Here is a 144179-nt window from a genome sequence, read left to right as displayed (position 1 = left end):
AAGCACCTTCAGCCAAGGTCAGTGCAAGAGCAAAACAATCCTGCCAGCAAAGCCTGCTACTAGAGAGGCAAACAATGATCCTTCCAAAGGAATTCATCCTTCTTCTCCCTTACAACTCTCCTGTGTCATCACACGGCAGAATGGTTTGGGGTGGAAGAGATCTTGAAAACGACCTAGTTCCACCCCTGTCCTGGGCAGGCTCACCTTCCTCTGGGCCAGGGTGCTGTGCTGTCACAGATCAGGTGGCAGATCTGTGGAAATTGTAATGATATTATTAAGGCGTGTCTCTTATTGCCTTGCCATTCGTGAATCCCGAGGCTGTCTTGTCCTAGTTTAGCTTTCTGATGTGGAGGAGCTGAACTGCCAACTGATATGGAATTTGGTGCTCTCTGTGGAATGACGTCCTGTAAAATTTCTGTCCCAGGAATGCTGTCACGATGGCTCTGCTCCATAAAGAATGACACGGCCTGATTGTCAGCAATTTTTGCTGCTGCAATAGTGGATAAATGCTAAAATTTGAACACTGCTTATTATTTCAAAAGAGAATATTTTAAAACTGGAAGTGATAGCTGAAATTACGCCTGAAAGGTAGCAAGAGCAAATACATAGAATATTTCTCCCTGTTTGTAGATATACTTTTCATTTAAAATTATGCTGATGGGGATATGCTTTTATGTATTTAGTGACTTTACAGATTTATTCCCCGAGTTTTTTGAGTTCATAGAGTCATGGAATAATTCAGGTTGGAAGGGGCTCTAAAGATCACCTCATTCCAAGCCTGCTGCCGTGGGCAGGGACACGGTTCCATGGACCAGGTTGCTCTGAGCCTGATCCCAGAGCACCAATGGGCCTCGAACAATTCCAGGGATGGGGCAGCCCCAGCATGTGTGAGCAACCTGTGCCAGCCAGGTGCCAGAGGAGGAAGAAAGCCCTTCCCAGCTGGAGCAGAGGCTGCTGCAGCTTGGCGCAGCCTCGTGTCACCGAGCGTGTGAGACAGAAGGGCCCTTCCCGTGGAGGGAGAACGGCACTGAAAGATATTTTTTGGCAATTCTGAAGCGCTGAGCAGAGATCTGCCCCCGGGAGGCAGAGCAGAGCCGATCTGTGAGAGCTGACACGGGAGCTGTGGTGAGGACAGCTGCTCCCCTGCCTCGGTGTGGGACCTGCTGAGCTGCCTTTCCTGTGCTGGGAGTGTTTCTCCTCTCATGCAGGCAAGCCAGAGAGCTCCGGGGAAGGAGCAGGTAAGGTTGAAGTGCCGAGATCTCCCCGGTAAGAAGTGACGTGACAAAAGGAAATGGCCTCAAGTTGCAGCAGGGAAGGCTCAGATTGGCTTTGAGGACCAATTTGTTCACTGAAAGGGTGGTCAGGCGTAGGAGCGGGCTGCCCAGGGCAGTCCCCATTGCTGGAGACATTTGAAGCATGGCAAGATGTGGTGTTTAGGGACCTGATTTGGGTGGGGGCTTGGCAGTGCTGGGGCAGCAGCTGGGCTCGATGGCCTTAGAAGGCTTTTGCAGCCTAAAGGATGCTATGGTTCTGGAAAGCCTCGACCCCTCTGGCTCCGACACAGCACCTGGATGCTGACGGAAGGAGGCTGGTCATGGAGCCTGGAGGTGCCTGTGCCACAGGGAGGGAGAGGACAAGGCAGTGTCACCTGCAGGGAGGGTCTCGTCCCCAGAGAGCGGCCAGTGACTCCATCCGTGCCCGGGGCTCTGGGTGCACCCTCGGGGTGGACACCTGCCCTCAGGTTTCCCTCTGGGCACCCGGGGAGGGAACCGGGTCCATCCGTGTGGCAGCTCCAGGGCCTGCAGGCTCTGGGGCCCTGCAGCCGTGCGCCCTGTCACAGGGCGGCAGGGACGTGACACTGCCCGGCCGCGCCGCTGGCCTGGGATCCTTGCTGCTTTCCTCCCGATCCCACATGGCTGTAGCAGCAATCTTGTGTCTTTTCTTTAAAAGTGTCCTTGGGAGAGTTCAAAGAGAGGGTAATTAGTTATGTCAAAGCCTACATATTTGACCTGTTGGCACTCAAGAGAAAAGACAAGAACCTGCTTTGCATCCTTGTGCCTGGAAGTCATTGTGACCCAGGGAAGTGAGGAAGGGGCTGGCCGAGGTCACTGAGGCTCTGAGATGGAGGTGAGTTTGCATTCCAGTTGATTGGAACGGAGGCTCATCAGAAGTTTCCTCGGCTATCCAAGGCACAGAGCCCTGGAGCCAGGTGAGCCTGAGCTGCTGCATGCTTGCTGTGAGCTTTGGGGTGAGGGTGCATCGTTGCAGGCCTGGGATGGATTGAAATGCGCTGAGGAAAGCGGAGGGAGGGAGGGAAATGCTCTGTTAACTTGTGCCAATTCTTCTGTCAGACTCATCACGGCGGGACAGCGTGCAGACTGAAAGTGTGAGAAGATGCGGAGGGGAACAGAGAATCTGATGGGAGCAGCGAACGAGCACGAGTGCACGAATTTTGCTTTTTGCTTGGATGTAAACTCAGGAGTTGAAAGGAATTTGGGAGTGAGAAGGGACATTTCAGAAGGAGAAGAAGAAAAAGAGGTTGTTGTTGTTGTTACAGTCCTGGCAAAATCTTTTGTTCCAGCTAATAAACGAAGTTAGTTTAAGAAATAAAAAGAAAAAAATGTAGTGTTTTTTTTTTACTTGACTATTATATTCATTGGTGGTATATGCTGTGTTGTTTTATTTCTTGGTGTTATTAACTCTGTGTAAATTGTTTTTTGAGTGAAGCTGACTTTCTGGATGGGTTGGTTTGTATTTGAGGCAGGATTAATTTCAATGGGATTCTTTCATAGATTTCTGATCGGTTTTACTGGGATTTTTGTTTTTTGTTTTTGTTTGTGTTTGCTGTCTGTATAAACATAGAGCTTTGGTAGGGCCAGCTGGGCTGCTGGAGTTTTGGGTGTGAATTTATGAGATGGCTTTTGTTAAATGCAGTTTTTAATTTTTGAAAGGTTTTTCAATGTAGTGGTTTTAAGGTGGTTTTTAAGAATTCATTGTATTGTTTTCTGTTGTTTGTAGTTGGTGTATGATAAGGGATGTGGTGTGACTTCTTGAACGCTATGGTTTTAGTGTTCCTAAGTTCTGATTTCTTTCTGGTTCGATAATTTTTTTTATTTTTTGGGACAGGGGCATTTATATGGTGGGTTTTTATAGGCAATACGTTTTTTAATTTAGGTAGTGATATTTTTTAGTATTTTAATAGTTTAGGTTTTTTATTTTCATGGTTTTAATTATTTTTTTTTAATTTTTTCAAGTAACTTTTCTAGATGATAGGTTATTATTTGTGCATTAGCATAAAGGTAGAGCTTTGGGGACTTTTTTTAGTACTGTTCAGGGTCAGTTGTACAGTTTTGAGTCTCGTGAGTTGGTTTGATTTAATTTTTACTGGGTGTTTGTTTTTATTAGCAGTTGTGTCATTTTCAAGGTGTATTTGAGTTTTTTGGGGTTTTTGAGATAGTGGTTTAGGAGGAAGTTTATGATGAGAATGTGCGGAGGTTTTGGGCTACTTTATAGTGGGATGTAAAATTTATTGACAGTTAGGTTTATTTGAGTTTTTATTAGGGTTCAATGACGTTGTGGGACGTTTGTTCCGTTAGTAATAGCAATGGGTTTTGTTTTGATGCACTGGGATGGGACGAGCGCGTGCTGGGTGCCGGTGCTGACAAAGGTACGGTATTGTTGTGGTTCTGGTGCGTGGGGTTAATGAACTTGTATGGTTTAATATAGAGATGAAAATAGAAATAAATATACATTTAAAAATACATATAACATTAGAGTGGTAGACATAAATATAGATAACAGATACATACATAAAACTGTAATACGTGGTATATAATTGTAACATCATATAGATAAATGATAGTCTATTATATATATATATATACACAAAGATATATAAATGTAGATAGTTAATATGAAAATATTTAAATGGAGTTAAATGGGGGGGTGTTACTAGGTTATAGGCTGGGGTTTTTAAATAAATGATAGAAATAAAATATCAATTCAGATATACAAATATATATACAAATACAAATCTCTAGAAATGTTTAATTTAAATAAATATAAGTAAAAGAAATCTATAATACAGAAAATACAGATCTATTATTATATTAGAAGGTATTCTCTCTAATATATATAATATCTATGAATAAAATAAATAAAAATATCCATATGAATATCATTATAATTTTGAAAAATAAATTTACTTCCTACATTTTAAATCTGGTTCAAATAAAGGGGTGTCCTTGCTTTTCATTTGGTTAGAGGCAGGAGTTTTATTTGAAATAATATAAGTAATATAGAAATGTGGATCTTAAGATAGAAATATTTAATAAATATATAAAGAGAAATTGCTAAAATATGAATATAAATTTATATATAAATATATGTAAGTAACATGAAGAGTTGTAGTGTAGAATGTAAATAACATTATACGGCAATGTAAATTATAAATGGGAATATAAATATAAAAATATGTAAATATAGCTTAAAAGAAAGGGAATGTTTTGGCTTTTATTTAAGTAGAGGCTGGGGTTTTATTTTGAATATTATAAGTGTTCCAGACGTAAAAATCTTGAGGCAGAAATATTTAATCAATATAAAAAATATGAATAAAAATATATAAAAATTCATAAATAACTACTCGCATCAGATGTAATATAGAATATAAATTTATTTTTAACTTGACATTGGTAAAGATAAATGTATAAGTAAGCAATAGACATTAATATACATTATAAATACAAATATGAATATAAAAATTGAATATAAGGATAAAATCTATTTAAATATTGTTTAAAAAAAGGGTTGGGGTTTTATTTATTCTTATTGTGTTTAGAGGCAGGGTTTTTATTTTAAATAATATGAATGTAGATATTATTGTCATATTTCTAAATATTGAGATATACAATCAAGATCTAAATATATATATAAACACAAAATCTAAAGAAATACAAATAATAGGAAGAGATGTAATGAAGAATACAAATAACAGCATACATAAGTGTACATTTTAAATGTAAATGTGAATATGAACCTGAAAACTAGAATTTTAAAAAATATTTAAATACAGTTGAGAAGAAAGGGGTTCTTTTTGGCTTTAATGTGGATGGAGGCAAAGGTTTTATTTTAAATAATGCAAGTGTTACAGAAGTAAAAATCGTAACAGAAATATATACTTACCATGTAAAAATACGTATAAAAATACACAAATAAATTTAAGTTTTAGGGATATATGCAATATGGAATAGAAATGTATTTATAAAAAGAAACGTATAAATGGACAGTGTACATCAATGTACATTGTAAATAGAAATGTGAATATTAATATGAAAAAATATTTTAAAAAATATTTAAATATTTTTTAAAAGAAATAATTGGGTTTTTTGTTTTTTGTGTTGTGTTTTGTTTTGTTTTGTCTTTTATCCTATTAGATTAGAGGCAGAAGTTAATTTTTCCTCTTCGCGGTTGTTTTGGGGCATTTATTTCAGAGCAGTTTTCGGCGGGGGCCGCCCCTGTTCTTTTTCGCTGCCTTCCCTGCCCGCATCCCCGAGGCGCGCTGCGCCCCCGGCTGGGGCGTGCGGCAGTGCTGCCGCCTTGTGGGCAGAGCGCGGTACTGCAGCCCTGCACCGAGAGGCCGCCACCTTGGGAGTGGCGCGTCGCGGATGTCGCGGACTTTTAATTGACCTTCTCAGCATGGCGGCGAAAAGGGCGGGGAAGTGGAGGACCGGGGTGGGTGTAACTGGACTGCCTGCACGAAATACCGACGTCATGGCGGCCCCGACGGATTTTTCTGTGGCGTTTCATGTGTACCTGACACACGGTGTGGGCTCAGCGGCACCGCGGGCGGGCGTATTTTGGCGGGTTTGTGCCAGGCATCTGGGTTAAACGCCTCGCTGTGCCGGGGTCCTCTGACGGCCTCCTTCCCGCCCTGAGGAAGCCGAGCCGGGCCGAATTGTTCCGAAGAGCCGAAGAGCCGAGGGTGGCCGAAAACAGCCGACTTGAACCGAAGAGCCCAGGGCGGCCCAAAATAGCCCAGTTTACACCAAGAGACCATGATAGCCGACTGGAACCGATAGCCGAGTGTAGCCGGCACTGGCCGCATTTAGACAATGTGCCCAATATGACCGAGTTTAGCCGAACCGTGCCGAGTTCGGCCGAAGAGCCGAACTGAAACGAGTTTAGACCAAGAGCCGAACCAAGCCGAATTCAGCCGAGTTTCATTCAACAGAACCGAACAACGCCGCAGCGCTGTGCCTGCAGTGCGCCTGTGCAGACGGCAGGGATCGCTGTGCCTGCAGTGCTCCGGGACAGACGGCAGGGGGCGCTGTATAAAGTAAGTAGAAAATATCAACTCTCTATAAGAAGGAATAAAAGCTCTATGTCACGTGCAGCAGTAGAAAATTTCAGGCTCCCAGGGAATAAATAGTTTTCTTTAAATCCTTTTCGTTTTGGAGTTTTTTTTTTTTACTCCCAGGTAGCCTGAAAGTTTCTACTGCTGCTTTTTTATTCTAAAGCTAGAAAGGTAAACCAAGATCAAAAATACAAGAAAGGGAAAGGGAAAGGCAAAGGAAAGGAAAGGAAGCGGGAGAGCAAGAGGGAAGGGAAGGGGTGAAAAACAGAGTGAAAAAAGAAAAAAGGGTTGGAGGGGAAAAGAGAGGGCATTCGGAAGGAGCGGTGCTGCCTCAGGTCCTTCCCCGCCCAGGGGTGAAGGTCCCGTTTGATGCCCGGGAGGGACTGCAGGTCCTGGTGGTGGGGGACGGAGCCGTGGCTGTCAGCCCGAGACTACAACTCCCGGCAGGCCCTGCTGCCGGCGCGGCGCGTGACGCAACGGCTGACGCGGCACATGAGTGGCTGGCGTGCCAGGCGGCCGCGCGGGGCTGTGCGCGGGCAGCTCCCGGCGCCTCTCCCGCGCGGGACGGCGACGCTGGACGGGCGAAGCCTCCGTCCGGCCGCCCGCACGGCGCCGAGCAGCGCGGAAGGAGCGTCCGCGGGGTTCCTCGGCCTCCCTCGGCGGTGCCGGGGGCGGGGGGCGGGGCGGTGCTTTGCTGCCGCGGGCCGGGAGCTGCAGGAGCCGCCCCGGGCGAGCGGCGCCGGGCGCTCCCGCGATCCCGGTGGGGCGGCTACCCTCGGGCTGGCGGAGGCGCAGCAGCCCCCGAGCTGCAGCCGTCTCCCTCGGGCTGCTGCCGGTGCTGCGGGCGGAGGCGGCTCCGCCGCGTGTTGGGCGTTGCGACCAGAGAGCGCTGCGATATCGCGTTAGTGCTCGTGGCTCTTTGTTCCATGAAAACGGATGGAGCAGCGCTGACCAGTAAACCCAGAGATGGCCAGGAGAATGCCCAGCGCAAGGAGCAGGCTGGCTGTATGCTTCGGATGGCACAGGTGCGGTGTGCAAACTCACCCCTTTCCGCCCCTGCCCTCCCGAGCCCCAGGGAAAATGTTTTCCAGCATTTTCGAGCTTCTGAAAGACAAAACTTGTGATTTGACACTAGCATCCAGAAAAGGTTTCTGTCTAGGTTAGCAAATGCCTAAATTGTTCTTGGTTACATCCCATGACCGGATTTAGGCAGTGAATTTATACTGCTTTTAGGATTTTCTTGTACAATGGTGAGAAAATAGGCAGGTCTGATAGTGGTTTCACTTTTTTACTACTTTACGTTCCGTAAGATTCTTTTATCCAAGCACTTGTTTTAAAAATCTACTGTAGGCGTTTATGGTTCACGTTTTTTTTCTTTGCAGCACCCGTGACTTCTATCAAAACTCAGTCTGTGAAATTTCTGGGGAAAACCCTTTTGTGTCCTGAAGGGTTCAAACTCTGTTGAGGATCCAGTTATCAGTTGCTCACCTGGATGGTTCCAGATCCCAAAGGTAACACTTTTACTCTTGCCCTGTAGTTTATATCTATTGCATTTTTGTTATTTTGCAAGATTTTTTGTCTTTGCAAAATATTGTTCTTTTCACTCTTTGGAGCCTCTCCGATTGTTCTTTGGCGTAGTACCACCCCTTAGGACACTTGGCTGCTGTCCTAAAGGAGATGGTCGCTAGAATTGTAAATTCTGGAGAGTTTGTAAGTCTTCTGTCCCCAAGGAGGTATCATGCTTTGTTTACTTTTGTTCTGTTGGTTAGGCGCTGCTTCTCATTGCAAGTATGAATTTCAAACTACCCTGTTCTTTTTTTAACTGTTTTCCTGGCTCTCTCCGTACGGCAGGGAAAGACTCTCGTATCCTTGTCTTCAGGCTCGGTGCTGTCCACGAAGATACGGAGACTAAAAAAATCATAAGAAGCAAAATATGACTGCAGGGAAAACAAGCTGGAGAGAACAAAAGGTGATATTGTTATCCTTACCCTGTGTTAGAAACATCCACTGTGCTTTGATGCTGGCAGCTGCCAGGGGCTTGTTAGCTCTTTTTAGGCAGGTGTAGGTGTTCAGTTGCAGGTTTTTTCTCTGGACAAGTCAGTTCAAACTTTGCTAAGCTTATATTTGCAGATTACTCTCTAGCACAGTCCAGCATGACATTTTTGAATGCTGTAAAAAAAACATGTTACTTGGAAATTGCTAATGATGAGAAGCTTTAGGGGAAAATAAGATTTCGGGGTTGGGAGACGTGAGAAGAATTTTGTGGGGATGTTAGACTGAAATAAAGCACACTGTAGGCTGGACTGGCACGCTGGCAGGTCCCCTATTAAACAGTAGTGCTGAGATTAGCCTGGGGGTTGCCCATTGTTTCTGTAGAAATCAGTGTTTTCCTGGTCTTCAGAAGTAAGCTGCTTTGAAAAGCTGGAAGGTGCAGCATGGTGACAATCCGTGTGCTCTGGATTAAAAGTAGATTTCAGAAGGGTCCTAGGCTTTTGTCTTTTCCTAGAAGTCGATGTAATCCTATTGAGGAGTTTTTAATTCTGTGCTGTCACGTCATCGATCAGGGCCCTGTCGTACTAATCATCATACAGATACAAACCAAAAAATTGGACCCTGTCCCAACCACTTAGAGCCCAGAACACGATTTCCTCGGGCTGCCATTTGCGTGCCATCGGCACTCACCACGGAAGCGAGCTGGGGATTGTTGCAGCTGCTGGGAACAAACCGCTCTTCGTCCCACAGGAATGGAATTGGGACGACGCCTCGGCCAGCCCCTCTCTGCCATCGTCTCCTGAATCTGCAGCAGAGCAGTTCCGGTCCATCCGGGCACGTGTAATCCAGTTCCCGATGATCTGAGCGCACGGAGCAGCACTCCGCTGCTGTGGGGGGCTCAGGGAAGGCAGAGTGTGCATTGTCATCTTCCTGAACCTACAGACGAATCCAAGTGAGAAGCCACAGGGTGGAAATCAGTCGCATATATGCTAAACAAAACTTGCAGGTTTTTTTTAAGAATTGTTTCTGCTTGTTCTTTGTTGTGCTTCAGCGCTTTGAAAACCTCTCTTTAAAATCAGTTCAATTCATCAGTTGAACCTTTGTTTGCAGACCCTCAGTGAACAGAATTTGTTGCAGACTCAGTGCACGCTGTGCCGGCCTCCCGGGAGTGTGAGGAGCTCACGTGTGCTACTTTTTCCTTTAGGACGCTCTGAGGTATTTATTCCTTTTGGGATACATGATGAGAATTGCCAAGAGAGGTAGTTACAAGGTATGACATGGGGAAAAAGCCTGTGTGGTTGGAACGTTGTTGCTGTCAAAAGTTAATTTTTCCTTCTTTCTTAGCCAGTAGTTAGCTTTTTGCTTAATTTTTGTGGTATCATTATTTTATTGTTTAAAAAATGGCTTCAAAATCACTTTGGTGGTTGGTGTTGGCCACCAGTACCTTGTTCAGATTTGCCTATTTGCTTGTAGCTAAAATGTTCGCATCCTGTTTATCATTCTATTTAAGAAACTGCTGCCCAGCCAACTAATAACTGAATACCCATCTGTCTGGGACACGGGGAGAGGATTTAGGTAATGTCTTTGTTTCCAGGAAAAGGTTCCAGTGTAGTTTCTAAATAGAGGAGAAGGGGATGAAGACGCGGGGCTCTGATGCCATTGGGGCACCCCAAGGACCCCAGGAGAGGGAGCCCCGCTGCAGTGCAGGAGCAGGTATGTTCTCATGTAATATTGAACAAATTATAAATATAAAGATGACAATTATAAGCATGAAAATATTTTTTAAAATAGTTAAACAAAGTGGGTTTTTTCATTTGTCAATAGGCAGTGTTTTGATTGTAAAAATTATAACTACAAATAATATAAAGGGAGAAATCTAAGTATAGAAATATAAATATATACAGATATATATAAAATTTAAACCTATAAGAAAAAATTAGTTGTAGCAGTAGATGTGATACCTAATATAAATAATAATTTAAATACTTTCCTAGAATTTTCTATATATTATATATAATTATGAATATAATGCATCAAAAGAAACGATGAATATAAATGTGAATCTAATTATACAAAAGTATAAAAATATTTCAATATCGTTCAAAAGAAGGCTTTTTTGTGTTTATTTGGTTAGAGACGGAGGTTTTATTTGGAATAACAGAAGTAGAAATCTAAATATAGAAATATACAGTCAATAAAGAAAGGTATTTATAAGAACACGAGTGAACGACGCCGCCTTCGGCCGAATGGAACGAGCTCAGCCGAACCAAGGCGAGACCGGCCGAACCTGACGGGCTCGAGCGAACCGAGGCCAGGCTTGCGAGGCTGCCTGAACGGAGCCGAGCTCAGCCGAACCGAGCCCGCCGCTCTCGTGCGCGCTAATTAGCGCGAGTGCGGTCACAGCCCAATGAGCTCCTGTGCCACCCCGCGCTCCCGGTCGTGTCGGTGCGATGGCCGGGCCGCCCGCAGGACGCGGCAGCAGGAGAGCCCTGAGCCGGGCGAGTTTAACGTGAGGCGGCGCCGCTTGCCCGCCGTCGGGGAGGCGAGCCGAGCCGAGCTCAGCCGAACGCGCAGAGAGCGGCTCCGAGTTGGGCCGAAGCGCGCCGAAGGGACGAATGCAGCCGAATGCGGCCGCCAATAGGCGAGTTTAACCGACAATAGCTGAGTTTAGCTGAAGAGCCGACTGGAGCCGAGTGACTCCGGAGCGAGCCGAGCTCCCCCGAGCGCAGCCTCCCGGGCAGGGCGAGGCGCCGGGCCGGGCTCGGGGTGCAGCCGGGGCTCTGTGAGGCTTCCCCGCCTGTCCCTCTCTCTCGCCCTCCTTCCTTCTCCCCGTATTCGCCTTCTCTCGCTCCCTTTCCCCCATTCCCTCTCCCCCCACAAGCCCGGCTCCTTCCTGTCCAGCCCCTTCCCCCCTGCTCCCTTTCTGTTTCCCGTTTCTGCCTCCCCTGTCCACCCTCCCTCTACCCCCCTCGCGGGCTTTCGCTTCCCGTCCCGCTTCCCTGCACAGCCCGCCCTCCCTCGCCGCCCTTTGTCATGCCCTGCTCTCGCTCCTCTCTTCCGGTGCCCGCTTTCCTTCTTTGCCGCGCAGCCGCGGGGCTCGGGGTGCCGGAGAATGAAGGCCCGAGGGTATGGGGATTCATCAGTGGTGCTGTTAACACAGTCAGAATGGCTCAGTGACTCTGTGCCAGGCTAGTGTGGCCTCAAAGGCTGCCCCTGCTGCTGGCAGAGTGTGTGAAGCGTCTGCTGAGCGGGCAGCGGCATCCCCCCGAACACCTTCTCACAGCAGGGACGGAGATGGAGCCAGCCCAGTGCGTGGAAATGGATCTCTCCAGCTGAACGCTCAGGTGAAGCGAGCAGAGAGCGTGCCCAGCATGAACCAGGTGAGCTGCATATCTCCAGGGTAATGATTCTTGCACCTTTAGAGCCACAGTGTCGCTGAGCTTTTTTTTTCCCCAGGCTTTCCATCACCTCTCAAAGAGACGAATGCTCCCCTTGGAGGCTGCTGTGCCCTGGGGAGCCTGGCAGGTGGCCCCGTTGGTGAGAGGAGGGCAGCTGCAGGCAGGCAGCTCCCAGGAAAACACGGGAGTTTCAGTGGTTTCTGATGCCTGAGGAACGGGGAGATGGCGTGAGCTGAGCAGGAGTTAAGCACGGTCGTACAGAGGCCTGGCTGTTATGATTTAAGATTGCTTATTGAATATCTGTAGTTTCTATAGATATTTGTATATCTGTCCAAGTAGGATATAGAGCCTTGTGCAGGAGAAAAAGAACTCTTGATGTAAGATATGACCTGGGGGAGGCATCATGCCAGGCTATCCCTTCCAGATTTGGACGGCTTCAGTGTCTTGTGTGGCATGATGGGAAGTTTTGAAAATTAAGATTTCCTCTTTGGTGCGGGTCAGATGGGTGACGCCTGGCAGCTCGTGCACTGCCACTGTGCTAACCTGTGTGCCTCTCCTTCCCTCCCTGCTCCACAGGCAGAACAACACGGGAGCAGCAGGGAGAGCTGGCTTTGTCCTGGAGGATCCAGGAGCTCGCGGTGGATATCTGAGCCTGCAGCTCCAGGCTGCCGCAGGACGCAAGGGCTGCACACACCCAGAGCGTACAGGTACTGTCACAAACGTGGGCTGTCGTGGCTGAGCCCTCAGGAGCTGGCGGTGCCAGCTGGGAGAAGAACAGTAACTTCCAGCCTTTTCTTTTGTCTGCGTTTCCCCTGTTCAGTCAGTCTGATTACTTCTGGGCATTTGCCCAGCAGGGTGTGAAATGCTTCAGGGGCTAAAGGGGGAAAAAAAGGGAAACACAAACTATAATCCAAACCTCAGGAGGGAGAAGACATCTGTCAGGACAAACTCTTAAGAGAAATGGGATGAAGAATACTTGTTTACTCAGTCTTTGGTATCTGTAGCTAGTTCAAAGAGGTCTCCCAGTCCTTCCCATTAGCAGAGCAAAGGAAGAGCAGCAAAGCCCTCAGGCTAAGCCATTAAAAGCAGCAGCAGCAGCAGCAGCAGCAGCTTTGTGTGCTGGAGTGTGGCAGGCATTCCTAGGTTTGCTTTTTGGTTTTGCATCTAGCACTGGTAGAGGAAAGTTCTTTGCAAGGTGATAGTTCCAGCCTTGTATTGAAATGTGAGCAAAGAGGAACTTTCTCAGTTGGATTGGGGTTTATTCACAGCACTTGTAAACAGAGTTAACATTCAGATAACATGTGCAGGGAGTGTGTGCTGTGGGTTAGCACAAGTGACAAAGGAAGTGGGACAGGGACAGGGCACTTTTCCCTTCAAGGTACTGTCTTTCTCTGGAAGAATGATGTGAGAGCAGAAAAGTTGCAATGGCATTGCAGTTCCCTGCACAGAATATACCCAGGGAGGTGAAGCACAGCCCAGTGGTGCCATTCACCTGCGCCCCAACGGGGAGCATCAGTGAAGTGAGGAGGACTGAGGAGCTCTCCCCTTGAGCAATCACAACAGTCATGTCAACGAGTGTCACCCTTTTCCAGACCACTGGCATGTGCTTGGGGACAATAACCTGTGTTTTTTACAGCCAGGTCTTCTGAGCCGCTGCTCACTGCTCACAGTGAAAAGAAACTTGTCTACAGGCACTCTGCAAAATTGCCACCTCAGATGCCACTGAAGCACAGCTTTGGCTTTCAGGCATCTCCCCTGCAAGCTGTCCCTTGTGGCGTTTCCGCACTGGATTCATTGTAAATTCATTCCTCCCGTTTTTTATTTGTAATTTCCAAAGAATATCAGTCGAATTTTACAGCCTCTTCAGGGCTCCCCAAGCTTCATACCACACCTAAATGCTCGTTTTCACTGCCTGAAGGGCTTCTCTCACCTGAGTGATTCTATGAATTTGGCCTGTACTTCAGCTTAAGGGGAAAGCTGTACATTGATTGCATTTTGGAGAAAAAGATTTGACCGTCCAGCTGTAAATTTATCTTGTGTTTTGCCTTCCAGGTTCGCTCGTATTGTAATTTGCAAATGGCACGGCAAATGCCACGAGAGCAGCTGGTGAAGGTGGCTCTGAAGCAATGACAAGAATGTGCTGCGAAGTTGGGTCCAGCAGTCCAGCTTCCCGACAGGGTAGGGCAGGCACAACTTTTGATAAAGCATCAAACGCTGTAGTTTTTATTCTTGGTGTTTGTCTGTGCTCCCATTCTGATCACCCCTTGAAGTATTATTTTTCAAAATGATATCTAGGAGAGAAATCATGTTTATTCAGGGGGAGCCATAATTTTCATCTGTTCCAAATGCACCAGGTGTGTTTTAAGGCCTGCACACACAGCAAGAGCCGCAGAGCTTGTTGTGCAGTTTCCTGCAGCACTGATTTATTCTGTATTCCAGTAACCATGCCCTGGGCTGCCAGCCAGGCTCAATGCCAGGAGCGGGAGGAGCAGACCCGAGAGGTGCTTTGGGTGGAGCCCAGCCAGGTTTCAGGCAGCCCGCAGAGTCTGCCCTTGCAGTCCACACCGGTCTGCTGTTGCCATCTGCTGGAAAAATCCCTAATGGATATTTCCAAAGGTGGGGAGGAGCATCCGCTCCTGTCACGGACCTGCTGGGGGCTCTTTGCCCTCTGGCTCCGTGCGCTCTGCCCAAGAACAGCGTGTGCAGCAGGCTGTCACCGCTCTCTGCAGGGTGAAGCACCTTCAGCCAAGGTCAGTGCAAGAGCAAAACAATCCTGCCAGCAAAGCCTGCTACTAGAGAGGCAAACAATGATCCTTCCAAAGGAATTCATCCTTCTTCTCCCTTACAACTCTCCTGTGTCATCACACCACAGAATGGTTTGGGGTGGAAGAGATCTTGAAAACGACCTAGTTCCACCCCTGTCCTGGGCAGGCTCACCTTCCTCTGGGCCAGGGTGCTGTGCTGCCGCAGATCAGGTGGCAGATCTGTGGAAATTGTAATGATATTATTAAGGCGTGTCTCTCAGTGCCTTGCCATTCGTGAATCCCGAGGCTTCGCTTGTTCTAGTTTAGCTTTCTGATGTGGAGGAGCAGAACTGCCAACTGATATGGATTTTGGTGCTCTCTGTGGAATGACGTCCTGTAAAATTTCTGTCCCAGGAATGCTGTCACAATGGCTCTGCTCCATAAAGAATGACACGGCCTGACTGTCAGCAATTTTTGCTTCTGCAATAGTCTAAAAACGCTAAAATTTGAACACTGCTTATTATTTCAAAAGAGAATATTTTAAAACTGGAAGTGATAGCTGAAATTACGCCTGAAAGGTAGCAAGAGCAAATACATAGAATATTTCTCCCTGTTTGTAGATATACTTTTCATTCAAAATTATGCTGATGGGGATATGCTTTTATGTATTTAGTGACTTTACAGATTTATTCCCCGAGTTTTTTGAGTTCATAGAATCATGGAATAATTCAGGTTGGAAGGGGCTCTAAAGATCACCTCGTTCCAAGCCTGCTGCCGTGGGCAGGGACACGGTTCCATGGATCAGGTTGCTCTGAGCCTGATCCCAGAGCACCAATGAGCCTTGGAACACTTCCAGGGATGGGGCAGCCCCAGCATGTGTGAGCAACCTGTGCCAGCCAGGTGCCAGAGGAGGAAGAAAGCCCTTCCCAGCTGGAGCAGAGGCTGCTGCAGCTTGGCGCAGCCTCGTGTCACCGAGCGTGTGAGACAGAAGGGCCCTTCCCGTGGAGGGAGAACGGCACTGAAAGATCTTTTTTGGGAGGAGCGGAGCAATGGAACGCCAAAGCAGCCTTCAGTTCTTGCAGCAGAGTTGGGAACAACTGGAAGCAGGAGCAGAGCTGGCCTGGTGCCTGGCAGCTCTGCAGGCAGTGGGGATGGAGAAGGTGCAGTTGTCTGTCTTCTTGGCTGAGTCTTGAAAAATGAGGCACTTTCCTGTAGTTCCTTTTCAAGCATTACGTGGCAGTTGCCCCTAGAAGTCCAAAGGCAGCTGTTTTCTTAGCAGGAGGAAGTCAGGAAGAGGCAAAGCAGGCAAAGACATCAGATAAGTCTGGGTAAAAATCTTGGCTAACCTGTTTTTTCCCCCTCCTCCAAACAGGCAATTCTGAAGCGCTGAGCAGAGATCTGCCCCCGGGAGGCAGAGCAGAGCCGATCTGTGAGAGCTGACACGGGAGCTGTGGTGAGGACAGCTGCTCCCCTGCCTCGGTGTGGGACCTGCTGAGCTGCCTTTCCTGTGCTGGGAGTGTTTCTCCTCTCATGCAGGCAAGCCAGAGAGCTCCGGGGAAGGAGCAGGTAAGGTTGAAGTGCCGAGATCTCCCCGGTAAGAAGTGACGTGACAAAAGGAAATGGCCTCAAGTTGCAGCAGGGAAGGCTCAGATTGGCTTTGAGGACCAATTTGTTCACTGAAAGGGTGGTCAGGCGTAGGAGCGGGCTGCCCAGGGCAGTCCCCATTGCTGGAGACATTTGAAGCATGGCAAGATGTGGTGTTTAGGGACCTGATTTGGGTGGGGGCTTGGCAGTGCTGGGGCAGCAGCTGGGCTCGATGGCCTTAGAAGGCTTTTGCAGCCTAAAGGATGCCATGGTTCTGGAAAGCCTCGACCCCTCTGGCTCCGACACAGCACCTGGATGCTGACGGAAGGAGGCTGGTCATGGAGCCTGGAGGTGCCTGTGCCACAGGGAGGGAGAGGACAAGGCAGTGTCACCTGCAGGGAGGGTCTCGTCCCCAGAGAGCGGCCAGTGACTCCATCCGTGCCCGGGGCTCTGGGTGCACCCTCGGGGTGGACACCTGCCCTCAGGTTTCCCTCTGGGCACCCGGGGAGGGAACCGGGTCCATCCGTGCGGCAGCTCCAGGGCCTGCAGGCTCTGGGGCCCTGCAGCCGTGCGCCCTGTCACAGGGCGGCAGGGACGTGACACTGCCCGGCCGCGCCGCTGACCTGGGATCCTTGCTGCTTTCCTCCCGATCCCACATGGCTGTAGCAGCAATCTTGTGTCTTTTCTTTAAAAGTGTCCTTGGGAGAGTTTAAAGAGATGGTAATTAGTTATGTCAAAGCCTACAGATTTGACCTGTTGGCACTCAAGAGAAAAGACAAGAACCTGCTTGGCATCCTTGTGCCTGGAAGTCATTGTGACCCAGGGAAGTGAGGAAGGGGCTGGCCGAGGTCACTGAGGCTCTGAGATGGAGGTGAGTTTGCATTCCAGTTGATTGGAACGGAGGCTCATCAGAAGTTTCCTCGGCTATCCAAGGCACAGAGCCCTGGAGCCAGGTGAGCCTGAGCTGCTGCACGCTTGCTGTGAGCTTTGGGGTGAGGGTGCATCGTTGCAGGCCTGGGATGGATTGAAATGCGCTAAGGAAAGCGGAGGGAGGGAGGGAAATGCTCTGTTAACTTGTGCCAATTCTTCTGTCAGACTCATCACGGCGGGACAGCGTGAAGACTGAAAGTGTGAGAAGATGTGGAGGGGAACAGAGAATCTGATGGGAGCAGCGAACGAGCATGAGTGCAGGAGTTTTGCTTTTTGCTTGGATGTAAACTCAGGGGTTGAAAGGAATTTGGGAGTGAGAAGGGACATTTCAGAAGGAGAAGAAGAAAAAGAGGTTGTTGTTGTTGTTACAGTCCTGGCAAAATCTTTTGTTCCAGCTAATAAAAGAAGTTAGTTTAAGAAATAAAAAGAAAAAAATGTAGTGTTTTTTTTTTACTTGACTATTATATTCATTGGTGGTATATGGTGTGTTGTTTTATTTCTTGGTATTATTAACTCTGTGTAAATTGTTTTTTGAGTGAAGCTGACTTTCTGGATGGGTTGGTTTGTATTTGAGGCAGGATTAATTTCAATGGGATTCTTTCATAGATTTCTGATCGGTTTTACTGGGATTTTTGTTTTTTGTTTTTGTTTGTGTTTGCTGTATGTATAAACATAGAGCTTTGGTAGGGCCAGCTGGGCTGCTGGAGTTTTGGGTGTGAATTTATGAGATGGCTTTTGTTAAATGCAGTTTTTAATTTTTGAAAGGTTTTTCAATGTAGTGGTTTTAAGGTGGTTTTTAAGAATTCATTGTATTGTTTTCTGTTGTTTGTAGTTGGTGTATGATAAGGGATGTGGTGTGACTTCTTGAACGCTATGGTTTTAGTGTTCCTAAGTTCTGATTTCTTTCTGGTTCGATAATTTTTTTTATTTTTTGGGACAGGGGCATTTATATGGTGGGTTTTTATAGGCAATACGTTTTTTAATTTAGGTAGTGATATTTTTTATTTTCATGGTTTTAATTATTTTTTTTAATTTTTTCAAATAACTTTTCTAGATGATAGGTTATTATTTGTGCATTAGCATAAAGGTAGAGCTTTGGGGACTTTTTTTAGTACTGTTTAGGGTCAGTTGTACAGTTTTGAGTCTCGTGAGTTGGTTTGATTTAATTTTTACTGGGTGTTTGTTTTTATTAGCAGTTGTGTCATTTTCAAGGTGTATTTGAGTTTTTTGGGGTTTTTGAGATAGTGGTTTAGGAGGAAGTTTATGATGAGAATGTGCGGAGGTTTTGGGCTACTTTATAGTGGGATGTAAAATTTATTGACAGTTAGGTTTATTTGAGTTTTTATTAGGGTTCAATGACATTGTGGGACGTTTGTTCCGTTAGTAATAGCAGTGGGTTTTTTTTTGATGCGCTGCGATGGGACGAGCGTGTGCTGCGTGCCGGTGCTGACAAAGGTACGGTATTGTTGTGGTTCTGGTGCGTGGGGTTAATGAACTTGTATGGTTTAATATAGAGATGAAAATAGAAATAAATATAAATTTAAAAATAAATATAACATTAGAGTGGTAGACATAAGTATAGATAACAGATACATACATAAAACTGTAATACGTGGTATATAATTGTAACATCATATAGATAAATGATAGTCTATTATATATATATATATACACAAAGATATATAAATATAGATAGTTAATATGAAAATATTTAAATGGAGTTAAAATAAATGGGGGGGTTTTATTAGGTTATAGGCTGGGGTTTTTAAGTAAATGATAGAAATAAAATATCAATTCAGATATACAAATATATATACAAATACAAATCTCTAGAAATATTTAATTTAAATAAATATAAGTAAAAGAAATCTATAATACAGAAAATACATATCTATTATATTAGAAGGTATTCTCTCTAATATATATAATATCTACGAATATAATAAATAAAAATATCCATATGAATATCATTATAATTTTGAAAAATAAATTTACCTCCTACATTTTAAATCTGGTTCACATAAAGGGGTGTCCTTGGTTTTTATTTGGTTAGAGGCAGGAGTTTTCTTTGAAATAATGTAAGTAATATAGAAATGTGGATCTTAAGATAGAAATATATAATAAATGTATAAAGAGAAATCGCTAAAGTATTAATACAAATTTATATATAAATATATGGAAGTAATATGAAGAGTTGTAGTATACAATATAAATAATATTATACGGCAATATAAATTATAAATGGGAATATAAATATAAAAATATGTAAATATAGCTTAAAGAAAAGGGAATGTTTTGGCTTTTATTTAAGTAGAGGCAGGGGGTTTTTTTTGAATATTTTAAGTGTTACAGAAGTAAAAATCTTGACGCGGAAATATTTAATCAATGTACAAATGTATGTATAAAAATATATAAATAACTACTCGCATCAGATGTAATATAGAATATAAATTTGTTTATAACTTGACATTGATAAAGATAAATGTATAAGTAAGCAATAGACATTAATATACATGATAAATACAAATATGAATATAAAAATCAGACATAAGGATAAAACATATTTAAATATTGTTTAAAAGAAAGGGTTGAGGTCTTTTTTATTATTGGGTTTGAGGCAGGGTTTTTATTTTAAATAATATGAATGTAGATATTATTGTTATATATTTCTAAATATTGAGATATACAATCAAGATCTAAATATATATATAAACACAAAATATAAGTAAATAGAAATAATAGGAAGAGATGTAATGGAGAATACAAATAAGAGTATACATTAGTATACATTTTAAATGTAAATGTGAATATGAACCTGAAAAATGGAGTTTTAAAAAATATTTAAATACAGTTGAGAAGACTGGGGTTCTTTTTGGCTTTAATGTGGGTAGAGGCAGGGGTTTTATTTTAAATAATGTAAGTGTTGCAGATGTAAAAATCCTAACAAAGAAAGATATAATAAATATATAAAGATATGAATAAAAGTATATAAAAAATATAAGTAATAGAAACACATGTAACATAGAATATAAATTTATAGCTAAATCGCTAAATATAAATGCAAAATCGATCATACATCAGTAAACATTTTAAATATAAATTTGAAAAATAATTTTTTTAAAATTTTAAATACAGTTGAAATGAAAGGGGGTTTTATTTGCCATGTATGGGGTAGAGGCAGGGGTTTTGAGTACTGTAAGTGTTACAGAAGTAAAAATCCTAACAGAAATATATACTTACTATGTAAAAATACGTATAAAAATATACAAATAAATTTAAGTTTTAGGGATATATGCAATATGGAATAGAAATGTATTCATAAAAACAAATGTATAAATGGACAGTGTACATCAATATACATTATTGATAGAAATGTGATTATTAATATGAAAAAACCCTTTTTTTAAATATTTAATTTTTTTTTTTTAAGAAATTGTTGGGGTTTTGTTTTGTTTTTTTTTTATCCTATTAGATTAGAGGCAGAAGTTTATTTTTCCTCTTCGCGGTTGTTTTGGGGCATTTATTTCAGAGCAGTTTTCGGCGGGGGCCGCCCCTGTTCTTTTTTGCCGCCTTCCCTGCCCGCAGCCCCGAGGCGCGCTGCGCCCCCGGCTGGGGCGTGCGGCAGTGCTGCCGCCTTGTGGGCAGAGCGCGGTACTGCAGCCCTGCACCGAGAGGCCGCCACCTTGGGAGTGGCGCGTCGCGGGTGTCGCGGACTTTTAATTGACCTTCTCAGCATGGCGGCAAAAAGGGTGTGGAAGTGGAGGACCAGGGTGGGTGTAAGTGGACTGCCTGCACGAAATACCGACGTCATGGCGGCCCCGACGGATTTTTCTGTGGCGTTTCATGTGTACCCGACACACAGTGTGGGCTCAGCGGCGCCGTGGGCGGGCGTATTTTGGCGGGTTTGTGCCAGGCATCTGGATTAAACGCCTCGCTGTGCCGGGGTCCTCTGACGGCCTCCTTCCCGCCCTGAGGGAGCCGAGGGTGGCCGAATTGTTCCGAAGAGCTGAAGAGCCGAGTGTGGCCGGAAAGAGCCGAGTTGACCCGAAGAGCCGAGGGTGGCCGGAAACAGCCGAGTTTACCCAAAGAGCCAAAGGGTGGCTGAAAACAGCCGACTTGAACCGAAGAGCCAAGTGCGGCCCAAAATAGACGAGTGTGGCCGAAAACAGCCGAGTTTACACCAAGAGCCGATGATAGCCGACTGGAACCGATAGCTGAGTGTAGCCGACACTGGCCGCATTTAGACAATGTGCCAAATATGACCGAGTTTAGCCGAACCGTGCCGAGTTCGGCCGAAGAGCCGAACTGAAACGAGTTTAGACCAAGAGCCGAACCAAGCCGGATTCAGCCGAGTTTCATTAAACAGAACCGAACAACGCCGCAGCGCTCTGCCTGCAGTGCGCCTGTACAGGCGGCAGGGATCGCTGTGCCTGCAGTGCTCCGAGGGAGACGGCAGGGGGCGCTGTGCCTGCAGTGCGCCTGTGCAGACGGCAGGGATCGCTGTGCCTGCAGTGCGCCGGGGCAGACGGCAGGGGGCGCTGTATAAAGTAAGTATATAATATCAACTATCTATAAGAAGGAATAAAAGCTCTATGTCACGTGCAGCAGTAGAAAATTTCAGGCTCCCAGGGAATAAATAGTTTTCTTTAAATCATTTTCGTTTTGCAGTTTTTTTTACTCCCAGGTAGCCTGAAAGCTACTACTGCTGCTTTTTTATTGTAAAGCTCGAAAGGAAAACCAAGATTAGACATACAGGGAAAGAAAGAAAGAAAAGAAAAAAAAGAAAATAAGGAAAGGAACTGAAAGGAAGAAAGAAAGGACAGGAAGGCAGGAAGGAAGGAAGGCAGGCAGGCAAAAAAAAAAAAAACCAACCAAAGAGGGCAAGGAGAAACCCAGGGGAAAAAAAATTTTAAAACAACAGAAAAAAACCTAGAGTTGGGCAAGAAAAATTCAGAAACAAAACCCAGGATGGGCGAGAAAAATCCCAGGAAAAAAAAAAAAAACAGAAAAAAAAAGCCCAAGAAGGGCAAGGAAAAAAAAAAAAAAGCCAGAAAAAAACCATGATGGACAAGAAAAAGCCCAGGAAAAAAAAAACAAACCAAAAAAACCAACCAAAAAAACCCCGCAAGATGGGCAAGAAAAATCCCTGAAAATAGACCAGACAAAAACCCTTAGATGGGTAGAAATAAAATAAGAAGAAGAAAAAAAAAAAAGAAAAGAAAAGAAAAAAAGAAAAGGAAAAAAAATGGGGAAGGAAAAAACGCCAAGATGGGCAAGAAAAAAACAGAAAAAAAAAAAAACCAAGGTGGGCAAGAAGAAACGAAGAAAAAACCCAAGAAATGCCAGAAAAAAATCAAGGAAAGGGGGAGTAAAAGCCCCAAGAAAGAAGGCAAGGAAAAGAGGCAATAAAGTCCACAAAAAATGCAAGAAAAAAACCCAAGAAATGCCAGAAAAAGGTACGAAAATGGTTCTGCCAGGTGCGATCAAGGTGAGCGGGTTCAGTTTCAGGTCCAGGAGATGAACAAGTGTCAGATTCGCTTGGGGCACTGCTGTGCAATGCAGCTGTGACAGGATTTATGTTTAAATATAGTTTAAATAAATTGGGGATTGTTTGGCTTTTATTGGGGTATAGGCTGGAGATTTCATAAAAAGTATAAAAATAGAAATCCAATTCTATCCTATATATGTTGATATCCATAAACATTTAATATATGTAAATATAAGTAAAAGAAATATATTGTGTCAAAAGAATATATCTATTATTATATAAAAAGGTATTCTATCCAATCTAATATCTATAAATATAATACATGAAAAATTACAAATGTAAATGTGAATTGAATTATGACAAACAAAATTATTTTTAAAATTTTAAATGTGGTTTAAATAAAGGGGTGTCTGGTTTTTCTTTCGTTAGAGGCAGCGATTTTATTTTAAATAATATAAGTACTATAGAAATGTAAATCAGCATACAGAAATATATAACAAATATATAAGGATGTAATACTAAACTACGAATTTAAAAAGAAATAGGAATAGAAATCTATGTAAGTAACATGAAGAGATGTAATATACAATATAATTAATATGATACAGTAATATAAATTCTAAATATAAATGCGAATATAAATATGAAAAATATATGATGGGGGCTCGGAGCAGCCCAGGTGTGAGCTGTGAGGATGATGAGGGCTCGGAGCAGCCCAGGTATGAGCTGTGAGGATGGTGGGGGCTCGGAGCAGCCCAGGTGTGAGCTGTGAGGATGGTGGGGGCTCGGAGCAGCCCAGGTGTGAGTGTGAGGATGATGGGGGCTCGGAGCAGCCCAGGTGTGAGTGTGAGGATGATGAGGGCCCGCTCCTGCCGGGGTGAGGCTGTTTTAGGGGGAGGCTTTGCCTCAGCTCCCTTTAGCGTGGAGCTGCTGAGTGGAGGGGTTTATGGGGCGCTCCCGGCGCTGTCTCATGGAAGGACTGCGGGAGCTTCTCACAGGGTCGGGGGGAACGCCTGGATCCGCGCTTGGATACGTGGAGCATCGCTTAAAGGAGGCGCCGAGGGACGAATCTTTGTGCCGGGGAGCAGCGGCCGAACAGGTGAGCCCGTGTGGCTTTGGAGTCAGGAATTTTCTCCTTCCCCTTTGCAATTTCATCTCGCCAGTCCCTCCCCGGATCCCCAGGAACAAAAATGGAGCTTATGAGCACAAAAGGGATTAAGGAGAAGGAAGCAGCTACTCTTCTTTTATTGTCTGCGTTTGAGCTGAGAGGATCCCTCTTCACTTGGGGTTTTAAGGGTGTTGATTGCAGGAAAAGCTGCCTTTTCCAGGCTGTTAGGGGTATCCCGGGGGTGACAGGGAATCCCTGCGTTCTATTTTAAGGGGAATGGGAAAAGTATTCCTGTGGTGTTATGGGTTTGATTTGAAGGCAGCCACCCCATTTTCATCACCCTCGGGTTTAAATGGAGGGGGCAGCCCTGGTGTCCCTCCTTTTCAAGGGTTGGAATGGAGGTCGAAATCGCCCTTTCCCATCAGTCGAAGGCTTTCATTTGAGGAGCGCCCCTTCTTTTCTGGTCCCGTAGGGGACGAAACTGAAGGGGAGAAGGCATTTCTTTGCCCTTGTTGAAGTGAGGTGAGCCCCGCCGGCGGCGTCAGTTTCGGGGTTGGGCTGCGGGAAGCCGCAGCTCTGGCAGCGTTTGCAGGGCTGCAATGGGGCTGTGCCACTGCATTGGAGGGCGCTGCTCGCGCCTGCGGCCCAGCCCGGAACGTTCCCGCTCGGGAGCGCTGCTGGCACGGCCCGGGCAGCTGCTGGGGCGCACGGGGGATTTGGCGAGGCCGGGCCGGCCGAGGGCGGCAGTGGCGGAGCCGCGCCGGTGCGAGCCGTGCGGAGCCGAGGGGAGCCGTGCCGGGCCGGCCGAGGGCGGCAGAGGCGGCGCGGGCGCTGCTGCGCCGGCCCGGGCAGTGCCGGCCGCTCCGTCCGCTCCGGGCGCGGGCTCGGGCGCCGCCGGTAGCCCCGGGCCCGGTGCCGGCCCCGGCGGGCAGGGGCAGCGGGCGGGGCTCCCCGGAACGGCGCCGGCGCCGCGCGCCGGAGGCGCCGCCGGAGGAGCCGCTTTCCTGCCGGGAGCCGCGCTCCGTCCGGGGCCCGCAGCGAGCGCGGCGTTCGGCCGCTCAAAGTTCGGCGGTGCCGTGGTTCGGAGGCGCTTTGTAGGCATTGATTGCATCGTTGTGTTCGGTTTGCAGCGGGTGTACGCTAAGGGATACGGTGTTCTTCCTGAGTGGTACGGTTCTCGGTGCCGGTAGGGATGATAAAGGTTTGTTTTGGATTGAGTTTTGTAGTCGGATTTTTTTTTTGTTTTGTTTTGTTTTTTTTTTTTTTTGTGGCCGGGGTATTGTGTTTTGAAAGGCGCGCAATGGTTTTTACGGGTCGTAGCGTGAAGCAGCGGCTCGGATTTTAATTCTGTTGCGGCGGCTTTTATTAGAGTGAGTGTGTAGTGTTTGTTTTGTGGGGCTTGAGGTAGCGTCGTGTCGTTCATAGCGGCGGGTTTTTAATCTCGATAATTGCATGTGTGTTTATCGTCTTCCAGGGCTTTTATTTATTCGGTTTGTTTGATTGGAGTGTATGTTTTATGGTTACGGGTAATTTGGGAGACATTGTTTATGGTTACGTTTGTCTTTAGGTTTTGTGTTTGTTTCGAGGCGGTATTTTTATTTTGATAGCTTGAGGCACTATGGGTTTATTCAGTTGGGAATAATTTTTTTGTTGTAAATTTAAGTTTATTTGGTTTTGGGGCTTTTTTTTTTTTTGTGTCCTTTGATGTATTTGGTTGTTGTTTTTCAGTTTTATTTTTGGGAATATGGGTATTTACATGGTGGATCTTTTTAAGTATTTATTTGCGTAGTTATTTTCTTAGTTTTTAGGGGTTGAGATTTTTTTTTCCCATTTCGTTAATTAGCTCGGTTTTTAAAGTTATTTTTACACAGGATTGGTTCTTCTTTGAGTTAGTGTAGAGGTAGAATTTTGTTAATTTTTTTTAGTAACATTCAGGATCAGTGGCACTGTTTGGAGTTTATTAGGCTGGTTTCATCTTTTTCAGTAGTTTTTGCAATTTGCTGTATGTATTTCTATAGGGTTTCCTTTTATTTTGGTTCCATTTTTCTGATGTGATGAGAACTGTTATCGAAAAGAGTGTTGTGTGGCTTTTTCGCTGGCAGTTCTTTGGCTGTTGGAGGTGTCTTGATGGTTTTGGAAGGTATTGGTGGGAATTCAATGCTGTTTGTTTTGTCATTTTATTTAGGAATCGCATTTTAAATATACAGTTATAACTGTAACTATATTTAAACAAAACAGATGTGTGGAAGTGGGAATAAACCACTTTTGTTTTTATATATTCGATCTCTTTTCAAAATGTAACATGTAACATAAGTCATTATATGTTACAATAAGATATTCTGTTTCTTAATAGAGTATTGTGTATGTTGATAGATATATAAATAGAGAATATAAATATAGACACAAGCGAAACCGAAATATAAAAATAGGAATGTGTTGCAAATATATGCATACCCATCAGGGGTATATTAACACAGCCTGGGCTGAGGGGCTTCATTCCTTCTCTGGGATGTGCTGGGGTGAGAGCTCCCCTCTCAATTCAGTGAAGAGGCTCTTTCAGCTTATTTCAGCTGGTTTTCAGCAGGTGTTTCTGGGCATCTAAAGCAACAGAGGCTTTGAAGAGACCGTGAAGAAAACAGCATGGAATACAGGGAGTATTGAAGTTGATGAATTTGCCTTTTGTGTTCAGGGGTGGTAAAGCACCTTTGTAAATTCTGGTTTTGTTCTTGTTTTAGTCCATTCATTGTAGGAGGAGTGCAGCTTCCAGAGGTTCCCGGTTGTGTCAATTACAACACTCTTTTCAGCAGATTCATCATGTCACAAGAGGCATGTGCCCAGTGTGAAGGATGATGTTTGAGATTGAGGCTTCAGGTGACTTGAGGATTGTGACTGGGAGAGGGAGGGTGAGCAGGTATCCAGTTAGGAGTTATTGGGAGGGGTTTGCAAGCAGCTGGGTGAGAAAGGGTATTTATTGGTTTATTTGAGGGCCCCCTACACAAGGCTTCTCAGAAGCCTAGCAGAGGTTTTCACATGTCTTACAGCACACAAGGTCATCCACTGCACTCACAGGAATGCCATTTAACTTTGTCTTTCCCTAACCCAGGTGCCACTCCTAATAAAGGCCACAGCCTTGGAATCAGGATGAAGCTGGAGGCTGAAGGAGCCCGGCACACTCAGGAGAGGGCAAGTAGCCGCCTTGGTGGGATTTGTCCCACATAACTCCGGACTCATACTTTGGTTTTGATTTTCTTCATTGTAGCTGACCGAGAGGCTGACAGGCCATCACGAGGCCCTCCGAGGCAGACTCATTTCAGGTGCAACGTGGATTCCCATCAGCGATCATGCAAAAGATAAGTCGGGGGCCACGGCCTGGAGATGGGATGATGGGACAGTAGTGGGTTGGGAGTTCTTGGGGCAGATTTAAAGATTAGCAGAGAGAAAAACAATCTTCTCCAAGGGCCTCTTAGGACGGCTAAAGGGAGAGGCTCTACTTTTGATGGCAGCTTTCAGGCGGGCAGTGCAGAACAGCTCTGGTCTGTGTCTTGTTGTCCGGTGTGCTGTGTTCCCTAGTGTGTCTTTGGGGTCCCTTTTGCCTTCTCCCCTCGAGGCCCTCACCACAAGCATGATGTGTCGTGTTTCGTGTCCCCCTGTTTGTCACGTTCTGTGTCACGGGTGTCTGCACTTATTTGTGCCAGAGCTGTTTTGCCCTGCTGCATGGCCTGCTGCAATGGGACAGGCCTGGGGAGTTGAAATTTGTAATGTGGGGTGTACATGGGCTCTAGATGCTATTCCTAGATTGACATAAGGTGTTTGCAGCTTGTGAGTTATCCTGGTGGTGTTTGAAAAATGTTCTAACTTTCTTTCAGGTGCAGATGCATTCCATGTGTGGCAGAGGGTCAGGGTTAGGAGGTGCTGGGCCTTCCTAGGAGCGCGGTGAGTAGCAGAGTGGTGGGGTTTTGGCTGATGTGGTGCCAAGACCAGACACTGATGTTTGGTTTTCTTTAATATAGCTGTCTGAGAGACACCAGCGTGGTGCCAGCAGGACCTTCCCAGCTGACGAGGTGGCCTTTCTTTGCACCTGACAGGGAGCAGCATCCCCAGATGTCTGAGAGATAAGTAGAGGGCTACGAACCACAGAGGGCATGAAAACGGGGTGCTGGTTTGGGAATTACTGGGAGGGGTTTTTGAATCCAATTTGGAGGTGGGGGGTGTTCATGAAGTGGCCCCTTAGGCCCCATAAAAGCAAAGTCTCACATTTGATCACAGTGCTGAGTTGCTCAGGGCAGAGCAGTCCCGGTGTGTCTCGTGTCACTTGTCTATTGTGTGTTGTCTGGATATCTCATGTCTCTTAGCTTAGCCCTTTGAGGGGCCTGTCAGAAACCTTGGCATCATTGTTAGCATCTGTGATCTCTGCATTCCTTGGCCTGGCACCCAGGCCATAGAACTTTTGACTCAGGAGCTCAGGCAGGCATCAGACTCTCTTCTCTCTTTGGAAGCATCCAGTCAGCTGTCTTGTCAGGTCTTGTTCTGAGCTGTATGGACAGCTATGACCCACCTGGATTCATTATGGTGGATTAGGACTTGAAAGAATGTGAGGGCAGGGAGAGGATTCTGACGATTGGATTCCTGGGCATCCATCTTTGCTGTTCTTGGAATAAATCATCCAGTTGAGCATCTCCTTCCTCCAGGGTTCTCTGAGCCTCACAGCTCACCATCAGTCTCACCTCGGTCATCTTCTTTTGCCTTCTCTCAGTCCTTGCAGCCATTTTCCTTGCCAAGAGGTTTCTGTTCCTGTTGTGTCCCCGTTGTCTGTCCTGTCCTGTCTGTCCTGTCACGGGTGTCTGCACACATTTGTGCTGGAGCTGCTCTGCCCTGCTGCCATAGCCTGGTGCAATAGGAGAAGCCCCGGGGATTTGGAATTTGTAATGTGGGGCGTAGTTGGACTCTAGATGGGATTTGTAGATGGACACAGAATTTCTGGAGCTCTTACCTTATCCTGCAACAGTGTGACTCTTGTCCTAACTTTTTTCAGATTCAGATGGATTAAATCTGTGCCTGAGGGCCCCATCCTTGGTGAGGGGATTGCCCCGGGCAGGTGAGGCCCCATTTGTGTCTGCAGCAGAAGTGTGTATGGTGACTCTGTTACAGCTCTGTTCTTTGTCTTTCTTTTTAGGTAGTCAATCTGGATACCAGCAGCCAAGGTGAGCAGTGGAGAGAAGTGGTTGTTATTGCTCAGCTCTCAAGCACAACAATTTTTCAGCAGATTCATCATGTCACAAGAGGCATGTGCCCAGTGTGAAGGATGATGTTTGAGATTGAGGTTTCAGGTGAGTTGAGGATTGTGACTGGGAGAGGGAGGGTGAGCAGGTATCCAGTTAGGAGTTATTGTGGGCAGGGGGAGGTTTGCAGGCAGCAGGGTGAGAGAGGGTGTTTATTTGTTTATTTGAGGGCCCCCCTACACAAGGCTTCTCAGAAGCCTAGCAGAGGTTTTCACATGTCTTACAGCACACAGGGTCATCCACTGCACTCACAGGAATGCCATTTAACTTTGCCTTTCCCTAACCCAGGTGCCACTCCTAATAAAGGCCACAGCCTTGGAATCAGGATGAAGCTGGAGGCTGAAGGAGCCCGGCACACTCAGGAGAGGGCAAGTAGCTGCCTTGGTGGGATTTGTCCCACATAACTCCGGACTCATACTTTGGTTTTGATTTTCTTCATTGTAGCTGACCGAGAGGCTGACAGGCCATCACGAGGCCCTCCGAGGCAGACTCATTTCAGGTGCAACGTGGATTCCCATCAGCGATCATGCAAAAGATAAGTCGGGGGCCACGGCCTGGAGATGGCTTGATGGGAGAGTAGTGGGTTGGGAGTTCTTGGGGCAGATTTAAAGATTAGCAGAGAGAAAAACAATCTTCTCCAAGGGCCTCTTAGGACGGCTAAAGGGAGAGGCTCTACTTTTGATGGCAGCTTTCAGGTGGGCAGTGCAGAACAGCTCTGGTCTGTGTCTTGTTGTCCGGTGTGCTGTGTTCCATGGTGTCTTTGGGGTCCCTTTTGCCTTCTCCCCTTGAGGCCCTCACCACAAGCATGATGTGTCGTGTTTCGTGTCCCCCTGTTTGTCACGTTCTGTGTCACGGGTGTCTGCACTTATTTGTGCCAGAGCTGTTTTGCCCTGCTGCATGGCCTGCTGCAATGGGACAGGCCTGGGGAGTTGAAATTTGTAATGTGGGGTGTACATGGGCTCTAGATGCTATTCCTAGATTGACATAAGGTGTTTGCAGCTTGTGAGTTATCCTGGTGGTGTTTGATGTACTTTGTAACTTTCTTTCAGGTGCAGATGCATTGCATCCATGGCAGAGAGTCAGGGTTAGGAGGTGCTGGGCCTTCCTCGGAGCGCGGTGAGTAGAAGAGTGGTGAGGTTTTGGCTGATGTGGTGCCAAGACCAGACACTGATGTTTGGTTTTCTTTAATACAGCTGTCTGGGAGACACCAGCCCGGTGCCAGCAGGACTTTCCTAGGTGCCGATGTGGCCTTTCTTTGCACCTGAGACCAGCATCCCCTGAGGTCTGAGAGATAAGTGGAGGGCTACGGCCCACAGAGGGGATGGAAGCAGAGTGCTGTTTTGGGAATTACTGGGAGAGGTTCTGGTGTGTCAGGTTAATGAACTTCTATGGGTTAATATAGAGATGAAAATAGAAATAAATATACGTTTAAAAATAAATATGAAATTATAGTGGTAGACATAACTATAGATAACAGATACTTACATAAAACTATAGTATATGGTATATCATTGTAACATTATCATGTAGATAAATGATAGTCTATTATATATATATACATGAAGATATATAAATATAGATAGTAAATATAAAAATATTTAAATAGAGTTAAAATTAATTGGGGGGTTTTATTAGGTTATAGGCTGGGGTTTTTAAATAAATGATAGAAATGAAATATCAATTCAGATATACAAATATATATACAAATGCAAATCTGTATAACAATTTAATTTAAATAAATATAAGTAAAAGAAATCTATAATACAGAAAATATATATCTATTATTATATTAGAAGGTATTCTCTCATATATATATAATGTCTATGAATATAATAAATAAAAATATCCATATAAATATCATTATAATTCTGAAATATAAATTTACTTCCTACATTTTAAATCTGGTTCAAATAAAGAGGTGTCCTTGGTTTTTATTTGGTTAGAGGCAGGAGTTTTATTTTAAATAATATAAGTAATATAGAAATGTGGATCTTAACATAGATATATGTAATAAATATGTAATGAGAAATTGCTAAAGTATGACTATAACTTTACATATAAATATGTGTAAGTAATATGAAGAGTTGTAGTATAGAATATAAATAACATTTTATGGCAATATAAATTATAAATGGGAATATAAATATAAAAATATGTAAATATAGCTTAAAAGAAAGGGAATGTTTTGGCTTTTATTTAAGTAGAGGCAGGGGTTTTATTTTGAATATTATAAGTGTTCCAGAAGTAAAAATCCTGACGCAGAAATGTTTAATCAATATAAAAAATATGATTAAAAATATATAAAAAATATAAGTAACTACGCGCATCAGATGTAATATAGAATATAAATTTATTTTTAACTTGACATTGGTAAAGATAAATGTATAAGTAAGCAATAGACATTAATATACATTATAAATACAAATATGAATATAAAAATTGAACATTAGGATAAAGTCTATTTAAATATTGTTTACAACAAAGGGTTGGGGTTTTTTTATTCTTATTGTGTTAGATGCAGGGTATTTATTTTAAATAATATGAATGTAGATATTATTGTTATTTATTTCTAAATATGGAGATATACAATCGAGATATAAATATATATATAATAACACAAAATATAAAGAAATACCAATAATAGGAAGAGATGTAATGAAGAATGCAAATAACTGTATACATAAGTGTACATTTTAAATGTAAATATGAATATGAACCTGAAAACTAGAATTTTAAAAAATATTTAAATACAGTTGAGAAGAAAGGGGTTCTTTTTGGCTTTAATGTGGATGGAGGCAAAGGTTTTATTTTAAATAATGCAAGTGTTACAGAAGTAAAAATCGTAACAGAAATATATACTTACCATGTAAAAATATGTATAAAAATATACAAATAAATTTAAGTTTTAGGGATATATGCAATATGGAATAGAAATGTATTTATAAAAAGAAACGTATAAATGGACAGTGTGCATCAATATACATTGTTGATAGAAATGTGAATATTAATATGAAAAAACTTTTTAAAAAATATTTAAATATTTTTAAAAAGAAATTGTTGGTTTTTTGGTTGTTTTTTTGTGTGTTGTGTTTTGTTTTGTCTTTTCTCCTATTAGATTAGAGGCAGAAGTTTATTTTTCCTCTTCGCGGTTGTTTTGGGGCATTTATTTCAGAGCAGTTTTCGGCGGGGGCCGCCCCTGTTCTTTTTCGCCGCCTTCCCTGCCCGCAGCCCCGAGGCGCGCTGCGCCCCCGGCTGGGGCGTGCGGCAGTGCTGCCGCCTTGTGGGCAGAGCGCGGTACTGCAGCCCTGCACCAAGAGGCCGCCACCTTGGGAGTGGCGCGTCGCGGGTGTCGCGGACTTTTAATTGACCTTCTCAGCATGGCGGCGAAAAGGGCGGGGAAGTGGAGGACCAGGGTGGGTGTAACTGGACTGCCTGCATGGAATACCGACGCCGGCGCGGCCCCGGTGGTATTTTCTGTGGCATTTCAAGTGTACCCGATACGGGCCGCGGGCTCAGCGGCGCCGCGGGCGGGCGTATTTTGGCGGGTTTGTGCCAGGCATCTGGGTTAAACGCCTCGCTGTGCCGGGGTCCTCTGACGGCCGCTTTCGTGCCCTGAGGGAGCCTAGGGTGGCCGGATTGTTCCGAAGAGCCAAAGAGCCGAGTGTGGCCGCAAACAGCCGAGTTGACCCGAAGAGCCGAGGGTGGCCGAAAACAGCCGAGTTTACCCGAAGAGCTGGGGGTGGCCGGAAACAACCGAGTTTACCCGAAGAGCCGAGGGTGGCCGAAAACAGCCGACTTGAACCGAAGAGCCCAGTGCGGCCGAAAATAGACGAGTGTGGGCGAAAACAGCCGAGTTTACACCAAGAGCCGATGATAGCCGACTGGAACCGATAGCCGAATGTAGGCGACACTGGCCGCATTTAGACAATGTGCCAAATATGACTGAGTTTAGCCGAACCGTGCCGAGTTCGGCCGAAGAGCCGAACTGAAACGAGTTTAGACCAAGAGCCGAACCAAGCCGAATTCAGCCGAGTTTGATTAAACAGAACCGAACAACGCCGCAGCGCTCTGCCTGTAGTGCGCCTGTGCAGACGGCAGGGATCGCTGTGCCTGCAGTGCGCCTGTGCAGACGGCAGGGATCGCTGTGCCTGCAGTGCTCCGGGGCAGAGGGCAGGGGGCGCTGTATAAAGTAAGTATATAATATCAACTATCTATAAGAAGGAATAAAAGCTCTATGCCATGTGCAGCATTAGAAAATTTCAGGCTCCCAGGGAATAAATAGTTTTCTTTAAATCATTTTCGTTTTGGAGGTTTTTTTACTCCCAGGTAGCCTGAAAGCTACTACTGCTGCTTTTTTTATTCTAAAGCTAGAAAGGAAAACCAAGATTAGACATACAGGGAAAGAAAGAAAGAAAAGAAAAAAAAGAAAATAAGGAAAGGAACTGAAAGGAAGAAAGAAAGGACGGAGGGGCCAGCTGTCTGTCATCTGAAATTCTGCATTGCACAGGATGCCTCCCAGCCCCCAGCTGCCAGCACTGCAAAGTCAGGCTGCTTTGAAGGTTCAAAATGTCCCCAGCAATGTTCCATCAAGACCCTGAGCTGGTGAGTTACACTTCCCTGTGTAAAGGATGGCGTTGGTGTCCAAGAATCAGGGGCCCTTAGTGGCAGGCTGCCTGCTGAAATTGTCCATTGCACAGGATGCCTTCCAGACCCAAACTGCCACCACCGCAGGATCTTTCTGGTTTCAGGATCCCAAATGGCCCCAGCAATCTTCCATCACGGACCTGAGCTGGTGAGTTACCCTTACCTGTGTAAAGGGCAGCTCTTCTGTTCAGAGGTCAGGGGCCCTTTGTGGCCGGCTGCCTGCTGAAATTCTCCATTGCGTAGGATGACCCCGGACCTAAGCTGCCACCACCACCGAGTCAGGCTGATTTTTAGGTCCCAAATGGCTCTGTCAATCTGCCATCAGGAACCTGAGCTGGTGAGTTACACTTCCCTGTGTAATGGGCGGCATTGGTGTCCAGGGTCCTGGGGCCCTTAGTGAACGCCTGGCTCATGAAATTCTTCACTTTGCAGGATGACTCCCAGCCCCAAGCTGCTTCCTGTGCTGAGCTGAGCTTGTTTGAGAGTCCCAAGCCTCTCAAGCAATATGCCACCAGGAACCTGGGCTGCTGAGTTTTGCTTAACTGGAGAAAGGGTCAGCCTTAGTTTTAAGGAGCCTCTGGCCAAGAGGGGCTGGCCGTCTGCCTGCTGAAATTCTGCATTGCGCAGGATGCCTCCTGGACCCAAGCTGCCACCTGAGCCTAGGTGATCTTGTTTGAGACTGCAAAGCACCTCCAGCCATCTGAAACTAGGAACCTTGGCTGCTGAGTTTTGCTTACCTGGGAAGAGGGACTGCACTAGTGTTCAGGAGCCTCTGGTCCAGAGGGGCCAGCTGTCTGTCATCTGAAATTCTGCATTGCACAGGATGCCTCCCAGCCCCCAGCTGCCAGCACTGCAAAGTCAGGCTGCTTTGAAGGTTCAAAATGTCCCCAGCAATGTGCCATCAGGAACCTGAGCTGGTGAGTTATACTTACCTGGGGCAATGGGGGCATTTGCGTCCAGTGCCCGGGGGCCCTTAGTGGCCGGCTGGCTCCTCATATTCTGCATGGCACAGGATGCCTCCCGGAACCCAGCTGCCACCACCGCAGTGTCTGGCTGGTTTGAGGGTGCCAAGTGGCCCCAGCAATGTTCCATCAAGAAGCTGAGCTGGTGAGTTACACTTCCCTGTGTAAAGGGCGGCGTTGGTGTCCAGGAATCAGGGGCCCTTAGTGGCAGGCTGCCTGCTGAAACTCTGCATTGCGCAGGAGGCCTTCCGGACCCACGCTGCCACCACCGCAAAGTCAGGCTGGTTTGAGGGTTCCATATGGATCCAGCAATCTTCTATCAGGAGCCTGGGCTGCTGAGATTTCTTCTTCTGGGAAAGGGCTGGCCTTGTTGTTCAGGAGCCCTTGCCTGGAGTGGCCGGCTGCCTGCTGAAATTCTGTCTTGCGCAGGGTGCTTCCCAGGCCCAAGGTGGCACCAATTCAAACTCCCGCCACTTTTTCCTCGTCACGTGTCCGCTGCTACCTGCCATCAGGGACCTGGGCGTCTGAGTTACGCTTACCTTTTTGAAGGACTAGCATTGGTCTTCAAGCCCAAAGGCCCTTAGTGGCTGTCTGCCTGCTGAAATTCTGCATTGCGCAGGATACCTCTGAGACCCAAGCTGCCACCTCAGTAAAGTCAGGCAGGTTTGAGAGTCCCAAGTGACTCCAGCCACCTGCCATCAGGAACCTGAGCTGGTGGGTTACGCTTCCCTGTGTTAAGGGCAGCATTTCTGTTGAGAGCCCAGGGACCCTTTGTGGCCGTGTGCCTGCTGAAATTCTGCATTGCGCAGGATGCCTCCCGGACCCAAGCTGTCACCGCCGCAGAGTCTGGCTGGTTTGAGGGTCTGAAATGTCCCCAACAATCTGCCATCAGGAACCGGAGCTGGTGAGTTACACTTCCCTGTGTAAAGGGAAGCATTGGCGTCGAGGACTCATGGGCCCTTAGTGACCGGCTGTCTGCTGAAATTCTGCATTGCGCAGGATGCCTGCCGGACCCACGCTGCCACCACCGCAAAGTCAGGCTGGTCTGAGGGTCTGAAATGTCCCCAGCAATCTGAGATCAGGAACCGGAGCTGGTGAGTTACACTTCCCTGCGGTAATGGGCGGCATTAGTGTCCAGGGTGCAGGGGCCCTTAGTGGCCGGCTGTCTTCTCAAATTCTGCATTGCTCAGGATCCCTCCCAGCACCAAGCTGCCACCTGTGCCTAGTTGTTCTTGTTTGAGACTGCAAAGCACCTCCAGCCATCTGAAACTAGGAACCTTGGCTGCTGAGTTTTGTTTACCTGGGAAGAGGGACTGCACTAGTGTTCAGGAGCCTCTGGTCCAGAGGGGCCAGCTGTCTGTCATCTGAAATTCTGCATTGCACAGGATGCCTCCCAGCCCCCAGCTGCCAGCACTGCAAAGTCAGGCTGCTTTGAAGGTTCAACATGTCCCCAGCAATGTGCCATCTGGACCCTGAGCTGGTGAGTTACAATTACCTGGGGCAATGGGGGCTTTTGCATCCAGAGCCCGGGGGCCCTTAGTGGCCGGCTGGCTCCTCATATTCTGCATTGCACAGGATGCCTCCCGGAACCCAGCTGCCACCACCGCAGTGTCTGGCTGGTTTGAGGGTGCCAAGTGGCCCCAGAAATGTTCCATCAAGAACCTGAGCTGGTGAGTTACACTTCCCTGTGTAAAGGGTGGCGTTGGTGTCCAGGAATCAGGGGCCCTTAGTGGCAGGCTGCCTGCTGAAACTCTGCATTGCGTAGGATGCCCCCCGGACCTAAGCTGCCACCACCGCCAAGTCAGGCTGGTTTTTAGGTCCCAAATGGCCCTGTCAATCTGCCATCAGGAACCTGAGCTGGTGAGTTACACTTCCCTGTGTAATGGGCGGCATTGGTGTCCAGGGTCCTGGGGCCCTTAGTGAACGCCTGGCTCATGAAATTCTTCACTGTGCAGGATGACTCCCAGCCCCAAGCTGCTTCCTGTGCTGAGCTGAGCTTGTTTGAGAGTCCCAAGCCTCTCAAGCAATATGCCACCAGGAACCTGGGCTGCTGAGTTTTACTTAACTGGAGAAAGGGTCAGCCTTAGTTTTCAGGAGCCTCTGGCCAAGAGGGGCTGGCCGTCTGCCTGCTGAAATTCTGCATTGCGCAGGATGCCTCCTGGACCCAAGCTGCCAGCACCGCAGAGTCTGGCTGGTTTGAGGGTCTGAAATGTCCCCAGCAATCTGCCATCAGGAACCGGAGCTGGTGAGTTACACTTCCCTGTGTAAAGGGAAGCATTGGCGTCGAGGACTCATGGGCCCTTAGTGTCCGGCTGTCTGCTGAAATTCTGCATTGCGCAGGAGGCCTCCCGGACCCACGGTGCCACCACCGCAAAGTCAGGCTGGTCTGAGGGTCCCATATGGATCCAGCAATCTTCTATCAGGAGCCTGGGCTGATGAGATTTCTTCTTCTGGGAAAGGGCTGGCCTTGTTGTTCAGGAGCCCTTGCCTGGAGTGGCCGGCTGCCTGCTGAAATTCTGTCTTGCGCAGGGTGCTTCCCAGGCCCAAGGTGGCACCAATTCAAACTCCCGCCGCTTTGTCCTCGTCACGTGTCCCCTGCTACCTGCCATCAGGGACCTGGGTGTCGGAGTTACACTTACCTTTTTAAAGGACTAGCATTGGTCTTCAGGCCCAAGGGCCCTTAGTGGCTGGCTGCCTGCAGAAATTCTGCATTGCGCAGGATACCTCTGAGACCCAAGCTGCCACCTCCGTAAAGTCAGGCAGGTTTGAGAGTCCCAAGTGACTCCAGCCACCTGCCATCAGGAACCTGAGCTGGTAGGTTACGCTTCCCTGTGTAAAGGGCAGCATTTCTGTTGAGAGCCCAGGGGCCCTTTGTGGCCGGCTGCCTCCTCAAATTCTGCATTGCGCAGGATGCCTCCCAGACCCCAGCTGCCAGAACTGTAAAGTCAGACTGCTTTGAAGGTTCACAATGTCCCCAGCAATGTGCCATCATGAACCTGAGCTGGTGAGTTATACTTACCTGGGGCAATGGGGTGCATTTGCATCCAGTGCCTGGGGGCCCTTAGTGGCCGGCTGGCTCCTCATATTCTGCATTGCACAGGATGCCTCCCGGAACCCAGCTGCCACCACCGCAGTGTCTGGCTGGTTTGAGGGTGCCAAGTGGCCCCAGCAATGTTCCATCAAGAACCTGAGCTGGTGAGTTACACTTCCCTGTGTAAAGGGCGGTGTTGGTGTCCAGGAATCAGGGGCCCATAGTGGCAGGCTGCCTGCTGAAATTCTCCATTGCGTAGGATGCCCCCCGGACCTAAGCTGCCACCATCGCCAAGTCAGACTGGTTTTTAGGTCCCAAATGGCCCTGTCAATCTGCCATCAGGAACCTGAGCTGGTGAGTTACACTTCCCTGTGTAATGGGCGGCATTGGTGTCCAGGGTCCTAGGGCCCTTAGTGAACGCCTGGCTCATGAAATTCTTCACTGTGCAGGATGACTTCCAGCCCCAAGCTGCTTCCTGTGCTGAGTTGAGCTTGTTTGAGAGTCCCAAGCCCCTCAAGCAATATGCCACCAGGAACCTGGGCTGCTGAGTTTTACTTAACTGGAGAAAGGGTCAGCCTTAGTTTTCAGGAGCCTCTGGCCAAGAGAGGCTGGCTGTCTGCCTGCTGAAATTCTGCATTGCGCAGGATGCCTCCCGGACCCAAGCTGCCAGCACCACAAAGTCAGGCTTGTCTGAGGGTCTTAAATGTCCCCAGCAATCTGCCATCAGGAACCTGAGCTGGTGAGTTACACTTCCCTGGGGTAATGGGCGGCATTAGTGTCCAGGGCGCAGGGGCCCTTAGTGTCCGGCTGTCTGCTCAAATTCTGCATTGCTCAGGATCCCTCCCAGCACCAAGCTGCCACCTGTGCCTAGTTGATCTTGTTTGAGACTGCAAAGCACCTCCAGCCATCTGAAACTAGGAACCTTGGCTGCTGAGTTTTGCTTACCTGGGAAGAGGGACTGCACTAGTGTTCAGGAGCCTCTGGTCCAGAGGGGCCAGCTGTCTGTCATCTGAAATTCTGCATTGCACAGGATGCCTCCCAGCCCCCAGCTGCCAGCACTGCAAAGTCAGGCTGCTTTGAAGGTTCAAAATGTCCCCAGCAATGTGCCATCTGGACCCTGAGCTGGTGAGTTACACTTACCTGGGGCAATGGGGGGCATTTGCGTCCAGTGCCCGGGGGCCCTTAGTGGCCGGCTGGCTCCTCATATTCTGCATTGCACAGGATGCCTCCCGGAACCCAGCTGCCACCACCGCAGTGTCTGGCTGGTTTGAGGGTGCCAAGTGGCCCCAGAAATGTTCCATCAAGAACCTGAGCTGGTGAGTTACACTTCCCTGTGTAAAGGGCGGCGTTGGTGTCCAGGAATCAGGGGCCCTTAGTGGCAGGCTGCCTGCTGAAACTCTGCATTGCGCAGGAGGCCTCCCGGACCCAAGCTGCCACCACCGCAGGATCTTTCTGGTTTCAGGATCCCAAATGGCCCCAGCAATCTTCCATCAGGAACCTGAGCTGGTGAGTTACCCTTACCTGTGTAAAGGGCAGCACTTCTGTTCAGAGGTCAGGGGCCCTTTGTGGCCGGCTGCCTGCTGAAATTCTGCATTGCGTAGGATGCCCCCCGGACCTAAGCTGCCACCACCGCCGAGTCCGGCTGGTTTTTAGGTCCCAAATGGCCCTGTCAATCTGCCATCAGAAACCTGAGCTGGTGAGTTACACTTCCCTGTGTAAAGGGCGGCGTTGGTGTCCAGGAATCAGGGGCCCTTAGTGGCAGGCTGCCTGCTGAAACTCTGCATTGCGCAGGAGGCCTCCCGGACCCAAGCTGCCACCACCGCAGGATCTTTCTGGTTTCAGGATCCCAAATGGCCCCAGCAATCTTCCATCAGGAACCTGAGCTGGTGAGTTACCCTTACCTGTGTAAAGGGCAGCACTTCTGTTCAGAGGTCAGGGGCCCTTTGTGGCCGGCTGCCTGCTGAAATTCTCCATTGCGTAGGATGCCCCCCGGACCTAAGCTGCCACCACCGCCGAGTCCGGCTGGTTTTTAGGTCCCAAATGGCCCTGTCAATCTGCCATCAGGAACCTGAGCTGGTGAGTTACACTTCCCTGTGTAATGGGCGGCATTGGTGTCCAGGGTCCTGGGGCCCTTAGTGAACGCCTGGCTCATGAAATTCTTCACTGTGCAGGATGGCTCCCAGCCCCAAGCTGCTTCCTGTGCTGAGCTGAGCTTGTTTGAGAGTCCCAAGCCCCTCAAGCAATATGCCACCAGGAACCTGGGCTGCTGAGTTTTGCTTAACTGGAGAAAGGGTCAGCCTTAGTTTTCAGGAGCCTCTGGCCAAGAGGGGCTGGCCGTCTGCCTGCTGAAATTCCGCTTTGCGCAGGATACCTCTGAGACCCAAGCTGCCACCTCCGTAAAGTCAGGCAGGTTTGAGAGTCCCAAGTGACTCCAGCCACCTGTCATCAAGAACCTGAGCTGCTGGGTTACGCTTACCTGTGTAAAGGGCATCATTTCTGTTGAGAGCCCAGGGGCCCTTTGTGGCCGGCTGTCTGCTGAAATTCTGCATTGCGCAGGATGCCTCCCGGACCCAGTCTGTCACCGCCGCAGAGTCAGGCTGCTTTGAGGGTCCCAAATGGCCCCATTAATCTGTCATCAGGAACCGGAGCTGGTGAGTTACACTTACCTGTGTAAAGGGCAGCATTAGTGTCCCGGGTCCTTAGTGGCCCGTAGTGGCCGGCTGTCTGCTCAAATTCTGCATTTCTCAGGATCCCTCCCAGCACCAAGCTGCCGCCTGTGCCTAGTTGATCTTGTTTGAGACTGCAAAGCACCTCCAGCCATCTGAAACTAGGAACCTTGGCTCCTGAGTTTTGCTTACCTGGGAAGAGGGACTGCACTAGTGTTCAGGAGCCTCTGGTCCAGAGGGGCCAGCTGTCTGTCATCTGAAATTCTGCATTGCACAGGATGCCTCCCGGAACCCAGCTGCCACCACCGCAGTGTCTGGCTGGTTTGAGGGTGCCAAGTGGCCCCAGAAATGTTCCATCAAGAACCTGAGCTGGTGAGTTACACTTCCCTGTGTAAAGGGTGGCGTTGGTGTCCAGGAATCAGGGGCCCTTAGTGGCAGGCTGCCTGCTGAAATTGTCCATTGTGCAGGATGCCTCCCAGCCGCAAGCTGCCAGCACTGCAGGGTCAGCCTACTTTGAGGGCCCCCAATGTGTCCAGCAATCTGCCATCAGGAACCTGAGCTGGCGAGTTACACTTACCTGTGTAAAGGGCGGCGTTGGTGTCCAGGAATCAGGGGCCCTTAGTGGCAGGCTGTCTGCTGAAACTCTGCATTGCGCAGGAGGCCTTCCTAGACCCAAGCTGCCACCACGGCAAAGTCAGGCTGGTTTGAGGGTTCCATATGGATCCAGCAATCTTCTATCAGGAGCCTGGGCTGATGAGATTTCTTCTTCTGGGAAAGGGCTGGCCTTGTTGTTCAGGAGCCCTTGCCTGGAGTGGCCGGCTGCCTGCTGAAATTCTGTCTTGCGCAGGGTGCATCCCAGGCCCAAGGTGGCACCAGTTCAAACTCCCGCCGCTTTGTCCTCGTCACGTGTCCCCTGCTACCTGCCATCAGGGACCTGGGCGTCTGAGTTACACTTACCTTTTTAAAGGACTAGCATTGGTCTTCAGGCCCAAGGGCCCTTAGTGGCTGGCTGCCTGCAGAAATTCCGCATTGCGCAGGATACCTCTGAGACCCAAGCTGCCACCTCAGTAAAGTCAGGCAGGTTTGAGAGTCCCAAGTGACTCCAGCCACCTGCCATCAGGAACCTGAGCTGGTGGGTTACGCTTCCCTGTGTAAAGGGCAGCATTTCTGTTGAGAGCCCAGGGACCCTTTGTGGCCGTGTGCCTGCTGAAATTCTGCATTGCGCAGGATGCCTGCCGGACCCAGTCTGCCACCGCCGCAAAGTCAGGCTGGTTTGAGGGTCTGAAATGTCCCCAGCAATCTGCCATCAGGAACCTGAGCTGGTGAGTTACACTTCCCTGGGGTAATGGGCGGCATTTGTGTCCAGGGCGCAGGGGCCCTTAGTGTCCGGCTGTCTGCTCAAATTCTGCATTGCTCAGGATCCCTCCCAGCACCAAGCTGCCACCTGTGCCTAGTCGATCTTGTTTGAGACTGCAAAGCACCTCCAGCCATCTGAAACTAGGAACCTTGGCTGCTGAGTTTTGCTTACCTGGGAAGAGGGACTGCACTAGTGTTCAGGAGCCTCTGGTCCAGAGGGGCCAGCTGTCTGTCATCTGAAATTCTGCATTGCACAGGATGCCTCCCAGACCCCAGCTGCCACCACCGCAGTGTCTGGCTGGTTTGAGGGTGCCAGTTGGCCCCAGCAATGTTCCATCAAGAACCTGAGCTGGTGAGTTACACTTCCCTGTGTAAAGGGCGGCGTTGGTGTCCAGGAATCAGGGGCCCTTAGTGGCAGGCTGCCTGCTGAAACTCTGCATTGCGCAGGATGCCTCCCAGACCCAAGCTGCCACCACCGCAGGATCTGTCTGGTTTCAGGATCCCAAATGGCCCCAGCAATCTTGCATCACGAACCTGAGCTGGTGAGTTACCCTTACCTGTGTAAAGGGCAGCTCTTCTGTTCAGAGGTCAGGGGCCCTTTGTGGCCGGCTGCCTGCTGAAATTCTCCATGGCGTAAGATGCCCTCCGGACCTAAGCTGCCACAACCGCAGAGTCAGGCTGGATTTTAGTTCCCAAATGGCCCTGTCAATCTGCCATCAGGAACCTGAGCTGGTGAGTTACACTTCCCTGTGTAATGGGCGGCATTGGTGTCCAGGGTCCTGGGGCCCTTAGTGAAGGCCTGGCTCATGAAATTCTTCACAGTGCAGGATGACTCCCAGCCCCAAGCTGCTTCCTGTGCTGAGTTGAGCTTGTTTGAGAGTCCCAAGCCCCTCAAGCAATATGCCACCAGGAACCTGGGATGCTGAGTTTTACTTAACTGGAGAAAGGGTCAGCCTTAGTTTTCAGGAGCCTCTGGCCAAGAGAGGCTGGCTGTCTGCCTGCTGAAATTCTGCATTGCGCAGGATGCCTCCTGGACCCAAGCTGCCAGCACCGCAGAGTCTGGCTGGTTTGAGGGTCTGAAATGTCCCCAGCAATCTGCCATCAGGAACCGGAGCTTGTGAGTTACACTTCCCTGGGGTAATGGGCGGCATTAGTGTCCAGGGCGCAGGGGCCCTTAGTGTCCGGCTGTCTGCTCAAATTCTGCATTGCTCAGGATCCCTCCCAGCACCAAGCTGCCACCTGTGCCTAGTTGATCTTGTTTGAGACTGCAAAGCACCTTCAGCCATCTGAAACTAGGAACCTTGGCTGCTGAGTTTTGCTTACCTGGGAAGAGGGACTGCACTAGTGTTCAGGAGCCTCTGGTCCAGAGGGGCCAGCTGTCTGTCATCTGAAATTCTGCATTGCACAGGATGCCTCCCAGCCCCCAGCTGCCAGCACTGCAAAGTCAGACTGCTTTGAAGGTTCAAAAAGTCCCCAGCAATGTGCCATCAGGAACCTGAGCTGGTGAGTTATACTTACCTGGGGCAATGGGGTGCTTTTGCGTCCATTGCCCGGGGGCCCTTAGTGGCCGGCTGGCTCCTCATATTCTGCATTGCACAGGATGCCTCCCGGAACCCAGCTGCCACCACCGCAGTGTCTGGCTGGTTTGAGGGTGCCAAGTGGCCCCAGCAATGTTCCATCAAGAAACTGAGCTGGTGAGTTACACTTCCCTGTGTAAAGGGCGGCGTTGGTGTCCAGGAATCAGGGGCCCTTAGTGGCAGGCTGTCTGCTGAAATTCTGCATTGCGCAGGATGCCTCTCGGACCCACGCTGCCACCACCACAAAGTCAGGCTTCTCTGAGGGTCTTAAATGTCCCCAGCAATCTGCCATCAGGAACCGGAGCTGGTGAGTTACACTTCCCTGGGGTAATGGGCGGCATTTGTGTCCAGGGCGCAGGGGCCCTTAGTGGCCGGCTGTCTGCTCAAATTCTGCATTGCTCAGGATCCCTCCCAGCACCAAGCTGCCACCTGGGTCTAGTCGATCTTGTTTGAGACTGCAACGCACCTCCAGCCATCTGAAACTAGGAACCTTGGCTGCTGAGTTTTGCTTACCTGGGAAGAGGGACTGCACTAGTGTTCAGGAGCCTCTGGTCCAGAGGGGCCAGCTGTCTGTCATCTGAAATTCTGCATTGCACAGGATGCCTCCCAGACCCCAGCTGCCACCACCGCAGTGTCTGGCTGGTTTGAGGGTGCCAGTTGGCCCCAGCAATGTTCCATCAAGAACCTGAGCTGGTGAGTTACACTTCCCTGTGTAAAGGGCGGCGTTGGTGTCCAGGAATCAGGGGCCCTTAGTGGCAGGCTGCCTGCTGAAACTCTGCATTGTGCAGGATGCCTCCCAGACCCAAGCTGCCACCACCGCAGGATCTGTCTGGTTTCAGGATCCCAAATGGCCCCAGCAATCTTGCATCACGAACCTGAGCTGGTGAGTTACCCTTTCCTGTGTAAAGGGCAGCACTTCTGTTCAGAGGTCAGGGGCCCTTTGTGGCCGGCTGCCTGCTGAAATTCTCCATGGCGTAAGATGCCCTCCGGACCTAAGCTGCCACAACCGCAGAGTCAGGCTGGATTTTAGTTCCCAAATGGCCCTGTCAATCTGCCATCAGGAACCTGAGCTGGTGAGTTACACTTCCCTGTGTAATGGGCGGCATTGGTGTCCAGGGTCCTGGGGCCCTTAGTGAAGGCCTGGCTCATGAAATTCTTCACAGTGCAGGATGACTCCCAGCCCCAAGCTGCTTCCTGTGCTGAGTTGAGCTTGTTTGAGAGTCCCAAGCCCCTCAAGCAATATGCCACCAGGAACCTGGGCTGCTGAGTTTTACTTAACTGGAGAAAGGGTCAGCCTTAGTTTTCAGGAGCCTCTGGCCAAGAGAGGCTGGCTGTCTGCCTGCTGAAATTCTGCATTGCGCAGGATGCCTCCTGGACCCAAGCTGCCAGCACCGCAGAGTCTGGCTGGTTTGAGGGTCTGAAATGTCCCCAGCAATCTGCCATCAGGAACCGGAGCTGGTGAGTTACACTTCCCTGTGTAAAGGGAAGCATTGGCGTCGAGGACTCATGGGCCCTTAGTGTCCGGCTGTCTGCTGAAATTCTGCATTGCGCAGGAGGCCTCCCGGACCCACGGTGCCACCACCGCAAAGTCAGGCTGGTCTGAGGGTCCCATATGGATCCAGCAATCTTCTATCAGGAGCCTGGGCTGATGAGATTTCTTCTTCTGGGAAAGGGCTGGCCTTGTTGTTCAGGAGCCCTTGCCTGGAGTGGCCGGCTGCCTGCTGAAATTCTGTCTTGCGCAGGGTGCTTCCCAGGCCCAAGGTGGCACCAATTCAAACTCCCGCCGCTTTGTCCTCGTCACGTGTCCCCTGCTACCTGCCATCAGGGACCTGGGTGTCGGAGTTACACTTACCTTTTTAAAGGACTAGCATTGGTCTTCAGGCCCAAGGGCCCTTAGTGGCTGGCTGCCTGCAGAAATTCTGCATTGCGCAGGATACCTCTGAGACCCAAGCTTCCACCTCTGTAAAGTCAGGCAGGTTTGAGAGTCCCAAGTGACTCCAGCCACCTGCCATCAGGAACCTGAGCTGGTAGGTTACGCTTCCCTGTGTAAAGGGCAGCATTTCTGTTGAGATCCCAGGGGCCCTTTGTGGCCGGCTGCCTCCTCAAATTCTGCATTGCGCAGGATGCCTCCCAGACCCCAGCTGCCAGAACTGTAAAGTCAGACTGCTTTGAAGGTTCACAATGTCCCCAGCAATGTGCCATCATGAACCTGAGCTGGTGAGTTATACTTACCTGGGGCAATGGGGTGCATTTGCATCCAGTGCCTGGGGGCCATTAGTGGCCGGCTGGCTCCTCATATTCTGCATTGCACAGGATGCCTCCCGGAACCCAGCTGCCACCACCGCAGTGTCTGGCTGGTTTGAGGGTGCCAAGTGGCCCCAGCAATGTTCCATCAAGAACCTGAGCTGGTGAGTTACACTTCCCTGTGTAAAGGGCGGTGTTGGTGTCCAGGAATCAGGGGCCCATAGTGGCAGGCTGCCTGCTGAAATTCTCCATTGCGTAGGATGCCCCCCGGACCTAAGCTGCCACCATCGCCAAGTCAGACTGGTTTTTAGGTCCCAAATGGCCCTGTCAATCTGCCATCAGGAACCTGAGCTGGTGAGTTACACTTCCCTGTGTAATGGGCGGCATTGGTGTCCAGGGTCCTAGGGCCCTTAGTGAACGCCTGGCTCATGAAATTCTTCACTGTGCAGGATGACTTCCAGCCCCAAGCTGCTTCCTGTGCTGAGTTGAGCTTGTTTGAGAGTCCCAAGCCCCTCAAGCAATATGCCACCAGGAACCTGGGCTGCTGAGTTTTACTTAACTGGAGAAAGGGTCAGCCTTAGTTTTCAGGAGCCTCTGGCCAAGAGAGGCTGGCTGTCTGCCTGCTGAAATTCTGCATTGCGCAGGATGCCTCCCGGACCCAAGCTGCCAGCACCGCAGAGTCTGGCTGGTTTGAGGGTCTGAAATGTCCCCAGCAATCTGCCATCAGGAACCTGAGCTGGTGAGTTACACTTACCTGGGGCAATGGGGGGCATTTGCGTCCAGTGCCCGGGGGCCCTTAGTGGCCGGCTGGCTCCTCATATTCTGCATTGCACAGGATGCCTCCCGGAACCCAGCTGCCACCACCGCAGTGTCTGGCTGGTTTGAGGGTGCCAAGTGGCCCCAGAAATGTTCCATCAAGAACCTGAGCTGGTGAGTTACACTTCCCTGTGTAAAGGGCGGCGTTGGTGTCCAGGAATCAGGGGCCCTTAGTGGCAGGCTGCCTGCTGAAACTCTGCATTGCGCAGGAGGCCTCCCGGACCCAAGCTGCCACCACCGCAGGATCTTTCTGGTTTCAGGATCCCAAATGGCCCCAGCAATCTTCCATCAGGAACCTGAGCTGGTGAGTTACCCTTACCTGTGTAAAGGGCAGCACTTCTGTTCAGAGGTCAGGGGCCCTTTGTGGCCGGCTGCCTGCTGAAATTCTGCATTGCGTAGGATGCCCCCCGGACCTAAGCTGCCACCACCGCCGAGTCCGGCTGGTTTTTAGGTCCCAAATGGCCCTGTCAATCTGCCATCAGAAACCTGAGCTGGTGAGTTACACTTCCCTGTGTAAAGGGCGGCGTTGGTGTCCAGGAATCAGGGGCCCTTAGTGGCAGGCTGCCTGCTGAAACTCTGCATTGCGCAGGAGGCCTCCCGGACCCAAGCTGCCACCACCGCAGGATCTTTCTGGTTTCAGGATCCCAAATGGCCCCAGCAATCTTCCATCAGGAACCTGAGCTGGTGAGTTACCCTTACCTGTGTAAAGGGCAGCACTTCTGTTCAGAGGTCAGGGGCCCTTTGTGGCCGGCTGCCTGCTGAAATTCTCCATTGCGTAGGATGCCCCCCGGACCTAAGCTGCCACCACCGCCGAGTCCGGCTGGTTTTTAGGTCCCAAATGGCCCTGTCAATCTGCCATCAGGAACCTGAGCTGGTGAGTTACACTTCCCTGTGTAATGGGCGGCATTGGTGTCCAGGGTCCTGGGGCCCTTAGTGAACGCCTGGCTCATGAAATTCTTCACAGTGCAGGATGGCTCCCAGCCCCAAGCTGCTTCCTGTGCTGAGCTGAGCTTGTTTGAGAGTCCCAAGCCCCTCAAGCAATATGCCACCAGGAACCTGGGCTGCTGAGTTTTGCTTAACTGGAGAAAGGGTCAGCCTTAGTTTTCAGGAGCCTCTGGCCAAGAGGGGCTGGCCGTCTGCCTGCTGAAATTCCGCTTTGCGCAGGATACCTCTGAGACCCAAGCTGCCACCTCCGTAAAGTCAGGCAGGTTTGAGAGTCCCAAGTGACTCCAGCCACCTGTCATCAAGAACCTGAGCTGCTGGGTTACGCTTACCTGTGTAAAGGGCATCATTTCTGTTGAGAGCCCAGGGGCCCTTTGTGGCCGGCTGTCTGCTGAAATTCTGCATTGCGCAGGATGCCTCCCGGACCCAGTCTGTCACCGCCGCAGAGTCAGGCTGCTTTGAGGGTCCCAAATGGCCCCATTAATCTGCCATCAGGAACCGGAGCTGGTGAGTTACACTTACCTGTGTAAAGGGCAGCATTAGTGTCCCGGGTCCTTAGTGGCCCGTAGTGGCCGGCTGTCTGCTCAAATTCTGCATTTCTCAGGATCCCTCCCAGCACCAAGCTGCCACCTGTGCCTAGTTGATCTTGTTTGAGACTGCAAAGCACCTCCAGCCATCTGAAACTAGGAACCTTGGCTCCTGAGTTTTGCTTACCTGGGAAGAGGGACTGCACTAGTGTTCAGGAGCCTCTGGTCCAGAGGGGCCAGCTGTCTGTCATCTGAAATTCTGCATTGCACAGGATGCCTCCCGGAACCCAGCTGCCACCACCGCAGTGTCTGGCTGGTTTGAGGGTGCCAAGTGGCCCCAGCAATGTTCCATCAAGAACCTGAGCTGGTGAGTTACACTTCCCTGTGTAAAGGGCGGCGTTGGTGTCCAGGAATCAGGGGCCCTTAGTGGCAGGCTGCCTGCTGAAATTGTCCATTGTGCAGGATGCCTCCCAGCCGCAAGCTGCCAGCACTGCAGGGTCAGCCTACTTTGAGGGCCCCCAATGTGTCCAGCAATCTGCCATCAGGAACCTGAGCTGGCGAGTTACACTTACCTGTGTAAAGGGCGGCGTTGGTGTCCAGGAATCAGGGGCCCTTAGTGGCAGGCTGCCTGCTGAAACTCTGCATTGCGCAGGAGGCCTTCCGGACCCAAGCTGCCACCACGGCAAAGTCAGGCTGGTTTGAGGGTTCCATATGGATCCAGCAATCTTCTATCAGGAGCCTGGGCTGCTGAGATTTCTTCTTCTGGGAAAGGGCTGGCCTTGTTGTTCAGGAGCCCTTGCCTGGAGTGGCCGGCTGCGTGCTGAAATTCTGTCTTGCGCAGGGTGCATCCCAGGCCCAAGGTGGCACCAGTTCAAACTCCCGCCGCTTTGTCCTCGTCACGTGTCCCCTGCTACCTGCCATCTGGGACCTGGGCGTCTGAGTTACACTTACCTTTTTAAAGGACTAGCATTGGTCTTCAGGCCCAAGGGCCCTTAGTGGCTGGCTGCCTGCAGAAATTCCGCATTGCGCAGGATACCTCTGAGACCCAAGCTTCCACCTCTGTAAAGTCAGGCAGGTTTGAGAGTCCCAAGTGACTCCAGCCACCTGCCATCAGGAACCTGAGCTGGTGGGTTACGCTTCCCTGTGTAAAGGGCAGCATTTCTGTTGAGAGCCCAGGGACCCTTTGTGGCCGTGTGCCTGCTGAAATTCTGCATTGCGCAGGATGCCTGCCGGACCCACGCTGCCACCGCCGCAAAGTCAGGCTGGTCTGTGGGTCTGAAATGTCCCCAGCAATCTGCCATCAGGAACTGGAGCTGGTGAGTTACACTTCCCTGGGGTAATGGGCGGCATTAGTGTCCAGGGCGCAGGGGCCCTTAGTGTCCGGCTGTCTGCTCAAATTCTGCATTGCTCAGGATCCCTCCCAGCACCAAGCTGCCACCTGTGCCTAGTTGATCTTGTTTGAGACTGCAAAGCACCTTCAGCCATCTGAAACTAGGAACCTTGGCTGCTGAGTTTTGCTTACCTGGGAAGAGGGACAGCACTTGTGTTCAGGAGCCTCTGGTCCAGAGGGGCCAGCTGTCTGTCATCTGAAATTCTGCATTGCACAGGATGCCTCCCAGCCCCCAGCTGCCAGCACTGCAAAGTCAGGCTGCTTTGAAGGTTCAAAAGGTCCCTGGCAATGTGCCATCTGGACCCTGAGCTGGTGAGTTATACTTACCTGGGGCAATGGGGTGCTTTTGCGTCCAGTGCCCGGGGGCCCTTAGTGGCCGGCTGGCTCCTCATATTCTGCATTGCACAGGATGCCTCCTGGAACCCAGCTGCCACCACCGCAGTGTCTGGCTGGTTTGAGGGTGCCAAGTGGCCCCAGCAATGTTCCATCAAGAACCTGAGCTGGTGAGTTACACTTCCCTGTGTAAAGGGCGGCGTTGGTGTCCAGGAATCAGGGGCCCTTAGTGGCAGGCTGCCTGCTGAAACTCTGCATTGCGCAGGATGCCTCCCAGACCCAAGCTGCCACCACGGCAAAGTCAGGCTGGTTTGAGGGTCCCATATGGATCCAGCAATCTTCTATCAGGAGCCTGGGATGATGAGATTTCTTCTTCTGGGAAAGGGCTGGCCTTGTTGTTCAGGAGCCCTTGCCTGGAGTGGCCGGCTGCCTGCTGAAATTCTGTCTTGCGCAGGGTGCATCCCAGGCCCAAGGTGGCACCAGTTCAAACTCCCGCCGCTTTGTCCTCGTCACGTGTCCCCTGCTACCTGCCATCAGGGACCTGGGTGTCTGAGTTACACTTACCTTTTTAAAGGACTAGCATTGGTCTTCAGGCCCAAGGGCCCTTAGTGGCTGGCTGCCTGCAGAAATTCTGCATTGCGCAGGATACCTCTCAGACCCAAGCTGCCACCTCAGTAAAGTCAGGCAGGTTTGAGAGTCCCAAGTGACTCCAGCCACCTGCCATCAGGAACCTGAGCTGGTGGGTTACGCTTCCCTGTGTAAAGGGCAGCATTTCTGTTGAGAGCCCAGGGGCCCTTTGTGGCCGTGTGCCTGCTGAAATTCTGCATTGCGCAGGATGCCTGCCGGACCCACGCTGCCACCGCCGCAAACTCAGGCTGGTTTGAGGGTCTGAAATGTCCCCAGCAATCTGCCATCAGGAACCGGAGCTGGTGAGTTACACTTCCCTGTGTAAAGGGAAGCATTGGCGTCGAGGACTCATGGGCCCTTAGTGACCGGCTGTCTGCTGAAATTCTGCATTGCGCAGGATGCCTGCCGGACCCACGCTGCCACCACCGCAAAGTCAGGCTGGTCTGTGGGTCTGAAATGTCCCCAGCAATCTGCCATCAGGAACCGGAGCTTGTGAGTTACACTTCCCTGGGGTAATGGGCGGCATTAGTGCCCAGGGCACAGGGGCCCTCAGTGGCCGGCTGTCTGCTCAAATTCTGCATTGCTCAGGATCCCTCCCAGCACCAAGCTGCCACCTGTGCCTAGTTGTTCTTGTTTGAGACTGCAAAGCACCTCCAGCCATCTGAAACTAGGAACCTTGGCTGCTGAGTTTTGCTTACCTGGGAAGAGGGACAGCACTTGTGTTCAGGAGCCTCTGGTCCAGAGGGGCCAGCTGTCTGTCATCTGAAATTCTGCATTGCACAGGATGCCTCCCAGCCCCCAGCTGCCAGCACTGCAAAGTCAGGCTGCTTTGAAGGTTCAAAAGGTCCCTGGCAATGTGCCATCTGGACCCTGAGCTGGTGAGTTATACTTACCTGGGGCAATGGGGTGCTTTTGCGTCCAGTGCCCGGGGGCCCTTAGTGGCCGGCTGGCTCCTCATATTCTGCATTGCACAGGATGCCTCCCGGAACCCAGCTGCCACCACCGCAGTGTCTGGCTGGTTTGAGGGTGCCAAGTGGCCCCAGCAATGTTCCATCAAGAACCTGAGCTGGTGAGTTACACTTCCCTGTGTAAAGGGCGGCGTTGGTGTCCAGGAATCAGGGGCCCTTAGTGGCAGGCTGTCTGCTGAAATTCTGCATTGCGCAGGATGCCTCCTGGACCCACGCTGCCACCACCACAAAGTCAGGCTTGTCTGAGGGTCTTAAATGTCCCCAGCAATCTGCCATCAGGAACCTGAGCTGGTGAGTTACACTTCCCTGGGGTAATGGGCGGCATTTGTGTCCAGGGCGCAGGGGCCCTTAGTGTCCGGCTGTCTGCTCAAATTCTGCATTGCTCAGGATCCCTCCCAGCACCAAGCTGCCACCTGTGCCTAGTCGATCTTGTTTGAGACTGCAAAGCACCTCCAGCCATCTGAAACTAGGAACCTTGGCTGCTGAGTTTTGCTTACCTGGGAAGAGGGACTGCACTAGTGTTCAGGAGCCTCTGGTCCAGAGGGGCCAGCTGTCTGTCATCTGAAATTCTGCATTGCACAGGATGCCTCCCAGACCCCAGCTGCCACCACCGCAGTGTCTGGCTGGTTTGAGGGTGCCAGTTGGCCCCAGCAATGTTCCATCAAGAACCTGAGCTGGTGAGTTACACTTCCCTGTGTAAAGGGCGGCGTTGGTGTCCAGGAATCAGGGGCCCTTAGTGGCAGGCTGCCTGCTGAAACTCTGCATTGCGCAGGATGCCTCCCAGACCCAAGCTGCCACCACCGCAGGATCTGTCTGGTTTCAGGATCCCAAATGGCCCCAGCAATCTTGCATCACGAACCTGAGCTGGTGAGTTACCCTTACCTGTGTAAAGGGCAGCTCTTCTGTTCAGAGGTCAGGGGCCCTTTGTGGCCGGCTGCCTGCTGAAATTCTCCATGGCGTAAGATGCCCTCCGGACCTAAGCTGCCACAACCGCAGAGTCAGGCTGGATTTTAGTTCCCAAATGGCCCTGTCAATCTGCCATCAGGAACCTGAGCTGGTGAGTTACACTTCCCTGTGTAATGGGCGGCATTGGTGTCCAGGGTCCTGGGGCCCTTAGTGAAGGCCTGGCTCATGAAATTCTTCACAGTGCAGGATGACTCCCAGCCCCAAGCTGCTTCCTGTGCTGAGTTGAGCTTGTTTGAGAGTCCCAAGCCCCTCAAGCAATATGCCACCAGGAACCTGGGATGCTGAGTTTTACTTAACTGGAGAAAGGGTCAGCCTTAGTTTTCAGGAGCCTCTGGCCAAGAGAGGCTGGCTGTCTGCCTGCTGAAATTCTGCATTGCGCAGGATGCCTCCTGGACCCAAGCTGCCAGCACCGCAGAGTCTGGCTGGTTTGAGGGTCTGAAATGTCCCCAGCAATCTGCCATCAGGAACCGGAGCTTGTGAGTTACACTTCCCTGGGGTAATGGGCGGCATTTGTGTCCAGGGCGCAGGGGCCCTCAGTGGCCGGCTGTCTGCTCAAATTCTGCATTGCTCAGGATCCCTCCCAGCACCAAGCTGCCACCTGTGCCTAGTTGATCTTGTTTGAGACTGCAAAGCACCTCCAGCCATCTGAAACTAGGAACCTTGGCTGCTGAGTTTTGCTTACCTGGGAAGAGGGACAGCACTTGTGTTCAGGAGCTTTTGGTCCAGAGGGGCCAGCTGTCTGTCATCTGAAATTCTGCATTGCACAGGATGCCTCCCAGCCCCCAGCTGCCAGCACTGCAAAGTCAGGCTGCTTTGAAGGTTCAAAAGGTCCCTGGCAATGTGCCATCTGGACCCTGAGCTGGTGAGTTACACTTACCTGGGGCAATGGGGGGCATTTTTGTCCAGTGCCCGGGGGCCCTTAGTGGCCGGCTGGCTCCTCATATTCTGCATTGCACAGGATGCCTCCCGGAACCCAGCTGCCACCACCGCAGTGTCTGGCTGGTTTGAGGGTGCCAAGTGGCCCCAGCAATGTTCCATCAAGAAGCTGAGCTGGTGAGTTACACTTCCCTGTGTAAAGGGCGGCGTTGGTGTCTAGGAATCAGGGGCCCTTAGTGGCAGGCTGCCTGCTGAAATTGTCCATTGTGCAGGATGCCTCCCAGCCGCAAGCTGCCAGCACTGCAGGGTCAGCCTACTTTGAGGGCCCCCAATGTGTCCAGCAATCTGCCATCAGGAACCTGAGCTGGCGAGTTACACTTACCTGTGTAAAGGGCGGCGTTGGTGTCCAGGAATCAGGGGCCCTTAGTGGCAGGCTGCCTGCTGAAACTCTGCATTGCGCAGGAGGCCTTCCGGACCCAAGCTGCCACCACGGCAAAGTCAGGCTGGTTTGAGGGTCCCATATGGATCCAGCAATCTTCTATCAGGAGCCTGGGCTGATGAGATTTCTTCTTCTGGGAAAGGGCTGGCCTTGTTGTTCAGGAGCCCTTGCCTGGAGTGGCCGGCTGCCTGCTGAAATTCTGTCTTGCGCAGGGTGCATCCCAGGCCCAAGGTGGCACCAGTTCAAACTCCCGCCGCTTTGTCCTCGTCACGTGTCCCCTGCTACCTGCCATCAGGGACCTGGGCGTCTGAGTTACACTTACCTTTTTAAAGGACTAGCATTGGTCTTCAGGCCCAAGGGCCCTTAGTGGCTGGCTGCCTGCAGAAATTCCGCATTGTGCAGGATACCTCTGAGACCCAAGCTGCCACCTCAGTAAAGTCAGGCAGGTTTGAGAGTCCCAAGTGACTCCAGCCACCTGCCATCAGGAACCTGAGCTGGTGGGTTACGCTTCCCTGTGTAAAGGGCAGCATTTCTGTTGAGAGCCCAGGGGCCCTTTGTGGCCGTGTGCCTGCTGAAATTCTGCATTGCGCAGGATGCCTCCCGGACCCAAGCTGTCACCGCCACGGAGTCTGGCTGGTTTGAGGGTCCGAAATGTCCCCAGCAATCTGCCATCAGGAACCGGAGCTGGTGAGTTACACTTCCCTGTGTAAAGGGAAGCATTGGCGTCGAGGACTCATGGGCCCTTCGTGACCGGCTGTCTGCTGAAATTCTGCATTGCGCAGGATGCCTGCCGGACCCACGCTGCCACCACCGCATAGTCAGGCTGGTCTGAGGGTCTGAAATGTCCCCAGCAATCTGCCATCAGGAACCGGAGCTGGTGAGTTACACTTACCTGGGGTAATGGGCGGCATTTGTGTCCAGGGCGCAGGGGCCTTTAGTGTCCGGCTGTCTGCTCAAATTCTGCATTGCTCAGGATCCATCCCAGTACCAAGCTGCCACCTGTGCCTAGTTGATCTTGTTTGAGAGTGCAAAGCACCTCCAGCCATCTGAAACTAGGAACCTTGGCTGCTGAGTCTTGCTTACCTGGGAAGAGGGACTGCACTAGTGTTCAGGAGCCTCTGGTCCAGAGGGGCCAGCTGTCTGTCATCTGAAATTCTGCATTGCGCAGGATGCCTCCCAGACCCCAGCTGCCACCACCGCAGTGTCTGGCTGGGTTAGGGTTAGGGTTGGGGTTGGGGTTAGCGTTGGGGTTGGGGTTAGGGTTAGGGTTAGGGTTTGGGTTAGGGTTAGGGCTTAGGGTTAGGGTTAGGGGTTAGGGTGAGGGTTAGGGTTTGGGGTTAGGGTTAGGGTTAGGTTTAGGTTAGGGCTAGGGTTAGGGTTTGGATTAGGGTTAGATTTAGGGTTAGGGTTAGGTTTAGGGCTAGGGTTAGGGTTAGGGTTAAGTTCAGGGTTAGGGTTAGGGTTAGGGTTAGACTTAGGGTTAGGTTTATTGTTAGGGTTATGGTTAGGGTTAGGGTTAGGGTTAGGTTTAGGTTTAGTGTTAGAGTTAGGGTTAGGGTTAGGGTTAGGGTTAGGGTTAGGGTTAGGGTCTCGGTCAGGGTTAGGGTTAGGGCCTTCCCCCCCTGGCAGCTCCTCTTTGGATTTCCAGCGGGAAGGAGTTTTGGTCTCTCCCCCTGCCCAGTTGCTGGCTGGGCTGGGGGAGGGGAAAAGCCATGCAGCCCAGCCCAGGAGAGGTAGGCCTGGCCCCTCCAAGGTGGAAGGAAGAAATAAAGAAATGCCGGGAAGCATTTCTCCCTTGCACAGAGAGAGAGAAAGTGCAGCCTGTGTTTGTGGCCGTTATCTGGAAATTTAGTAAACATGTGCTGGCAGCCGGCAGCCCGGCTGAGGACATGGGGGAGGGGGGTGCAGCCAGGAGTCCAGCCGCTTGGAGGAGTTTTTAATTGTTCTTGAACAATGAAAACTTCACAGAATATTAATTCTTCCTAGATGAGTGATGGAGGTCTGGACCAGAGAGAGAGAGAGTGAGAGATGTTGGACGATGTTGTGTAGCCATGGACAGAGCCGTGTTTCCGTGTAATACAGAGACTGAGTCCAGGGGGAGAAATGTCCCAGAGCCAAAGAAGATTCAGTGTGTGTACCCCTCGGCCCCAGGGGGTATATAAAATATGGGGGGGACAGATGTCCCAGAGGTGAAAGACTGAGCTTTTCTGGAACTGGACACGGCATCCTTAAAAGGACAACCCTGGCAGCAGCCCTGATCCCTGTTCAGTGGTGAGAGCACCGGAACAAGGACGGAAAAGGCCACCACGACACATGGAAGGACTCCCTCTCCTCCTGAGGAACTGAAAGCTGAGCATTCTAAAGGGTGGTGATTTTGGAGGATGTATTGAATTGGTGATTTTGGAGGATGTATTGAATTGGGAATTTAGGGAGGAGGAGGAGGAGAGTGTTTTTGTGAGGTTTTCATTTTCCTTGTGGTTTTTTTTTGTTTTGTTTTTTTCTTTCTTTTGTGTGTTGTTTAGTAATTGTTTTTGTAGTTTAGTTAATAAACTTTTCTTTTTTTTCAAGTGAGAGCCTGCTTTGTTTATTCCTGGTCAAAATCTCACAGCGGACACCAGAGAAGGTGTATTTTCATGGGGGCATTTGGCCTTGTGCCGATGTCAAACCTTCACAGCCTGAAATACTCAAAAATGCCCCCGAAAATGGCCTCAAAAATCGCCCCAAAATGGCCCCAAAATTACCCCAAAAATTTCCCCAAAAATGATGTGAAATGACAAAAACCCCCCAAAATTATACAAAAATGCCCCAAAATGCCCACAAATGACCCAAATTTGATCAAAATGACAAAAAATGCCCCCAAAATGACCCAAAATTTACCCCAAAATTTACCCCAGAAATTGACTCAGAAATGCTCCAAAAATGCCCCAAAATCTACCCAAAAAATGTCCCCCAAAATGGCCCCAAAAAACTCCAAAAATGACCCAACAACATCCCAAAGAATGCCCCAAAAATGCCCCAAAATTTATCCCTAAAATGACCCCAAAATGACCCCAAAAATGACCCAAATTTGGTCCAAAATGACAAAAAATAACCCCAAAATAACTGAAAATACTGCAAACTGACCCAAAATTTACCCCAAAAATTGACCCCCCAAAAAACCCCCAAAATGTATCCCAAAAATGCCCCAAAATTGGCTCAGAAATGCCCCAAAAAAATTCCAAGGACTCAAAAAAGTCCCAAAAATGTCCCAAATCTGACCCCAAAATGCCCTGAATTTTGTCCAAAATGACAAAAAAAACCCCAAAATACCCAAAAATGACCCAAAATGACCAAAAAAATGACCCGAAAATGTCCCCAAAAAATCACCAAAATTTACCCCAAAAATGACCCCCCAAAAGTAATCCAAAATTTACCCCAAAATCTACCCCAAAAATGACCAAAATTTGGTCCAAAATGCCACAAACTGCCCGAAAAATATCCAAAATTTACCCCAAAAATGACTCAAAAATGGCCCAAAAAATCCCTCAAAAATCCCCCAAAATTTACACCAAAAAGTGACCCGAAAATGCCCCAAAACTTATCCCAAAAATTAATCCAAAATGGCCCAAAAAGACCCAAAAATGCCCTAAGAAATCCCCAAAATTTATCCCAAAAATTTATCCCAAAGAATGACCCAAAAAATCCCAAAAAGTGACCCCAAAAGTGAAACCAAAAAATGGCCCAAAAATGGCCCCAAAATTGCCCCAAAAATGGCCCCAAAAATGACCCAAAATACTCAAAAATGGCCCCAAAAATGCCCCAAAATTTATCCCGAAATGACCCAAAATTTACCCCAAAATGTCCCAAAATATCCCAAATTTGATCTAAAATGACCCAAAAATACCCAAACCGACCCAAAAATTTACCCCAACATGTCCCAAAAAATGACCCAAAAGTGACTTGCAAAAAATTCCAAAATTGTCCCAAAATTTACCCGAATAATGACTCAAAATTGACCCAAAAATCCTCCAAAACTGACCCCAAAAATTGACCCAAAAATGCCCCAAAAATTACCCCCAAAAAATCCCACAAATGCCCCAAAATTTATCCCAACTGACACAAAAATGCCCCAAAAAATCCCCAAAAGTGGCCCAAAATTTACCCCAAAAAAGGCCCCAAAAGACCCAAATGTGGTCCAAAATGACAAAAAATAACCCACAAATAACCCAAAATACCTGAAAACAACCCAAAACCACCCAAAAATGGCCCAAAAACCACCCCAAATTGATCCTAAAAATGACTCAAAAATGCCCCAAAAATGTCCCAAAACAATCCCAAGGAGGACTCAAAAAATGTCCCAAAAATGTCCCAGATTTGACCCCAAAATGCCCCAAAATTGGTCCAAAATGACAAAAAATGACCCAAAATACCATAAAGGACCAAAAAATGCCCCCAAAATTTATCCCCAAATGACTCAAAAATGGCCCAAACTTGACCCAAAATTGACCCCAAATTTGACCCCCAAAAAATCCCAAAAATGGCTCCAAAAATGCCCCAAAACGGCCCAAACTTGACCCAAAATGACACAAATTTGGTCAAAACTGACAAGAACTGACCCCAAACATCCGAAAATTACCCAAAATGACCCAAAATTTATCCCAAAAATGACCCCCAAAATCCCACAAACGTCCCAAATTATATCCCAAGACTGACTCAAAATTGCCCCAAAAAATCCCCCAAAAATAACCCAAAATCACCCAAAATTTATCCCAAAAATGGCTCCAAAAATGACCCCAAAAGACTCAAAAATAGCTCAAAATTGACCAAAAAATGCCCCAAAAATCCCCAAAAATGACCCCAAATTTATCCTAAAAATGCCCCCAAAATGCCCCAAAAATTTACCCCAAAAAATCCCAAAAATGCCCCAAAATTTACCTCAAAAATGGCCCAAAATTGACCCAAAATTTACCCCAAAAATCCCTCAAAAATGCCCCAAAATTTATCCCAAAAATGGCCTAAAAATACCCAAAATTTACCCCCAAAAAATCCCAAAAATGCCCAAATATCTACCCCAAAAATGGCCCAAAAATACCCAAAATTACCCCAAAAAAATCCCAAAAATGCCCCAAAATTTATCCCAAAAGACCCAAAATTTACCCCCAAAAATGCCCCAAAATCTACCCCAAAAATGACCCCCAAAATCCCACAAATGTCCCAGATTATATCCCAAAAGTGACTCAAAAAATGCCCCAAAAAATCCCCCAAAAATAACCCAAAATCACCTAAAATTTACCCTAAAAAATCCCCAAAATGCCTCAAAATTTACCCCAAAAAAGACCCAAATTTGGTCAAAAATAATAAAAAATGCCCCCAAAATAACCCAAAATACCCGAAAACGACCCAAACATGACCCAATGTAATGAAGTTAACGAGCAGGGACTCACGCAGGCGCGCAGCTGCCGCGGGAATTTTTATTTGATTGTTATATATACATATATACCTACATAGATATATACATATGTCTGTAATACACATATATATATAATTTATTTTGTTGATGAAATTTCATTAATTAATGCAATGAAGTTAACGAGCAGGGACTCACGCAGGCGCGCAGCTGCCGCAGGAAGGTTCCCAGCCGGCTCTGCCGGCTCCGAGCGCTCGCAGCCGCTCCGGGGGGCGCGGGGAGCGGACCCAGGGCCCGAAATGCTGGGAACGAACGGGGAAATGCTGGGATCCCAGGGACATTCCCGGAATTCCAGCAGGGAAATCCCGGAATTCCAGCAGGGAAATACCAGAATTCCAAGGGAAAATTCCTGGAATTCTAGTGGGAAAATCCTTGGCAAGAATTGGTTCCATAGGCACGGATTGACCCCGCTTTTCCCAGGAATGAGCCCCCAGAGCTTTTCCTTGGAATTCCCCCCTTCCCAATTTCCCATCCCCAATTTTCCCTCCCCTTTCCCATTCCCATTGTTCCCATTCTTCCCAAAATTCCCGTTCCTGGGATTCCCATCCCCTTTCCCAAAATTCCCATTCCCATTATTCCCATCCCCATTCCCATCCCAAAAATTCCCAGAATTCCTGAATTCCCAATCTCAGTTTTCCATCCCCGTTCCAAATCTCTCATTCCCGGAATTCCCATCCCAATTACCAGAATTCCCATTATTCCCATTCCCAAAATTCCCATTCCCTATTTCCCACTCCCATTATTCCCAGAACTCCCAGAATTCCCATTCCATGAAATTTTCCCATTCCCACAATTCTCACAATTCCAAAACCCCAGAGTTCCCAAGTTGCCGGAATTCTTGGAATTCCCATTCCTAATTTTCCATCCCCAGACCTCCCACAATTCCAAAATCCTAGAATTCCAAAATCCCCATTCCCAGAATTCCCATAAATCCCAGAATTCCCATTCCCATTCTTCCCAGAATTTCCACCTCCACTCCCATTCCTAAAATTCCCAGGAATTTCCCAATTCCCAGAATCTCCATTCCCAATTTCCCCATTCCTGGAATTCCCAGAAATCCCCAAATTCTGATTCCCAATTTTCCATCCCCATTCCACATCTCTCATTCCCAGAATTCCCAGAATTCCCAGATCGTCTCGCACTTCACCTTGGGCGGGTGGTGAGGGCACCCCCGCCCCACCTGGGGGGACACCGCGGTCACCTGGGGGCCACCGACCGCTCCTGTGGCCACCGAGTGACCCTGAGTGACCCTGAGTGACCGTGAGTGACCCTGAGTGACCCTGAGTGACCACTGAGTGACCCTGAGTGATCCTGAGTGACCCTGAGTGACCCTGAGTGACCGTGAGTGACCCTGAGTGACCCCTGAGTGACCCTGAGTGACCACTGAGTGACCCTGAGTGATCCTGAGTGACCCTGAGTGACCCTGAGTGACCGTGAGTGACCACTGAGTGACCGTGAGTGACCCTGAGTGACCCTGAGTGACCACAGAGTGACCATGAGTGACCCCGATGGCCACCGAGTGACCCTGAGTGACCGTGAGTGACCACTGAGTGACCCTGAGTGACCGTGAGTGACCCTGAGTGACCCTGAGTGACCCTGATGGCCAGCAACACCCCCGATGGCCACTGAGTGACCCCTGATGGCCACTGAGTGACCCATGGTGGCCACCAACCTCCCAGGGGCCACTGAGTGACCTCCGGGAGCCTCCAACCCGCTCGGGGGTCACCAAGTGACCCCTGGTGGCCACCGGGTCACCCCCAGTGGTCACCAACCCTCCCCAGCCCACAGCTGGCCCGGTGGCCACCGGGCCGTGTCCAGGGGTCACCGCGTCACTCCCAGCGGCCACCAACCCCCCAGTGGCCACCAGGGGCCACCAAATCACTCCCAGTGGCCACCAACCCCTCCGCAGCCCTCAGGAGGCCCCTGGTGGCCACCGAGTCACCCCTGGTGACCACCGACCCCCCAGTGACCACCCAGTGACCGCCCACAGCCACCAACCTCCCCAGGGGCCACCAGGCAGTGTCCAGTGGCCACCCAGTCACCATGGTGGCCACCGAGTCACCTCCAGGGGCCACCAACCCCCCCAGTGGCCACCCAGTCACCCCTGGTGTACACCCAGTCACCATGGTGGCCACCAAGTCACTCCCAGTGGTCACTGAGTCACCCCTGGTGGTCACCAACCTCCTGGGGGCCACCAGGCAGTGTCCAGTGGCCACCAAGTCATCCCTGGTGGCCACCGAGTCACCCCCAATGGCCACCGAGTCACTCCTGGTGGCCACTGAGTGACCCCCAATAGCCACCAAGTCATCCCTGGTGGCCACTGAGTGACCCCCAATGGCCACCAAGTCACCCCTGGTGGCCGCCAACCCCCCGGGGTGGCCCCGCACTGACCTTGAAGCTGAAAACGAATTTGCCGCCCTTGTAGAAACCCTGGGGACACAGAAACGGCACTGAGGGGACACCGGGACAGGGATGGGGACACAGAAATGGCACTGAGGGGACACCGGGACACGGATGGGGACAGGGACAGGGATGGGGACACAGAAACGGCACTGAGGGGACACCGGGACAGGGATGGGGACAGGGACACAGGGGATGGGGACACAGAAACGGCACTGAGGGGACACAGGGACAGGGATGGGGACAGGGACAGGGATGGGGACACAGAAATGGCACTGAGGGGACACAGGGACAGGGATGGGGACAGGGATGGGGACACAGAAACGGCACTGAGGGGACACAGGGACAGGGATGGGGACAGGGATGGGGACACAGAAACGGCACTGAGGCGACACAGGGACAGGGATGGGGACACAGAAACGGCACTGAGGGGACACCGGGACAGAGGGGATGGGGACAGGGACAGAGAGGACAGGGATGGGGACAGGGGACATGGGGAGGGGGCAGGGGGAACCCCAAAATGACAGGAGGGGACAGGGGGAGGTGACAGGGACAGGGACATGGGGACAGGAAGGGACCATCCCCATCTCGTCAGGGCAGACTGAGCAAGGGGCCCAGGGAGGTGACACAGGGGACAGGAGGTGACACAGGTGATCCAGGTGACAGGGAGGTGACACAGGGGACAGGAGGTGACACAGGTGCCCCACAGGCCCCTCAGGTGACACGCAGGTGACACAGGTGACCCAGGTTCCCCAGGGAGGTTCCCCAAGGGTCCCCCAGGTGTCCCCAAGTGTCCCCAGGTCCCGCCCAGGTGACACCGGTGACACAGGTGACACAGACACCCCCCAGATGCCATCCAGGTGCCCCATGGAGGTGCCTCAGGTGCCCCCCAGGTGCCCCCCAGGGAGGTGACCCCCAGGTACCCCCCAGGCACCCCAGGTGCCCCCAGGTGACACAGGTGACACAGGTGACACAGGGAGGTGCCCCCAGGAGTCCCAGGTACCCCCGGGTACCCTCCAGGCACCCCCCAAGTGCGCCAGGTGCCCCAGGTGTCCACCAGGTGTCCCCAGGTGTCCCCAGGTGCCCCATGGAGGTGCCCCAGGTGCCCCCCAGGTTCCTCAGGTGTCCCAGGTGACAAAGGAAGGTGCTCCAGGTGACACAGGTGACCCATGTGTCCCCCAGGTGCCCCAGGTGCCCCAGGTGCCCCAGGTGACACACAGGTGACACAGATGCCCCAGGTGCCCCAGGTGACACACAGGTGCCACACAGGTGCCCCAGGTGCCACACAGGTGCCCCAGGTGACACAGGAAGGTTCCCCAGGTGCCCCAGGTGACACACAGGTGACACACAGGTGTCCCAGGTGCCCCCAGATGCCCCCAGGTGACACAGGAAGGTTCCCCAGGTGCTCCCCAGGTGTCCCAGGTGACACACAGGTGACACACAGGTGACCCAGGTGCCCCCAGGTGACACAGGAAGGTTCCCCAGGTGCTCCCCAGGTGTCCCAGGTGACACACAGGTGACACGCAGGTGACCCAGGTGCCCCCAGGTGACACAGGAAGGTTCCCCAGGTGCCCCCCAGGTTCCCCAGGGAGGTTCCCCAGGTTCCCCATGTGTCCCAGGTGCCCCAGGTGACACAAGTGCCTCAGGAAGGTTCCCCAGGTGCCCCCCAGGTGCCTCAGGTGCCCCCAGGAAACCCCCAGGCTCCCCAGATGCCCCCAGGTGCCACCCAAGTGCCCCAGGAAAGTTCCACAGGTCCCCCCCAGGTCCCCCAGGTGCCCCCCAGGTGCCCCCCAGGTGCCCTAGGGAGGTTCCCCAGGTGACCCAGATGCTCCCCAGGCACCCCCCAAGTGTCCCAGGGAGGTTCCCCAGTGCCCCCCAGGTGCCCCCCAGGTGCCCCAGGGAGGTGCCCCAGGTGCCACAGATGACCCAGGTGCCCCCCAGGTGCCCCCGAGGTGACACAGACGTGACACAGGGAGGTTCCCCAGGTGACACACAGCTGCCCCAGGTGACACAGGGAGGTTCCCCAGGTGACACAGGGAGGTTCCCCAGGTGCCACACAGGTGCCCCAGGTGACACAGGGAGGTGCCCCAGGTGCCACACAGGTGCCCCAGGTGCCACACAGGTGACACAGGGAGGTTCCCCAGGTGACACACAGGTGCCCCAGGTGACACACAGCTGCCCAGGTGCCACACAGGTGCCCCAGGTGCCACACAGGTGCCCCAGGTGCCACACCCACCTCGTCGGGGCAGATGAGCAGCCGGAAGTGCAGCAGATCGTCCTGGTCTGAGAAATCCATCTCACACGGCTTGGGTAGGTTCAGCTCGCTGATGTCTGGGGACAGAGGGGACATTGGGGACACTCAGGGGACACTGACACAGTGAGGGGACATTGGGGACACTCAGGGGACACATGGATCTCACACGGCTTGGGTAGGTTCAGCTCGCTGATGTCTGGGGACAGAGGGGACATTGGGGACACTCAGGGGACACAGGGGACACTGACACAGTGAGGGGACATTGGGGACACTCAGGGGACACATGGATCTCACACGGTTTGGGCAGGTTCAGCTCGCTGATGTCTGGGGACACAGGGGACATTGGGGACATTGGGGACACAGGGGACACTGACACAGTGAGGGGACATTGGGGACACTGGGGACAGTGAAGGGACATTGAGGACAGTGACACACTGAGGGGACACAGGGACACTGAGGGGACAGAGACAGGACATGGATCTCACACGTCTTGGGCAGGTTCAGCTCGGTGATGTCTGGGGACATTGGGGACACTGAGGGGACATTGGGACAGAGAGGACATTGAGGATATCGGGGACACCTGGGGACAGTGAGGGGACACTGGGGACAAGCGAGGCCAGCTGGGGAAACATGGGGACACTGGGGACATGGGGACACATGGGGACAAGCAGGGACACACAGGGACAGTGAGGGGACAGCAGGGACACACAGAGACACTGAGGGGACACAGGGACAGTGAGGGGACAGCAGGGACACACAGGGACAGTGAGGGGACACAGGGACAGTGAGGGGACAGCAGGGACACACGGGACACTGAGGGGACACAGGGACAGTGAGGGGACACGGGGACACACAGGGACACAGGGACACTGAGGGGACACAGGGACACACAGGGACACAGGGACAGCAGGGACACACAGGGGCAGTGAGGGGACACAGGGACAGCAGGGGACAGCAGGGACAGTGAGGGGACAGTGAGGGGACACACAGGGACACACAGGGACACAGGGACAGTGAGGGGACACAGGGACAGCAGGGGACAGCAGAGACAGTGAGGGGACAGTGAGGGGACACACAGGGACACAGGGACAGCAGGGACAGTGAGGGGACACACAGGGACAGCAGAGACAGTGAGGGGACAGTGGGGACACGGGGACAGCAGGGACACACAGGGACAGTGAGGGGACAGCGGGGACACACAGGGACAGTGAGGGGACACACAGGGACACAGGGACAGCAGGGACAGTGAGGGGACACACAGGGACAGCAGAGACAGTGAGGGGACAGTGGGGACATGGGGACAGCAGGGACACACAGGGACAGTGAGGGGACAGTGAGGGGACACACAGGGACAGTGAGGGGACACACAGGGACACAGGGACAGCAGGGACAGTGAGGGGACACACAGGGACAGCAGAGACAGTGAGGGGACAGTGGGGACACGGGGACAGCAGGGACACACAGGGACAGTGAGGGGACAGTGAGGGGACACACAGGGACAGTGAGGGGACACACAGGGACACAGGGACAGCAGGGACAGTGAGGGGACACACAGGGACAGCAGAGACAGTGAGGGGACAGTGGGGACACGGGGACAGCAGGGACACACAGGGACAGTGAGGGGACAGTGAGGGGACACACAGGGACACACAGGAACACAGGGACAGTGAGGGGACACAGGGACAGCAGGGGACAGCAGAGACAGTGAGGGGACAGTGAGGGGACACACAGGGACACAGGGACAGCAGGGACAGTGAGGGGACACACAGGGACAGCAGAGACAGTGAGGGGACAGTGGGGACACGGGGACAGCAGGGACACACAGGGACAGTGAGGGGACAGCGGGGACACACAGGGACAGTGAGGGGACACACAGGGACACAGGGACAGTGAGGGGACACACAGGGACAGTGAGGGGACACACAGGGACACAGGGACAGCAGGGGATCAATGGGGACCCACGGGGACAGGGGTGGGACAGCAGTGACACATGTCACACAGGTGACACACAGGTGACTCATTCAGGTGACACATGGGGACAGGGGTGTGACAGCGGTGACATCGGGACACACGGGGACATGGGGACACAGGTGAGACAGTGGTGACACAGGTGCGGACACACAGGTGACACACTGAGGTGACAGAGCTTTAAGAGATTACACAGGTGACACAGGTGACATACACAGGTGACACAGGTGACACAGAGGTGACACAGGTGACACACAGACACAGGTGACACAGGTGACACACACAGGTGACACAGGTGACAAAGGTGACACACAGGTGACACACACAGGTGACACACAGAGGAGACACAGGTGACACAGGTGACACACACAGGTGACACAGGTGACAAAGGTGACACACAGGTGACACACACAGGTGACACACAGACACAGGTGACACAGGTAACACACACAGGTGACACACACAGGTGACACACACAGGTGACACACACAGGTGACACAGCTGACACAACCATGACACCCCATGAGCCCAACCCCACCCTGGCCCATCCCCAGCACAACTGGGACCAAACTGGGAATCACAGGGACCAAACTGGGCCATACTGGGACCAAACAGGACCATAGCGGGACCATACAGGGACCATACTGGGCCATACTGGGCCATACTGGGACCATACTGGGACCATACAGGGACCATACTAGGCCATACTGGGACCATACTGGGGCCATACTGGGCCATACTGGGATCATACTGGGCCCATACTGGGCCCATACTGGGACTATACTGGGCCATACTGGAACCATACTGGGACCATACTGGGACTATACTGGGGCCATACCGGGACTATACTGGGGCCATACTGGGACTATACTGGGCCATACTGGGACCATACTGGGGCCATACTGGGACCATACTGGGACCATACTGGGCCATACTGGGACCATACTGGGACTATACTGGGCCATACTGGGACCATACTGGGACCATACTGGGACATACTAGGACCATACTGGGACCATACTGGGCCAAACTGGGCCATACTGGGACCATACTGGGACTATACTGGGGCCATACTGGGCCATACTGGGCCATACTGGGACCATACTGGGACTATACTGGGGCCATACTGGGACCATACTGGGACCATACTGGGAGTATACTGGGACCATACTGGGACCATACTGGGACCATACTGGGACTATACTGGGACCATACTGGGCCATACTGGGACTATACTGGGGCCATACTGGGGCCATACTGGGCCATACTGGGACTATACTGGGGCCATACTGGGCCATACTGGGACCATACTGGGACCATACTGGGACTATACTGGGGCCATACTGGGCCATACTGGGCCATACTGGGACTATACTGGGACTATACTGGGCCATACTGGGACCATACTGGGACCATACTGGGACTATACTGGGGCCATACTGGGACTATACTGGGGCCATACTGGGACTATACTGGGCCATACTGGGACCATACTGGGACCATACTGGGACTATACTGGGGCCATACTGGGACTATACTGGGCCATACTGGGACTATACTGGGCCATACTGGGACCATACTGGGGCCATACTGGGCCATACTGGGCCATACTGGGACCATACTGGGACCATACTGGGCCATACTGGGACCATACTGGGGCCATACTGGGCCATACTGGGCCATACTGGGACCATACTGGGACCATACTGGGCCATACTGGGACCATACTGGGACCATACTGGGACATACTAGGACCATACTGGGACCATACTGGGCCATACTGGGCCATACTGGGACCATACTGGGACTATACTGGGACCATACTGGGCCATACTGGGACCATACTGGGACCATACTGGGACTATACTGGGACCATACTGGGACTATACTGGGACTATACTGGGACCATACTGGGCCATACTGGGGCCATACTGGGACTATACTGGGGCCATACTGGGCCATACTGGGACCATACTGGGACCATACTGGGACTATACTGGGGCCATACTGGGCCATACTGGGACCATACTGGGACTATACTGGGCCATACTGGGACTATACTGGGCCATACTGGGACCATACTGGGACTATACTGGGCCATACTGGGACCATACGGGGCCATACTGGGACCATACTGGGCCATACTGGGCCATACTGGGACCATACTGGGACCATACTGGGACTATACTGGGCCATACTGGGACCATACTGGGGCCATACTGGGCCATACTGGGCCATACTGGGACCATACTGGGACCATACTGGGCCATACTGGGACCATACTGGGACTATACTGGGCCATACTGGGCCATAGTGGGACCATACTGGGACTATACTGGGCCATACTGGGACCATACTGGGACCATACTGGGACATACTAGGACCATACTGGGACCATACTGGGCCATACTGGGCCATACTGGGACCATACTGGGACTATACTGGGACCATACTGGGCCATACTGGGCCATACTGGGACCATACTGGGACCATACTGGGACTATACTGGGACTATACTGGGACTATACTGGGACCATACTGGGCCATACTGGGGCCATACTGGGACTATACTGGGGCCATACTGGGCCATACTGGGACCATACTGGGACCATACTGGGACTATACTGGGGCCATACTGGGCCATACTGGGACCATACTGGGACTATACTGGGCCATACTGGGACTATACTGGGCCATACTGGGACCATACTGGGACTATACTGGGCCGTACTGGGACCATACGGGGCCATACTGGGACCATACTGGGCCATACTGGGCCATACTGGGACCATACTGGGCCATACTGGGACTATACTGGGACCATACTGGGCCATACTGGGACTATACTGGGACCATACTGGGCCCTGTATCTGACCCCTACTGGTCCCAGTATGGGCCCCCTGCTGGAACCAGTTCCTGATCCCTACTGGAACCCACTGGGGCCTAACTGGGACCAGTACCTGCCCATACTGGGACCAGTATGTGCCCCTTACTGGGACCAGTACCTGCCCGTACTGGGACCAGTATGTGCCCCTTACTGGGACCAGTACCTGCCCGTACTGGGACCAGTACCTGCCCCTTACTGGGACCAGTACATGACCCTTACTGGGACCAGTACATGACCCTTACTGGGACCAGTAAGTGCCCCTTACTGGGACCAGTACGTGCCCCTTACTGGGACCAGTACCTGCCCTTACTGGGACCAGTACATGACCCTTACTGGGACCAGTAAATGACCCTTACTGGGACCAGTACGTGACCCTTACTGAGACCAGTACATGCCCGTACTGGGACCAGTATGTGCCCCTTACTGGGACCAGTACCTGCCCTTACTGGGACCAGTATGTGCCCCTTACTGGGACCAGTACATGACCCTTACTGGGACCAGTACATGACCCTTACTGGGACCAGTACGTGACCCTTACTGGGACCAGTACATGCCCCTTACTGGGACCAGTATGTGCCCCTTACTGGGACCAGTACCTGCCCTTACTGGGACCAGTATGTGCCCCTTACTGGGACCAGTACGTGCCCCTTACTGGGACCAGTACATGACCCTTACTGGGACCAGTACGTGCCCCTTACTGGGACCAGTATGTGCCCCTTACTGGGACCAGTACCTGCCCTTACTGGGACCAGTATGTTCCCCTTACTAGGACCAGTATGTTCCCCTTACTGGGACCAGTACATGACCCTTACTGGGACCAGTACCTGCCCTTACTGGGACCAGTACATGACCCTTACTGGGACCAGTATGTGCCCCTTACTGGGACCAGTATGTGCCCCTTACTGGGACCAGTACATGCCCCTTACTGGGACCAGTACGTGACCCTTACTGGGACCAGTATGTGCCCCTTACTGGGACCAGTACATGACCCTTACCTGGACCAGTATGTGCCCCTTACTGGGACCAGTACGTGACCCTTACTGGGACCAGTACATGACCCTTACTGGGACCAGTATGTGCCCCTTACTGGAACCAGTATGTGCCCCTTACTGGGACCAGTACATGACCCTTACTGGGACCAGTATGTGCCCCTTACTGGGACCAGTACATGACCCTTACTGGGACCAGTACGTGCCCCTTACTGGGACCAGTACCTGCCCTTACTGGGACCAGTACATGACCCTTACTGGGACCAGTATGTGCCCCTTACGGGGACCAGTATGTGCCCCTTACTGGGACCAGTACGTGCCCCTTACTGGGACCAGTATGTGCCCCTTACTGGGACCAGTACATGACCCTTACTGGGACCAGTACATGACCCTTACTGGGACCAGTACGTGACCCTTACTGTGACCAGTACCTGCCCTTACTGGGACCAGTATGTGCCCCTTACTGGGACCAGTACATGACCCTTACTGGGACCAGTACGTGACCCTTACTGGGACCTGTATGTGCCCCTTACTGGGACCAGTACCTGCCCTTACTGGGACCAGTATGTGCCCCTTACTGGGACCAGTACGTGCCCCTTACTGGGACCAGTACCTGCCCTTACTGGGACCAGTACATGACCCTTACTGGGACCAGTATGTGCCCCTTACTGGGACCAGTACCTGCCCTTACTGGGACCAGTAGGTGCCCCTTACTGGGACCAGTACATGACCCTTACTGGGACCAGTACGTGCCCCTTACTGGGACCAGTATGTGCCCCTTACTGGGACCAGTACCTGCCCTTACTGGGACCAGTATGTTCCCCTTACTAGGACCAGTATGTTCCCCTTACTGGGACCAGTACATGACCCTTACTGGGACCAGTACCTGCCCTTACTGGGACCAGTACATGACCCTTACTGGGACCAGTATGTGCCCCTTACTGGGACCAGTATGTGCCCCTTACTGGGACCAGTACATGACCCTTACTGGGACCAGTACGTGACCCTTACTGGGACCAGTATGTGCCCCTTACTGGGACCAGTACATGACCCTTACCTGGACCAGTATGTGCCCCTTACTGGGACCAGTACGTGACCCTTACTGGGACCAGTACATGACCCTTACTGGGACCAGTACGTGACCCTTACTGGAACCAGTATGTGCCCCTTACTGGGACCAGTACATGACCCTTACTGGGACCAGTACATGACCCTTACTGGGACCAGTATGTGCCCCTTACTGGGACCAGTACATGACCCTTACTGGGACCAGTACGTGACCCTTACTGGGACCAGTATGTGCCCCTTACTGGGACCAGTACGTGACCCTTACTGGGACCAGTATGTGCCCCTTACTGGGACCAGTACATGACCCTTACCTGGACCAGTATGTGCCCCTTACTGGGACCAGTATGTGACCCTTACTGGGACCAGTACATGACCCTTACTGGGACCAGTATGTGCCCCTTACTGGAACCAGTATGTGCCCCTTACTGGGACCAGTACATGACCCTTACTGGGACCAGTATGTGCCCCTTACTGGGACCAGTACATGACCCTTACTGGGACCAGTACGTGACCCTTACTGGGACCAGTATGTGCCCCTTACTGGGACAAGTATGTGCCCCTTACTGGGACCAGTACCTGCCCTTACTGGGACCAGTACATGACCCTTACTGGGACCTGTATGTGCCCCTTACTGGGACCAGTACATGACCCTTACTGGGACCAGTACATGACCCTTACTGGGACCAGTACGTGACCCTTACTGGGACCAGTATGTGCCCCTTACTGGGACCAGTACATGCCCCTTACTGGGACCAGTATGTGCCCCTTACTGGGACCAGTACGTGACCCTTACTGGGACCAGTACATGACCATTACTGGGACCAGTACCTGCCCTTACTGGGACCAGTACATGACCCTTACTGGGACCAGTATGTGCCCCTTACTGGGACCAGTACCTGCCCTTACTGGGACCAGTACATGCCCCTTACTGGGACCAGTACCTGCCCTTACTGGGACCAGTACATGACCCTTACTGGGACAAGTATGTGCCCCTTACTGGGACCAGTACCTGCCCTTGCTGGGACCAGTATGTGCCCCTTACTGGGACCAGTACGTGCCCCTTTCTGGGACCAGTATGTTCCCCTTACTGGGGCCAGTACATGACCCTTACTGGGACCAGTACCTGCCCTTACTGGGACCAGTACATGACCCTTACTGGGACCAGTATGTGCCCCTTACTGGGACCAGTACATGCCCCTTACTGGGACCAGTACGTGCCCCTTACTGGGACCAGTATGTGCCCCTTACTGGGACCAGTACCTGCCCTTACTGGGACCAGTATGTTCCCCTTACTAGGACCAGTATGTTCCCCTTACTGGGACCAGTACATGACCCTTACTGGGACCAGTACCTGCCCTTACTGGGACCAGTACATGACCCTTACTGGGACCAGTATGTGCCCCTTACTGGGACCAGTATGTGCCCCTTACTGGGACCAGTACATGCCCCTTACTGGGACCAGTACGTGACCCTTACTGGGACCAGTATGTGCCCCTTACTGGGACCAGTACATGACCCTTACCTGGACCAGTATGTGCCCCTTACTGGGACCAGTACGTGACCCTTACTGGGACCAGTACATGACCCTTACTGGGACCAGTATGTGCCCCTTACTGGAACCAGTATGTGCCCCTTACTGGGACCAGTACATGACCCTTACTGGGACCAGTACGTGACCCTTACTGGGACCAGTATGTGCCCCTTACTGGGACCAGTACATGACCCTTACTGGGACCAGTACGTGCCCCTTACTGGGACCAGTACCTGCCCTTACTGGGACCAGTACATGACCCTTACTGGGACCAGTATGTGCCCCTTACGGGGACCAGTATGTGCCCCTTACTGGGACCAGTACGTGCCCCTTACTGGGACCAGTACATGACCCTTACTGGGACCAGTACATGACCCTTACTGGGACCAGTACGTGACCCTTACTGTGACCAGTACCTGCCCTTACTGGGACCAGTATGTGCCCCTTACTGGGACCAGTACATGACCCTTACTGGGACCAGTACGTGACCCTTACTGGGACCTGTATGTGCCCCTTACTGGGACCAGTACCTGCCCTTACTGGGACCAGTATGTGCCCCTTACTGGGACCAGTACGTGCCCCTTACTGGGACCAGTACCTGCCCTTACTGGGACCAGTATGTGCCCCTTACTGGGACAAGTATGTGCCCCTTACTGGGACCAGTACCTGCCCTTACTGGGACCAGTACATGACCCTTACTGGGACCTGTATGTGCCCCTTACTGGGACCAGTACATGACCCTTACTGGGACCAGTACATGACCCTTACTGGGACCAGTACGTGACCCTTACTGGGACCAGTATGTGCCCCTTACTGGGACCAGTACATGCCCCTTACTGGGACCAGTATGTGCCCCTTACTGGGACCAGTACGTGACCCTTACTGGGACCAGTACATGACCCTTACTGGGACCAGTACCTGCCCTTACTGGGACCAGTACATGACCCTTACTGGGACCAGTATGTGCCCCTTACTGGGACCAGTACCTGCCCTTACTGGGACCAGTACATGCCCCTTACTGGGACCAGTACCTGCCCTTACTGGGACCAGTACATGACCCTTACTGGGACAAGTATGTGCCCCTTACTGGGACCAGTACCTGCCCTTACTGGGACCAGTATGTGCCCCTTACTGGGACCAGTACGTGCCCCTTTCTGGGACCAGTATGTTCCCCTTACTGGGGCCAGTACATGACCCTTACTGGGACCAGTACCTGCCCTTACTGGGACCAGTACATGACCCTTACTGGGACCAGTATGTGCCCCTTACTGGGACCAGTATGTGCCCCTTACTGGGACCAGTACATGCCCCTTACTGGGACCAGTACGTGACCCTTACTGGGACCAGTATGTGCCCCTTACTGGGACCAGTACGTGCCCCTTACTGGGACCAGTACCTGCCCTTACTGGGACCAGTACATGACCCTTACTGGGACCAGTATGTGCCCCTTACTGGGACCAGTACATGACCCTTACTGGGACCAGTACGTGACCCTTACTGGGACCAGTACGTGCCCCTTACTGGGACCTGTACATGCCCCTTACTGGGACCAGTATGTGCCCCTTACTGGGACCAGTACCTGCCCTTACTGGGACCAGTACATGACCCTTACTGGGACCAGTATGTGCCCCTTACTGGGACCAGTACATGACCCTTACTGGGACCAGTACGTGACCCTTACTGGGACCAGTACGTGCCCCTTACTGGGACCTGTACATGCCCCTTACTGGGACCAGTATGTGCCCCTTACTGGGACCAGTACGTGACCCTTACTGGGACCAGTAAATGACCCTTACTGGGACCAGTACCTGCCCTTACTGGGACCAGTACATGACCCTTACTGGGACCAGTATGTGCCCCTTACTGGGACCAGTACCTGCCCTTACTGGGACCAGTACATGCCCCTTACTGGGACCAGTATGTGCCCCTTACTGGGACCAGTACCTGCCCTTACTGGGACCAGTATGTGCCCCTTACTGGGACCAGTACCTGTCCCAGTAACTGGGGAGAATTCAGGAAATCCAAACACTAAAATGGGGGAGAACGCAGGAAATCCGAATACTCAAATGACGGAGAATCCAGTAAACCCCAAGTACAGAAATGGGGGAGAATTCAGGAAATCTGAGCCCACAAATGAGGGACAAGCCTCAAAATCCAAACACTAAAATGAGGGCGAAGCCAGGAAATCCAAGCCCTGAAATTGGGGGGAACCCAGGAAATCCAAGCACTAAAACTGAGGAGAATTCAGGAAATCCAAACACAAAAATGAGGGAAATTCCAGAAAATCCAAGCACAGAAACTGGGGCAGAATCCAGCAAACCCAGCCCAGGAATGAGGCAGAACCCGGAGCCCAAACTTTAAACCCCCCCAGGGCTTCATTTACCCTTTACTGACCCCAGGATAGGGGGGACAGGGACACCCCCAAATCCTGGGGGGCTCTGGGGGGACCCCCAAAAATCATGTGGGGGAAATTGGGGTGAATAGAGGGAAATTGGGGTGAAATTGGGGAAACTGGGGTGCTGGGAGGGGAAATTCGGGTGCTGGGAGGGGAAATTGGGGTGCTGGGAAGGAAATTGGGGTGAAATTGGGGAAACTGTGGTCTAGAGGGGAAATTGGGGTGCTGGGAGGGAAATTGGGGTGCTCAGAGGGAAACTGGGGTGCTGGGAGGGGAATCTGGGGTCCTAAAAGAGGAATTCGGGGTGCTGTGAGGGGAATTTGGGGTGCTGGGAGTAAAACTCAGAATCCTGTGAGGGGGATTGGCATCCTCTCAGGGAATCTGGGGTTCTAGGTGAGGAATTTGGGGTTCTGTGAGGGGAATTTCGGGTTCTGGGCAAGGAATGTGGGGTCCTGTGAGGGAAATCGGAGTCCTGTGAGGAAATTTGGGGTCCTGTGAGGGAATTTGGGGTTCTGTGAGGGGAATTTGCGGTTCTGTGAGGGAATTTGGGGTCCTAAAAGAGGAATTTGGGGGTGTGGGTGAGGAATTTGAGGTGCTGGGAGGGAAACTGGGGTCCTAGAACAGGAAATTTGTGTTCTGAAAGGGGAAATTGAGGTCTGTGAGGGAATTTGGGGTTTTGGGAGGGAATTTGGGGTGCTGTGAGGGGAAATTGAGATCCTGGGAGGGAATCTGGGGTGCTGTGAGGGAATTTGTGGTCCTAAGAGGGAAATTGGGGTCCTCAGAGGGAAACTGGGGTCCTGGGTGAGGAATCTGAGGTCTTATGAGGGGAATTTGGGGTGCTATGAGGTAAATTTGGGGTCCTAAGAGGGGAAATTGAGGTTCTGGGAGGGAATTTGGGGTGCTATGAGGTAAATTTGGGGTCCTGTGAGGGGAATTGGGGTCCTGTGAGGAAATCTGGGGTTCTAGGAGTTAAATGGGGGGTCCTGGGAGGGAATTTGGGGTGCTGTGAGGTAACTTTGGGGTGTTGTGAGGGGAATTTGGGGTGCTGTGAGGGTTTTGTCCCCCCAAAATCATCACTCAGGTCCCGCTGACCGCTCCAGGCTCTCCTCAGGCTCCAGCAGCATCCTGGAGAATTTCTGGTCCCCGAAGGCGGCGCAGAGGCGGCTCTCGAGGAACCGCTGCAGCTCCAGGATGGACTGCACATCCGCCTTGTCCTAAAACGGGAATTCCTGAGGGGCTGAGCACCCCAAAAACCCCCAAAACACCCCAAAAACCCCACAAACACCCCAAAAAGGGCCCTGGGGCGCCTCTCAAGGAACCACAGCAGCACCAGGATGGACTGCACATCCGCCTTGTCCTGAGGGAAAATGGGAATTCCAGAGGGGCTGGACACCCCAAAAACGCCACAAACACCCCAAAAACCACACAAACACCTCAAAAACCCCACAGACACCCCAAAAACCCCAAAAAGGGCCCGGAGGGGCAGCGCTGAGGTGGCTCTCGAGGAACTGCTGCAGCTCCAGGATCCGCCTTGTCCTGAGGGGAAATGGGGATTCCACAGAGGCTGAGCAGCCCAAAAACCTCACAGACACCCCAAAAACACCTCAAAAACCCCACAAAAACCCCCCAAACAACCCAAAAACCCCACAAAGAACCCAAAAACCTCACAAACACCCCACAAATGCCCCAAAAACCCCAAAAAGAGCCCCAAAGGCAGCACTGAGGTGGCTCTTGAGGAACTGCTGCAGCTCCAGCATGGACTGCACATCCGCCTTGTCCTGAGGGGAAAAAACCCCACAAACCCCACAAACACCCCACAAACACCCAAAAACCCCAAAAACCCCACAAACCCCACAAAAACCCCACAAACACCCCAAAAACCCCACAAAGAACCCAAAAAGGGCCCCTGGGGCGGCTCTCGAGGAACCTCTGCAGCTCCAGGATGGACTGCACATCCTGAGAGGAAATGGGAATTCCAGAGGGGCTGGACACCCCAAAAACCTCACAAACACCCCAAAAACCCCACAAACACCCTAAAAACCCCCCAGACACCCCAAAACCCCCACAAAGAACCCAAAAACCCCACAGACACCCAAAAACCCTCACAGACACCCTAAACCCCCCCCAGACACTCCAAAACCCCCACAAAGAACCCAAAAACCCCACAGACACCCCCAAAACCCCACAGACACCCCAGAACTGCGGCAGCTGCAGGATGGACTGAACATCCGCCTTGTCCTGAGGGGAAACAGGAATTCCAGACACCCCAAAAACCCCACAGACACCCCAAAATCCCCAAAGACACCCAAAAACCCAAAAAGGGCCCTGGAGGGCAGCGCTGAGGCGGTTCAAGGAACCGCTGCAGCTCCAGGATCCGCCTTGTCCTGAGGGGAAATGGGGATTCCAGAGGGGGCTGGACACCCCAAAAACCTCACAAACACCCCAAAAAACCCACAGACACTCCAAAAACCCACAAAAACCCCACAAACACCCTAAAAAAACCCCACAAAAAACCCCACAAACACCCTAAAAAAACCCACAAACACCCCAAAAACCTCACAGAGACCCCAAAAAACTCCACAAACACCGCACAAACCCCACAAAAACCCCACAAAAACCATAAAAAACACCCCAAAAACCTCCAAAAACACCCCAAAAACCTCACAAACATCCCACAAAAACCTCAAAACCCCACAAGCACCCCAAAAACCCCACAGACAGCCCAAAAACCCCACAAACACCCCAAAAACCCCAAAAAGAGCCCCAAAGGCAGCACTGAGGTGGCTCTCGAGGAACTGCTGCAGCTCCAGCATGGACTTGCACATCCGCCTTGTCCTGAGGGAAAAAACCCCACAAACACCCCACAAACACCCCACAAAGAACCCAAAAACCCCACAAAGAACCCAAAAAGGGCCCCCTGGGGCGGCTCTCGAGGAACCTCTGCAGCTCCAGGATGGACTGCACATCCTGAGGGGAAATGGAATTCCAGATGGGGTGGACACCCCAAAAACCCACAAACACCCTAAAAACCCCCCAGACACCCCACAGACACCCCAAAATCCCCACAAACACCTCAAAAACCCCACAAACACCCTAAAAACCCCACAGCACATCTGCCTTGTCCTGAGGGGAAAATGGGAATTCCAGAGGGGCTGGACACCCCAAAAACCCCCACAAACACCCAAAAACCACACAAACACCTCAAAACCCCCAAAAAACCCCAAAAAGGGCCCTGGAGAGCGGCACTGAGGCGGCTCTCGAGGAACCGCTGCAGCTCCAGGATGGACTGAACATCCGCCTTGTCCTGAGGGGAAATGGGAATTCCAGACACCCCAAACACCCCCAGAAACACCCCAAAAACCCTACAGCACATCCGCCTTGTCCTGAGGGAAAACGGGGAGTCCGGACACCCCAAGAGCCCCCCAGACCCCCCAAAGGCCCCCGGCTGGCAGACCTCGGTGAGGCGGTGGAACCGGCGCAGCAGGGCCCAGCCGCCGCGGGCTGCGGTACGCCGGGCTCAGCTTCTCCTGCAGCCGCGCCCGCATCAGCGTCAGGTCCATGGCGCCCGCGCCGTCCTGGGGGCGGGGCACGGCTCAGGGGGCACGTCCTGAGCGTGGTGCCACCCGTCGGGCCCACCCGTGGGCCCAAATGGGGCAGGTCCCACCCAGGATCCCACCCCTGGGCCCAAATGGGGCAGGTCCCACCCCTGATCCTGCCCTGATCCCACCCCTGGTCCCAAATGGGGCAGATCCCACGCAGGGTCCCAGCCCTGGTCCCCAAATGGGGCAAATCCTGACCATGGTCCCAAATGGGGCAGATCCCGCCCAGGATCCCACCCAAGGTCCCAAATGGGGCAGATCCCACTCAAGGTCCCCAAATGGGGCAGATCCCGCCCAGGATCCCACCCATGGTCCCAAATGGGGCAGATCCTGACCATGGTCCCAAACGGGGCAGTTCCCACCCCCTGATCCCAAACAGGGCCAGATTCCATCCCTGATCCTGATCACACCCCCTGATCCCACCCCCTGATCCTAAACAGGGCAGATCCCACCCATGGTCCCAGCCCTGATCCCAAATGGGGCAGATCCTGCCCATGATCCCCACCCATGGTCCCAAATGGGCAGATCCCACCCATGGTCCCAGCCCTGATCCAAATGGGGCAGATCCTGCCCATGATCCCCACCCATGGTCCTAAATGGGGCAGATCCCACCCAGGATCCCACCATGGTCCCAAATGGGGCAGATCCTGACCACGATCCCACCCATGGTCCCAAATGGGGCAGATCCTGCCCATGGTCCCCCTTGATCCCACCCCTGATCCCCCCATCTCCCCTCCTGCTCACCAGGGGGCTGATCCCACCCTGATCCCCCCAGATCCCACCCCTGATCCCCCCATATCCCCTTGGTCACTGGGGAGCTGATCCCACCCCCAATCCCTCCCCATCGCCCTCCAATCCCACCCCTAATCCCACCCCTGATCCCAGCCCAGATCCCCCCCTTAATCCCACCCCTGATCCCTCCCAATCCCACCCCAGATCCCCCCCAATCCCTCCCCATCTCCCCCAATCCCACCCCAGATCCCTCCCAATCCCCCTCCAATCCCCCCCAGATCCCCCCAGATCCTCCCCCATTCCAATCCCATCCCAGATCCCTCCCCGATCCCCCCCCAATCCCCCCCCCGATCCCCCCCAATCCCCCCCCCCCAGTCCCACCCCTGATCCCCCGCAATCCCCCCCTTCTCCCCCCATCTCCCTAATCCCAGCCCAGATCCCCGATCCCCCCGGTGCTCACGGCGGAGCTGCAGAGGCGCTGCAGGGGCCGCCAGGGCTCGTGGCACAGCCAGCTCCAGCAGCACGAACTCGCAGCGCTGCTGGGAACGGGATCGGGGTTGGCATCGGGATCCCCAGGGGGGAGATCACAGGGATCCCCCGGGATCGGGATCAGCACAGTGGGATCCTCTGGGATCGGCACAGAGGGATCAGCCCAATGGGATCCCGCCAGGATCAGCCCAGGGGGATCAGCCCAGAGGGATCAGCCCAATGGGATCCCCCAAAGATCAGCCCAGAGGGATCAGCCCAGAGGGATCAGCACAGTGGGATCAGCCCAGAGGGATCAGCACAGAGGGATCAGGATCAGCCCAGAGGGATCAGCCCAGTGGGATCAGCACAGAGGGATCAGCCCAGTGGGATCGGCCCAGTGGGATCAGCACAGAGGGATCCCCCAGGATCAGCCCAGAGGGATCAGGAATGGGGGATCAGTCCAGCAGGATCAGCCCAGGATCAGCCCAGAGGGATCAGCCCAGAGGGATCAGGATCAGCCCAGAAGGGATCAGCACAGAGGGATCAGCCCAGAGGGATCAGCCCAGAGGGATCGGCCCAGTGGGATCAGCACAGAGGGATCCCCCAGGATCAGCCCAGAGGGATCGGCACAGCAGGATCAGCCCAGAGGGATCAGGAATGGGGGATCAGTCCAGCAGGATCAGCCCAGGATCAGCCCAGAGGGATCAGCCCAGCGGGATCCCGGGATTGGGATCAGGAATCAGCCCAGTGGGATCAGCCCAGAGGGATCGGCCCGGCCTCACCTGCTGGTCCTGGGGGCTCAGTTTCACCGGGGGGCCCTGCTCAGGATCCGGGTCTGGCTCTGGCAGGGGAGGGGGCAGCTCCTGGCACAGCAAACACGTCCACTCGGGGCTGTGGGAGCGGGAATGGGACCAGGGATCAGGAATGGGGGATCGGGAATGGGGGATCGGGAATGGGGGATCAGGAATGGGGGCAGCTCCTGGCACAGCAAACACGTCCACTCGGGGCTGTGGCAGCGGGAATGGGACCAGGGATCAGGAATGGGGGATCGGGAATGGGGGATCAGGAATGGGGGATCAGGGACAGGAACAGGGGATCGGGAATGGGATCAGGAATGGGGGATTGGGAATGGGGGATCAGGAACAGGAACAGGGGATCCGGAATGGGATCAGGAATGGGGGATTGGTAATGGGGGATCAGGAACAGGAACAGGGGATCCGGAATGGGATCAGGGATTGGGAATGGGGGATTGGGAATAGGGGATCAGGAACGGGAACAGGGGATCGGGAATGGGGGATCGGGAATGGGGATCAGGAATGGGGGATCAGGAACAGGAACAGGGATTGGGAATGGGATCAGGGATCAGGAATGGGGGATTGGGAATGGGGGATCAGGAACAGGAACAGGGGATCAGGAATGGGAACAGGGATCGGGAATGGGGATCAGGAATGGGGGATCAGGAACGGGAACAGGGGATCAAGAATGGGAACAGGGATCGGGAATGGGGATCAGGAATGGGGGATCAGGAACAGGAACAGGGGATCAGGGATCAGGAATGGGGGATTGGGAATGGGGGATCAGGAACAGGAACAGGGGATCAGGAATGGGAATGGGGGCAGCTCCTAGCACAGCAAACACGTCCGCTCGGGGCTGTGGGAGCGGGAATGGGGGATCAGGAACAGGAATGGGGATCCCCATGGGGCTGGGATTGGGAATGGGGTCATGGGGGATCAGGGCAGGGGATCCCAGGGACACTGGGGAACTCAGGAGGGTGACACAGGGCAGTGGATCCCAGGCCTGGGAGGTGACAGGGACAGTGGATCCCAGGGGTGACACGGGGCAGTGGATCCCAGGGACATTTGGGGGACAGTGGGTGACACAGGGCAGTGGATCCCAGGGACATTTGGGGGACAGTGGGTGACACGGGGCAGTGGATCCCAGGGACATTTGGGGGACAGTGGGTGACACGGGGCAGTGGATCCCAGGGACATTGAGGGGTGACACGGTGCAGGGGATTATGGGGGGAGTGACACAGGACAGTGGATCCCAGTGCCAGGGAGGTGACACGGGGCAGTGGATCCCAGGGGGGTGACACGGGGCAGTGGATCCCAGGGAGGTGACACGGGGCAGTGGATCCCGGGGAGGTGACATGGGGCAGTGGATCCCAGTGCCAGGGAGGTGACACGGGGCAGTGGATCCCAGGGAGGTGACACGGGGCAGTGGATCCCGGGGAGGTGACATGGGGCAGTGGATCCCAGTGCCAGGAAGGTGACATGGGGCAGTGGATCCCGGGGAGGTGACATGGGGCAGTGGATCCCAGATCCCAGGAGGTGACACGGGGCAGTGGATCCCAGATCCCAGGACGTGACATGGGGCAGTGGATCCCAGGGGGGTGACAAGGGACAATGGATCCCAGGGACACTGGGGGGCACTGGATCCCCCCGGGTGCCACGGTGGCCCCGCACCTGGGCACGTCGTGCAGCGCGGGCAGGTGGCAGCGCAGGTGGAAGCAGCGCTGGCAGCGGTCGCACATCACCACGGCCCCGGCCTGGCCGCACACGCGGCAGCACGAGACCCCCGGGACCCCCACGGGGACACCGGAGACGCCCCGGGGGACACCGGGGACCCCCGGGACAGGGCCTGGGTCACCCGGGGCGGGGGGCAGCAGCCCCACGGGTTTGGTGTCCCCAGTGTCACCGGTGTCACCGATGGGCGACTCCTGCTGCTCCTCCTGCAGGGGGGGACACGGTCAGGGACAGGGACAGGGATGGGACAGGGACAGGGATGGGGACAGGGATGGGACAGGGACACAGGGATGAGCCAGGGACAGGAATTGGAGACAGGGATGGGACAGGGACAGGAATAGGGGACAGGGATGGGACAGGGACACAGGCAGGGATAGGGACAGGAACAGGGGATAGGGATGGGGACAGGGGACAAGATCAGGGACAGGGATGGGGACAGGGATGGGGACAGGGGACAGGGGCAGGCATGGGGACAGAGATGGGGACAAGGGACAGGGGACAGGGATGGGGACAGGGGCAGGGATGGGGACAGAGACAGGAATAGGGGACAGGAGACAGGGGACAGGGACAGGAGACAGGGACAGGGACAGGGATGGGACAGGGACAGGGATGGGGACAGGGATGGGACAGGGACACAGGCAGGGATAGGGACAGGGACATGGGAAGGATGGGGACAGAGATGGGGACAGAGATGGGACAGGGATGGGACAGGGACATAGGCAGGGATAGGGACAGGGATGGGACAGGGACAGGAATAGGGGACAGGGATGGGGACAGGGGACAGGGACAGGGACAGGGATGGGACAGGGACACAGGGATGGGACAGGGATGGGACAGGGACAGGGATGGGACAGGGACAGGGATGGGGACAGGGATGGGACAGGGACACAGAGATGGGACAGGGGGCAGGAATAGGGGACAGGGATGGGGACAGGGCACAGGGATGGGGACAGGGCACAGGGGACAGGGGGCAGGGCACAGGGACAGGGATGGGGACAGGGCACAGGGGACACACTCAGGAACAGGGTACACTGACCTGGATGGGGAGGGGACAATGGGCACTGGAGAGGGGGCACAGGGGACACTGACCTGGGTGGGGAGGGGACACAGGAATGGGGACAGAGGTTGAGGACACTCACCTGGATGGGGACAGTAGGGACTGGATGGGGACACTCGGGACACCCAGTGGGATGGGGACAAAGAGGATGGGGACAGGGGACACTCACCTGGGTGGGGAGCGGACACAGGAGATGGGGAGGGACAATGGGGACACTCACTGGGATGGGGACAAAGGGGATGGGGACAGGGGACACTCACCTGCGTGGGGAGGGGACACAAGGAATGGGGTCGGGGACAACGGGGACACTCACCTGGATGGGGAAGGGACAGTGTGCACTGGAGAGGGGACACAGGGGACACTCACCCGGGATGGGGAGGGACACTGGGTACACACATGTGGATGGGGACAAAGGGGATAGGGACAGAGACTGGGGACACTCACCCAGGTGGGGAGGGGACAAAGGGGATGGAGACAATGGGGACGTTCACCTGGATGGGGAGGGGACAATGGGGATGGGGACAGGGGACGTAGGGGATGGGGACTATGGGGATGGGGAGGGACGATGGGGACAAAGGAGATGGGGACATGGGGGACGCTCACCTGGGTGGGGAGGGGACAGCGTGCACTGGGGGGGGGACACTGGGGACACTCATTGGGATGGGGACACAGGGGATGGGACATGGGGGACGCTCACCTGGGGGGGGAGGGGACACAGGGGAGGGGACACAGGTGTCGCTCACCTTGACCAGCAGCTCTCCGTGTGGCTGCACCGTCCCCGCCGTCCCTTGTGTCCCCTCAGTGCCAGCTGTCCCCGCTGTCCCCGCGGTCCCCGCTGTCCCCGGCGTGCCCTGCCCGATGACGATGAGGCTGAACTCGCGCGCCGAGGGCCCGGGGAAGACGCGGAACACGGGCGGCTGCGCCGGGTTCAGCTCCAGGTCCAGCTCCAGGCGCTCCAGGCTCACCCGGGGCTGCTTGGGGAGCACAGGGCCCCTGCTGTGGGGACACCGGGGTCACCAGGGCACCCCAAAACCCCTGGGAGCCCCTTCTGTGGGACACCAATGTCACCAGGGCACCCCAAAACCCGGGGGGCTGCCCCACACCGAGGGGGGGCCCCTTCTGTGGGGATAATGGGGTCACAGGGGCACCCCAAAACCCGGGGGGCTGCCCCACACCGAGGGGGGGCCCCTTCTGTGGGGATAATGGGGTCACAGGGGCACCCCAAAACCCGGGGGGCTGCCCCACACCGAGGGGGGGCCCCTCCTGTGGGGATAATGGGGTCACAGGGGCACCCCAAAACCCGGGGGGCTGCCCCACACCGAGGGGGGGCCCCTTCTGTGGGGATAATGGGGTCACAGGGGCACCCCAAAACCCGGGGGGCTGCCCCACACCGAGGGGGGGCCCCTTCTGTGGGGATAATGGGGTCACAGGGGCACCCCAAAACCCGGGGGGCTGCCCCACACCGAGGGGGGGCCCCTCCTGTGGGGATAATGGGGTCACAGGGGCACCCCAAAACCCGGGGGGCTGCCCCACACCGAGGGGGGGCCCCTCCTGTGGGGATAATGGGGTCACAGGGGCACCCCAAAACCCGGGGGGCTGCTTGGGGAGCCGGGGGGGGGCTGCCCCAAACTGAGAGGGGACCCCTTCTGTGGGGATAATGGGGTCACCAGGGCACCCCAAAACATCCGGGCACCCCAAAACCCAGGGGGCTGCCCCCCACCGAGGGGGGGCCCCTTCTGTGGGGAAACGGGGTCACAGGGGGACCCCAAAACATCAGGGCACCCCAAAACCTGGGGGGCTGCTCCCCACCGAGGGGGGGCCCCTTCTGTGGGGACACCAGTGTCACCAGGGCACCCCAAAACACCAGGGCACCCCAAAACCCGGGGGGCTGCCCCACACCGAGGGGGGACCCCTTCTGTGGGGACACTAGTGTCACCAGGGCACCCCAAAACACCAGGGCACCCCAAAACCCGGGGCGCTGCCCCACAACGACGGGGGGGCTCTCCTGCGGGGATAATGGAGTCACAGAGGGGCCCCAAAACCTGGGGGGCTGCCTGGGGTCACCCAGAGACCCTAAACCCCTGGGAGCTGCCCCTTACTGAGGGGGGGCCCTCCTGCAGGAATAATGGGGTCACCAGGGCGACCCCAAAATCCGGGGGGCTGCCCCATACTGAGGGGGGGCCCCTCCTGGGGGAGAACGGGGTCAGATGGGCACCCCAAAACACCAGGGCACCCCAAAACCTGGGGGGCTGCTTGGGGAGCCGGGGGGGCTGCCCCACACCGAGAGGGGGCCCCTCCTGTGGGGATAATGGGGTCAGATGGGGACCCCAAACCTCAGGGGAGGGACCCTGGGAGATAGTGGGGACACACGGGGACCCCAAAACCCTGGGAGCCCCTCCTGGGGACAGCAGGGTCACCTGGGGGCCCCAAAACCTCTGAGGGGGATCCTGGGGGACACTGGGGACACACGGGGACCCCAAAACCCCTGGGGGCCCCCCTGGGGGAGAATGGGGTCACACGGGGACCCCAAAGCTCTGGGGGGGAACCCAGGAGATTGGGGGGGCTGGGGGTCCTGGGAGCTCTGGGACAGGGGGACAGGGACAGGGGACAGGGACAGGGACAAGGGTTGGGGACAGGGGACAGGGACAGGGACAAGGCTCAGGGACAGGGGACAGGGACAGGGACAAGGGTTGGGGACAGGGGACAGGGACAGGGAACAGGAACAGGGACAAGGCTCAGGGACAGGGACAGGGACAAGGCTCAGGGACAGGGGACAGGGACAGGGAACAGGGACAGGGACAAGGCTCAGGGACAGGGACAGGGACAAGGCTCAGGGACAGGGGACAGGGACAGGGAACAGGGACAGGGACAAGGCTCAGGGACAGGGACAGGGACAAGGCTCAGGGACAGGGGACAGGGACAGGGAACAGGGACAGGGACAAGGCTGAGGGACAGGGACAGGGACAAGGCTCAGGGACAGGGGAACAGGGACAGGGACAGGGAACAGGGACAAGGCTCAGGGACAGGGAACAGGACAGGGACAAGGCTCAGGGACAGGGACAGGGACAAGGCTCAGGGACAGGGACAGTGACAGGGAACAGGGACAAGGCTCAGGGACAGGGGACAGGGACAGTGACAAGGCTGGGGAGGGTTGGGGACAAGGGACAGCGACAAGGGTTGGGGTGCTGGGGACAAGGGACAGGGTCAGGGGTTGGGGACAGGCAGACAAGGGACAGTGACAGGGGTCAGGGACAGAGGACAAGGGACAGTGACAAGGTTGGGGACAGGGACAGTGACAAGGTTGGGGACTAGGGACAGTGACAAGGCTGGGGAAGGTTGGGGACAGGGGACAGGGACAGGGGGTCCTGGCACAGGGAGACCCCAGGACAGGGGACAGGGGACAGGGACATCCTGGCCAAGGGACAGGACGGGAGGGGCTGCAGGTGGCGCTGGCCAGGGTGACAGGTGAGGTGACAAAGGGACACAGGGATCACAGGGTGACAGGTGACAAAGGACAGGGGGTGGCAGGGTGGCAGGGTCCCCTCCCCTCCCCCCCCGTTACCGTTTAACGAGCAGCTTCTTAACGAGCTTCTCCTCCCGGGGGGAACGGCCGGGGACCCTCCTGTGGGGACAGGGACAGATGGCATCAGGGACAGGGACAGATGGCATCAGGGACAGGGACAGGGACAGATGGCATCAGGGGACAGGGACAGATGGCATCAGGGACAAGGGACAGGGGACAGGGACAGGGACAGATGGCATCAGGGGACAGGGACAGTGGCATCAGGGACAGGGGACAGCCCCAGATGTCACCCTGGGACAGGAGACAGCACGAGGGTGACAAGGGACAGGGGGTCCCAGGGGTCCCAGGGATCCCAGGGGTGGCAGGGGGTGGTGACAAGGGACAGGAGGGACCAGGATGGTGGTGACAAAGGACAGGGTGGGTCCCAGGGGTGGCAGTGACAAGGGACAGGGAGCAGCAGCAGGGGGTGACAAGGGACAGAGGGTCCCAGGGGGTGACAACGCACAGGGGGGGTCCCAGGGGTGGCAGTGACAAGGGACAGGGGGTCCCAGGGGGTGACAAGGGACAGGGGGGGTCCCAGGGGTGGCAGTGACAAGGGACAGGGGGTGACAAGGCACAGGGGGTGACAAGGGACAGGGGGTGACAAGGGACACTGCCCCCCCGTCCCCACTCGCGCTCCCTGCGGTGACGCCGTCCTCAGGGCTGGTGGCTGGGGACAAGTGCCAGTCAGGGACTGACCCAGGGTCCCCTCCCCTGTCCCCGACCTGTGTCCCCATGTCCCCTCCCTGTGTCCCCTCCCTGGGTCCCCATCCCCTCCCCTGTCCCCCTGTCCCGTCCCCTCCCCTGTCCCCATGTCCTGTCCCGTCCCCATTCCCGGTCCCTCTGTCCCCCTGTCCCTGTCCCGTGTCCCCATCCCTGTCCCCTCCCCATGTCCCCTCTCCCCTCTCCCCTGTCCCCATGTCCCCTGTCCCCTGTGTCCCCTCACCGCGCTGCGGGCTGGGGGTGGCCGCGGGCTCCAGGGGGGGAGGTGACACCTGGGGGGGAGGTGACAGCCGGGGGGGAGGTGACATCCGGGGGGGGGGCCCTGCAGGAGCAGCTCCGGGGCCACCGGGGGCGCGGGGACACCACAGGGAGGGGACATCAGGGGGTGGCACCCCAGAATGTCACCAGGGCACCTGTGGGGACATCAGGGGGGTGGCACCCCAGAATGTCACCAAGGTACCTGTGGGGACAGCAGGGGGTGGCATCTCAGAATGTCACCAGGGCACCTGTGGGGACATTGGGGACATCACGGGGGGGGTGGCACCCCCGGAATGTCATCCAGGTACCTGTGGGGACATCACGGAGGGGTGGGGACATTGGGGACATCAGGGGGGTGGCACCCCCAGAATGTCACCAGGGTACATCAGGGACGGGTGGGGACAGTCACAAACGGGGTGGCACCCCTGGAATGTCACCAGGGCACCTGTGAGGACATCACAGGGGGGGTGGGGACATTGGGGACACCACGGGGGGGTGGCACCCCTGGAATGTCACCAGGTACCTGTGGGGACATCACAGGGGGGGTGGGGACATTGGGGGGTGGTGGGGACAGTCACAGAGGGGTGGCACCCCCACAATGTCACCCAGGTACCTGTGGGGACATCGGGGTGGGGACATTGAGGACAATCACGGGGGGGGAGGTTGGGGACATCATGGGGTGGTGGCACGCCCAGAATGTCACCCAAGTACTTGTGGGGACATCAGGGAGGGATGGGGACAATCACAGAGGGGTGGGGACACCGTGGGGGGTTTGGGGACAACCACAGAGGGGTGGGGACACCGTGGGGGGGATGGGGAGAATCACAGAGGGGTGGGGACACCGTGGGGGGTTTGGGGACAATCACAGGGGGGTGGGGACACCGTGGGGGGGATGGGGACATTGTGGGGGGGGTGGCACCCCCAGTGTCCCCCATTACCTGCTTGGTGGGGGAGGGGCCCCGGGGGGGGCTCCGCGAGGGGGGGAGGGGCGGCTCCGAGACGATGGCACCTGGGGGGGGGAGGGGTCAGGGACACCGGGGCCACGTGGCACCCCCTGTGTCAGTGTCACCTCCCTCTGTGTCACTGTCACCCCCTCCCCGTGTCACTGCCACCCCCCCTTGTCACTGTCACCCTCTGTGTCACTGTCACCCCATCCCTGACACCCCCCGTGTCACTGTCACCCCTTGCGTCATTGTCACCCCCCTCCCTGTCACCCATGTCACTGTCACCCCTTGTGTCACTGTCATCCCCTCTGTGTCACTGTCACCCCCTCCCTGCCACCCCCCTTGTCACTGTCACCCCCCCCTTGCCACTGTCACCCCCCCATGTCACTGACACCCCCTCCCTGCCACCCCCTGTCACTTGTCACCCCCTCCATGCCATCCCCTGTCCCCTGCCCCCTCTCCCTGGGTCCCTCTGTCACCGCCACCCTCAGCCCTCCCGTCCTTTGTCACCCCGTGCCCCTGTCCCTTGTGTCCCCATTCCCCAGTGTCCCCCCGGTGTCCCCAGTGTCCCCAGTGTCCCCAGTGTCCCCATGTCCCCAGTGTCCCCAGTGTCCCCATGTCCCCATGTCCCTCACCGAAGCTCCGGGCGCTCCGTGTCCATCCCTGCCGGTCCCATTGGAATTTCAGCTCCCCCTGAGGCCCGGGGGGCTCCAGGGGCACCCCTAGGGCCCCGAGCAGCTGGGCCTGCACCTGGGGACACATTGGGGACACATTGGGGACACTGGGGACACTGGGGACACTGACACCCCCAGGGCCCCGAGCAGCTGGGCCTGCACCTGGGGACACATTGGGGACACATTGGGGACACTGGGGACACTGGGGACACTGACAGCCCCAGGGCCCCGAGCAGCTGGGCCTGCACCTGGGGACACATTGGGGACACATTGGGGACACTGGGGACACTGGGGACACTGACACCCCCAGGGCCCCGAGCAGCTGGGCCTGCACCTGGGGACACATTGGGGACACATTGGGGACACTGGGGACACTGACACCCCCAGGGCCCCGAGCAGCTGGGCCTGCACCTGGGGACACATTGGGGACACATTGGGGACACTGGGGACAGTGGGGACACTGACACCCCCAGGGCCCCGAGCAGCTGGGCCTGCACCTGGGGACACATTGGGGACACATTGGGGACACTGGGGACACTGGGGACACTGACAGCCCCAGGGCCCCGAGCAGCTGGGCCTGCACCTGGGGACACATTGGGGACACATTGGGGACACTGGGGACAGTGGGGACACTGACACCCCCAGGGCCCCGAGCAGCTGGGCCTGCACCTGGGGACACACTGGGGACACATTGGGGACACTGGGGACACTGACACCCCCAGGGCCCCGAGCAGCTGGGCCTGCACCTGGGGACACATTGGGGACACATTGGGGACACTGGGGACAGTGGGGACACTGACACCCCCAGGGCCCCGAGCAGCTGGGCCTGCACCTGGGGACACATTGGGGACACATTGGGGACACTGGGGACACTGGGGACTGTGGTAGACAGGGAAAGGCGCTGCGGAAGATCTCGCGATGTCACGGAAAGCCAGGACCCTCAGATCCCCTCAGATAAGACCATCTGCTTCCCATAGATAAGAAACTAACATAGGAATGTAACCCCCCCTAACCAAATTCCAGTAACTTTCCATCCCCTACCCAGTAACAGTCCACCTCTTACTAACCATAGAAGGTAAAGACAGACCCATGCTGACGTAGAGACCCCTTAGACTATAAAAACCCAAGAGATGAGACAATAAACGCCTTTTGACCGTCCATCACATTGATGTCTGCGTGTGTCATTGGCCCGAGTGGCCCTAGTGAGAGGGCTGCCGTGCCGTTTCCTCAGAACCAGGTCGCCTGCCTTGCTTCAGAAGGCAACAGGGGACACTGACACCCCCAGGGCCCCGAGCAGCTGGGCCTGCACCTGGGGACACATTGGGGACACATTGGGGACACTGGGGACAGTGGGGACACTGACACCCCCAGGGCCCCGAGTAGCTGGGCCTGCACCTGGGGACACATTGGGGACATTGGGGACACTGGGGACACTGACACCCCCAGGGCCCCGAGCAGCTGGGCCTGCACCTGGGGACACATTGGGGACACATTGGGGACACTGGGGACAGTGGGGACACTGACACCCCCAGGGCCCCGAGCAGCTGGGCCTGCACCTGGGGACACATTGGGGACACATTGGGGACACTGGGGACACTGACACCCCCAGGGCCCCAAGCAGCTGGGCCTGCACCTGGGGACACATTGGGGACACATTGGGGACACTGGGGACACTGGGGACACTGACACCCCCAGGGCCCCGAGCAGCTGGGCCTGCACCTGGGGACACATTGGGGACACATTGGGGACACTGGGGACACTGGGGACTGTGGTAGACAGGGAAAGGCGCTGCGGAAGATCTCGCGATGTCACGGAAAGCCAGGACCCTCAGATCCCCTCAGATAAGACCATCTGCTTCCCATAGATAAGAAACTAACATAGGAATGTAACCCCCCCTAACCAAATTCCAGTAACTTTCCATCCCCTACCCAGTAACAGTCCACCTCTTACTAACCATAGAAGGTAAAGACAGACCCATGCTGATGTAGAGACCCCTTAGACTATAAAAACCCAAGAGATGAGACAATAAACGCCTTTTGACCGTCCATCACATTGATGTCTGCGTGTGTCATTGGCCCGAGTGGCCCTAGTGAGAGGGCTGCCGTGCCGTTTCCTCAGAACCAGGTCGCCTGCCTTGCTTCAGAAGGCAACATACTGGTGCCGAAACCCGGGACTGCTGCAGTGCCCGGGGAACGGTAATTCTCCTGGTCAGAGGGCGGCGGCTGTAGCGGCGGGTCCGACTACAGCGGGAGGGACGCCTCCGGACCAGCGTGGACCATGGAATCCACAGCGAAGGTCGTAAGTCAGGCTCATGAGCAATGGGGAATTAAAGGTGAGCTCAGGAACTCTAATCTTGCTATTGCAAGGCTCCTAGAGCTGGGGACGATCGGACGTCCGGTAAATATATTATATTCGGGAGCGCGGGAGAAGTGCACTGCCGCCTCAGCAGAGGACTCTAAGTCCGCAGGCAGAGGTAAAAACCTCAGAGCGTGGGGGAAAGTAGAAGAGACCCTACGCGAGACGTTAGAAGAACAGGAGACGCGGAAAGCCGCGTGTACAGGTTTATTAGCTACACCAAAGCTGGGGGTGGGGGCCGCGACACAAACCGCCTCAGAGAGCGATCGGATTGAAGGCGGGAACATGCGGGGGCCGGGCGCGTTCCATCCCTTTCCGAGCCCGAGCCCAGACCCCCCGGAGCCCCCAGGAGACCCCCCGGAACCCCCAGGGGACCCCCCGACCTTCCCACGGAGCCCGTCGGGTCCTAGCCCCCCCGCGGAACCATCCGAAAAAACCGCAGTTTCTCTATCCGTCCCTTCCCCGCCGGTCGCCGATCCAGCAGAAGAGGCAGAGCAGCGCGCGCGATGCTTCTGGCAGGGACCCGCGGAGAAGGCGCGGAACGCGGCCGGATGGTCGGACCCTGCCGGGATCGGTAAAAACTCGCCCCCGCCATGTGCGTTTAAAAATGGCGCCGAACCACATGGCGAGGGCGGAAAGGAGGAGGAGAAGGGCGGAAATACCGTCAGGCTGCTTAACAACGCATGCGCGGGCGAGCGGGGAGGGGGGCGGTCCCCGCGGTAGAGTGTCAGACCAACCAGAGCGCTCTATTCAAATTAGGTCCTTATAGGGCAAGGACCTCCCCCGTCAGGAGGCGGGGAGACCCCAGGGGGAGGGAGCGGCACCACCCCCAAAGGGAGGAGCGGGGTCGGAGCCGCACAAAACGGCACGGAGCGCCGGAAGGGTACTGGCATTCAGCTTCCGGCTCAGAGTCAAGTAACAGCTGCTCAGACAGCTCGGAAGAGCCGACCGAGCCCGGCTGGGACTCGGAAACCGAGAGAGCAGAATTAATGCGGTTTCGAGCGAAACCGAATAAAGCTTTAAACAATATCGGGAAACAATCGCAACACAAACTCACCGATGGGGGAAAAATAAAAGCAGCCTGTGGGGACCGGGCACCGGCAGCCTCCATGCACGCTTTCCCAGGGGGGGTTGCCGGAGCGCGGGGAAACCAACAAAGGGCATATACCCCAGTTAACCCAAAAGAAGCCAAAGGGATTTCAGAAATAGGGATCAACTCAGTTGTAGTACCCACTCCTGAGGACGGCCTTTCTACCAATAACGATCTGCTCAATTTTGATATTACGCAAATAAGCCGCATGCTTTTGATGGGGCGGGGCGGATTGCATTTAAGCAGGAATGGCAAGACGACCGTGTTAGCCCAGGCTTCCGGGGAAGGACAGCTAGTCAGCAAGCACAGCTTTCCCTGGCAGCACCCTCACTCCAAGCATCCCGGCCCCGGGGAAACGGGAGAGGGAGGCGGCGCGCGGGCCACACTCAGCCCCCTCCCGCTGCAAATGCGAGACGGCCCAGCTACAGCAACCCCCAGTGGGGCAGGGGACCCTCATACCCTATGCCCCCACAGGGAGCAGTCAATTTTGCAGAATTCTCCACCCCTGTTAGGAAGGGACGTTCTCTCCTTGCTCGGATTTCGGATCACAAATTTACCACAAGGGCCACCGCTGTACACCCCCCGGTGCCAATCATACTGACTTGGAAATCATCAGACCCTGTATGGGTTGAGCAGTGGCCCCTGACAGAGCCTCGAATGGCAGCCTTGCTGGAACTGGTCGATCGAGAACTGCAAAAGGGTCACATAGAACCCTCCACCAGCCCATGGAACACCCCTGTATTCGTGATCCCCAAAAGGTCCAGACAATGCTATCGTCTCGTCCACGACCTGAGAGAGGTGAACAAGATGACCAGACCCATGGGTCCAGTCCAGACACTGCTACCCACGAACTCAGCCATCCCCGCAGGGCAGCCATGCGCAGTACTGGATATCAAGGACAGCTTCTTTTCAATACCCCTGCACCCTGAGGACCGAGAGCGATTCGCCTTTTCGGGGGCATTTCGGAACGGTGAGCGGCCCAACCTTCGCTTCCAATGGAGAGTACTTCCGCAAGGCCTGGTCGACAGTCCCACCATATGCCAAATCACCGTGGACAAAGCACTGACGCCAGTCCGACACTCCTACCCCACCGCAACCATCATCCAGTACATGGACGACATCCTGGTCGCAGCACCATCAACAAGCCAAGTGGATCACCTGGTGACCACAGTCACGGAAACCCTTCAAGCCAACGGCTTCGAGATCGCGAGCGCAAAGATCAAGAGAGGACCCTGCGTGACCTTCCTGGGAGTAGGCATCACAAGCTCCCACGTGACACCCCCCGAGATGAAGATCAACCGAGACATCGAGACGCTCCACGACGTGCAACGCCTGGTGGGATCGCTGCAGTGGCTGCGCAACATCGTCCTGATTCCTCCCGAGGTCATGGACCCTCTGTACGACCTCCTGAAAGGAAAGAACCCCTGGGAACCCAAGGAGCTGACACCGCAAGCAACGAGCTCCCTCGACTTCATCGAAAACCAAATGGCCACTGGCACGCTTGCCAGGTGGAATCCAGCCATGCCACTGGACCTGTACGTCCACTTTACACCGAAGGGGGGAGTGGGAGCACTCGCCCAAGGACTTGCAGAAAAGGCCCAACCGATCCAATGGGTGGTCCTCGGAAGACCCGCTCGTGCGTTTTCCCCAGGAATCGAGTGCATTGCCAACCTCATAATGAAAGGCAGGAGAGCAATGGCACTGCGTCAAAGCGTGTGACCCCACACTGTCGGTACAACAGCTGGAAGCAGCAGCAGTGGTTTTGGCGTGCGGACTCTTCCAAGACGAACACCTCAACATCGTAGCGGACTCCATATTCGTGGCAAGGCTCAGCCTAGCCATGGCAGGACCAGGAGTGTCAACATCAGCAGCAGCCCTAATGCTGGAAGAAGCACTCTCCTCGCGACAGGGCACCGCGTCAGTCATCCACATCAACAGCCATGACCCAGTCAAAGGTTACTTCCAGATCGGCAACGACAAAGCAGACGCCGCAGCGAAAGGCGTTTGGACCTTGCAAAGAGCTCGTCAACTGCACGAGTCGCTCCACATCGGAGTCAAAGCACTGGCGAAGAGATGCGGAATCTCGACGGCGGACGCCAAACATGTGGTAGCCACTTGCCCTCATTGTCAGAAGTCACCCCTTTGGACCTATGGAGTCAACCCGAGAGGTCTCAAGCCCTCAGAAATCTGGCAGTCGGACTTCACCTGAGGCCCCGAGCATGGCTTGCAGTGACAGTAGACACTTATAGCGGAGCGATCGTAGCTACGCAGCACCCCAAAACCAATTCCAAAGCCACAATTCAGCACTGGCTGACAGCCATGGCTTGACTTGGCATCCCCAAGCAGATCAAAACGGACAACGGCTCCAATTTCACCTCCAAACAAGCACAGGAATTCGCCTCGAAATGGGGTATCACGCTAGTGCATGGCATCCCACATAACAGTACCGGACAGGCCATAGTAGAGAGAGCAAACCAGACCCTGAAAACCAAGATAGAAGTGTTGGCAAAAGCAGAAGGCTTTGCCAATGCCATTCCCCCAGGAGATCAGGCACGTATGCTGGCAACCGCCTTGCTGGCACTGAATCAATTCCCTAGGGGAGATGAAACAAACAGTCCCGTTCAAAAACACTGGGCCACTCGAACGTTAGAAGAGGGCCCACAGGTGGTAATCAGAAACGAGCTAGGCGAGTGGGAACGGGGTTGGAGGCTGATGCTCACAGGGCGAGGGTACGCAGCGGTCAAAAAGGACGGCAAAATCAGGTGGTGTCCACTTAAGTCGATTAAACCGGACCTTCAGGGCGAGCAGAATGAGACTGACGAGAATTGCGAGTATTTGTTTACAGGACCTGCTCGCGAGACGTCCTCATGACGCGTACATCCCCATTCCAGAGGAAAGCGACAGACCACCAAGCCGCCAAGCAGCACCCGAGAGACCCGCACGGGTGAGACCCAAGCACCAAGGGAGTTTCTGTGGGATTTTGCTGTTGGGGCTAGTTGCCAGAGGGCAAGCCAGCCCAGATCACTACCCCCATCGGCCCTTCAGGTGGGTCATGCGACACCTTAGTAGGGGCAAAGCACTCAGACAGATCACCACACCGAACACCCCATCCTTCGTGCTCCGCATCACCGACCGGTTTCCAGGACGGCCAAAGGTACACCCCTATTCCCCACACGTCACACACTCGTACCTATCCTACTGGTGCCCAGCTTCAAACCCTGGGAAAAGCTACTGCAATCACCCAGGGTGGGGACATTGTGGGCACTGGGGCTGCGAAACCATAGTTACAGATGCCAGGCCATCGGGGCCTGGGTGGGATCCACAAGAGCCAGACAAATTCCTACAGTTCACCAGGGCACCCATCGGTTGCAGAATACCCCTCTTCTTTCACGGGAACTTCCATCGAAACCCGCATAAAATCCCTAGATTTCAGGCATGCACCGATTACAACAGGACGGTCTTGCAGCCAGATCACCCTAGCTGGGCCACAGGACGGTAGTCCTTCAAGGGTCAAAAGAGAGGGAGAACGTGCGAATTATCAGGCTCCAACCGTCAGCACCCCGAGCAGTTGGACCCAACAAAGCGATTAAAAGCGTGCCGAAAGGGAGAAACATAACCTACCCAAAAACCTTACCCACAGGGGTCAGCAATGTCCCGACCGGTCAAGCGGAGACCTTTCAGAGGAGCCGCTTAACCGAGTCAGACTCAGACCCAATCCTTCGCATGTTAGAAGCTACCTTTGTATCCCCGAACGAATCCAACCCTAACCTAACCGAATCCTGCTGGCTTTGTTACGATGTCAAACCCCCCTTTTTCGAAGGAGTCGCTCTAAACACTCCCTTCAGGTATTCCTCAGCCAACGCCCCTCACCAGTGCAGATGGGACACCCCTCGCAAGGGAATTACCCTGAGTCAAGTCACAGGCCGAGGCAGATGCTTTGGCAATGCAACCCTAGCTAGGCGGAAAGGCAACGTCTGCACCAAAATCGTCAAGCCTAACAGGAAAAACAATAAATGGGCAGTCCCATCCGCATCTGGGAGGTGGGTTTGCCAGCGATCCGGAGTGAGTCCTTGTGTGTTCCTTCCCAAATTCAATGACTCTAACGACTTCTGTGTCCAAGTTCTGATTGTTCCTAGGGTCCTGTACCACTCAGACGAAGAAGTGCACCATCTTCTTGAGGGACCCAGCCAGATTCACAAAAGAGAAATATAGACAGGTTTCTAACAGTCACCTTCGGACCATGCCTGCTGAACAAGCTGGTCTCGTTCGTTCAGACCCGCCTGGAACGGACCAACATCCGGTACCTAGGCCGACGACAATTGCTGTGAAATCAACCAGAGAATTCAACCAGGGAACACCGTCAGTCACAAGATCCTCCGAACTTGTCTGGCAAAAGCTTACTCAAGTTTCCCAAGACTCCTTTCCCTTGTCCAGTTACAACCTCATACCTCACTTCAGTACCTATGTATATGACTACCTCATTCATTTGTGAAAAGGGGGGGGGAGATGTGGTAGACAGGGAAAGGCGCTGCGGAAGATCTCGCGATGTCACGGAAAGCCAGGACCCTCAGATCCCCTCAGATAAGACCATCTGCTTCCCATAGATAAGAAACTAACATAGGAATGTAACCCCCCCTAACCAAATTCCAGTAACTTTCCATCCCCTACCCAGTAACAGTCCACCTCTTACTAACCATAGAAGGTAAAGACAGACCCATGCTGACGTAGAGACCCCTTAGACTATAAAAACCCAAGAGATGAGACAATAAACGCCTTTTGACCGTCCATCACATTGATGTCTGCGTGTGTCATTGGCCCGAGTGGCCCTAGTGAGAGGGCTGCCGTGCCGTTTCCTCAGAACCAGGTCGCCTGCCTTGCTTCAGAAGGCAACAGGGGACACTGACACCCCCAGGGCCCCGAGTAGCTGGGCCTGCACCTGGGGACACATTGGGGACACATTGGGGACACTGGGGACACTGGGGACACTGACACCCCCAGGGCCCCGAGCAGCTGGGCCTGCACCTGGGGACACATTGGGGACATTGGGGACACTGGGGACACTGGGGACACTGACACCCCCAGGGCCCCGAGCAGCTGGGCCTGCACCTGGGGACACATTGGGGACACATTGGGGACACTGGGGACACTGGGGACACTGACACCCCCAGGGCCCCGAGCAGCTGGGCCTGCACCTGGGGACACATTGGGGACACATTGGGGACACTGGGGACACTGGGGACACTGACACCCCCAGGGCCCCGAGCAGCTGGGCCTGCACCTGGGGACACATTGGGGACACATTGGGGACACTGGGGACACTGGGGACACTGACACCCCCAGGGCCCCGAGCAGCTGGGCCTGCACCTGGGGACACATTGGGGACATTGAAGACACTGGGGACAGTGGGGACACTGACACCCCCAGGGCCCCGAGCAGCTGGGCCTGCACCTGGGGACACATTGGGGACACATTGGGGACACTGGGGACACTGGGGACACTGACACCCCCAGGGCCCCGAGCAGCTGGGCCTGCACCTGGGGACACATTGGGGACATTGGAGACACTGGGGACACTGGGGACACTGACACCCCCAGGGCCCCGAGCAGCTGGGCCTGCACCTGGGGACACATTGGGGACATTGGGGACACTGGGGACAGTGGGGACACTGACACCCCCAGGGCCCTGAGCAGCTGGGCCTGCACCTGGGGACACACTGGGGACAGTGGGGACATTGGGGACATCAGAGCCCCCGGGTTCCCTGGGGGTCCCTGGTGTATTTTGGGGTCTCTCAGCTGCGGGACAGCAGCAGGGCGGGGCCGGGGGTAAATGGGGAGAAAATGGGAAAAATGGGGAGAAATGAAATGGGGGAAAAATGGGAAACAGGGAAAAATAGGGAGGAATTGGGGAAAATGGGGGAAAATGGGGGAAAATGGGGGAAAATGGGGGGAAATGGGGGGAAATGGGGGAAAATGAGGAAAAAACAGGGAGAAAATAGGGAAAAACTGAGGAGAAATGGGGGGGAATGGAGAGAAATGGGGAGAAATGGAGGAAAATGGGGGGAAATGGGGGGAAAAGGGGCAAAACATGGAAAATGGGGAAAAATGGGAGAAAATGGGGGAAAATGGGGGAAAATAGTGGAGGAAATAATGAAGAAAATAGTGAGAAAATGGGGAGGAAACGGGGCTGGCTCAACTGTGAGAGCACAGAACCACAACCACAAAGGCCACAAGTGTCCCCAAGTGCCACCTCCACCCTCAGGGGTCCCTGTGTGTGTTTGGGGGGTTCCCTGGCTGTATTTGGGGTCCATTTTGGGGTACAATTTGGGGGTTTATCTCTCACCAGCCTCCGGGACAGCAGCAGGGCGCTGCCGTGCCGCCCGTGCAGGGCCCGTTTCCCGAAGCGCAGCGCGCGCTCTGGGGGTTCCCTGGCTGTATTTGGGGTCCCAGGGTGTATTTTGGGGTACAATTTGGGGTTTTTGGGGTCTCACCAGCCTCTGGGACAGCAGCAGGGCGCTGCCGTGCCGCCCGTGCAGGGCCCGTTTCCCGAAGCGCAGCGCGCGCTCCTGCAGCCGCCGCAGCCGGCTCAGCTCCCGGCGCTGCCGCTCCAAACGCTGCCGGCGGCCCTCGGTCACACGCTGGGGACAGGAAAGGGACAGGAATTCACTGAAAACTGTCATTTATTTATTTATAGTAATAGATACTTTTTATTTAGTATTATTTATATTTATTTATAGTTACTTATATTATATATAATGCTGCTCCAGGCGCTGCCGGCGGCCCTCGGTCACACGCTGGGGACAGGAAAGGGACAAACATTTATTGAAAATTGTAATTTATTTATCATTATTTATGAGTTATTGATCATTGTTTATTCATAATTACATATAATTTAATTTATAATAATTTCTATTTATTTATAGCTATTTATATTATATATAATGCCGGCAGCCCTCGGTCACACGCTGGGGACAGGAAAGGGACAAACATTCACTGAAAATTAATAGTGATTTATCACAAATGTTTATTTATATTTATATTTATTTATAAATATTTATATTTATTTATAACTATTTATATTATATACAATTTGATTCATAATTATTTCTGCTTACTGATAATAATTTATATTATATTTTTAAAAAATATTTAAATTTATTTATAACTATTTATATGATATATGAATATTGCATTATATAGTATATAATTATATAGTAACATGAGAATATAGAATATTATATACATTTTTATTTATTATAATACAATCAAAATATATTTTATTCATTTTTGTATAATTATATTATGATTATCATAACCTAAATTTATAATAATAATTTTATATATTGCAATATTATATATAAGAATTATATAATGTATATAATGTATATAATAAGGTATCATATAATATATATATTATATATATTATATTTAGAAAAACATATTATTTATTATAATTTATTTTTATAATTATTATTTACGTATAAAAATAAACATAATATAATTGTTATCTATATATTTTAATTATTATATATTAAAAATTATTATTTCATCTTCTAATTTATTTAGTCCAAATTTTTATTATTATTTTAGTTAAAATTTTTCAAGTTATTATTTATATCTATATAAATATAAAAAAATCTTTATATATCATTATTATCTATCTATAATAATTATTTTTATATATTTTCCTGTAGTCAAATTTTTTATAATTGTTTTAGTTAAAATTTTTATAATTATTATTTACATATACGTAAAAATGTAATATAATGATTATTTACACATCCTTATAATAATTTATAATTCTTATTAATTTTTATTATTACAATATATTTTTAATTATCATTTATGTATATAATTATTTAGTCCAATTTTTCAAAATTATTTTCAAAATTATAGCTATACCTTTATCTATATATCTAACTAATATATATATAAATATATATATATACACACATATATATTATGTATATATACAAATATAAGTGAGTAAACCTTTGGCATTTATTAATTTGGATTTCTCATTGATTATTTCCACCAGCAGTGTCCCCATGGCACTGACACTGACTGTGACACTGAGGGACACTCAGGGGACAATGGGGACACCCAGGGGTGGTGGCACTCTCACCTGCACGTCCCCCATGAGGACTTTGGCGCGTTTGTTGAGCTCCCTCATGGCCTGGAGGACGGCGAGCTGCACCTGCACCTGCAGCTGCTGCTGCGTGTCCGATGTGTGACGGGACCTGGGGACATTGGGGACACTGGGGACACGGAGTGTGCCCAGCCGCACCTGCACCTGCAGCTGCTGCTGCGTGTCCGATGTGTGACGGGACCTGGGGACATCGGGGACACTGGGGACATGGAGTGTGCCCAGCTGCACCTGCACCTGCAGCTGCTGCTGCGTGTCCGATGTGTGACGGGACCTGGGGACATCGGGGACACTGGGGACATGGAGTGTGCCCAGCTGCACCTGCACCTGCAGCTGCTGCTGCATGTCTGATGTGTGACGGGACCTGGGGACAGTGGGGACACTGGGGACATGGAGTGTGCCCAGCTGCACCTGCACCTGCAGCTGCTGCTGCGTGTCCGATGTGTGACGGGACCTGGGGACATCGGGGACACTGGGGACATGGAGTGTGCCCAGCTGCACCTGCACCTGCAGCTGCTGCTGCGTGTCCGATGTGTGACGGGACCTGGGGACATCGGGGACACTGGGGACATGGAGTGTGCCCAGCTGCACCTGCACCTGCAGCTGCTGCTGCGTGTCCGATGTGTGACGGGACCTGGGGACATCGGGGACACTGGGGACATGGAGTGTGCCCAGCTGCACCTGCACCTGCAGCTGCTGCTGCGTGTCCGATGTGTGACGGGACCTGGGGACATCGGGGACACTGGGGACATGGAGTGTGCCCAGCTGCACCTGCACCTGCAGCTGCTGCTGCGTGTCTGATGTGTGACGGGACCTGGGGACATCGGGGACACTGGGGACATGGAGTGTGCCCAGCTGCACCTGCACCTGCAGCTGCTGCTGCGTGTCCGATGTGTGACGGGACCTGGGGACATCGGGGACACTGGGGACATGGAGTGTGCCCAGCTGCACCTGCAGCTGCTGCTGCTGCTGCGTGTCCGATGTGTGACGGGACCTGGGGACATCGGGGACATTGGGGACACTGGGGACATTGGGGACATTGGGGACATGGAGTGTGCCCAGCTTCACCTGCACCTGCAGCTGCTGCTGCGTGTCTGAGACACGGCGGGACCTGGGGACAGTGGGGACACTGGGGACATTGGGGACATCGGGGACACTGGGGACACTCGGGACATTGGGGACATGGAGGGGACATCGGGGACACACTGGGGACACTGGGGACATTGGGGACATGGAGGGGACAGGGAGGGACACACAGGGGATGGGGAGTGGACACTCGGGGACACAGTGACACAGGTGACACACAGGGGACACTCAGGACACTCAGGGACACTGGGGACACTCAGGGGACAGGGTGACATGGAGGGGACGGGGGGGACAGAGGGAACATGGAGGGAACACTTGGGGACACGCAGGGACACTCAGGGGACATGGAAGAGACACTGGGGACATTCAGGGACACTCAGGGGACAGGGTGACATGGAAGGGACAGAGAGGGGACAGAGAGGGGACACGCAGGGGCACTCAGGGGACATGGAGGGGACACTTGAGACACACAGGGACAAGCAGGGACACGCAGGGGACAGGGTGACATGGAGGGGACACTCAGGGGACAGGGATGGGTCATTGGGACACTCAGGGGACATGAAAGGGACACTGAGGACACTCAGGGGACACTGGGGACATTCAGAGACACACAGGGACACGGAGGGGACACTTGGGGACACTCAGGGGACAACTGGGGACATGGAGGGGACACTGCGGACATTCAGCGACACACAGGGACACACAGGGCATGGGGAGGGGACACTTGGGGACACTCAGGGACAGCGGGGATACTCAGGGCAACAGGGGACAAACAGCGGACACTCTGGGGACATGGAGGGGACAGGGAGGGGACACTGGCACACTCAGGTGACATTTGGGGACATTTGGGGACACTGACCATGCGTGCAGGCGGGCGCTGCAGCGCTGCACCTCGCTGTGTTTGTCAGGGACACAGTGACACTCAGTGACACACAGTGACACAGTGACACACAGTGACACACAGGTGACATTTGGGGACACTCAGGTGACACAGGTGACACTGACCGTGCTGCAGCGCTGCACCTCGCCGTGTTTGTCAGGGACACAGTGACACTCAGTGACACACGGGTGACATTTGGGGACACTCAGGTGACACTGACCGTGCCGCAGCGCTGCACCTCGCCGTGTTTGTCAGGGACACAGTGACACTCAGTGACACACGGGTGACATTTGGGGACACTCAGGTGACACTGACCGTGCCGCAGCGCTGCACCTCGCCGTGTCTGTCAGGGACACAGTGACAGGGAGGTGACACACAGGTGACATTTGGGGACACTCAGGTGACACTGACCGTGCCGCAGCGCTGCACCTCGCCGTGTTTGTCAGGGACACAGTGACACTCAGTGACACACAGTGACACAGTGACACACAGGTGACATTTGGGGACACTCAGGTGACACTGACCGTGCTGCAGCGCTGCACCTCGCCGTGTTTGTCAGGGACACAGTGACAGGGAGGTGACACACAGGTGACATTTGGGGACACTCAGGTGACACTGACCGTGCCGCAGCGCTGCACCTCGCCGTGTTTGTCAGGGACACAGTGACAGGGAGGTGACACACAGGTGACATTTGGGGACACTCAGGTGACACTGACCGTGCTGCAGCGCTGCACCTCGCCGTGTTTGTCAGGGACACAGTGACAGGGAGGTGACACACAGGTGACATTTGGGGACACTCAGGTGACACTGACCGTGCCGCAGCGCTGCACCTCGCCGTGTTTGTCAGGGACACAGTGACAGGGAGGTGACACACAGGTGACATTTGGGGACACTCAGGTGACACTGACCGTGCCGCAGCGCTGCACCTCGCCGTGTTTGTCAGGGACACAGTGACACACAGTGACACACAGGTGACATTTGGGGACACTCAGGTGACACTGACCGTGCTGCAGCGCTGCACCTCGCCGTGTTTGTCAGGGACACAGTGACAGGGAGGTGACACACAGGTGACATTTGGGGACACTCCGGTGACACTGACCGTGCCGCAGCGCTGCACCTCGCCGTGTTTGTCAGGGACACAGTGACAGGGAGGTGACACACAGGTGACATTTGGGGACACTCAGGTGACACTGACCGTGCCGCAGCGCTGCACCTCGCCGTGTTTGTCAGGGACACAGTGACAGGGAGGTGACACACAGGTGACATTTGGGGACACTCAGGTGACACTGACCGTGCCGCAGAGCTGCACCTCGCCGTGTTTGTCAGGGACACAGTGACAGGGAGGTGACACACAGGTGACATTTGGGGACACTCAGGTGACACTGACCGTGCCGCAGCGCTGCACCTCGCCGTGTTTGTCAGGGACACAGTGACAGGGAGGTGACACACAGGTGACATTTGGGGACACTCAGGTGACACTGACCGTGCTGCAGCGCTGCACCTCGCTGTGTTTGTCAGGGACACAGTGACAGGGAGGTGACACACAGGTGACATTTGGGGACACTCAGGTGACACTGACCGTGCCGCAGCGCTGCACCTCGCTGTGTTTGTCAGGGACACAGTGACACTCAGTGACACACAGTGACACAGTGACACACAGGTGACATTTGGGGACACTCAGGTGACACTGACCGTGCTGCAGCGCTGCACCTCGCCGTGTTTGTCAGGGACACAGCGACAGGGAGGTGACACACAGGTGACATTTGGGGACACTCAGGTGACACTGACCGTGCTGCAGCGCTGCACCTCGCCGTGTTTGTCAGGGACACAGTGACAGGGAGGTGACACACAGGTGACATTTGGGGACACTCAGGTGACACTGACCGTGCCGCAGCGCTGCACCTCGCCGTGTTTGTCAGGGACACAGTGACAGGGAGGTGACACACAGGTGACATTTGGGGACACTCAGGTGACACTGACCGTGCTGCAGCGCTGCACCTCGCTGTGTTTGTCAGGGACACAGTGACAGGGAGGTGACACACAGGTGACATTTGGGGACACTCAGGTGACACTGACCGTGCCGCAGCGCTGCACCTCGCTGTGTTTGTCAGGGACACAGTGACACTCAGTGACACACAGTGACACAGTGACACACAGGTGACATTTGGGGACACTCAGGTGACACTGACCGTGCTGCAGCGCTGCACCTCGCCGTGTTTGTCAGGGACACAGCGACACTCAGTGACACACAGGTGACATTTGGGGACACTCAGGTGACACTGACCGTGCTGCAGCGCTGCACCTCGCCGTGTTTGTCAGGGACACAGTGACAGGGAGGTGACACACAGGTGACATTTGGGGACACTCAGGTGACACTGACCGTGCCGCAGCGCTGCACCTCGCCGTGTTTGTCAGGGACACAGTGACACTCAGTGACACACAGGTGACACAGTGACAGGGAGGTGACACACAGGTGACATTTGGGGACACTCAGGTGACACTGACCGTGCTGCAGCGCTGCACCTCGCCGTGTTTGTCAGGGACACAGTGACAGGGAGGTGACACACAGGTGACATTTGGGGACACTCAGGTGACACTGACCGTGCTGCAGCGCTGCACCTCGCCGTGTTTGTCAGGGACACAGTGACACACAGTGACACACAGGTGACATTTGGGGACACTCAGGTGACACTGACCGTGCTGCAGCGCTGCACCTCGCCGTGTTTGTCAGGGACACAGTGACACACAGTGACACACAGGTGACATTTGGGGACACTCAGGTGACACTGACCGTGCTGCAGCGCTGCACCTCGCCGTGTTTGTCAGGGACACAGTGACAGGGAGGTGACACACAGGTGACATTTGGGGACACTCAGGTGACACTGACCGTGCTGCAGCGCTGCACCTCGCTGTGTTTGTCAGGGACACAGTGACAGGGAGGTGACACACAGGTGACATTTGGGGACACTCAGGTGACACTGACCGTGCCGCAGCGCTGCACCTCGCCGTGTTTGTCAGGGACACAGTGACAGGGAGGTGACACACAGGTGACATTTGGGGACACTCAGGTGACACTGACCGTGCCGCAGCGCCGCACCTCGCTGTGTTTGTCAGGGACACAGTGACACACAGTGACACACAGGTGACATTTGGGGACACTCAGGTGACACTGACCGTGCTGCAGCGCTGCACCTCGCCGTGTTTGTCAGGGACACAGTGACAGGGAGGTGACACACAGGTGACATTTGGGGACACTCCGGTGACACTGACCGTGCTGCAGCGCTGCACCTCGCCGTGTTTGTCAGGGACACAGTGACAGGGAGGTGACACACAGGTGACATTTGGGGACACTCAGGTGACACTGACCGTGCCGCAGCGCTGCACCTCGCCGTGTTTGTCAGGGACACAGTGACAGGGAGGTGACACACAGGTGACATTTGGGGACACTCAGGTGACACTGACCGTGCTGCAGCGCTGCACCTCGCTGTGTTTGTCAGGGACACAGTGACAGGGAGGTGACACACAGGTGACATTTGGGGACACTCAGGTGACACTGACCGTGCCGCAGCGCTGCACCTCGCTGTGTTTGTCAGGGACACAGTGACACTCAGTGACACACAGTGACACAGTGACACACAGGTGACATTTGGGGACACTCAGGTGACACTGACCGTGCTGCAGCGCTGCACCTCGCCGTGTTTGTCAGGGACACAGCGACAGGGAGGTGACACACAGGTGACATTTGGGGACACTCAGGTGACACTGACCGTGCTGCAGCGCTGCACCTCGCCGTGTTTGTCAGGGACACAGTGACAGGGAGGTGACACACAGGTGACATTTGGGGACACTCAGGTGACACTGACCGTGCCGCAGCGCTGCACCTCGCCGTGTTTGTCAGGGACACAGTGACAGGGAGGTGACACACAGGTGACATTTGGGGACACTCAGGTGACACTGACCGTGCTGCAGCGCTGCACCTCGCTGTGTTTGTCAGGGACACAGTGACAGGGAGGTGACACACAGGTGACATTTGGGGACACTCAGGTGACACTGACCGTGCCGCAGCGCTGCACCTCGCTGTGTTTGTCAGGGACACAGTGACACTCAGTGACACACAGTGACACAGTGACACACAGGTGACATTTGGGGACACTCAGGTGACACTGACCGTGCTGCAGCGCTGCACCTCGCCGTGTTTGTCAGGGACACAGCGACAGGGAGGTGACACACAGGTGACATTTGGGGACACTCAGGTGACACTGACCGTGCTGCAGCGCTGCACCTCGCCGTGTTTGTCAGGGACACAGTGACAGGGAGGTGACACACAGGTGACATTTGGGGACACTCAGGTGACACTGACCGTGCCGCAGCGCTGCACCTCGCCGTGTTTGTCAGGGACACAGTGACAGGGAGGTGACACACAGGTGACACAGTGACAGGGAGGTGACACACAGGTGACATTTGGGGACACTCAGGTGACACTGACCGTGCTGCAGCGCTGCACCTCGCCGTGTTTGTCAGGGACACAGTGACAGGGAGGTGACACACAGGTGACATTTGGGGACACTCAGGTGACACTGACCGTGCTGCAGCGCTGCACCTCGCCGTGTTTGTCAGGGACACAGTGACACACAGTGACACACAGGTGACATTTGGGGACACTCAGGTGACACTGACCGTGCTGCAGCGCTGCACCTCGCCGTGTTTGTCAGGGACACAGTGACACACAGTGACACACAGGTGACATTTGGGGACACTCAGGTGACACTGACCGTGCTGCAGCGCTGCACCTCGCCGTGTTTGTCAGGGACACAGTGACAGGGAGGTGACACACAGGTGACATTTGGGGACACTCAGGTGACACTGACCGTGCCGCAGCGCTGCACCTCGCTGTGTTTGTCAGGGACACAGTGACAGGGAGGTGACACACAGGTGACATTTGGGGACACTCAGGTGACACTGACCGTGCCGCAGCGCTGCACCTCGCCGTGTTTGTCAGGGACACAGTGACAGGGAGGTGACACACAGGTGACATTTGGGGACACTCAGGTGACACTGACCGTGCCGCAGCGCTGCACCTCGCCGTGTTTGTCAGGGACACAGTGACACACAGTGACACACAGGTGACATTTGGGGACACTCAGGTGACACTGACCGTGCTGCAGCGCTGCACCTCGCCGTGTTTGTCAGGGACACAGTGACAGGGAGGTGACACACAGGTGACATTTGGGGACACTCCGGTGACACTGACCGTGCCGCAGCGCTGCACCTCGCCGTGTTTGTCAGGGACACAGTGACAGGGAGGTGACACACAGGTGACATTTGGGGACACTCAGGTGACACTGACCGTGCCGCAGCGCTGCACCTCGCCGTGTTTGTCAGGGACACAGTGACAGGGAGGTGACACACAGGTGACATTTGGGGACACTCAGGTGACACTGACCGTGCCGCAGCGCTGCACCTCGCCGTGTTTGTCAGGGACACAGTGACAGGGAGGTGACACACAGGTGACATTTGGGGACACTCAGGTGACACTGACCGTGCCGCAGCGCTGCACCTCGCCGTGTTTGTCAGGGACACAGTGACAGGGAGGTGACACACAGGTGACATTTGGGGACACTCAGGTGACACTGACCGTGCTGCAGCGCTGCACCTCGCCGTGTTTGTCAGGGACACAGTGACAGGGAGGTGACACACAGGTGACATTTGGGGACACTCAGGTGACACTGACCGTGCCGCAGCGCTGCACCTCGCTGTGTTTGTCAGGGACACAGTGACACTCAGTGACACACAGTGACACAGTGACACACAGGTGACATTTGGGGACACTCAGGTGACACTGACCGTGCTGCAGCGCTGCACCTCGCCGTGTTTGTCAGGGACACAGCGACACTCAGTGACACACAGGTGACATTTGGGGACACTCAGGTGACACTGACCGTGCTGCAGCGCTGCACCTCGCCGTGTTTGTCAGGGACACAGTGACAGGGAGGTGACACACAGGTGACATTTGGGGACACTCAGGTGACACTGACCGTGCCGCAGCGCTGCACCTCGCCGTGTTTGTCAGGGACACAGTGACAGGGAGGTGACACACAGGTGACATTTGGGGACACTCAGGTGACACTGACCGTGCTGCAGCGCTGCACCTCGCTGTGTTTGTCAGGGACACAGTGACAGGGAGGTGACACACAGGTGACATTTGGGGACACTCAGGTGACACTGACCGTGCCGCAGCGCTGCACCTCGCTGTGTTTGTCAGGGACACAGTGACACTCAGTGACACACAGTGACACAGTGACACACAGGTGACATTTGGGGACACTCAGGTGACACTGACCGTGCTGCAGCGCTGCACCTCGCTGTGTTTGTCAGGGACACAGTGACAGGGAGGTGACACACAGGTGACATTTGGGGACACTCAGGTGACACTGACCGTGCCGCAGCGCTGCACCTCGCTGTGTTTGTCAGGGACACAGTGACACTCAGTGACACACAGTGACACAGTGACACACAGGTGACATTTGGGGACACTCAGGTGACACTGACCGTGCTGCAGCGCTGCACCTCGCCGTGTTTGTCAGGGACACAGCGACAGGGAGGTGACACACAGGTGACATTTGGGGACACTCAGGTGACACTGACCGTGCTGCAGCGCTGCACCTCGCCGTGTTTGTCAGGGACACAGTGACAGGGAGGTGACACACAGGTGACATTTGGGGACACTCAGGTGACACTGACCGTGCCGCAGCGCTGCACCTCGCCGTGTTTGTCAGGGACACAGTGACAGGGAGGTGACACACAGGTGACATTTGGGGACACTCAGGTGACACTGACCGTGCTGCAGCGCTGCACCTCGCTGTGTTTGTCAGGGACACAGTGACAGGGAGGTGACACACAGGTGACATTTGGGGACACTCAGGTGACACTGACCGTGCCGCAGCGCTGCACCTCGCTGTGTTTGTCAGGGACACAGTGACACTCAGTGACACACAGTGACACAGTGACACACAGGTGACATTTGGGGACACTCAGGTGACACTGACCGTGCTGCAGCGCTGCACCTCGCCGTGTTTGTCAGGGACACAGCGACAGGGAGGTGACACACAGGTGACATTTGGGGACACTCAGGTGACACTGACCGTGCTGCAGCGCTGCACCTCGCCGTGTTTGTCAGGGACACAGTGACAGGGAGGTGACACACAGGTGACATTTGGGGACACTCAGGTGACACTGACCGTGCCGCAGCGCTGCACCTCGCCGTGTTTGTCAGGGACACAGTGACAGGGAGGTGACACACAGGTGACACAGTGACAGGGAGGTGACACACAGGTGACATTTGGGGACACTCAGGTGACACTGACCGTGCTGCAGCGCTGCACCTTGCCGTGTTTGTCAGGGACACAGTGACAGGGAGGTGACACACAGGTGACATTTGGGGACACTCAGGTGACACTGACCGTGCTGCAGCGCTGCACCTCGCCGTGTTTGTCAGGGACACAGTGACACACAGTGACACACAGGTGACATTTGGGGACACTCAGGTGACACTGACCGTGCTGCAGCGCTGCACCTCGCCGTGTTTGTCAGGGACACAGTGACACACAGTGACACACAGGTGACATTTGGGGACACTCAGGTGACACTGACCGTGCTGCAGCGCTGCACCTCGCCGTGTTTGTCAGGGACACAGTGACAGGGAGGTGACACACAGGTGACATTTGGGGACACTCAGGTGACACTGACCGTGCCGCAGCGCTGCACCTCGCTGTGTTTGTCAGGGACACAGTGACAGGGAGGTGACACACAGGTGACATTTGGGGACACTCAGGTGACACTGACCGTGCCGCAGCGCTGCACCTCGCCGTGTTTGTCAGGGACACAGTGACAGGGAGGTGACACACAGGTGACATTTGGGGACACTCAGGTGACACTGACCGTGCCGCAGCGCTGCACCTCGCCGTGTTTGTCAGGGACACAGTGACACACAGTGACACACAGGTGACATTTGGGGACACTCAGGTGACACTGACCGTGCTGCAGCGCTGCACCTCGCCGTGTTTGTCAGGGACACAGTGACAGGGAGGTGACACACAGGTGACATTTGGGGACACTCCGGTGACACTGACCGTGCCGCAGCGCTGCACCTCGCCGTGTTTGTCAGGGACACAGTGACAGGGAGGTGACACACAGGTGACATTTGGGGACACTCAGGTGACACTGACCGTGCCGCAGCGCTGCACCTCGCCGTGTTTGTCAGGGACACAGTGACAGGGAGGTGACACACAGGTGACATTTGGGGACACTCAGGTGACACTGACCGTGCCGCAGCGCTGCACCTCGCCGTGTTTGTCAGGGACACAGTGACAGGGAGGTGACACACAGGTGACATTTGGGGACACTCAGGTGACACTGACCGTGCCGCAGCGCTGCACCTCGCCGTGTTTGTCAGGGACACAGTGACAGGGAGGTGACACACAGGTGACATTTGGGGACACTCAGGTGACACTGACCGTGCTGCAGCGCTGCACCTCGCCGTGTTTGTCAGGGACACAGTGACAGGGAGGTGACACACAGGTGACATTTGGGGACACTCAGGTGACACTGACCGTGCCGCAGCGCTGCACCTCGCCGTGTTTGTCAGGGACACAGTGACAGGGAGGTGACACACAGGTGACATTTGGGGACACTCAGGTGACACTGACCGTGCCGCAGCGCTGCACCTCGCCGTGTTTGTCAGGGACACAGTGACAGGGAGGTGACACACAGGTGACATTTGGGGACACTCAGGTGACACTGACCGTGCTGCAGCGCTGCACCTCGCCGTGTTTGTCAGGGACACAGTGACAGGGAGGTGACACACAGGTGACATTTGGGGACACTCAGGTGACACTGACCGTGCCGCAGCGCTGCACCTCGCCGTGTTTGTCAGGGACACAGTGACACACAGTGACACACAGGTGACATTTGGGGACACTCAGGTGACACTGACCGTGCTGCAGCGCTGCACCTCGCCGTGTTTGTCAGGGACACAGTGACAGGGAGGTGACACACAGGTGACATTTGGGGACACTCAGGTGACACTGACCGTGCTGCAGCGCTGCACCTCGCTGTGTTTGTCAGGGACACAGTGACAGGGAGGTGACACACAGGTGACATTTGGGGACACTCAGGTGACACTGACCGTGCCGCAGCGCTGCACCTCGCTGTGTTTGTCAGGGACACAGTGACACTCAGTGACACACAGTGACACAGTGACACACAGGTGACATTTGGGGACACTCAGGTGACACTGACCGTGCTGCAGCGCTGCACCTCGCCGTGTTTGTCAGGGACACAGCGACACTCAGTGACACACAGGTGACATTTGGGGACACTCAGGTGACACTGACCGTGCTGCAGCGCTGCACCTCGCCGTGTTTGTCAGGGACACAGTGACAGGGAGGTGACACACAGGTGACATTTGGGGACACTCAGGTGACACTGACCGTGCCGCAGCGCTGCACCTCGCCGTGTTTGTCAGGGACACAGTGACACTCAGTGACACACAGGTGACACAGTGACAGGGAGGTGACACACAGGTGACATTTGGGGACACTCAGGTGACACTGACCGTGCTGCAGCGCTGCACCTCGCCGTGTTTGTCAGGGACACAGTGACAGGGAGGTGACACACAGGTGACATTTGGGGACACTCAGGTGACACTGACCGTGCTGCAGCGCTGCACCTCGCCGTGTTTGTCAGGGACACAGTGACAGGGAGGTGACACACAGGTGACATTTGGGGACACTCAGGTGACACTGACCGTGCCGCAGCGCTGCACCTCGCCGTGTTTGTCAGGGACACAGTGACAGGGAGGTGACACACAGGTGACATTTGGGGACACTCAGGTGACACTGACCGTGCTGCAGCGCTGCACCTCGCCGTGTTTGTCAGGGACACAGTGACAGGGAGGTGACACACAGGTGACATTTGGGGACACTCAGGTGACACTGACCGTGCCGCAGCGCTGCACCTCGCTGTGTTTGTCAGGGACACAGTGACAGGGAGGTGACACACAGGTGACATTTGGGGACACTCAGGTGACACTGACCGTGCTGCAGCGCTGCACCTCGCCGTGTTTCTCCGCCAGGCGCTGCAGCAGCGCCGACAGCACCGAGCGCTGCCGGAGAACGGCCTCGGCCACGGGCTGGGAGCTGGGGGGGAATGGGGAAAAATAGAGGAAAATTCGGAAAAAATGGGGAAAAACGGGGGGGAAATGGTGGGAAAATGTGGGGGGAAATGGAGGAAAATATAGGGGAAAATTTGGGAAATGGGGGAAAATGGGGGGTAATGGGGGAAAATTGGGAAAAAATGGGGAAAAATGGGGGAGAAATGGGGGAAAAATGGGAAAACAGCATGGGGGAAATGGGGGAAAATTGGGGAAAAAATGGGGAAAATATGGGGGAAAATGGAGGGGAAGGGGAGAAATGTGGAAAATGGGGGAAATGGGGAAGAAATGGGAAAAATGGAGAAATGGGGGAAAATTGGGAAAAGTATGGGGAAAACATGGGGGAAATGGGAAAAAATGGGGAAAATTGGGGGGAAATGGGGAAAATTGGGAAAAAATAGGGGAAAATATAGGGGAAAACATTGGAAAAATGGGGGAAAATGGTGGGAAAATGTGGGGGGAAATGGAGGAAAATATAGGGGAAAATTGGGGAAATGGGGGGAAATGGGGAAAATGGGGGGAAATGGGGAAATGTGGGGAAAATGGGGAAATGGGGGGAAAAGTATGGGGAACCATGGGGAAAAATTGGGGGGAAAATGGGGGAATATAGGGGGAAAGTATGGGGAAAACATGGGGGAAATGGAGGGAAATGGGGGGAAATATAGGGGGAGAAATGGGGGGAAATGGGAGAAATTGGGGAAAATGGGAAAGATGGGAAAATGGGGGAGAAATGGGGAAAATTGGGGAAAATGGGGAAAACATGGGGAAAATGGGCGGAAAATAGGGGAAAATGGGAGGAAAATAGGGGAAAATGGGGGGAAAATAGGGGAAAATTGGGGAAATGGGGGGAAATGGGGAAAAATGAGGGAAAACATGGGGAAAAATTGGGGGGAAACAGGGAAAAATAAGGGGGAAATACGGGGAAAAGTATGGGGAAAACATGGGGGAAATGGGGGAAAACAGAGGAAAAGTAAGAGGAAAAGTGTGGTGGGAAAATGGGGGGAAATGGGGAAAATGGAGGGAAAAGGGGGGGAAAATGTGGGGGAAAAATGGGGGAAATCGGGAGAAATGTGGGGGAAATAGGAAAAGTGGGAAAATTGGGGAAAAATGGGGGTAAATGGGGGGAAAATGGGGAAATTCGAAAAATGGGGGAAATATAGGGGGGGAAATGGGGGGAAGTGGGGAAAATGGGGGAAATGGGGGAAAATGGGGGGACATGGGGGGAAATGGGAAAGATGGAGAAATGGGGGAGAAATGGGGGAAAATAGGGGAAAATAGGGGAAAGTTGGGGAAAATGGGGGGAAACGGAGGAAAAGTATGGGCAAAACATGGGGGAAATGGGGGAAAATTGGGGAAAATGGAGGGAAAAGGGGGAGGAAATGGGGGAGAAATGGGAAAAAATGGGAAAAATGTGGGGAAAATGGGGGGAAAGCATGGGGTGAATAGGGGAAAATGGGGGAAAACATGGGGGAAAATGGGGGAAAACAGAGGAAAAGTAAGAGGAAAAGTGTGGCGGAAAAATGGGGGAAATGGGGGGGAAATGGGGAAAAATGGGGGGAAAAGGGGGGAAATGGGGAAAAATGGGGGGAAATGGTGGGAAAATGGGGGGAAATGGGGAGAAATGTGGGGGAAATGAGAAAATTGGGGAGAAATGGGGGGTAAATGGGGGAAATGGGGAAATTTGAAAAATGTGGGAAATATCGGGGGAAATGGGGGAAAATGGGGAAAATGAGGGAAAATTGGGGGAAAATGGGGGAGAAATGGGGGAAATAGGGGAAAACAGGAAAATTAGGGGAAATGGGGGAAATGGGGGGAAACGGAGGAAAAGTATGGGAAAAACATGGGGGAAATGGGGGAAAAATGGGGAAAATGGAAGGAAAAGGGGGAGGAAATGGGGGAAATGGGGGAGAAATGGGAAAAATTGGGGGGAAATGGGGGAAATAGGAAAAAATGGGGGAAAATTGGGGAGAAAATGGGGGAAATTGGGGGAAATGGGGATAAATTGGGAAAATGAGGGAAAACAGAAAGGAAAAGGCGAAATGGGAAAATGGGGGAAAATAAATTGGGGGAAATGGGGAAAATGGGGGAAATAGGAAAAAAGTGGTGAGAAAATGGGGGGAAGTGGGGGTGAATGTAGAAAAATGAGGAAAAATGGAGGAGAAAATGAGGGAAAAGGGAAGGGAAAAGGGAAAAAGGGGAGGGGGAAAGAGGGGGAAAAAGCAGGAAAAGGGGGAGGGAAAAGGGACAGAAAGGGAGGAGAAAAAGGGGAGGAAATTAAAAAGGAAAATGGGGAAAAGAAAAAGGGGGGAAAGGAAAAAGGGGGAAATTAAATAAGGGAAAAGGAAAAATAGGAAAAAAAGGGGGAAAGGGAAATGAGAAAAGGAAAAATGGGAAAATAAAAAGGGAGAAAAGGTGAGGAAAGGAAAAAAGGGAAAATGAAAAGAGGGAAAAGGAAAAAAAGGAAAAAAGGAAAATGGAGAAAGGAAAAGAGGGGGAAAGGAAAAATGGGAAAATAAAAAGGGAGAAAAGGTGGGGAAAGGAAAAAGGGGAGAAATTAAAAAGGGGAAAAGGAAAAAGGGGAAAAATGAAAAATAGGAAAAAAAAGGAAAAGAAAAAAGGGGAAAAAGGGAAAAGGAAAAAGGGGGAAAGGAGGGGAAAATGAAAAAGGGGAAAAGGAAAAAGGGGAAAAGGAACAATAAGAAAAAAAGGAAAAGGAAAAAAGGAAAAAGGAAAAAGGGGAAATGGGAAAATAAAAAGGGAGAAAAGGAAAAAAAGGGAAAAGGAAAAATGGGAAAATAAAAGGGAGAAAAGGTAGGGAAAAGAAAAAGGGGAAAGGAAAAATAGGAAAAAGGAAAAGGAAAAAGGGGAAAAGGAAAAATGAGGAAAAAGATAAAGGGGGGAAAAGGGAAAATTGGAGAAAATTAAAAAGGGAAATAAGGAAAAAGGAGAAAAGGAGAAAAGGAAAAATGGAAAAAAAGGAAAAGGGGGAAAAGGGAAAATGGGGAAAATTAAAAAGGGGGAAAGGAAAAATGGGGAAAAGGAAAAACGGGGAAAAGGAAAAACGGGGGAAAGGAGGGGAAAATGAAAAAGGGGAAAAGAAAAAAAAGGAAAGGAAGAACAGGAAAAAAGGAAAAGGAAAATAGGAAAAAAAAGGAAAATAAAAAAGGGGGAAAGGGAAAATGGGAAAATGAAAAATGGGAAAAGGGAGCAGAAAAAGGGAGGAAAAAGTGGGAGGGAGAAGCGAAATGAAGTTTATTAGCTCATTACCCATTAATGCACTAATTAATCCTCATTAGGCCTCAATTATCTAATTAGCCCCGTGGATTAAGGGGTTTAGTTAATGAGATGCCCCATAACAGATTCTGTCATTTAATCCTTAATTACATTAATTACAATAATTCAATTAGATCTTACCCAACAAAAGCGCTTCTTAATTGATCACTAACACTATTAATGATGAAGTAATTAGCTAATAAATAAGGTAATCAAGCTACTTAAAGATGTGCTCAGCTAAGCAATCAAAGCACTAATTGATTCTCCCAAGTTTGGCCAATTAAAAACAGCAAAACCCTCAACAAAACTCAATTAAGATTGATTAAAAATTAATTAAGCAATCAGGAATTAAAGCAGTCATAGAATCAGTAATAAACTGAATAATAAAACCAGTAATGGAATTACTAATTAATTAACAGCAGTAATTAACCTGCAGGCCAACTCCAGGTGTTTCTCAGTAATTAATCAGCCTCATTCATTAATTAATTACAATAATTAGCAGTAATTAATGTTTCTCACGGGTGCTGTCGGTGCTCCCTCCAGTGGCACTCCCAGTTACAGTAATGACAGTAATTAATTAATTAATTAGCAGGAATTAATGTTAATTAAACTCACAGGTGCTGTCTATGCTGTTTCTGGTGGCACTCCAGGTTACAGTAATGACAGTACTTCATTAATTAGCAGTAATTAACGTTAATTAGACTCACGGGTGGTGTCAGTGCTGCCCCCAGCGGCACGCCCGGGTACAGCAATTAATTAATTAGCAGTAATTAACACTAATTAGACTCACGGGTTCTGTTGGTGTTCTCTCAGGTGGCACTCCCGGTTCCAGTACTGACAGTAATTAATTCATTAGCAGTAATTAACACTAATTACACTCACAGGTGCTGTTGGGGCCCCCTGTGGTGGCACTCCCAGTTACAGCAATTACAGTAATGATAGCAATGATAGTAGTGACAGTAATTAGCACGAATTAGCAGTAATTAACACTCACTGGTGGTGCCTGTGCTCCCTGCACTCCCAGTTACAATAAATACAATAATTAATTAATTTGCAGGAATTAGCAGTAATTAGCAGTAATCAGCAATACTTAACGGGTGGTGCCGGTGCTCCCTCACTCACCTGTGCGGTCAGTGCCAGCAGCAATGACATTAATTAGCAGTAATTAACGCTAATTAGACTCACAGGTGGTGCCGGTGCTCCCTCCTGTGGCACTCCCGTTACAGCAATGACAGCAACAACGGTAATTAGCGGTAATTAGCAGTAATTAACGATAATTAACACTCACGGGTGGTGCCGGTGCTCCCTCCTGTGGCACTCCCGTTACAGCAATGACAATAATTAACTAATTAGCAGTAATTAACGCTAATTAACACTCACAGGTGCTGGCGGTGCTCCCTCCTGTGGCACTTCCGTTACAGCAATGACAGCAATGATGGTAATTAGCAGTAATTAATACTAATTAACGCTAATTAGACTCACGGGTGGTGCCGGTGCTCCCTCCTGTGGCACTCCCGGTTACAGCAATGACAATAATTAACTAACTAGCAGTAATTAACGCTAATTAACACTCACGGGTGGCGCTGGTGCTCCCTCCTGTGGCACTCCCGTTACAGCAATGACAGCAATGACAGTAACTAACACTCACGGGTGCGGTCAGTGCCAGCAGCAATGACAATAATTAACTAATTAGCAGTAATTAACGCTAATTAACACTCACGGGTGGTGGCGGTGCTCCCTCCTGTGGCACTCCCCGCAGGTCAGGCTCTCGCAGGAGCTGCAGAACAGCGCCAGCGGCTCCCGGGGGTGCGAGCGGCACCAGGACGGGACGGGATCCATGGGATCCATGGGATCATTGGGATCCATGGGATCGTTGGGATCCATGGGATCAGCTGTGGGATCATTGGGATCAGCTGTGGGATCCATGGGATCCTTGGGAACGGACGGAGAGCCTGGGGAGAGAGGGAAGGGGAGAGTTGGAATGGAAATGGGGGAATGGCAATGGGAGAAACTGGAAGGGAAACAAAAACGGCAACAGAAACAGGAACAGAGGAATGGGGAAAACTGGGAATAGGAACAAGGGAATTCCCATTCCCACTCCCATTCCGCCATTGCCAATTCCCTCATTCCCATTCCCCCATTCCCATGTTCCCATTCCAATTCCCATATTCCCAATCCCATTCCCCTGTTCCCATTCCAATTCCCATATTCCCAATCCCATTTCCATGTTCTCGTTCCCATTCCCAATCTCCCATTCCATGTTCCCAGTTTCCCCCATTCCCATTCCCCCATTGCCATGTTCCCATTCCAATTCCCATATTCCCAATCGCCTGTTCCATGTTCCTGTTCCCATTCCCAGTTTCCCCCATTCCCCCATTCCAAGTTTTCTCCACTGCTGCTCCCATCCCAATTTTCCCATTGCCAATTTCCCTCATTCCCATTCCTCCGTTTCTATTCTCATTTTCCCATCTCCATTCTCATTCCCTTGTTCCCATGTTCCCTTTCCCAATTCTCCCATTTTCCCATTCCCCCATTCCCATATTCCCATTTCCCCATTGCCACGTTCCTGTTCCCAGATTCCCCCATTCCCATTTCCCCATTGCCACGTTCCTGTTCCCAGATTCCCCCATTCCCATTCTCCCATTCCATGTTCCCAGTTTCCCCCATTCCAAATCCCATTTTCCCAATCCCATTCCCCCATTCCAATTCCCATATTCCAAATCTCATTGCCTTTGTTCGCATGTTCCCAATCCCATTCTCCCCTTTCCCCATTCCCACTTCCATCCCCCATTCAGTTTTCCCCATTCCCCCATTTCCAATTTCCCATCTTTCCCCATTCCACCTGGGAATGGGGGAATGGGAAGGGGAATGGGAATTCCCTTGGTCCTATTCCCAGTTTTCCCCATACCCCATTCCCATTCCCCCATTCCCCCATTCCCCATCCCCATTCCCTCATCCCCATCCCCATTCCCATTGCATTTCCCATTTTCCCAATCCCATTCCCATGTTCCCCTGTTCCGCTGTTCCCATGTTCCCAATCCCATTCCTGTGTTTTCCCATTTCCATTGTCCCATTTTCCCATTCCCATTTCCATTCCAACTTCCCATCCTCCCACTGCCAATTTCCCAGTTTTACCCATTCCCATTGGGAATGGGGGATTGGGAATGGGAATGGGGGAGGGGAATGGGATTGGGAATGGGAATGGGGGAAAGGGAATGGGGGAATGGGAACGGGAATGGAGATAGGAATGGGGGAATGGGAATGGGGATGGGGATGGGGGAATGGGAATGGGGGAATGGGAATGGGGGAATGGGAAAGGGGGAATGGGGATGGGGGAATGGGGGAATGGGGGAATGGGAAAGGGGGAATGGGAATGGGGGAATGGGGGAATGGGGATGGGGGAATGGGGATGGGGGAATGGGAATGGGGGAATGGAAAGAGGAATGGGGATGGGGATGGGGGAATGGGAATGGCAGAATGGGAATGAGAATGGGAATGGGGGAATGGGAATGGGGATGGGAATGGGAATGGGGATGGGAGAATGGGAATGGGGGAATGGGAATGGGGGAATGGGGGAATGGGGATGGGAATGGGGAAATGGGGATGGGAATGGGAATGGGGATGGGAATGGGGGAAAGGGAACGGGGGAATGGGAATGGGGATGGGAATGGGAATGGGGGAATGGGAATGGGGATGGGAATGGGGGAATGGGAATGGGGATGGGAATGGGGGAATGGGAATGGGGATGGGAATGGGGGGATGGGGGGATGGGAATGGGGAATGGGGGAATGGGGGAATGGGAATGGGGGAATGGGAATGGGAATGGGGGAATGGGGGAATGGGAATGGGGGAATTGGGGAATGCGGGGATGGGAGTGGGGGAATGGGAATGGGGGAATGGGGGGATGGGGGGATGGGAATGGGAATGGGGGAATGGGGGAATGGGAATGGGGGAATGGGAATGGGGGGATGGGAATGGGGGGATGGGGGAATGGGAATGGGAATGGGGGGATGGGAATGGGGGAATGGGGGAATGGGGGAATGGGAATGGGGGAATGGGAATGGGGGGATGGGGGAATGGGAATGGGAATGGGGGGATGGGAATGGGGGAATGGGGGAATGGGAATGGGGGAATGGGGGAATGGGGGAATGGGAATGGGGGGATGGGGGAATGGGAATGGGAATGGGGGGATGGGAATGGGGGAATGGGGGAATGGGAATGGGGGAATGGGGGAATGGGAATGGGGGAATGGGAATGGGGGGATGGGGGAATGGGAATGGGGGGATGGGAATGGGGGAATGGGGGAATGGGAATGGGGGAATGGGGGAATGGGAATGGGAATGGGAATGGGGGGATGGGAATGGGGGAATGGGAATGGGGGGATGGGGGAATGGGGGGATGGGAATGGGGGAATGGGAATGGGGGGATGGGGGAATGGGGGGATGGGAATGGGAATGGGGGAATGGGGGAATGGGGGGATAGGAACGGAAATGGGGGAAATTTGGAATGGGGCAACGGGAGAACGGGGGAAACTGGAAACAGGAAAATGGCAACGGGGAAAATTGGAAAATTGGGAATGGGGGAATGGGAACGGGACAGTGGGAATGGGAATGGGAATGGGGTGGCACCAGGAATGGCATCAAGATGGATCTACTGACACAGTCAGCACCTTGGAACGGGCACAGGCAGGGGACGACACAGCGACACAGGTGTGACACAGGGAGGTGACACAGGTGACACAGGTATGACACAGTGACACAGTGACACAGGTGACACAGTGACACAGGTGTGACACAGGTGTGACACAGGTGTGACACAAGTGTGACACAGGTGTGACACAGGTGACACAGTGACACAGGTGTGACACAGGTGTGACACAGGTGTGACACAGGGAGGTGACACAGGTGTGACACAGGTGTGACACAGGTGTGACACATTGTGACACAGGTGACACAGAGACACAGGTGTGACACAGGTGTGACACAGGTGACACAGTGACACAGGTGTGACACAGGTGACACAGGTGTGACACAGTGACACAGGTGTGACATAGGTATGACACAGGGAGGTGACACAGGTGACACAGTGACACAGGTGTGACACAGGTGTGACACAGGTGTGACACAGGTGTGACACAGGGAGGTGACACAGGTGTGACACAGGTGTGACACAGGTGACACAGTGACACAGTGACACAGGTGTGACACAGGTGTGACACAGGGAGGTGACACAGGTGTGACACAGGTGTGACACAGGTGTGACACATTGTGACACAGGTGACACAGTGACACAGGTGTGACACAGGGAGGTGACACAGGTGTGACACAGGCGTGACACAGGTGTGACACAGGTGACACAGGTGTGACACAGTGACACAGGTGTGACACAGGTGTGACACAGGTGTGACACAGGGAGGTGACACAGGTGTGACACAGGTGTGACACAGGTGACACAGTGACACAGTGACACAGTGACACAGGTGTGACACAGGGAGGTGACACAGGTGACACAGGTGACACAGGTGTGACACAGGTGTGACACAGGTGTGACACAGGTGACACAGTGACACAGTGACACAGGTGTGACACAGGGAGGTGACACAGGTGTGACACAGGTGACACAGGTGTGACACAGGTGTGACACAGGTGACACAGTGACACAGGTGTGACACAGGTGTGACACAGGGGTGACACAGGTATGACACAGGTGACACAGTGACACAGGTGTGACACAGGTGTGACACAGGTGACACAGTGACACAGGGGTGACACAGTGACACAGGCGTGACACAGGTGTGACACAGGTATGACACAGGGAGGTGACACAGTGACACAGGTGTGACACAGGTGTGACACAGTGACACAGGTGTGACACAGGTGTGACACAGGGAGGTGACACAGGTGACACAGTGACACAGGTGTGACACAGGTGTGACACAGGTGTGACACAGGTGTGACACAGGTGACACAGGTGTGACATAGGTATGACACAGGGAGGTGACACAGGTGACACAGTGACACAGGTGTGACACAGGTGTGACACAGGTGTGACACAGGTGACACAGTGACACAGGGAGGTGACACAGTGACTCAGGGAGGTGGCAATGAGGTGACAATGAGGTGACACCCACGCAGGGGCTGCACTCGGTGCTCCCGGCTGTACCTGACCCTCAGGTGAGCCCCACGCAGGTGGCACACAGCGGCTCCAAGCACTCCAAGCAGAAGCTGGTGGCGCTGGCGTTGTCCTCGCAGCTGGTGCAGCTCTGGGGACGAGGGACAGTTCATTAACCACCAGGGTTAATTAGCGTTAATTAATTCATTAATTAATTATTAGTGTTAACGAGGCCGTACCTGGCTGCTGGCGCTGGGCTGCAGGAACAGGTTGTCCATGATGTCACCCAGGGGACACTGCTGGTGGCACACGGGGCACTCGAACGCTGAGGGGACACAGAGAGGACATGGAGGGGACACACAGGGACAGGGAGGGGACACACAGGGGACAGGGAGGGGACACACAGGGGACAGGGAGGGGACACCGAGGGGACAGGGACGGGACACACAGGGGACACACAGGGACAGGGAGGGGACACACAGGGGACAGGGAGGGGACACCGAGGGGACAGGGAGGGGACACACAGGGGACACAGAGGGGACACAGAGGGGACACACAGGGGACAGGGAGGGGACACAGAGGGACACGGAGGGGAGACAGAGGGGACACAGAGGGGACACACAGGGGACAGGGAGGGGACACAGAGGGGACACAGAGGGACACGGAGGGGACACACAGGGGACAGGGAGGGGACACATAGGGGACACAGAGGGGACACAGAGGGGACAGAGTCATCCCATGGTGTCCTTGTCCCCTCCTTGTCGCTTTCCTTGTCACCTCCACTGTCACCTCCCTGTCACCTCCACTGCCACCAGGGACACCAAGGTCACCTCAGGGAGGGACAGGGGAAAACGCTGTCCCCAGGGAGGGGACAATGTCACAGCGGGGTTGGTGTCCCCAAGGAGGGGACAGGGCAATCTCCCAGTAGCTCCCAGTAACCCCCAGTATCTCCCAGTAACCCCCAGTGTCTCCCAGTGTTCCCAATCTCTCCCAGTATCTCCCAGTGCTCCCAGTAACCCAAATAACCCCCAATGTTCCCAGGCTCTCCCAGTATCCCCCAATGTCTCCCAGTCTCTCCCAATGCTCCCAGTGACCCTGAGTGTTCCCAGTAACCCCCAGTGTTCCCAGTGACCCTGAGTGTTCCCAGTAACCCCCAGTGTCTCCCAGTGACCCTGAGTGTTCCCAGTAACCCCCAGCGTTCCCAGGCTCTCCATGTGTTCCCAGTAACCCCCAGTATCCCCCAATGTCTCCCAGTAACCCCCAGTATCTTCCAGTGCTCCCAGTATCCGCCAGCATCTCCCAGTAGCTCCCAATGCTTCCAGTGCTCCCAGTCACCCCCAATACCTCCCAGTATCCCCAGTGTTCCCAGGCTCTCCATATGTTTCCCGTAACCCCCAGTATCTCCCAGTGTTCCCAGTATCTCCCAGTAACCCCCAGTAATCACCAGTGATCCCAGTATCCCCCAGTGCTCCCATAACTCCCAGTATCTCCCAGTAACCCCCACTGCTCCCACTGTTCCCAGTAACCCTCAGTGGTCCCAGTATCTCCCAGTGCTCCCAGTGGTCCCAGTAACCCCCAGTATCTCCCAGTGGCTCCCAGTATCTCCCAGTATCCCCACTGACTCCCAGTATCCCCTCACCGTTCTTGTCCCCAGGCTGGCTGCCGATGCAGCCCCGGCACACGGAGTGCAGGCACGGCAGCAGTCTCGGTTCCCAGTGCTCCCAGTATCTCCCAGTATCCCTCAGTATCCCCTAGTGCTCCCAGTATCCCCAGTATCCCCTCACCGTTCTTGTCCCCAGGCTGGCTGCCGATGCAGCCCCGGCACACGGAGTGCAGGCACGGCAGCAGTCTCGGTTCCCAGTGCTCCCAGTATCTCCCAGTATCCCTCAGTATCCCCCAGTGCTCCCAGTATCCCCAGTATCCCCTCACCGTTCTTGTCCCCAGGCTGGCTGCCGATGCAGCCCCGGCACACGGAGTGCAGGCACGGCAGCAGTCTCGGTTCCCAGTGCTCCCAGTATCTCCCAGTATCCCTCAGTATCCCCTAGTGCTCCCAGTATCCCCAGTATCCCCTCACCGTTCTTGTCCCCAGGCTCGCTGCCGATGCAGCCCCGGCACACGGAGCGCAGGCACGGCAGCAGTCTCGGTTTCCGCTGCGGGCTCAGCCGCTGCCTGCAGGCCCCGCAGAGCTCCAGCAGCCCCAGCGGCTCGGGCAGCTCCGCTCCGCTCGGCCCGGGGCCGCTCCCGAGCGCCGCCGCCACCTCGGGCGCCGCCATGGCGGCCGCGTCCCCCTCACGATGGGCACGGCGTGCTGCTCCCGCCCCCGTGCCGCCCCGCAGCGCATGATTGACGTTGTGGAGAACCAATGGAAGGGGGAGGGCGGAGATTAGTGGGGATTGACAGCGCGCGGGAGCAATGGGAGAGGAGAAGGCGGGAAGGAAAGGGCGGGAGGAGGCCTCCGGCGCGTGGACGCGAACGGACCAATCAGCGCGCAGAGCGGGAGGAGCTGAGCCAATCAGCGGGCGTAGATGCCTGGGGAAGGCGGGGGCTTCTTGGACGGAGCGGCCAATCGGCTTTGGCGCGCTGCGGTGGGGGGTTGGGGGGAGGGGGCGATGATGTGATTGACAGCTGGACGAACCAATGGGGAGCAGAAATGGGAAGGGACAGGGAATACTGGGAGAGACTGGGGCTTACTGGGAATTACTGGGAGTTACTGGGAGCACTGGCAGTCGCTGGGGATTAATGGTGTCTCTGGGGTTACTGGGAGCACTTCAGGATCTCCCAGTGCTCCCAGTAACCCCCAGTCTCCCTCAGTGTTCCCAGTCACTCCCAGTGTTCCCGGTGCTCCCAGTAACCCCCATGTGCCGCCCCAGTAACTCCCAGTATCTCCCAGTGGCTCCCAGTATTCCGAGTTACCCCCAGTAACCCCCAGTGTTCCCAGTAACCCCCAATATCTCCCAGTGTTCCCAGTAACGCCCAGTGTCCCCAGTGTTCTCCAGTATATCCCCCAGTGTTCCCAGTATCCCCCAGTGTTCCCAGTATGTCCAAGTGTCCCCAGTATGTCCCAGTGTCCCCAGTATGTCCCAGTGTTCCCAGTATGTCCCAGTATCCCCAGTAACCCCCAGTGTTCCCAATATGTCCCACTTGGTCATACTGGGAACACTGGGACATACTGGGGACACTGGGGGTTACTGGGGACACTGGGACATACTGGGAGCACTGGGAATTACTGGGGATTAATGGAATCACTGGGAGTTATTGGGAACACTGGGAGATGCTGGGACAGAGCTGAGCAGGTGACACGGCACAGGCGACACCACAGAGGTGACACCACAGGTGACACCACAGGTGACACCACAGGTGACACCCCACAGGTGACACAGCACAGGTGACACGGCACAGGTGACACCCCACAGGTGACACCCCACAGGTGACACCACAGGTGACACGGCACAGGTGACACGGCACAGGTGACACCCCACAGGTGACACCACAGGTGACACAGCACAAGTGACACCACAGGTGACACGGCAGAGGTGACACGGCACAGGCGACACAGCACAGGTGACACGGCACAGGTGACACCACAGGTGACACAGCACAGGTGACACCCCACAGGTGACACCACAGGTGACACCACAGCTGACACAGCACAGGTGACACAGCACAGGTGACACCACAGGTGACACCACAGGTGACACAGCACAGGCGACACCCCACAGGTGACACCCCACAGGTGACACCACAGGTGACACAGCACAGGTGACACCCCACAGGTGACACCACAGAGGTGACACGGCACAGGTGACACCCCACAGGTGACACCCCATAGGTGACACAGCACAGGTGACACCCCACAGGTGACACCACAGAGGTGACACGGCACAGGTGACACGGCACAGGTGACACCCCACAGGTGACACCACAGAGGTGACACGGCACAGGTGACACAGCACAGGTGACACGGCACAGGTGACACGGCACAGGTGACACCACAGGTGACACAGCACAGGTGACACAGCACAGGTGACACCCCACAGGTGACACGGCACAGGTGACACCACAGGTGACACAGCACAGGTGACACCCCACAGGTGACACGGCACAGGTGACACCACGGAGGTGACACCACAGGTGACACGGCAGAGGTGACACGGCACAGGCGACACAGCACAGGTGACATGGCACAGGTGACACCACAGGTGACACAGCACAGGTGACACAGCACAGGTGACACCCCACAGGTGACACGGCACAGGTGACACCACAGGTGACACCCCACAGGTGACACAGCACAGGTGACACCCCACAGGTGACACGGCACAGGTGGCACCCCACAGGTGACACAGCACAGGTGACATGGCACAGGTGACACCACAGGTGACACGGCACAGGCGACAGGCGACACCCCACAGGTGACACGGCACAGGTGACACCACAGGTGACACCCCACAGGTGACACCCCACAGGTGACACCCCACAGGTGGCACGGCACAGGTGACACCCCACAGGTGATGTCACTTTTAATGTAAAAAATGGCAAAAACAGCACCAAAAGTGTCCCTGAGTCCCCGGGTTCACTGTCACCATCGGGGGACAGGAGGGACCCTGTGTCCCCAGGTGTCCGTCCCATGGTGGGGACAATGACAGACCCTGTGTCCCCAGGTGGGGACAGTGACAGACCCTGTGTCCATCCCATGGTGGGGACAATGACAGACCCTGTGTCCATCCCATGGTGGGGACAGTGACAGACCCTGTGTCCCCATGGTGGGGACAGTGACAGACCCTGTGTCCGTCCCATGGTGGGGACAATGACAGACCCTGTGTCCCATGGAGGGGACAGTGACAGACCCTGTGTCCATCCCATGGTGGGGACAATGACAGACCCTGTGTCCCATGGTGGGGACAATGACAGACCCTGTGTCCTGGGGAGGGGACAGTGACAGACCCTGTGTCCCCAGGTGTCCATCCCATGGTGGGGACAATGACAGACCCTGTGTCCCCAGGTGTCCATCCCATGGTGGGGACAGTGAGGGTCCCTGTGTCCCCAGGTGTCCATCCTGGCCCTCCCCAGCTCCTGGGTGGGCTCTCAGGTGTCCCTGGATCCCCGTGCCCAGCAGAGTTCCAGAACATTCCAGGGGTCCCATCAGCTCAATGACATCATCACCCTCATGCTCCATCCATCCAATCATCTCCATGGCCACTCATGGTCCATTGATCCAATCCTGGTGCCCAGCAGAATTCCAGAACATTCCGGGGGTCCCACCAGCTCAATGGCATCATCACCCTCATGGTCCGTCCATCCGAGCATCTCCATGGTCAATCACAGTGTGGTCCATCTGTCCAATCATCTCCATGGTCAGTCACAGCGTGGTCTGTCCATCCAATCCCTGTGTCTAAAGAACTTCCAGAACATTCTGGGGGTCCCACCAGCTCAGTGACATCATCACCCTCATTGTCCATCCATCCAATCATCTCCATGGCCACTCATGGTCCATCCATCCAATCATCTCCATGGCCACTCATGGTCCATCTGTCCCATCTCTGTTCTAGAACATTCCAGGGATCCCACCAGCTCAATGACATCATCACCCTCATGGTCCATCCATCCAATCCCCGTGCCCAGCAGAGTTCCAGAACATTCCAAGGGTCCCATCGGGATCTGTCCCTGCTCATGGTCCTGCCTGGTCCCCCCGGGTGTCCCCCCGTCCCCTTCTCCTGTCTCCAGGCAGGTGCCCACACCCTGCAGAAGCCCCTGGAGATGCCCTCATGCTCCTGCTCCATCCCTCACCCCCAGGCCCTCCCTGCTGTGGGAGCGGGGCCAGCGCCCACTACGGCCGGACACGGGCCCGGGCCAGGCTCTGCTGCTGGCCCTGCTGGTGGTGGCCCTGCTGGTGGCCCTGCTGCTGGTGGCCCTGCTGCTGGTGGCCCTGGTGGTGTTCCTGCTGGTGGTGTCCCCAGTGGTGGCCCCGGTGGTGGCCCTGGTGGTGGCCCTGATGATGGCCCCGGTGGTGGCCTCAGTGGTAGCCCAGATGGTGGCCCTGGTGGTCCTGCTGGTGGCCCCAATGTTGGCCCTGGTGGCAGTGGTGGCCCTGGTGGCCCCAGTAGCAGTCCTGGTGACAGTCCCAGTGATGGCCCTGGTGGCAGCCCTGGTGACCCCAATGGTGGCCCTGGTGACAGTCCCAGTGGTGGCCCTGTTGGTGGTAATGGCCCTGGTGGCAGTCTAAGCGGTGGCCCTGGTGGCAGTCCCAGTGGCCCTGCTGGCAGTGGTGGCCCTGGTGGCAGCGCTGGTGATGACCTGGGTGGCAGTCCTGGTGGCAGTCCTGGTGGCAGCCCAGGTGGCGGCCCTGGTGATGGCCCTGGTGGCAGTTCCAGTGGCAGCCCTGGTGGAGGTGGTGGCCCTGTTTGCCCTGGTGGCAGTCCCAGTGGTGGTGGCAGTCCCAGTGATGGCCCCAGCGCCAGCCCAGGTGGTGGCCCTGGTGGTGGCTCTGGTGGCAGTCTCAGTGATGGCCCTGGTGGCAGCCCAGGTGGTGGCAGTCTCAGTGGTGGTCCTGGTGGTAGTCCTGATGGTGGCCCTGGTGGCAGCCCGGTGGTGGCGCTGGTGGCAGCCCAGGTGGCAGTCCGAGTGGTGGCTCCAGTGGCACCCCGGGCGATTGTCCTGGTGACAGTCTCAGTGGTGGCCCTGGTGGCGATCCTGCAGGTGGCCCTGGTGGTGGCCCTAGTGGTGATCCCAGTGGTGGCCCTGCTGGTGGCCCTGGTGGCAGCCCAGGTGGTGGTCCCGGTGATGGCCCTGGTGGTGGCCCCAGTGGCATCGCAGATGGTGGTCCTGGTGATGGCCCAGATGGTGGCCCTGGTGGTGGCCCCGGTGGTGGCCCTGGTGGCAGCCCTGGTGGCAGTTGTGGTGGCAGTCCCTGTGATGGTCCTGGTGGCAGTCCCAGTGGTGGCCCTGGTGGTAGCCCAGACTGTGGCCCTGGTGGCAGTCCTGGTGGCAGCCCAGGTGGTGGCCCTGGTGGCAGTCCCAGTGTCCCTGCTGTCCCTGATGGCAGTCCCAGTGGTGTCCTTGCTGTCCCCGTTGCTGTCCCCATTGTTGGTGTCCCTGGTGGCAGTCCCATCGGTGTCCCCGCTGTCCCCACTGCTGTCCCCATTGTCACTGTCTCTGGTGCCAGTGCCATCGGTGTCCCTGCTGTCCCAGGTGCCAGTCCCATCACTGTCCTCGGTGCTGTCACCGTTGCTGTCCTTGCTGTCCCTGGTGCCAGTCCCATCAGTGTCCCCAGTGTTGTCCCCGCCATTGGTGTCCCTGGTGCCAGTCCCATCACTGTCCCCGCTGCTGTCCCCGTTGCTGTTCCCATTGTCGCTGTCCCTGGTGCCAGTGCCATCGATGTCCCTGCTGTCCCAGGTGGCAGTCCCATCGCTGTCCCCATCGCTGCTGTCCCATGGTGTCCCGCGTGCCTCTGGAGCATGGCGCGGGGCGTCCCCGCTGCTGTCCCCATTGCTGTCCCTGCTATCGGTGTCCCAGGCGCCAGTCCCATTGCTGTCCCCGCTGTCCCTGCTGCTGTCCCCATTGCTGTCCCCATTGGTGTCCCTGGTGGCAGTCCCATTTGTGTCCCCATTGCTGTCCCTGGGTGCGCGGCGGCCGCCATGTGCCTCTGGAGTGGCGCGCAGTGTGTCCCCGTTGCTGTCCCCAATGTCGATGTCCCTGGTGGCAGTCCCATCGCTGTCGTTGCTGTCCCCATCGCTGTCCCCATCGCTGTCCCTGCTGTCCCCATCGCTGTCCCCATTGCTGTCCCCATCGCTGTCCCCATCGCTGTCCCCATTGGTGTCCCTGCTGTCCCCATCGCTGTCCCCATTGCCGTCCCGTGCTGTCCCACGTGCCTGTTGATGGCGGCGCGTGGCGCGCAGCCGCGGCGGGCGAGGCGGCGCTCGGGGCGGTGCGCGCGCATGCGGAGGTTGAGCGAGCTCTTCTGCGTGAAGCGCTTGCAGCACACGGGGCACTGGAAGGCGCGCACGCCCGTGTGCGTCACCATGTGCTTCAGCAGGTAATCGCGGAGCGAGAAGGAGCGCCAGCACACCGAGCACTGGTGGGGCTTCTCACCTGTGGGGACAGGAACAGGGCACTGTGCTCAGTGTGCTCAGTGTGCTCAGTGTGGGTCAGTGTGGTCAGTGTGGCCAGTGTGGTCAGTGTGGGTTGGTACTGGTCAGTGTGGTCAGTGTGGTCAGTGTGGGTTGGTACTGGTCAGTGTGGGTTGGTACTGGTCAGTGTGGTCAGTGTGGTCAGTGTGGCCAGTGTGGTCAGTGTGGTCAGTGTGGGTTGGTACTGGTCAGTGTGGGTTGGTACTGGTCAGTGTGGTCAGTGTGGGTCAGTGTGGTCAGTGTGGTCAGTGTGGCCAGTGTGGGTTGGTACTGGTCAGTGTGGTCAGTGTGGTCAGTGTGGTCAGTGTGGGTTGGTACTGGTCAGTGTGGTCAGTGTGGTCAGTGTGGCCAGTGTGGGTTGGTACTGGTCAGTGTGGCCAGTGTGGTCAGTGTGGTCAGTGTGGGTCAGTGTGGTCAGTGTGGGTTGGTACTGGTCAGTGTGGTCAGTGTGGGTCAGTGTGGTCAGTGTGGTCAGTGTGGTCAGTGTGGTCAGTGTGGGTTGGTACTGGTCAGTGTGGTCAGTGTGGTCAGTGTGGTCAGTGTGGCCAGTGTGGGTTGGTACTGGTCAGTGTGGTCAGTGTGGGTCAGTGTGGTCAGTGTGGTCAGTGTGGTCAGTGTGGGTTGGTACTGGTCAGTGTGGTCAGTGTGGGTCAGTGTGGTCAGTGTGGTCAGTGTGGTCAGTGTGGTCAGTGTGGCCAGTGTGGGTTGGTACTGGTCAGTGTGGTCAGTGTGGGTCAGTGTGGTCAGTGTGGGTCAGTGTGGTCAGTGTGGTCAGTGTGGTCAGTGTGGCCAGTGTGGGTTGGTACTGGTCAGTGTGGTCAGTGTGGTCAGTGTGGTCAGTGTGGGTCAGTGTGGTCAGTGTGGGTTGGTACTGGTCAGTGTGGGTTGGTACTGGTCAGTGTGGTCAGTGTGGTCAGTGTGGGTTGGTACTGGTCAGTGTGGGTTGGTACTGGTCAGTGTGGTCATTGTGGTCAGTGTGGTCAGTGTGGTCAGTGTGGTCAGTGTGGGTTGGTACTGGTCAGTGTGGGTTGGTACTGGTCAGTGTGGTCAGTGTGGGTTGGTACTGGTCAGTGTGGTCAGTGTGCTCAGTGTGGTCAGTGTGGTCAGTGTGGATTGGTACTGGTCAGTGTGGTCAGTGTGGTCAGTGTGGTCAGTGTGGTCAGTGTGGTCAGTGTGGATTGGTACTGGTCAGTGTGGTCAGTGTGGTCAGTGTGGCCAGTGTGGGTTGGTACTGGTCAGTGTGGTCAGTGTGGTCAGTGTGCGTTGGTACTGGTCAGTGTGGTCAGTGTGGTCAGTGTGGTCAGTGTGGGTTGGTACTGGTCAGTGTGGTCAGTGTGGTCAGTGTGGTCAGTGTGGTCAGTGTGGATTGGTACTGGTCAGTGTGGTCAGTGTGGTCAGTGTGGTCAGTGTGGTCAGTGTGCGTTGGTACTGGTCAGTGTGGTCAGTGTGGTCAGTGTGGTCAGTGTGGGTTGGTACTGGTCAGTGTGGTCAGTGTGGTCAGTGTGGGTCAGTGTGGGTTGGTACTGGTCAGTGTGGGTTGGTACTGGTCAGTGTGGTCAGTGTGGTTTGGTACTGGTCAGTGTGGGTTTGTACTGGTCAGTGTGGTCAGTGTGCTCAGTGTGGTCAGTGTGGGTTGGTACTGGTCAGTGTGGTCAGTGTGGTCAGTGTGGGTTGGTACTGGTCAGTGTGGTCAGTGTGCTCAGTGTGGTCAGTGTGGGTTGGTACTGGTCAGTGTGGGTTGGTACTGGTCAGTGTGGTCAGTGTGGTTTGGTACTGGTCAGTGTGGGTTTGTACTGGTCAGTGTGGTCAGTGTGCTCAGTGTGGTCAGTGTGGGTTGGTACTGGTCAGTGTGGGTTGGTACTGGTCAGTGTGGTCAGTGTGGGTTGGTACTGGTCAGTGTGGGTTGGTACTGGTCAGTGTGGTCAGTGTGCTCAGTGTGGTCAGTGTGGGTTGGTACTGGTCAGTGTGGGTTGGTACTGGTCAGTGTGGTCAGTGTGGTCAGTGTGGGTTGGTACTGGTCAGTGTGGTCAGTGTAGTCAGTGTGGTCAGTGTGGGTCAGTGTGGTCAGTGTGGGTTGGTACTGGTCAGTGTGGTCAGTGTGGTCAGTGTGGTCAGTGTGGGTTGGTACTGGTCAGTGTGGGTTGGTACTGGTCAGCGTGGTCAGTGTGGGTTGGTACTGGTCAGTGTGCTCAGTGTGCTCAGTGTGGTCAGCACTGCCCCAGCAGAGCCGCTGGCAGGGGCTCTTTGCTCTCTGGGGGTTTTTATGTGTGTTTTACAAGCATTTGGCTCCACAAAATCCACGTGGCTTTCCAGCAGAATCTGCCGCAGTGATTTCTATGTCTGTGTTTAAAGCCGTCCAATAAATCTGAAAATTCCAACAGCTTCTTAAATGAAAGGTGAGTTCCCATGTCTCAGTGTAATGTCTGAGTTCCCACATTCCTGTGGTTTAAGTCAGTTTTGTCTCTGACTCAGTACATATCACAGAAATGAGTGCAAGTGTTTGGGGTGAAAACAGACCTTTAAATGTTGTTACAAATATTCCTGGTTTTTCTGAAAGAGGGGATCCAATAAAACAATGAAAAATAAGAAAAAGAACAGCAAGACCCAAAAAAAAAAAAAAATTCACTATGTCATCATCAGCAGAGGAGAAATGGCTGAATATTTGTCCTGAAGAGCATTTTCTCTCTCAGTCTTTCTTTGAATGATGCAGAAAAGACCATTCCAACATTCTTGATTTCTATCATTCCAACAATAAAGGCAGTGGAAATAAATTTTCTGTTGATTTTTTTTTTTTGAGCTTGTTCCTTTATAGTTTCATCAACAATGTAATAAAAAAAATAAGATTCCATATTAAATCCCTCAGGCAATGTATGCAGTCAATAGCTTTTATTTCTGCAGGACTTGGGGAACTTTCAGAACTCATTAATGAAGGTTGATCCTTTCTGTCTGTTCTCGTCTCTCTCCAGTGCAACCCAGCAGAGCCCAGTGCAACCCAGTGCAACCCAGTGTAGCCCAGCACAGCCATTTCCAGATTGCTCCCAATGCATTCCCAGTACAAACCAGTATAAATCTTTTGCTGGCAAAACTGGGATTTTTAGAGAAACAATTGGGATTTTTTGTGGGATTTTGCAGGGAGGGATTTTAGGCGGTTTCCGGTGGGTTTGAAGACCTCAGTATTCTGTCTGAGGGCTCCTGGAAAAGAGAAATCTGGGGTGAGTTCTGAGAATTTGGAAAATTTGGGATTTTTGGGTGAAAATTTGGAGATTTGGGGCAAAAAAATTGGATTTTTAGGCAGTTTTGGGGGGATTTTGGGAGAAAATTTGGAAAATTTTGGGTAGAAATTTGGGAATTTTGGGAAAATTGGGATGTTTAGGGCGTTTTTAGACAGTTTTGGGGGGATTTTATGGGAGAAGTTTGGGATTTAAGGGAGGAAATTTGAGAATTTTGGGAAAATTGGGAATTTTGGGAAAATGGAGAATTTTAAGGGATTTTGGGGGCATTTTTGGGTGGTTTCAGGGGGATTTGGGGACCCCAGGGACACGGGACTGGAGCCGCTCATCCTCCCTGAGGGCACCTGCAAAATGGGGAGAAATCTCTGCATTTTGGGCAAATTCGGGATTTTGGGGGATTTTAGGGCCATTTTTGGGGGGATTTTGGAGTCATCTTTTAGGGATATTTGGGCTGGTTTTGTGGATTTTGGAGCTGTTTTTGGGGGGCTTGGGGGCCTTTTTGGGGCCATTATTGGAAATTTTAGGGAGGATTTTGGGGCCTTTTTCAGGGATTTTGGTTCTGTTTGGGGGAACTTTGCAGGGGGGTTTTTGAAGCTGATCCGGGTGATTTTGGGGCAATTTTTAGGCGGATTTTGGGACCATTTTTGGGGGTGATTTGGGGCCATTTTTAGGGGATTTTGAGGCCATTTTTGTGGATTTTGGGGCCATTTATGGGGGGATTTTGGGGCCATATTTGGGACAATTTTGGAGCTGTTTTTAGGGGATTTTTTGGGATTTTAGGGGCATTTTTGGGGTGGATTCCAGAGCCATTTTGGGAGGTTTTTTGGGGGGTTTTGAGGCCATTTTTGGGGCCATTTTTTGGGGATGTTTGGGCTGCTTTTAGAACATTTTGGGGCTGATTCACATGATTTTGTGGAAATATTTTGGAACCATTTTTGGGGAGTCTGGAAACATTTTTTGTAAATTTTGCAGCCATTTCTGGGGGGATTTTTGGGCTGTTTTGGAGGATTTTTGGGGCTGTTTCGGTGGGGATTTTGGGGCCATTTTTGGGGGGGTTTTGGGGCCATTTTTTGCGACAGTGATGAGGGGGCGGGGCCACGGGGGGCAGGGCCAAGATGTTCAAGCCCCACCTCCTGTGGTGAAGTCAGAGGGGGCGGGGATTTGGGCGTGGAGGCGGCGTTGACGTCACAACAGGAGGAGGGGATGGCGGGGTGGGGGCGGGGCTTGCGGGGGCAGCGATTACCTGGGGAGGGGCCGGCGGGGAGGGCGGAGCAAGGCTTGAAGAGGCGATGGCGTTGACGTCGCTGCACTCAAGCGCTGACTGACAGACCTGTGTGGGGCGAGGTGGGCGGGGCAACGTCCAGGCCCCGCCCTCTCCTCCTCCACTTTGCTCCGCCCCTTTCTCTCTGCCGAGCTCCGCCTCCTCCAGGGCTATAGCGCTGACCCCAGCGATGGCCACGGCCCCCAAGGGCTCTTCCTCCATCTCATCCTCCGTCTCTTCCTCGTCCTCCTCCTCCTCTTTCACAGAGGGCAGCTGGAAGCACCCCCTGCCCCCCTGGGCCTGGTCGGTGTCCTTGGGGGCGCAAAGGAGGGGCCGGGTGAAACCCCAGACCCCATTGGGGACCCCCCAGACCCCACTGGGGACCCCCAAAAACTGCCCCCAAATCCCTCAGGACCACCCCAAAAATCTCCCAACACCCCCAAAATCCCATTTGGAACCCCCAAAACTCCCCAAAACCCCCAAAACTCCCCCAGAAATCCCCGAGAACCACCCCAAGAAGCCCCAAATCCCTCCAGGGCACCCCCCAAAAACTCCCCCAAAATGCCCCCAAGAAACCCCAAAACCCCCTCAGGAACACCCCAAGAACCCCCAAACCCCTTTGGGACCCCCCAAAAACCTCGGCCAGCTCCAGCTCCCTGCTGACCTGCTCAAGTGCCTCCTGCAAGTCCCTGGCGTAGCACAGGACGGCGGTCAGCTGAAAAATTATGGGGAGGGGTCAGCAGGGCCCTGGGGACACCCCTGGACAGCCCCAAAAAATCTGGGATCAGAGGGACCCTCCCCCAAAAAAATCCCTGTTCGGAAAAAGCCCCAAAAAGCCCCAAATTCACCCAAAAATCTTCCCAAAATTACTGGGGGAGAGGGGAAAAAAGTGGCACCCCCAACTTTGGGGAGGGGGCAGCAGCACCTAGGGACTCCCCCCAAAAAAAATTCTGGATCAAAGGGACCCCAGAAAAAGATCCCAAAATCCCACCCAAATCCCACCAAAAAAAAAAAAGCCCCAAATCCCACCAAAAATTATAAAAAATCAGAAAAAGCCCCAAATGCCCACAAAATTAATGGGGAAAAAGTGCGACCCCCAAAATTGAGGAGGGGGCAGCAGCACCTGGGGACCCCCCTCACCTGCCCCAGGTGCGCTTTACCTGCCCAGGTGATCTCACCTCTTCGACGAGCACCGCCACCTTCTGCTTAGTCTGCCTCAGCCGCTTCCTGCGGGCTCCCTCCCGGCTCGGGCTCTCGCTGTACTCGGCCATGGCGGCCCCGTGCTTGGCCTGGGGACATTGGGGACAGCGAGAAAAAACGGGAGAAAATTGGGGAAAAACGGTGGAAAATCTGGGAAAAAACTGGGGAAAAATTGGGCGAAAAACTGTGAAAAAACAGCAAAAATTGGGCAAAGAATGGTGGAAAAGTGGGAAAAAATGGGTGGAAAAATGGAAAAAGTTGGCTTGTGCACACTGGGCAGAAATGGGAGAAAAAGAGGAAAAAATGGGAGAAAAAGGGAAAATGGTGGAAAATTGGAAAAAAATGAGACTTGGGGACATTGGGCAAAAACGGTGAAGAAAGGGAAAAAATGGTGGAAATTTGGGAAAAAATAGGATTGGGGCAATTGAGGCCATTTTGGGGCCATTTGGGGACATTGAGGCCATTTTAGGACATTGGGGACATCGGGAAAAAATGGTGAAAAATTGGGAAAAAATGGGTTTGGGGTCACTGCGGACACATTATTCCCCAATATTCCCCATTATTCCCCCATTATTTCCCCCATTATCCCCCCATTATTCCCCTGTTATTTCCCCCGTTATTCTCCCCATTATTCCCCTGTTATTCCGCCATTATTGCCCCATTCTTTCCCTGTTTTTCCCCCTATATTATCCCATTCTTTCCCTGTTATTCCTCCATTATTTCTCCCATCATTTCCCATTTCCTCTCCCCATCATTCCCCCGTTATTCCTGGTTATTCCTGGTGCCATTCCGGTACCTGGAGTCCATTTTATTCTGTTTTATCGTATTTTCTTGTATTTTACTTAATTTAATCTTCTTTTATGTTATTGTACTTTATTGTATTTTATTTATATAAATATATTTATTTATCCTCTTTTATTTATGTAAGTATAAATATAAATGTAAACATATGAATTTTATACATAAATGTAAAAATATGTTTATAAATACACCTATAAAATAGAAATAAAAGTATGCCTATAAATATAAATTTATACTTTATTAACATAGAACATTACTTAAAAATATTTATATGAAAATCTAAATAATAGAAAATAAAAATAAATCTCAATCTCCATTTTTTTATCCATCAACTTTTCTCTTTACGCTTTGATTTCTTAACCTTTATTTATTCTTTTTATCTTTAAACTTTGATTGCTTTTTATCTCTAAACTTTGATTTCTGAGGTTTATTTTTCAACTTCATTTTACGGTTTTTATCTCTAAATTTGATTTTTGGACTCAATTTGTAAACTTTGATTTATCCCTTTTATCTCTAAACTTTGAATTATTCTTTTTACTTTAATTTATTCTTTTCATCCCTAAATTTTGATTTACGGATTTTGTCGTTGCGCTTTACCTGCCCCAGGTGCGCTTTACCTGCCCAGGTGATCTCACCTCTTCGACGAGCACCGCCACCTTCTCCTTAGCCTGCCTCAGCCGCTTCCTGCGGGCTCCCTCCCGGCTCGGGCTCTCGCTGAACTCGGCCATGGCCCACTGGGCAGAAATGGGAGAAAAAGGGGAAAAAATGGTAAAGAAAAAATTAGTAAAGACATATTAGATTAAGTAAATAAGTGTTTTCAAGAGTTTGAGCCTCTGCTGTACCAGAAAGAGTGAAAGATGCTCCCCCATGAGCATCAAGCTTAAAGAAAGAACACAACTAGTAAGAACTGAGTAGTACCCTCAAAAAGAAGATAAAGAAAGAATCAGCCCAATAACTGATAGCACTGGATTGAGGGCTGTCAATAAGATAACACAGAATTTATACCCTGTGGTAGCAAATCCATAGACTTTACTAACTTGTTTAATACCTGAGCTAACCTGGTTCACTGTTTTAGGCCTAAGAGATGCCTTCTTTTGCCTCCGCATCCACGAAGCCAGCCAGAAAATTTTTGCATTCAAACACAAGCTCACATAGTCCATGTGCCTGAAGGCTTCAAGATTCCCCACTCCGATTGGAGAACAGCTTGCAAAGACCCAGAGTCCCGGGAACCTCCACAAGACAAAAAGAAACTGTTGCAGCACATGGACCATCTTCTAGTAGCTATGTTATGAACAAAAATTCGGTTAATATTTTTTTTGTGAGAAAAAGTTACAAAAAGGCAGCCAGAGCACTAGCTGCCCAAGTTCTGCGTGTTTTGTTATTGTGATCACGGGTCGTTGTGGCTAATTGCTCCTTTTGTATTAGCAGAGCCTTGCCCGAGGCTAAGTTGTACCTTTCTCAGAAGAGGGAAGACACCTGAGAAGGTGAGGGGGGTTGTGCAAAGTGACTCCAAGACCAGAATGCTGTGTGGGTCCCCCGCTGTACTGAGAAGACCCCAAAAACAACGAGCCAAATAAGAGTTGAGAGACTGGAGTGATGTCTGGACGTGAGGAGCGGAGTGCTAGGCCTGCAGAGATGCTGGAAACCTTCATCGTTCCTCACCCTGTCTTCAAGAGCCCCCGGGCCAGGTCTGGGAGGGAGCGAGACTCGAACTGAAGTAACAATTGGAAGGGATCAGCAGGCCCTAAAGGCTCCCATGAGGATCTGATCCCCAGCTCTGCCTCTGGTGGACAAAGCTGCGCATATCCTCCTCCTCTAAGTCACCCTGGGAGAAGACGGGAGACTGCAGCCCTGCCGAGCTGCCCAATCCTGAGCTGATCACTTTTAATAAAGGCATTTAAAAGGAGAAGAAGTCTCCTGGCCCTGTTTATTTCAGCCCTCATGGCCTTGATGTCCCTTTCGGTCCCTCAGGAGCATTTTTTATTAAACAGACGGGCACCTTTTGCCACCTCTCAGCATTCGCACTGTGTTTTTTCAGGAACAGCACAGTTCACCAGCCATGCCTTCCGAAATGGCCAAAGCCCACCCCATTGCTGCCAGCCTCCCCTCACGGGTCAGGCGCGGCAAGAAAAACTCACCACCTCCTCTCAGCTCACCCCTGGACAACCGGGACCTACCTCTCAGCTATTTCTTCCCTTTTTGCAAAGCCAAGACTACACGTGAATCGTTTCCCGAGCTGCAGCGCCTTTTCCTGCCCCCTCTCAGTGCACGGAGGGCCCCGCTCGCCCCCGGCCCCTCAGGAGCCCGCTCCGACATCGCGCCGCCTCGCGCCTCGCCGCCACAAAATGGCGCCGGCGGGGCCCCCTCACAGCGGCGGCTGCGGCGCCCCCTGGCGGAGGGACGGGGAGCAGCAGCTCCGGTTTGGCGCCAATCCCGCCCGGTGCGAGGGTGGGAAAAGCCTGGAACGGCCCAACAGCGGCCTGAGGGCCTGAGGCGCGGGGGGAAAGCGGCTTCCCCGTCATGGCGCCGCTCTGACAGCCGAGCAGCTCACTGCTGGAAGCCCTTTTCCATCTAAATAACCGATAAACACACCTCTGATAATAAACGGCCCTCAACAAAGTTTCAACATAGTCAGTGAGAAAACTTAGAACCAGTGAAGAGAAGCCATACCATTGGACTTCTTCCATGAATTCACTTGAAAAGAAAAAAAAAAGGCAGGAAACACAGAGGCCACAAGTTAATCCAAGTGACCAGCAATGGTGTTGCTTTACATCCCGATGACGCTGCTATGTAACAAAAAAAACCAAAACAAAAAACAAACAAAAAAACCCCCCACAAAAACAACAAAAAAAACAAAACCAAAAAAATCCCAACAAAACAAAAAACCACAGAAAATAAACCCCACCTCACAAAAAACCATAAAACAAACAAAAAAGAAAAAGGCATTTGGGGTTTTTGATAGCACCACTTTGGCTACAAAACACACACTCCTATTGGGAAAAGACCACTCTGCCTGTTAGCCTCGGGGGAATTCCAGCCATGGCAGTACCACGGTTTTGCTCTCCTGTACCAAAGCACATCCATCGCTTTTTAAAGCCCTCATAAACCACTCAGGGCCAGACTCCTTCTTCGCAGACACGGCTGGGCCAGCCTGGGCAGGTAAACAACAACATGCTGACAGTGCAGTACTCATCTCAGCACCAAGAGGAAAGGACAGATGGACTCGCTTTTCCTCCAAAGGAAAAGTATGAGGTTGTACCAGGCAGCTTAAATCACAGAAAGGAAAAAGCAACAGAGAAGAGGGAAGGAGAGGAAGCAAAATTGACAAGGTAATTTACCATCTACTCTTTGTATTTCAGGTAACACACCCATCGCTCTCTAATAAAGCTTCCAAAGTCTCCCAGATGCTCTCCAATGGAATCCTGGCAGCAAGGGATTTTTATCCATCAACGCATTATTTTCTCTTGGTCTGCCATATATTAAGGACAAACTGGAACACGCTCTACCAAAGCTCCTGCCTCCTCTCCTAGGCATGGATGACACAACACAAAGTAACACTTTCCAACAGTAACAGCCTTCAAGAGACAAGAAGTAGCAGAGCAGTACTAAAAGCACCCAGTTCCTTTCTCCTTGGATTAGACAGATTTGTCTGCCAGATGAGCTACTGTTGCCTGTAGCACACCACATCCTGGCTTGAATGCCGTGGCTCTATTTTTAGTCCTACCAGGATAGATAAAAACAAAGGAAAACTGGACTCTGTACTTCAGCAGATGGCATCTTCCATCCTGACTCCAGGGCTGAACCAGGGCTCCCAGGCTGTGGTTCAGGGTATTTGGGCACCAGGACTCGCCAGCTCTCAAACAGCCTCAACAAGGACAAAGTGTCTCAGCCACTTGGGTCCTTGGAAATGTCCATGTTTTGTTTGTAAAAGACAAGCAAGAGAAATATTGCCTCATCTTGAGAGCCACCCAAATGGGGCAGATGGAATCGTGTCACTTGGCTTGCACAGTTATTCACAGCCCCCCTTGGATTCAGCTCCTCTTTCCTTTAAGCACAGACTGCAAAGTCATGTCCTTCAGCAGATTCACCTCACACAGCGAGACCTATTCACTGAGCTTTATTCTGATGCTTTGTCCAGCTCCTCAGGGGCCTAACACAAGATCTTGTCAATATTTCTTTTGTAAAAATACTGGTTTCTAACCATAAATCTAAAAGCTATGTCCAAGGAATATAACAGTGTCATTTTCTTTTGGCCAGAGCACATGACTCCAGGGAGGTTTGTCTGCAGAGGAGGTCACACATGTAACACGTGCAAATTCAACAGTTGTGTGCAATTTCATTTTCCAAAAAACACAGCAAAAAACTGGTACCCCAAGTAGTTTCAAATTTGAAAGCATATTGACTGCAGTAAAATCTTTACACTGCAGAACAAAAGATGCAACACATTTTATGCGTCTGACTGCATCTCAGGCAAAGATCACAAATACAAGGAGATTAATTGCAACAAGGAGAGGACAGACCCCAGAAGCCTGCACTGTTCACTAAACAAAGCCAAAAGATCTCCCCCAAGGTACAGGAAATGGCCTAGCACAGTGACTTGACCTTTCACAGGTGCTGTCACAAAGCCAATGGACACCTGGTTTCTTGTGTACATTTCTTTGTTCTATGAGTATTCCTGCTCCAGGAATATTTGGGCACCTCAGTAAATAGAGGGTCACTGTACTGGCATCTTCTGATACTGGGCCAGCCACCAGCCCAGTAAAAGGAGAAGAAGCAGATCTTAAGGTTCTGTTGTTCTATCATCTGTTCAAGGTCATATTTAAGAAACTAAGACCTCAGGGGATGTCACTGGGACCATTCAAACATGGCCTGGGCAGGAGACATCACTGGGAATTAATGCAACGCTCTGAGAAGACAGCCCTCTAAAAAAACCAAATCAACACACAGCTACAACATTTTTAAAAGGGGAATAGGTACTCTGAGTAAAGTTTTAAAATTTTCAGTGTGCATCTCTGCTGAGGAACAAAGATCCTCTCACAGAAATGTAGCAGTATTTCTGCAAAGATCAGAACTAGAGGCTGCAGTTACTTCAGATGCTCTGCCCACAAAGAACCCTTTCACTTCTTGCTTTGTGTATGATTAGGAAATTAATTTTTAAAAAAGGAAAGCTATTAAGAATTCAATTTGATGTTCTACTTGGAAATCATCATACATAATAGCACTTCTGATGGAGTAATTATAACCTACATATTAATGTATTAAGATAGATGTGTTAACAAGATTTTGACACAATTGTTAAGAGTATAGGGCTTGCCATTCCCCATTGATTTCCACCAAGTACATTCAAAGTAGTACTTTCTCTATAGCCAAAGCTTCAGTTTTGTTACACTAACCTGAACTTCCTGACTGAATTTCAGATGGGTGCACTGCAATCTCTCTCTCCTGCCTTCTCTGCTGATAGATCTCAATCTTTGTGGAAACGAAACCTTATTTTAAAAGCTACACCACCTACTGGGATTTGTTCTTAAGTATCTGCCTTCTGCCTGCCAACAGGTCACACTTGAGACACGGCTGTGATCTCATTAAACACCCCTGCTCTGCCTCACTTCAGCCAGGAATGCACTGAAGGGAAAAACACCATAGAAGTCTTCTTTAAAAATCATGCCCTTTTTAACTACTGATGGATTTCCAGGAAGTATCCATCAATAGTCAATATTAACTGCAAGATCCTGCTCTACATGCCAGAGCTGTTGAAGAATTGTTGCCTTCATCTGGTTGATGAGGACTGCAGTATCTGTACAGGTTCTCTTCACTGCAGTTACTGGGTTGCCACCCCTGACACCACTTGCACATCAGGCTCAAAGGGCAGTCCGGCTGCACTGGCTGCTGGCAGTCACTGCAGAGCAGCAATAACAATGACCAGGAGCATCTCAGAGCACCAGTGAGGCTGAGCTATGAAAACCTAAGTTTTCATGTCTGAAGTGAAAACCTAAGTTTAATAAAGCTGAACCGGACAAACAGCCTAACCATGTTCTTGTGGGAAGGCAGAGGTGCTGAGCAATTCAGCTGGGGAGAAGGCAGATAAACCTGGCAATGAGCTCCAAGGAAAAAGGTACAATGATTATTTCAAATCACGGAATGAACAAATGGGAAATACCTCAAGCACACGCAGAGCAGAGGGGGATGCCATCAAACCCTGGTCCTGGAAACTTGTGGCTCAGTACTCTGCCTGTCACTTTAGTTCAATCCAGGTAACAAACACACAGCTGGCTGTTAGGCTGTTCTCCTCCCACAGCATCCAGGAATGGGTTAATTGTAACCTTCCATCAGGGGAAGGTCACCAACTCCCCTGAAAAAAACATTTTTAGCTACCTTGGGGACTAATAATACATTTTATTCTGCTTTTGCAGAAACTGACTAAAGCTCCAGTGCCACTCAGCATCTTTCACAGACAAGGCCTTGTCCTGGACAATTAAACACCTGCAATACAGGGCCTGGTGGCAGTCCCTTCACAGCCCCATGTCTCTTTCACTGAGCGCACAACAAGTTGAAGGGTGAAAAACAGAAAACTTCTTGGCTCACAAGAGCCCTACAAGTCTCTTCCTTTTCTTTCCTTCACTTTCACAGCTTGTTGCTACTCTGAACATGGTATTGGCAGGTGTCTCAATAAAAATGCCTTTGTTCTTATCAGCAGTAAATATTCTATCATGATCTGAAGATGCTTGCCCTGAACTCTATTGGAAACCTTCACAGGGGAGAGCACAAGGATCCTGGTCAGACACAAAGAGCCACACGCCACCTATTTCCATGCAGACCTGAAGCTTTCCCTCAGCACTAAGCAGTAAAAACACATACCCCTTTCTGCTAAAGGAGGTGATAAAAGTTCCTGTCTTTTGCCACAAGGCAAAAATTGACTTGCCGTGATTTTTCTCAAATTTGTGCTCATAGTGAGACATTTAAAAAAGTGATTAACATGAAGGACTACTTCTCTAATTGTAATAACCTTTCCTATCCTTTCAGAATAAATTTTGTTGAACACTTTTCATGTGATTTGCTTCATTATCTTTTCATTTCCATCATCTTTGATGACACACCATTTAATTAGGTTTATTGTGCAGGTATGGATGGTTAAACTTGTGCATTCAGCACATGCATTCCATTTGACTAACGTAATATATCTTATTCATGTCACTGTCACCATACGTTGCAAAAATTAATAAGGCATCATCCAGTTAAACTAAGTTTGCAAAAGGTTGTTTATGAAGTACTTTTCTTTCACAACATTACAGGATCCCCTATTGATGATTTTGCTGGTGTTCTGTGATCTCAGTAATAAATATTTACTTGTCAACATAAAATGTGAAATGTTACCTTCCAGGGAGTCAACCAGTGTTCTCCTCTAGTCATAAATATTACTGCCTCTGTTGTAGTATTATTAAAATTGCATTTTTTCCTGTTATGAGATTTTACAGCCAGGAAAAGAAAGCAAATTGTCTTGTAGTTAATAATAATCATTTTATAGACACATAACCGAAATCTCACATAACTTGCAAATTTACTTTGGCCTGCAGCAAGAGGTGCATATTCACATCCTGTTAAACCTGCAGATAAATATGCACTCCTGTGCACAAACTTGTTATTGTCAAGATATATTGTTCAATGGCTTAAAAAAAAAAATGTATTGACAGAGTAATT

General features: G+C 53.2%; 1 protein-coding gene, 1 long non-coding RNA gene and 1 pseudogene across 2 annotated transcripts; 2 read left to right on the top strand and 1 right to left on the bottom strand.

The window, feature by feature from the left end:
* The first annotated feature begins 7749 nt into the window (after positions 1-7749).
* LOC128947960 (uncharacterized) lies at positions 7750-17389 on the top strand. The gene is made up of 3 exons (XR_008484069.1): positions 7750-7863; positions 8204-8321; positions 17166-17389. It is a non-coding gene; the product is annotated as an uncharacterized LOC128947960 (long non-coding RNA).
* A 57813-nt stretch (positions 17390-75202) lies between these two features.
* LOC128947941 (transcription intermediary factor 1-beta-like) lies at positions 75203-124139 on the bottom strand (annotated as a pseudogene).
* Positions 124140-128155: 4016 nt separating this feature from the next.
* LOC128947940 (calphotin-like) lies at positions 128156-129902 on the top strand. Its single transcript, XM_054292464.1, has 4 exons — positions 128156-128265; positions 128361-128583; positions 128632-129258; positions 129762-129902. The coding sequence occupies exons 1-4, from the start codon at positions 128156-128158 to the stop codon at positions 129900-129902; spliced, it is 1101 nt and encodes a 366-aa protein (XP_054148439.1).
* The last annotated feature ends 14277 nt before the right edge of the window (positions 129903-144179 follow it).

The sequence above is a fragment of the Melozone crissalis genome, unplaced genomic scaffold (genome assembly GCF_028551555.1).
Source record: "Melozone crissalis strain CALT ecotype California unplaced genomic scaffold, PUWL_Pcris_2 ptg000111l_1, whole genome shotgun sequence".
NCBI classification, from domain to species: domain Eukaryota; kingdom Metazoa; phylum Chordata; class Aves; order Passeriformes; family Passerellidae; genus Melozone; species Melozone crissalis.
This window is presented reverse-complemented; position numbering and strand designations above follow the sequence as displayed.

Bases quoted from the DNA above. Each gene is read 5' to 3' on its own strand.
- LOC128947940 (XM_054292464.1), top strand. From the start codon at position 128,156: ATGACCTGGGTGGCAGTCCTGGTGGCAGTCCTGGTGGCAGCCCAGGTG. The intron at 128,266-128,360 runs GTTTGCCCTGGT...CTCTGGTGGCAG, and splicing joins CTGGTGGAGGTGGTGGCCCT to TCTCAGTGATGGCCCTGGTG. The intron at 128,584-128,631 runs GTGGTGATCCCA...GTGGCAGCCCAG, and splicing joins TGGCCCTGGTGGTGGCCCTA to GTGGTGGTCCCGGTGATGGC.